Source organism: Camelus bactrianus, chromosome 6, assembly GCF_048773025.1.
Source record: "Camelus bactrianus isolate YW-2024 breed Bactrian camel chromosome 6, ASM4877302v1, whole genome shotgun sequence".
NCBI lineage: Eukaryota > Metazoa > Chordata > Mammalia > Artiodactyla > Camelidae > Camelus > Camelus bactrianus.
Window position 1 is genome coordinate 37,952,886 of NC_133544.1, and position 144,179 is coordinate 38,097,064.

General features: G+C 36.5%; 2 protein-coding genes across 5 annotated transcripts; one reads left to right on the forward strand and one right to left on the reverse strand.

Moving 5' to 3' along the window:
* Window positions 1-30,199: 30,199 nt before the first annotated feature.
* On the reverse strand, window positions 30,200-45,458 carry AP5M1 (adaptor related protein complex 5 subunit mu 1). The gene is made up of 8 exons (XM_010962207.3): window positions 45,092-45,458; window positions 41,878-42,523; window positions 37,978-38,205; window positions 37,253-37,392; window positions 36,449-36,534; window positions 36,237-36,355; window positions 33,290-33,386; window positions 30,200-30,896 (listed from the first exon to the last, which is right to left on the reverse strand). The coding sequence occupies exons 1-8, from the start codon at window positions 45,163-45,165 to the stop codon at window positions 30,814-30,816; spliced, it is 1,473 nt and encodes a 490-aa protein (XP_010960509.1). The 5' UTR covers window positions 45,166-45,458; the 3' UTR covers window positions 30,200-30,813.
* Window positions 45,459-45,592: 134 nt separating this feature from the next.
* EXOC5 (exocyst complex component 5) lies at window positions 45,593-95,984 on the forward strand. 4 transcript variants are annotated; one of them, XR_012507509.1, is made up of 20 exons: window positions 45,593-45,855; window positions 62,091-62,185; window positions 62,813-62,960; window positions 64,809-65,003; window positions 68,369-68,433; window positions 69,492-69,520; window positions 70,699-70,808; window positions 72,128-72,172; window positions 72,325-72,465; window positions 73,851-73,933; window positions 74,893-75,102; window positions 76,457-76,604; window positions 80,737-80,845; window positions 84,673-84,793; window positions 85,989-86,075; window positions 88,693-88,801; window positions 88,996-89,211; window positions 89,866-91,506; window positions 94,370-94,530; window positions 95,229-95,984. XR_012507509.1 is itself a non-coding variant. In XM_074365473.1 (18 exons), the coding sequence occupies exons 1-18, from the start codon at window positions 45,829-45,831 to the stop codon at window positions 90,052-90,054; spliced, it is 2,127 nt and encodes a 708-aa protein (XP_074221574.1). In that variant the 5' UTR covers window positions 45,593-45,828; the 3' UTR covers window positions 90,055-93,506. The 4 variants fall into 4 exon arrangements, 1 of the variants encoding a protein (XP_074221574.1); XR_012507510.1 differs by lacking the exon at window positions 94,370-94,530; XR_012507508.1 differs by lacking the exon at window positions 95,229-95,984 and having other exon boundaries at window positions 94,370-94,908.
* The last annotated feature ends 48,195 nt before the right edge of the window (window positions 95,985-144,179 follow it).

The window sequence follows — 144,179 nt, forward strand, 5'->3', positions numbered from 1 at the left end:
CTGCTTTTTCCACGTGCTGAGGGCTTCACCCTTCCCTAGACATCTCCTGCTCAGGAAGCACCTGTCTTTGTGATGCCCAGGGTCCCACTGGAACTGTGAACAGTGGTTAGCAATCCTATTCTACATGACACAGGAGAAAATCCAGAAGAGGAAGAGATGAACAGTGTTTTTTCTTTACACACTTTTGCATTCCATAAAGGTTTGAAATGTGTAGATTTCTTGATACTGATTCTACACTGACAAATGATAATATAATAACACGTTAAATCATTTTATGGGTGGTATTCCTCATGTCCCCACTGCATGGTAGGGATCTGCAGAAATCATGCAACTAGCCTTTATTTCCTTTTCTATAAAGTGGAAAGAGTAATGGCAACTCTTTCTTATGTAATAAGATGTTTTATGCACGTTTAAGAAATGTTCATTGGAGAAATGAATCCCACGGGCATACAGTTCTTAAGATCCATAAATATCTTATTATGCTTGACACCCATAATATTCAGTGAAAGAAAATGCTTTTTCTTTTTAATTCTTATTGAAGAAAACAGAGATAGTTTTTAAAAGTTGATATAACATGACAACTGGCAGAAGACACTCAGAAGAGTGGACTGTGAGGGTTAGTATTATAGTAAACAGCAAATGGATAATTGAAAGAGTGATTAGTTTGGGTTGTCAGAGGGTTATGTGGAAGATATAAGTGCTAATATTATAGGCGTGTGGCTAATTCCATACGCCTCCAGAAAAAGGAGACTGCACTCAGATTCGGTTATTGAAGAAGAAATTAGTTTTAACAGTTGTGTCATGCCACGTTTTATAGTTCATTAAAAAAAAAAAAGGCTCAAGCTTAAAATCAGTGAAGCCTGAGGAGGAAAATCTCCATATGAATAAGCATTCAAATATATACAGAAACAAGGACCTTCGGTGACCAGAGCCCTGTCTGGTTGCTGTGGAGAGTTTTCCAGAGGTCCAGAGGAGATGTGGCCAAGCTTTAGCTGGACGCAGGTGCGGCCGCTCTTGCACAGAGAAGGAACAATGTGTGGAGTTAGCTGTCACCGGTTTGTCGTACCCCATGGTGACTGCCAGTTGTCTGCAGGCTTTTGTCTATTCTCTGTGTACAGCTTGACTCAGCTTGAGCCAAAAGAATCAGCAGCTAAAGCTGGAGCCTACCTTTCTGCAGAGAGCATAATGTTTGATGTTTCTGGACATTTTTGCAGCACGTATCCCCTACCCGGAACTCCTGCTGCCTTACAAGCACTTCTCACATGAAAGTACAAGACTCTAAAACGATGCCTTCCACACACTAGACTTCCATTTAGGAGGCAGGCAGATAGTGTTTTCTGACAGCTGGCTGTCCATCTGGTGTTTGATGTGCGGCAGAAAAGCACGGTGGGGTAATAAGGGAGATGATGTTTTTCTAGGTGACAACCCGGCCTTCCTGAGAGCAGACTCCCCTGGCTGCCTGCCCTCTGCCCTGCGCGCTGCCTCTCCCCGCAGGATCGTCGGTTGTCTCCTTAGTGCAGTGCAGCTAAGCTCTCTCTGTGTACCTATTTGGCTTTTCATTGATTCACAGTTTCTTGATCACAACAAACATTTCAACCACTTTATGATGGTGCTGTCAGCATGAATGCATTGGTAAAGGATTTTTTTTTTTTCTAACAACTTCCACTCTTTTTCAGTTTTTATTTGTGCCTGAAATTCTCCTTTATTTGTATTCATTTGTGAACATTTTCTAGACTTTCTGTTACATTTACAGTAGACAAAAACCCATCACCTTGCAAATTGTGATAGGCCAAAGATAATTTTTTTTAAACTTTGATGACCTTCAGTTTGCTATGTTTGAAGTTTATAAATAGTTCAGATATCTGCATACATGTTGCTATACGATGCCTACCCAGTTTAAGAATTGTTCAGACAGGTATCTTCTGAAATGACGGTTCTTTAAAAAATTGTGTTTGGTGTCTGCAGAAATGTTTTGCACTTTTGACAGATAAATGCTTTGCAAGTAATAAAACAAGAAGAAATGTGAATTATTTACGTGTTGGATTGTCTGAGTTCCCTTATCCCTTATTATAGATAAAATGAATATTTTTAAAATAACATAAACACCAAATTTAGAAAAACCAATCATATACATATAGTTCAAAACATAGAAGATATTTAAAATTTCATTTTCAGTCTTAGTGTGTGATCTTAGAATAAGCATCATTAGGATTAATTAAAGAGAAGCACCCAAAGGCTGTCACTTAAAAAAAAAAAAACCAAAACAGCTCTTCTGAGCTGTGGGCATCAGGAAATCCATTCTACTAGGAAGGGGACAATGGTACCAAGGAGAGAAGAAAGAGTAGGTGTGGGCACTTGTCAGTTGTCTAGCAAGGAAGACTCCCAGGGGGTACCACACCATACTTCTGCTTTTATCCTAATGGCCAAAACATATCAGGCCACAGTGGACAACAAAAGAGGCTGAGAAGTGTATTCTAAGTTTTGGATGGCCATGTGCCCAGCTAAACCTTCTCCTACTATGGGCTGAGTGGATCACTGCCACATTCTTGTACCCCTCGGCAATCTTTCTCAGAAGCTACCAGCAGACTTCCCCTTATGTCTTATTGGCTAGAAGAGCATTGCTTGCCCACACCTGGGCCAATCCTAGCAAAAGAATGGTGCCATTTTAATGAACTTACATCAATCAGGACTCACCATCTGGGCGTATAGCTGAGGCTCTTCCCCTCCTGAAGGACATGGCTTCCAGGGAGAGGGCAGACACCTGAGAGAAGTCAGAATTCATATGAAGGAAGAAAGGGTGTAGGAAAAGGGGTGCCCAGAGTAAACTTGGTAGGCAGGATCACCTGCGCACCCTCTGTATGAAGTACAACAGTGTCCACATCCCTGATGATGTTTTAAATGCAACTGAAATGTTTGTCTGTGATGGCTCCTGTTATAGTCCCATCTCTTCTCAAGGCCAAAATCAATAGTGAATTTATTGTGTTTGTGTGAGGGCTTGACAGAAGGGGAATCAAACAAAGTCCATTTAAACCCTGTTACTGCTAGTGGCTCCTCCAATATGAATTCTCTCCTTCTACCTAAGGGCTCATTTGAATAAAGTCTGAATATTGAAATTATTATATTCAGAAGTATGAATTAGATAAGCTTCCCAGGGAAAATGTAACTGTTCCTTACTTATGGTTGACTGGGAGGATCCCTACAGAGTATAAAACAGAGCAAACAAATTGGCATTTAGAATGTAGGGCATCTTGATTAGCCCCATACAGTCTTTCTTTGCCACACATAAGCTTTTTGGAGAGGAAGGAAGCCAGCATATGAAAAAAGAGGAAGAAAACTGGTTGGAAGAAAATGGCAATGAATGAAAGTAGATGGAAAAGAAACAGTAACAGGTCACATGTGTGACAGGGAGGGAAGGGGCTGTGTGCCTTTGTCACTATTGTGTTGCTATGGTAATGAAACAAAATTGGGCTGATGCTGCTCTCTTGGTTTTGTTTTGAATGAAGAACCAAATATGAGCAAGCAGAATGACAAATTAAGTCTTTGGTAAACCAAAGAGAGAGTCTAACTGTATTTCATCTAAAAATTCAATATAACCTCTATAAAAACTCCTACATGATTTTGAGATGATAAAATCTAAAGAAGATGATGAGGACTTGACACAATACGGTTGAATTTTCTTTCTGTGAATTAACAATGAATGAAAACCTCTCGATTACAAAATATATTTGCTATAGAAAAAAAATTAAATACGTAAAAAAGCAGATGATTAAAAAAAAAAGACACCTGATCTTGGCTATCCTGGCTGTTAATGTTTTGATGCGTAGTTCTTCAGTCTTTTTACCAGTTGGGATTGTACTTTATTATCGTATGTTGAATATTTAGGTCAATTCCAGTTTTTCACTGTCTTAGCTTGGGCTGGTATAACAAGTTACTGTAGAGTGTGTGGCTTAAACAACAAATATTTACTATTTCTCACAGTTCTGGAGATTAGAAAGTCCAAGATCCAAGTGGCAGCAGATTCAGTGTCTGGAGAGAGCTGGTAGTGTCTCCTTGGTTTGCAGACGGCCACCTTCTGATTGTATTCATGGCACAGAGCAGAGAGAAAGGGAGAGCAAGCTCTCTTGCCTCTTCTTATAAGGGCACTAACCCCGTTAATGAGAGCTCCAACCTCATGACCTAATCACCTCCCTGAATGTCTCATTAACCCAAGCCCCAGACAGAATTCTTCATTTTCCCTGACCCAAACTGATCTCCATCCTCCATGGTGTCAGTGGCACCAGCCATCCAAGCCAGACATCAGGAAGTCATCCTCAAATCTTCCTCTCCCTCACCCCTGAACGTAATCACCAAACTCTGCTAATTCCACTTTAAACATATTTGCAAATTTCTTCCCTTCTCTCTCATTCTACTGCTGTGGCCTTAGTACAGATCTTTATGAGAAGTTCTTAACTGGTCTCCTTGCCACCAGTCTTAAAAACCTCCGCTCCATTCTGTCCTATTCCCACCCCTATCCTCACATTGGGTAGAATGAGCTTTGTCCTTCAGCAATTGAGGGCTCACTCCTGCTCCCCCTGCAGCCCCTTCTCCGATCTCACTCCTGCTCCCCAGCCTCACTGAACAGCTTGCAGTTCCCTGAACCTTCCATGTGCTCTCCCTGCTCCAGGCTTTAGCTCAAGGCAGCTCACTCTGCCTAAAATACTCTTTTTTTCTTTTTACTTCGTGGCTAACTCCTGACCATGACTTAAGAGGGAACTTGAGTGTTCCTGATCTAAGCATCCTTTGGTGACAGTTTTCACCCTTGCCTGCCTGGTTGAGCTCTTCCAGACATGCTCTCACAGCAACACTGTGGCTTATGCTAGCAGGGGACTTGCTGTCCTGTGTTGTGAAAATAGGTCCCTTTGTCTTTCTTCCCCACTGAACTGCAAGTTCTCTGAGGGAAGAGATTGAGTCTTATGCAAATTTGTATTCCATTTCTTGGTCTGGAGTCTGACATATAATAGATCCTTAATAAACACCTACTGAAGAATAAATGAATGAGTGAATTCAAGGAAGATGCATCACTAACGTTAGTTCTTTGATTCTGTGAGTCCATTCTCTTCTAGAATAATGGTGGTTCTATGAAGCACTGCTAGATCATGTCTTATCTGAACCCTCTATCCTCATTAAAGTGTCTTTTGTCATCAAAGCTGGAAAAATCATCAAATGTCTTTATTTTTACAGATGAAGAAACTAATAGCCAGAGAGGTTAAATGATGCTCAAGGACACACAGCTGGGGTAGGATCCTGGGCTCCCCTGTCCCGACACAGTGTTTTTTCTAGCTACTAAGCCACCTTCTATAAGCACTTGTAATTTCAAATACTTTTGATCTTTTCTTTGAGGAATGCATTGAGAGCTTCTAACCTCAGGAAATAAACACTCCCAGCTGCAGACCACTCCCAGTAGACATCTGACTTCTTTCTGAAATGATTTTACTCTGTATTTCAGGCGGGAGGGTTAAACGAAGCACCTTCCATGAACATGAACGTGGTGTCTGAGATGAGATCTGCCTGGTTGGATAATGTGCCTCCCTGGTAGGTTTTTATAAAAACCATTCACAAGTCAGTCATGAAACTAAAGTATTTGGGGCTGGCGGTGGTGGGCTGAAAGCTGGTTCCATAAGCATTTTCCATGATAATTTAGGCTCCTTTTCAAGCCAGACCTAGTTAGTGTTAGTGCTTGCTTCTATTTCCTTCTTTCTTCCATTCTGTGAATCTACCCCTATCTATTAAAATGATCACTCCTGATTTTTCTTCAGCTCACTTCTCTGATCACTGTGCTTATTGCCTGCGGCATTTAAACATGTTTAGCAAGTCAGCCTGATGGAGGTTTCCTTTAGTTATGTGCCATAACCCAGTTTAAATGTTTGATTTGTTTGAATTGCTGAATTTAACATACTGTTGGGCATTTTACATTAATTTTAAAAAGAGGATGTTTTATAGATAGCTAGTTGGCTTTTCAGATTATTGCCTTTTACCATTTCTCAGAAGTTTTCATGTTTCTTCTTGTGATTGTTAAGGATGGTTACTCACCCAAAGAATAACAGGAAAAAGGCCATAAACCTGAATAGGAAGGGCCAAATTGATGGTGACGACTTGCCCTCTTACCCAGGCTTCTCTAGGTTCCACTTTGAACCATAGATTATATGCTATCTGTCTATATGGGGTGTGTGTGTTAGAGAGGGTGTGTGTATGTATGTTGTTGTACACAACTGTATAAATATAGCTGCCATGTTTGCTTGTTGGGGTGTCAGAGCCCCCTCAGAAACATTCTCTATTAAGGACAGGAACAATTTTGAGCACTGTGGGGAGATTCCAAGGAGGCCCCATTAAAATCATTGCCTTAAACAAATAATGCTTTTTCACGTCAAGTATTTATCATAGAAGTTTAGCTTTCTTAAAAAGAAAGGCACTCTAAATATTTACTAATAAAACATTCTGAATCAATTTCTTCCTCACTTATAGTCGAGAAGTACAAAAATTCTTGGTGATGAGCATGAGGTTTGTGATTATGCAATGCTAAAGAAGGAATGATCTGGGGGCCGATGCACATGACTTGCATGGCGGCTCCACCTGTCAGGTGGAGGTCTGAGCACCTTCAGGAATTCCAGTCTCCCTGCACATCCTTCCTTGCAAACTCCAAGAATGCCTGTCCAGGCAAGCTTCCGGCAGGGGTTGCTGTTGTCTAATACAAGGCCTATTGTTCTCAGTACAATTTGGTTATCACTTCAGATCATTGCTCACCTTTGCCCTTTCCCAGGATTTAATCTGTTTAAATTGATATTGGTTATTTACTCTTGAGTTTACTGTGAATTTAATCTTATATTACTGTTTAATACATTGAAGTGCTATTTTGGTTGCTGCCACCGCACTGATTAGCATGCATTTCCCCCAGAATGTGTTCTGAATGTCAGTGAGCTCTTTCAGGAGAATGAATGCTAATTTTATTGTTTTAAAAACAGTGAAATATTTGATTGCTTTATAAAAATGCATGAAGTGAATTTCGATGAGATCAGTTCCAGAATCAAACTAAGACTTTCAGAGGAATCGAAACACTGGCCTTAATATACAAGTTTTGCCCTTAAAATTTTATTTTCCTGCTGGTAGAGATGCATTATATTTGCATTTTTGAGCCTGAATAATTTTAATTCCATTTTTATTGTAAAACCCAAGAGGAACATTTACTTTGTTTTCACTGATTAGTTATACAATTATTCTTTTCAGATACTACATGAACCATGAACCATAATATTATATTCCTTGCTAATACATTTTGGCAAAAGTATTTACATGAAAACACAATACATAAATGTAATGACTTTCTCAAATGAGTACATTGTTGCCATGAAGCAATTACCTTTATTTTAATACAAGTAAAATTCATTAAATTTTTCTCAATTAGCAAAATGACTTTTCCAAATGAACTAGTGAAGAAAAAACACTGCCTGTTTTATCCTAACCCAGCTGATTTGCCTTTTATTACCAGATGCCTACTTGGGGAGGAGGGAAAAGAAAGTCTTTAATTTTAATAAACTTGATGCAATGCTGACTCCTAGGGGATTAGGTATGGTTCTGATGTACTTAGTTTCTTTCTGGTTAGTTTCGTAAAAGTTAGATTCAAAAGCAAAAGCCTTTGAAGCCAAGATACTACCTTCAAGACTCTCTAATGTTGAAAGGAAGAACTCGGAAACCCAAATGAGCAAATCCTTTGAATTGCAAAACTTAACTTAAACAAAAGAATATTTTATTTTTTTCCCTTTCATTAAAATGTTTAAATCCCATCATAAGTCTAATAACCAGATTATGTCATTTGACACAGACAGTTGAGTTGAGCTTTGTATCTGTAAATACAAATGTAGTTTTTTGGAAAAAAATATAATTAACTTTGAATTCACATTTGTATAGTATAGCTTTCAGACTAATTTAACTTAACTGCCCCTTCTGAAGTGTAGTGTTGGTTATTCATTTTATATGTAGAGTGAACACATCTTTTTTTTTTTCACCCTTAAGATAAGTTTTTAAAAATGACACTAGCTATGCAAACACTGAATAACTCAGAGTATGGGATTTATAAAGTCTGTTAACTATTCCTAATAAAAGTGCAAAGACTAAGAATGTTAACTATCTTATATTTATGGGGCTTTTGCTCTTAAAGCACTAATATCACTGAGTCTAATTCTTGGAATACCTGTTTAGCATTCTTCAGATGGACTGTAAAATGTTAGTTACATAATATTTCTAAGGGTAAAAGGTTAAGACTGAAAATTCCAATTTTGAGTACTGTTTTTCTAAGATAAGTGACAACTAATACGGTCTTTGTCTTGTAAGAAGCTAGAGTCAGATGTTAAAATAAAGTTTACATTAATCCTGAGGGAAATTATCAACATTTTTCTCTTTCCTTGTTATTCCAAATGGCTCTTAAATTGACAGAGGGGTGGAGTCATTAAAAAAAAAAAAAAAAGAATCACAGCAGTAAATTAGGGGCATGTGACATCGTCTAGTAAAAGGAACCAGGCACCTTGGAAAACGGCTGACTAGAGGACTGAGGCAGAGAATATTCAAGATGAACCTGGAGCATCTTTCAGTGCCAGAGAGTAAGGAAGTGCTCACAAAACAAAAAGAAACAAAAAATGAGGCCTATCAAAGATAAATAAAAGCCAGCCTAGAAGAACTACCAGTGGGCAAACCTGGAACAATGTGGGCAACAAAGTAAATAAGGTGGTGTTAGATGTATGATCTACAGCATAAGGTAAATATCCATGAATCCACAACTGAACAATGAAATATAAAAAATGAAATACTAAAATATTAACACGAAAGAGCCCCATTGAAACTTTTTAAGCATTAACAAGTAGTTAAAAATCTTTGTAAAATACTATTCAAAGAAAAGGAATTTGTGAACCAAACTGAGTTGTTTGTCTCCAGTTTAAACTTACGCTATCATCTTCTATTTGCGCTGGGATCATTTTTCAAGATTATATAAGGTTATTCACAATTTTCATGGCAAATGGAACCCTTAAGTTTGATGTTACTCTTTGGGAAATAGTGAGCTTGTTAAGATGTGAAAAAAGGAGATGTGAAAATATGGACCTAGAAATCCTGTATGCACCTTTCCAAGGAGCTATATGCTGTTTTATCATATAGAGTTGACTCAACTCCTCAAAACCAACCCAAGGTCCTTCTCATCAAAATGGGTCCTGTAATACTATTTAGCCTCATAAAAAAGTGGGGAAGCTCTCTAACCATTGGTAGGAAAAGGTGGACAAGATACATTGTTAGGTGAAAAGCAAGGTGGAGAACAATATACCTAATATGATACATTTTTTGTGTTGAAATAGAGGAAAATAGAGATATCGTTTTACAGCTGCTTGTATAAGCAGGAAGTAAATCTGTAAGGTTACATAAACAATTAAGAAGGTGAACCTGCAGGGTGGAACTGGGCAGATGGGCCAATCTGAAGAGGAGGCTTTTACTACATATCTTTTTCTTCAGGTGCGCTATCACCTCTGAAAAATCGAACTTCAAAGTATATTCTATCTTCATCACAAATCCTTACGCAAGTAACTTAAGTTAGAAAAATGTGTTTTGTTGGTTTATGTACTGAAAGGGTCCAGGTGCAGGGTAAGGCATGGCTGGATAAATCAGAACTTTCTGGGTTTTGTTCTCTGACTCTCAGGTCTCAGCTCCTGGGTGTTGGCTGCATGCTCTCTTGCAGCAGGTGGCTGACCCTCAAGGTCCAGGAAAACCGGCCACAAGATGCATGAGTCATAGGCTTGTATTGTTCTGAGAGGTTGCCAAGGAGGGAGAGAAAACATGTTTCCTTCTCTGACAGTTAAGTCTGGACCATCTTGGGTCACATGTCTTCTTGATCCCAGAACCAATTATTGTGGTCAGGAGGTAGACTACTCTGACTGGCCAGGCCTAGGTCACATGGGAATGGTGAGGTTGCCCTCACTTGAACCACACAGAAAGGGGAGAAATCGTTCCCCAAGGCTGGAATGATGGGCTATGAACACGTATCTACTGCAGAGCCAAATGTGCTTAAAACCAGAATAAACCCAAATCTATGTGGCTCAGACCTTTGTATCTAGACTTACTGCAGAACTCAGTGATCTAGCAGATGCTAGGGACCTGGAAAATGACCATTAGCTATATAAAAGTATGCTCTCCATTTATGAGGGCTGTGAAGTTGAAACTGGAATATGACATCTTTCTCTAAGACCCTACCTGATTAAAGGTGCTGCTACAGACTGGGTAACCCATCAAGCCCCTTCCCCTCCCAGACTGTTTATTCACTCTTGATATAAATAATTTTAGAGTCTAAACTTAAATGATGAGACAAATGAAAATGTTTGCTAAAAGAAGGAGTAACGCAAGAAGCTCTGATTTCAGAGATGCTGAATTAATCTTCACAACCTTGCCAAATTTTTAGAAAATAAAAGACTCAGCTAAGCTCATTAAAAAGTCATCTAACCTGATGATTGATGACAAAAGGGTAGACGTCCAGTTAGTGAGTTACCTAACTCATGAATCTTGCAGCTTTTTCAAAACCTTGGGAGAACCCATCTGCCTGAAGAGAGAAGGCACCTGCACTCAAAGACCTCTACACACTATGCATTGTGAGAGGAAGCAGGGTGAACCAAGCCACTTGAATCCCTTGAAATATCAGTCTCCGTATCTGTCAAATGGAGAGGATAAGTTTGTTTTGCAAAGCTATCAGGGAGTTGTATTAGTGCCTTATTGCTGCTATAACAAATACCACAAACTTAGTGGCTTACAACAACACAAATTTATTATCTACAGTTCTGACAGTCAAGAGTCCAAAATGGGTCAGCAGGGATGTACTCTTTCTGGAGTCTCTGGAGGGATAATCCATTTTCTTGCCTTTTCTAGCTTCTAGAGGCTGCCCACATTCCTTAGCTCATGGCCATTATCACTCCAACTTCTGCTTCTGTGGTCATATCTTATTTTCTGATGCTGATGCTCCTGCCTCCCTGGTATCATGGTACTTGTGATTACTTTGGCCCACCCAGGTAATCCAGGGTAACTTTCCCATATCATAATCCTTAATTTAATCACATCTGTAAGGTCCCTTTTGTCATATATGGTAACATACTTACAGGATTCAGGGATGAGGACGTAGACATCTTTGGAGGCCATTATTCTGCTTACTACAAGAGTATAAAATGAAACAAGATCTGTGAAGATTCTTAGCATTGTGCTTGTCACATAACAGACACTTGACTAATGCTTATTTGCAGCTTGTAAGTTTTAACAATTCAGATATTTGACTACGCATCGTGCCCAGCATTGAATTCTTAGACATGATCTTTGTGAGGGCAGAATACATAGTGCTACATTCTCATGGGCACCAACCTAATATTACATTTATGAGCTCTGTGTACTGACTTTAGAAGATATTTTCTGTCCAAAAGGGAAGGGCAGTCCTTAAAGGGAACTATTTTAAACAGCAAAATGGTAAACATGCAAGTTCTCTTTAGTTACTCATTCATGAAGACCAAATGAAACACATAAGTTGTGGAGAATTTTCAGGGACTACTTGGTGTCCTGAAGAATGTGACATCTTGTAAAAGATAGGAAAAGGGTTATTTCTTCAAAGTATGTTGTAAGAGGTCAAGAATGTGGCAATACAGATATTGGTGCCTCAGCAGATCTCCTCATTTGTATTTGGATTAACAGATTCCCAGGGCATCTCAGCATCCCTCTTTCGGAGAGGGTCCTGCTCGTCCCAAACTGTACTCAGTGCAGCCCAGTGACCCTGAATTAGGGTTGTGGGTGCTAAATTTTGAGTTTTTCTACAGGGCCATTATATTCCAAGGACTTCAGTAACCAAAAATCTCCCCATCACTTTGAAGAAGGTATATGATGGCCTTCAAGAGCCTCTCCCAAAGACTTATGAAGCTTAGTTCATATAACTAAAGAAAGGTAAGATGAAGTCTCCACTACTTTTAATGAAAAAAAAAAAAACACCCGTGATACCCAGAGGGGTCCATCTTTGCAGTAACAACGTTTATTTTGGTATGAGAGGCCATCCCTAGGATGTGTGCTTTCTGGTTAATAATAGTCTTTGTTTAGGAGTCACTCTCCTAGGAGGGAATGCTAATGTAATACTCACAGTTTTCTGGTGCTGGCTGGGACCTATTATCAATAGGTCATAAATAAACTACTACCACGTAGGAAAGACAATAAGATTATATATATTCCTACTACCTCTAATTACAGTAAGAGCAACAATTATAAGGTTGCACTCCTACAGCCACCCTAGGGAGAAAATGAGAGGAAAATGTTCCATTAGCTTAATGAAGAGAGAACAGCAGAGGTGCAGTCAAATTTTCCCACTATTAGAACCTATGGTGCTGCACGAGGGAAGCTCGAGATGCAGGGTAACAATTAAACTTCCTGACAATTAGCCCTGGCAAAGTGCGTTCCATCAACCCAAAGGAGACATTTAAGGAATCATATTTACATTTCTCTCACCTCTTGCCGATGAAATTTGAGTGAGTCATTTGCTTGTGGGAACAGAGGGAGTCAGGATGGAAGTTCCTTTCAGAGATGACTACAAAGTATTGTTGGCAGGCTGGCTGGAGAACACCTGTCAGCGGAACGGCATGGTTTGTAAAAGGGAAGGTTGAGAAAGGTTAAAGCACAGAAATGTTCGCACCGACTTAACTCGAGAAAATATGGATTGGTTCGATGTGAGGAATCTAGCTTCTGTGTTACCTGTGCTGAGAAGAAGACCACAAGAGGGGGAAAAAAAAAAAAGAATGTGACGTCTTTGATGACAGCTGCCAAAGAACCAGGTTTGCCACCTGGAAGACTTTGTAGTAGAAAGAGAGCACCACTGAGACTGGCTGCCCTGTGCTCAGGTTCTGGTCCACCACTTAACCTCACCAAGCTCCAGTTTCCCTCCTTTGCAAAATGGAGACCCCAGACCTCCATAGGTTCTTGGGAGGATTAAAAGAGAAACTGCCTAGGGATTAACCAATAGTGAGCGCTTAACAAATGTTGGTTGTTATTATCTATGTTCAGAATCAGTCTAGAACATTATGCACTGGGATGGCGTAAGTCAACGTTTGCGTGGTAATCAATAGGCTCAACGTTCCCTCCTGGAGACCAAGATTTAAACTTTACTTGGGTGGTAGAGAGTGAACAGTTCACTTGGTTTCATCTCAATTTAAGGAGAAGTAAAGGATATTTCTGAAATTCTGTTCTACAAATTATCCATAAATATATGGATAAATACAGGCAAGTAACGCCCCCCCTTCCCAAGCCTCATTATCCAGAACACAAGGACTTCCACCCAGTGAAGCCAACTGCTGACCTTGATCAACACCAGTCCGCTGCTGCTGTTGCTTCCTACTGCCCCACAGAGGCGCTGTTAAAAAACGTCCAGCAGGCCCCTGTCCGTGCTGCAAGGAGGCCTCTCTGGGCAGGACAAAGCCGATCTTAGGTGAAGGCTAACCCCCCTTCTTAGGAGCTAGCTTGAACTAGAGTACGTCTCTTTCTGTTTTATACCCCACGCCCTGTAGGGTACTGGCTGGTCAGCCTCGGTAACTCTGGATCAGGACTGGATCATTCCAGAACCTTCCGTCCCCACCCCTCCCCGGATTCCACACTCCCAGGAACTGAAAAACTTCTCAGTTTAAACCCTACAAACACCCTCAGAGGGGTTTCCTAAATTGCAAATGTCCAACCTCTGACTTCCAATAAAAGTCACTGACAGAAAGCTGAAAAGAAAAAGGGCAAGTTGAAGAGCAGACTATATCTCACTGAGAAACAGTCTTGCCTAGAGTATAGGTTTCAAGCATTATTATCCTTAGTGTCTGTGGATTTTACTGGTGTTTCAGAAGGTGGTTTGCGACTGCAAGTTAGGCTTTAGGTGTTTGGTGAAATTGCCACAGTTGTTTTTAAAATCGTTTGGTTTGTAACAAGGTATTGAGTTTGAGAAGCAGAGTCCTTCTCAATTACAGCTTCACCCGTCCTTGTGACAAGCAGGGCCATTCCTCTTTCCTAAATGATGTGGAAGTTACTTTTCACAGCACTTGCTGATCTTTTCTTGATTACTGGAAGGTTCACTCTTGCCCCCGCCACCCCCACCCTCAGTTTCTGCGACCATTGTGCATTATGTTGTAAAAATTATACCCCGCTTCCACCCCTACCCCCGGACCTCTGCATCCTTCTTCCTTCCCCGTTTTTTTTAAACTCCAAAGAATTTATTACTACTGACAGACTATGTTATTTTACTTATTGTTGTGACTTTGTTAACATTTGTTAAATAGAACCCTGGGGTGTTGGATGGTGAACCATGATGGGTTCCACGAAAACTGCCAAGGAGAGTGAACTAGAAGCTAATTACTCACAGGTCCTGGATGAGATACATGATACACCCAGAGGGGCTATGAGGAGAGGTCAAGTCAGGGTGCAGGAAGAGAAGGAGCACGGAAGGACCTGGGCACATGCTTTAATAGGATCCTTAGGTGGAATGCTTTGGGATTCCCAGCTGAAGGTCGTGTTGGTCAGTTCAAATCAGAGTGGGGTTTTGGTCTTCTCTAAGGGGCCCACAAGGAGAAGGCTCTGGGAGCTGGGGGAGAGTGCTTATCACAGTTGGAGGAGTCATATCAGGAACTTACATTTACTTGTGATTCCAGGCATGCATCCAAGTGGAGCTGGTGTCATTTCAAGCCCCGGCAGGCAGTGCAGCCACAGAAAATGGACAGCAAGGCAGCAATATGTGCTATGGGGTGGCCTAGCTAAACTCTCAATGCTTATCTATGTCTTTATTTTCTGTCTGTCCTTAATATAGTATAAGCTCCTTGAGGACAGGGGTTTGTTTTATTCATTGCTGAATTCCCAATGCCTAATATAATGACTGCACATAGTAGGTACTCAAGAATAGTTGAATTAAAGAAAAAACTGCAGGTGGAATTTACCAAAATGGTGTGTGTGTGTGTCCCAATCTAGAAAATTCTATAAGGAAAAGATTTTTATGATTCCACAACTTGCCTTCTTAACTATGAGCCCTATCACTATTTTCATCACCATTGCTTTTTCCTATTAATAATTTGTCTTATCTCTTTCCCCAAGATCACATGGCTACAAACAGTAAAATTCGGTTTATGTTAAATGTCTGTATGTGTAATAGAAGCACACAGGGGACAGAGGCTTAGAGGTCACTCGGTCACCTTGCCTTGCTCCCACATTTTTCAGATTAGGAAACTGACAATAAGTGATGTAGTCATAATTGCATAGCTACCCGCACTGCCTATGTTTTGGGGTAGAAAAGTCATATGACTTTATAAAAGCATTTGAAAACCTGTCCTCATCAGGATGGAAGCTCCCATAAGCTTACGAGCCCTAACTCCACCCCATCCCCCTCCCCCCCCCCCCCCCCCCCCCCGTTTGGAATCCTGAGGTAATGATTTGGGCTACATCACTTTACCTGGATGGACCACGTGAGGAGGATGAGTAGGGAGTGGTTGACGTGGTGTGATTTGAGAGGCTGGATGGAGGCCCTATAACCCCAAATACAGAACACTCCCAAAGTCAGAAATTGCACCACTGGCCTTTGTGCCAAGCTTTACTCACTCTGCAATTGTATTTGTAAAGCAAATCCTCTGAATGGTGGAGCACGCAGGTTTCTAATACTTTACTGGGGACACAGAAACTTTGAAGTGATCCCAGAAATCTAGGAGCAGAGGAGCACTGAGATTCTAGGATTGGGGAAGGAACTAGGCGGAGTGGAGCCTAGGAATGTGCTCTAAGATGAGGCAAAATTGCTGAGGGCCTACTGCCCACTGAAGCCCAGCTCTGAATTTCCTCTCCAGTTAAATGGGTAAGAAAAAAAAAAGCCTTTATAGTGTTAATGGTGGGATATGGTGCAGAACTAATCATGTATAGAGGTTCTGGGAAGCAGAGACACACAGTTACTTAATTGTTAATTTTATCAAGAGCACCCTTGGATCTCCTCGCTAAGTGAATACTGATGCACAGGTAAGGTGAAGCTGGAGATTGGTGCTGTATATTTCTCGATGTTTTCTGAAGTTGATGTATGTGGCACAAAACAAACAGGTTTTGTGGGTAGAGAGGAGCATATGCAGTAATGTGTTGAGGGCAGGGTGGTCTCCTGGTGTAGGCAATAAGGGGTTGCTTTGTCTGTAGAGAAGCTAAACACATTAGCAAAACTGACCAAAAGCTGGTCTTTTTATTGTCATGTGCCAACAATTATAAATAATGTTAGTGATGAGATAATCCTCCTCCAAACTCATTTAGTCTAAATTCTAAACAATTGCTGTGGTTATTGTTGAGTTGACATAAAACGTATAAAAGTTTTAAATGAGCCCATTTTGATAATTTATCCTTTAATAAACATTTTATCTGGCATGTAGCTTAATCTGGAGAATTCCCAGTTACACTGTTGGCCCCCACATATGGACCCAGCTGCACCCTTTCCTTTACAGAGTAATAACAATTGAAGATTGTTGAAGTTTGCTTGGAAAGTAGTTTCTCTCTCTAGACTTTGTGGTACTACATAATCCTGTGTTTAAGCAGTCCTTTTTTTTTTTTTGGAAATTAACAATTTAGCACAGTCATTCAAAAGATGAAGACACAGAATTCAAGCTGCTTTGACCCAGTCTTTCTGGGCAGTTTTTATTACAATAGTGAAACAGCATGCTAAATCTAAGGTGTAATGTTTCTGTTTGAGAAATGTAAATTTTATTACAAACATCAAATCTTTCACTTAATTTGAATAATACTTTACATTGTTAATCACATGTTTTAAATGAAAGAAATAACAAGAAAATAGAATGTTACATCAGTGGTATGATTTGTCTAAATTGTACCTTTTGCGTATCTTTTGGTTTTATTAAAATTCATTTATCGATTATTGTAATGTTATTTTGTGTCACTGTAACAAACTGATACGTAGGTATAAATTCATCCCCCTTTGAAAATACATTAATATAATTTCAAAGTAAGTATATTTTTATTTGTTTTGTAATATTTCATTTTTTTAACTGACATTATTATATATATGGCAGATATATATATATATGTGAGATACATTTACGTACATACATATATTTAATAGAAGACAATTTTACTGTCTGCACCCCTTTTCTGGCCATCATTCTTGTTCCTTTTGTATTACTGAAAATAATTTTGTCATATGGAGGTGATAGATATTAAAAAATAATTCACTCCATATGTCAAACAGTCTAGGTATGCCACTAATATCCACACTGACACTACACTGAGATCTTCTACCGCGATCTCTAGTAACTAGCAGTAACTTTGCAAATAATACTTTGCACTTCGGTTGATTTTTCTAGTGATTACTAAGCCAATGGGTAATACATAAGAACAATCTGAGTTCCATTTTTAACTCCATCAAAAGATAAAAATTCCTATTATTGTAATTATTTTGTCTTTACTGGTTAAATTAACATTCAGCTGTTGGGGCTGCTGCACAGTATAAGATATTGTTTTACCTACTGTGTGTTCAAAGTAGTCTTGTCACAGTAACGGCATGCGAGCTTGAAAAGCCTTATAACAAATAGGTAAATACATGTCTTTTGTGAATTAAAAGGGGGTAATTATGTCAGCCTTACTGCATTTGTGGGTGAATAGCTAAAAATAATTGAAGTAAAAATGTCAGGAAATATTTAACATTAAATATAACAAGTCATAAAAACAAGAATGACCTATAGAACATAATTTTTAGTTTCTCTTGATAGAGTATCCATATAAGAATATGAAAACACATGCACAAATAATCTTTTATTTTCCCTTCATGTTAAGCAGTCCCAGTCCTATATATAAATAAAATTGCTATATTTTTCTTGTCAAAATAGATCTTTGCTATAAAAGACCCCCAAATTATTATTTTTATTTTTAAAATTTGTCTTTATGCTTTATACAAACAGAACCCAAATAAATCCTGATATTGAAAATATTTTCCCTTGCTAGAAACATGTAGGATTATGCTGTATGGAGTGTGCTTATTATTGGGATTCATTTAAAAACACACACACCAGAATTTGCAACTGAGCTTCAAAGTAGTCTTTGGTTAACTGCACACTTCTTCCATGTTTCTGTCTTTGTGCCAAATCTCTCTGGGAATTATTTTTTCTTTGTGAATAGCTTTTAAACCATGTGGCATATTTTTCCAAATATTTGGTTTCTTAAATTTAAGCCCCATGATTATAAGATGCTTGATTAAGCTAGATAAAATGGTTTTTTATTTAATACAAAGAGGCAATCGTAAGGTTCATTTTTCTTCTGCAGCTTCTAAATTAGCTTTGAAAAGGCTTTTTTTGCAAAGAGAAGTCCCCTAAATATTTTTCTCGCTGTGATAGCTTCACTAGAATCACCTCTAGAGGAGACTAATTTGAAAGGCAACGTGTATTTGAATACACGAAGCTGGTAGAGTTGTTGATGATGTGAGTCCCAATGGGAACTAATGGCTTTTGATGTAAAGCAGTGACTGGTGGCATAACTAAGTTAGCTGTGGTTGAGCACAAGCAAAACGCTTAAAGTTAGATGTCACCAGGGAACTGTCTGTCATAACGAGTTTCAGGATCATATTAAATTTTCTTCAATCTTTTTCTCTTAAATTTTGCCTAGAACATTATCACTGGTGGATTAAGGACACCATTCTGTATATGTAATTATTCTCAACCTTAGTCCAAAGATGATTTGAGGAAATTAAAAGTAAAAGATATAATAATATAATATTAATAAAGACCAATATCATAGGATAAGGTAGTACAAGAGGATACAGTGGGATAGAAAGATAAATTGAGACAAAGAGAAATAAAGTTAGCATAGTGAAATGATACAATACAAAGGTAACCAAAAATGTATATGAAAAAGCTCTGCACATCTTGAATAAAGGTCAGAATTTCAGCTTGCAGCTTCCTAGTTGCCAGAGAGGAAAATTATCTGTCATAAGAATAAGAATATATTTATGTATGAATTCCTTCTCTCTCCTGTGTGTGTGTGTGTGTGTGTGTGTGTGTGTGTGTGTGTGTTTAAGGAGAAGCAGTGTGGCTGGTTGGCTTAACTAGATGAAAATCTAAATCTAACTTTGCCATTAACACAAACTTGTGTGTGTGTGTGTTTGTGTGTGTGTGTGTGTGTTTGTTTTTAATTGTAGTCAGTTAACAATGTTGTGTCAATTTCTGGTGTACAGCATAATGTTTGTCATACACATACATACGTATATTCCTTTACATTGTTTTTTCACTATAGATTAACACAAACTTTAAATTTCTCTGTCCTGCAGTAAATGTGGGGATTTAATATTTTTGCTAGTACATTACAAAAAAATAGTTGGGATGTAAACAATAGTGACCTACTTCCAGTTCACAAGACATTAAGAAAATATAAACAGCTGATATTGTTATTCGAGGGAGAGTCAAAGGGAATAATGTGTACCACCCCGTGTACTGTTCACTTTATACGTGCTGTGTCATTTCATTCATACACCAATCTTATGAAATGAGATTTCTATTTTAAAATCAACGATGCTGGGTCCAAGCTTTCCTTAAACAGAGATGGCATTCAAACTGTGTTTGTGTAACCCGAAAGCCAAACTATATTCTCTGCTGACCACACTGCTTACTAACCCCTCCAAGAGCTTTGCTGATAAACTATCTTAAGTAGCACAATGGAGCATCATCCCTATTTCAGATCCTCTGAGCGTCAATCTTTCATTTTCAAAAATGCAAAGAAAACTTATGTGCACTCATTTGAGTTTCAACCTTTCTGTTGCCATATACCGCCTGAACTGTTATTTACTCGATATTTTTCTGTGTATGTATTCATTTTTCATTTAGATTTAAGGAGGAAACTTTGTATCATTATTAAAAATGTAAAACCAGTATGTTTGCTAGAAATAGAAACATAGGAGAAATAACTATTAAAAGATGTGGGTTCATGCAGCCTCTGGGAAGCTTTCAGGCACCACCCACTGGGCATCCCCAGAGAACCCCCTGGGCAAGACTGGGAAGTTAGGGAGCTCCTCCCTCCTTGGGTTTGGGGTGTGGCTTTCAAAAGGAGTTTCCTGAGGGTCACATGCAGGCCTCCATGTTATTGTATCATGTCACTCACTCTCCCACTTTCAGACACCAGGGGGGCTTGGTGTTGTGCTAGAGACCCAGGCCTAGGGAGGATGAAGGAATATGCCCACTGATGTTAGAAATCTGCAGCTGTAACTCACAGAACTTTATTCAATAGAGCTAATTTGGGCAAAAGGGCTAATAGAATAAAACAAAACAAAATGTCCCTATTCTGTGAGAAGAGAATAAATTATTCTCAACTCTTTTTAGCATTACTAAGATTTAAGAGCCCTGGTTCCAAAACTTCAGATTTCCAGGAAGCTAAATTTGATAATTCAAATGATGTTTCATTAAATCAATAAATCAAGTCAATTAAATCAATATTTTTCTGTTATTTTTAGCAAAAAACAATTTCAAGAAATCCAAGAGATAACAGCTGGTACTTAAACCATTTCTATCTTTCAGACTGTAAATTCTGGGAAAGCAAACACTTTGTTTAAATATTTATACATCTTTACATTTTTTGCTAGAATCTAGAACAGTATATTGCATAATAAATGTACGTCAGAATATTCTGAATGTATTTATTTCCTTACCAGGTTTAATCACTGGTTCACCTTATGAAGAAATGACTCCCACATGTAGGAATTAGTTATGAGTGGCATAGACTGTATCTTGGACAATATAAAGAAAAGCCTTCCAGAAGTTAATCTGAGCTCTGTTAATAGTCTGTGCATTATTACTGCACTTGTTCAGTGTTCCTGTGGATGAATTTTCTTTTCATTCAATCCCCATTTTGGCAGAATATGACTGTTCAGTCACCTTATAATATGTGAAATTTGAGTAAATGTCTTTCTGTGAATAATGATGAATTGTTAAACTTTAGCGAACTTTGTAAAACACTTATACCTACTCAATTCTACAGCCATTTAACCCCCAAGGACCCATTCAGGCAACAGAGTAGGCACTCCTGCAATATAATATACAGCTGAACATTCAAAACCAAGGCCAATTCATATAATTTTGAGAGTCTGAAGGCATAACTGTCTAATTATCGGCAGAGACAGTTACATGAAAACACCATTTTTAATCTTTGCTATAGAAGGGAATGAACACTAATTGAATGCCTGTGCACATAGAACTTTGTATCATTCAATGCTCACAATAACCCTATGAAGCTTGGCAGAAAGGGAAGACCACAGAGGTTAAGTAATTTATCCAGGACCACCAGCTTGCAAATGGCAGAGCTGCGATTTGAAATCAGGTCTGTATGACTTCAAATATTATATATTTCCTCTATACTTTTAAGCCTTTATGATCAATAGAAATGTTCAAGATCATCACTTGGAATTCTTGGGTCCTGGCAACTCTATTTCACCAGTATATGGGACTCACTGAAAGCTGTGGCTTTATGAGGTGAGGTGAGTCATAGCACACCAAGTCATATTATACTGAACAAAATCAGGACCCACTGCTCTGGTGAATAGTGGGGAGCTCACAAAGCCATTGTAGTGTGAGCTCCAGAAGGGAATTTCCAGAAGGCCAAAAGCCTTAAGGTTCACTGAAGCATAACTGCAAAGAATGTGTCCTATGATGGGCAGCAATGCAGGCCTCTGCTGCCGCTGGTCTAACAGGTTGAACTGAAGCTCTGCACAGTGCAGTGTTATAAACAGCGGCAAATCCTCCCGAGCGTTAGAGATGGCAGTCGCAGGGCAGGAATCACCTGTGCTGCATGTGGACTGAACCACTGTTTGCACAATGGACTTTTTATACAAACGTGCAAAACCATAATCACTCAACATCATTGATTTATCTTAGGTGGGAGGACAATCTGCTTTATTATATGTTTAACATTTCACTGTGTTAGTGAATCAAGACTAAGCTTCTTTTGTGTTTCTTTTGGCACTAGGAATACACAGATGCGAAGATGAATGTCATTTGTCCTCAAGAAGTTCAAAATATTGGTGTGGGAGGTGGGGTAAGGTTTGCAAATGAATATGTGAGAGCAGCGCTCTAGGGCTTGCATTTCTGTTTTGCTTCCACACGTACACACACTCATATATGTATGTGTGCACAGATGTACTGAAATGAAATAAGGCTCAGAACGTGTTCCAAGGTAGTTCTGCTGGATGTGAACTAAAAAATTTAGCTTATCAACTAAAGATAATATATTAGCATTATCAACAGAGTATGTAACAGTTCTTCACTTACATATATATATAATCCTATTTATACATCATATTTTCTTCATTGATAATGCAGAGGTAAGTCTCATACTAGCACATGTGAACTGCATTCAAAATTAGCCAGGAAGGGAGGCAGAAAGAGGAGACAGAGTGTGGGAGTGTATATTTAAGGATATAGGAATGCGTTCATATTTGTCTGTATGTTAAGGTGGAAATTAAATATAGTAATTACTTTCCTTAGAAATGTGTATTTATCTATATATCCAAATAGCAACATTTGGAAGCAAAAAATACTCCCTTGCATGTATATACTTACTATATGAGATGCTTAGGTCTCTGGGATTCTCTTTGTCAGATAGTCCTACAGGGATGTGATATTGCTCCTGGGATGTCCTTCTTGGCTTTGTCTGCCTGGTAAACTTCAACCATCACACCTCTTTGGACAATTTCTGTACTAACAATGTGTAGAAGTAGTCTTCCATTATTACAGTGCTAACATATTGCAGGGGTTACAATGTACCATTCAAAATGAGGTACAATTTTTTGTCCTTGTGTCTAATTCTGGAGTGGCATATAACAGGAGCACAGCAGAAGTTTAGTATTAATGATGAGTTTTTGTTGACTAAATTAAGGTCTCAATTTCAACCAAGTTACTCAGCAGTTTTTAAATACAAATCATACTTTATGTCCAACTGTGTTTAGGCCTTTAACATTAAATACAGTGACATGTACTATTTTAGTATGAGGGAAATATGTTAATTATGGGCATCAAGTCACTTGTGTTCACATTAGTTAAAATGTCTTCCTGCTACTACTTGTTAACAAGCTGTATCACTAACCACTTCTGGTTATTTGCTTAGCAAAAGCAGAGTTAGAAGCTTGGCATTTGTTTTATTTTAGATTAAAAAATTTTTTTTGGATTATGGACAAAGATTGAAGTTCCTTAGGAAAATGTTAAAATATTCATTTTAAATATAAAATATCCAGTTTAACTCATACATAATTTTTATCAAATATTTCTAGACTTTAATATATGATAATCTGTAAATGTATTATAGAAATGGTAAATAATAAAATATCTGGGAAAGAGCCTATAGCCTGGGCTAATAATCTTTGCTAACTGTGCTAGAAAAGATTTTTTTAGGCTGAAATGCAGAAGACTGACAACTTCTCATGTTGGTGAATCTAAGAAAACAGTTCTTCAAAAATTAGTCAATCCATAAGAGATTATAGAATACTGAACTGTATTCCATAACATCTGCTAAAAGATCAAGTCAAGTATGGTCCTTAAGTCCCTGTTAAATGCTACACCTCTACTTCTTAAAATATAAAAGTGATTTAAACTGTTCATTTTCCACAGATAAAAGCTAAACTTCTTTCTGAATTTTTAATTACTGATTTTCCCCCAATTTTACCAGTACATATAATACTTATTAAATTTTGAAATGTCAGATTGGCATGCCTGCTTTTAACTTCTGTCTTGTTTAATTGTCAGCTTAGTTTTTATGTACTTCAAGATAAATGTAGCTCATAAAAGCTCTCACGATTATCAAGCTATTTCTCCAATGCACATATTATATATTCAATTGTACACTCATTTAAGTAATTTCACAATTATTTTCATTAAACATTTTTTCAGCTTATTATTTCTTATGCATTTTAGATTCTGGGAGGAAAGTTACATAAAGCAGTTGGAAATAACTGGAAGGTATAATTCAAGTGAATGGATTTTTGAAAAACAGAATACTTTTCCTAGGGACAAAAATCTTTAAAAGAGAAAGTGTTAAGATTGATAAATATTTTGAAATAAGGTAAGTTCAGGAACACTTTAAGTTAAATGTTATTTATTTATTTTTCTAAAATGCACAAATGACTTATTTTTATTATCACTCATGCGCTGTAATAGGAGAACAGCAGGTTGCTTGAAGATGCAACAAATATTCTTTGAACACTTCAATAAACACAATGTAAACATTCACTTTAATAATGTTTCCTTTGTTAATGTAAAACTGAGTGCATTTTTTCCTTGCCTCTGGCTGAGCCATGACTAGCTGAGTAGCAACAGCAGAGTGCTGAAAGAATTTTTCAACAGCAATTTGCTTGTTCTAATTTACTTTTCAAGGCTGATGATCAGGATTATATGGCTTGCAAAAAGATCTATTTCTATTAAATTGACCCAGTCTTTCCTCTTGTTTTCATCATACTTAGTTTCCCTGGCAGCTTTCAGTGAGTTAAGTGCCACTGGTGCTCCAGTTCTATGGTTTCATATACAAAATGAATTCCTGTACCCTTTAGAAACAAATATTATACTCATTGAAAAAGGATGGGTACACTGAAATGAGTGATTCAGATACGAAACCTTTGCCTTTTGTTCTTCAAATAGAATTATTTTCTAGCTAGTAGACATATGCAACAATAATACCAAGGCCTTATCTTTCCAATCCTAACTTTGTTTAAACAAGCCTTGCTTTTTTGAGCTTGAACACAAGCATCACTCGTTAACAGGATTAAGAAAGAGAATTCATGTAATTTTTAAAATTTAATGATGCACATTAGAAAAAGGCTTATTTATTTCAATGTATAATATTCTAAAAATGAAATGGGAGACAATGAAGCTGTCCTCCACATGTTCAATAAATTTTAAAATAACTGAATGTTTTCCCAATCTGCTTTCTGTGAGGATACAAGTATCACTATAGCTCTAACATTTAAAGAGCTCCTGTTAAGGAATCTAGAAAATTCAATGGCATTACATTCTTCACACTAAACACAACTATAAAACTGGCAAAGAAAAGAAACTCTGGCTTCAGTCTCTGGCAAATTAACAAAGTTAACAATATAAATAAAATGGATCACACTTACCAGGCTATGCTTGTAAAAGGGAAAAATCACAGGGTTTAAAAATAAATATAGTCATTAGTAATCTCTTTATAACCTGCAGAGGGCACTCAAGTCCCTTGAAAGAAAAAGTAAAAAAAATTAAGAGGAATAATGACAATTTTTCATTTTTATTTACTAGTAGTGTGTTAACTAAACAATCATTTTTTCCCCACAGAAACTATCATGTAAAAAGAAGACATTTAAATGAAACACATAGTTTGATTTTAAATGTTTAATGGACTATTAAGATACATACATTTTTACATGACCTACTGGAAAAAACAATTCAGCAGGTGGTTTCCATCCCATCAGGCAGATTGGCATCTGTCAATCTGTAAATGCAGTGCATCATATATTAACACTAGAACACCACACTGCCATCAATTACACAAATTAGCCAGGGCCTGAGAAAAATCAACCTGGACTTCAGAGTAACCTGTTTATAAGGCAATAAACTAGTAATACAGATAAGGCATTGCACTGCTCCAGGCCACATATATATATGGATATATGGATGATAATGTTATCATATCCATAAAACAGCTGGTTAAAAAATTAGAGGCTAGTTGAAAAGCTTCCAGCTCATAAGACTTTTAACCATTTTGTAAGAGTAATCTCAAGATTTCTTTGGCAATATTCATTTTATGCACCTCTTCATTACTTCTGACTAACGTTGTGTTTGGAGGGAAGATATCTGAATATTTGACTTTAAATATTCTTCCTCTGACATGATAATGAAATATTTCGTAGGGAAATCTACCAAGTTGGACACACTGACATATATTATACAAACACATACAAACATCTATGTTATACACAAATATATTCTTTCTCTGATGGTGTATTTCTAAATATATTGCAACACTGTATTCACTAAAAATTTATTGCATAATTATTAAAAATACTAGTTTCTTAGCAACATAGTCAGGGGATCCTGTCTTCCATCTTATGTTTTTTTCTGGTCCTCAATTTTGCCATGGTTAAGTAACTTGCTATCAAAAGATATTCATAAACAGTTTGGTTACTAAATTGAAACTAAAGATGTTCATTTGGCACCAACATAAGTTAGATACGCACTTTTTTGAATCACTATTTCAATTTAGAAACTGGATCACAAGAAGTTTGAGCCAAAGAAAGTATAAGAAAATTATCCAAGTACATTACAAACTGATACTAGAATAATGAATAATTATAAAGCACTTTAAAAAATGCTTTGTTTATGATGAAACTAATCATTAAAATAATTTAATAAAAACAAGTGATTTTGTTACAAATCACTGTTTTAAGCATCTTGAAATCTAACTGAGAAATAAATCCCCAAATTCATATCATGCAAGATAAATACTGACATTGATACTGATAATAGTTTTTAAAAGTGAATTCTTTGAGAAATCTAGCATGAAACACATTTTACAATTTTGTTATTCAAATATTGTGCAAAATTTCATAGAATATTTCAAAGTTTAAAGTTATAGAAGAGTACCAGTTAAATGAGAAAAAGGCGGAGAAAGTAGCAAACAGTACTGTGGAAAATGGTTATTTTGATAATTTAAAATAATTACCCTGAAGTATTTTGGTAATGGCATCACTTACCAATTCATGATGGGAACATGACGAGCTCTTTTTCCTCAAGAAAGGACAAAGTTAAATGAAGCTTTGAAATCAGAACTCTTAAGATGAATAATTGTGTATTACGACATGTTTTTCTCAATTGGATTTCTTTACTACATACCATGACATTTTTTAATGGGGGAGGGTAGGGAAAAACTGTGCAGTTTAATAAAGTAGAAGCATTTTCTCAGCCTAAATTGTAGCCACCGGTTAAATTTTTGGGTTATCTCAGGGCCAATGAGTATACACTCTAGTACATGAAACAAAACTAGAAGATATACTTAGAATGTAGTCTTTATTTCTTCTTTCTTCAAAGCCTATGTTTCCTGAAATCTTTGTTAGGCAAAGTAAAAAGAAATGTTTGCTCTATTACGTAAGAAATAAACTTCATTTGGTATTCAATTGACTTTCTAACTTAGCAGACAGGACTTTTACATCTTCAAATACTGAAAATAAATTGCATTCTTGGCCCTTGCTTTAAAAGGTTATAGAGAATAAATGCACACCCTGGTAGTGTTCTAGTGATCTCCCTAATCTCAGTTGCACTTTGTCAGAACGAGGTAACTGGTAGTTAAGTGAAATACCCTAGATCAAAGGGGGATTAATCACCAACTGAATCCTTGCTGAATAAACCTGTCATTCAAGAAAATTATTTCCACTGAACTTAGCAGAGGATTGAAGGTATTTGCATAACAGGGACCAACGTACTTCAGCCAGGTTAAAAGGTTCAGAATTCATCCCATGTTTAGCTTTTTGCCTCCTTTTCCTTTCAGCAGCCTGGTACAATGGTTTCTAATCTGATAATACAGCTAACTATCTAAATGATGTCAGAACAGGAAAGTATTGCAAAGTTTGGATGAGGGATGGATCAATTTCACTTTCAGTAACTCCTAAATCTGATTTGTTGGAATTTAAGATGTAATCCTAAAAAAGTCCCTTAAACCTGAGGACTGTTTATTAACATCCCTTTTCTGACCTTTGTCTTAGAAACAACCATTCTGCTGTGGCAGCAGTCCCTGCAGACTCTGGATGATAACTGGACCAACCTACCTCCCAGGCGTGGTGCAGGAGTCCAGGAGTGTCTATAACGGAATCTGAAATACTATTATAAAAACCAGGAGAAAAATCTTAGCAGTTGTTCTATGTATGAAATTGTGCTTGGAAATATCTTAAACCATACAAGGTATAAAACGAAAATTTTAACTCACTAGAAATACTGAGTTGGTGTAAAAAATTAAATTTTATGAGACTAATGTTGAATTAAAATTATTTAAAAAAAACCAAGTAATTTAAGAACTCCTGACAAGTCTATTTACTTCGAACCCAACATCTGAATTAATTATTTTAAAAGTAAAAGGTGAAAAATGCCCACCACTGTAAGGGGACTGTCTCACACAGTAAGGGTACTGCTGACTTTAAAAAGTTTTAAAAATACTGCTTAGTAAAAAAATGAAGAAAAGTTTTACCAAAATCATGAAGTATCTTTTCTGGGTACACTTTCAGAAATTTAACATTTTTGTACACTTTGGGTCTACTGAAGAATAATTACCCATATGATAGACATCAGATTTCATAATCATATTTTGGCACGAAAAGGGAATTTAGCAATTTTGCATCTAGAGTAGGTCTGACACCATCCAAATCTTTAACTGGAAGTAGGTGCTCATATTCAGTGCAAATGCAAAGCATCTTTCAAGTTAAAAAATGCAAAGAATAGTTATCAAAGAAAATGAATAAAATCCATAGTGAGATAATTTTTTAGAAAATGATTGAAGTTTTAACCCAAGAAAGGACTCTTAGAGTGTCTTATAGCTTAGAATAAGAACATGTCAATCACGATTAAGCTTCTGGAATCGGAATCCCTTTGAAATGCAGCTGTTTCTTCTTTAATTGTGGCAGCAGACTCTGAAGAAAAGAAAGGTCCAGCCTTAAAGATGAGTAAGGAATACAAAATAGCTCAGGATTAGTTGTGGAGTTCAAAGGTCGCTAATTACACTAAGGAGTTCCCAGACACAGAGAAAACATTAAACAGGTCACCTACCAAACGGGAAACAGACTTTGTCTTCAGAAATTATCCTGAAGTGACAGGTTTCTAGACAAAATCAAAAGCATCACAGTGTGCCCAGCTGATCTCAACAGGATGAAAACACGAGTTGGTTTTAGTTCTGCAGCGTTATGTTAGAGCGGAATGGCAACAGATGGCATCAGGTTCCCCATTGCCCCATACACTTTTCCAGTACTCCTTAGATTTTCCTCAGGTTTCTAGAAATGTCGGATCAAAAATTCACTGGTCTTTCTGACTGCTTATAAGAAAGTTTTGCCTAGGGGATTATTATACTGAACCTACTCACTAGATAAATGCCCCTTAACTACCTTAGTGCACTTTACTTAACATTTATACAATCAAGATGTCCAAATGGCTCCATTAATATGAACATAAGTGAAATGTTAAGCTTTCCTTGAGTTTAACAGAGATCAAAAAACTTAAGAGGAATGATTTTCCTCTTTCAAAATGGAAGTTTTTACTACTGATTACATATGATTAAGCTAGAAATAACAAGTTAAAGTCTTGGTCCGAAAGTTATTCCATTTTCTTTGTTACTTGGGATAATTTTGAACATAGAACATTATGCCATGATAATGCCTTGCAGAAAATGAGTTTATAATGAGTAGGATTGACCTTAATTAAAAAAATCGTATTTCAAATCCTAAATTTATATGCAATCTCCTTTCAAACTATCATAGCTCTCTTTCAAGGAGTTAGCAGCTTTTTCTAAGCTTTTCCTTAAGGGACTCATTAAAAAAAATAGAAACCAAGATATAATTTAATTGAATATTAATCTGTAATGCATATTTTTTGTAACTCTTCTAATTCTGTTCTGTAAAATGAAACTTGACATGGATTAAGTTTTGGGGATCTTGAGATTTCATCTTTTCTTGAATGGTCATTTAAAGTCCAACTTGACAGTGAACTACTTTGAAAACAGAATGTGACATATAATTGTAAAGACAAGTGGAGAGTAAAGAGTATGACTGGATGGTTCCTGAAGAAACCCAGAGGATGCCAGTAAGGAAGCAACGGTGACAAACTTAAAAGAAAATGTGCTACATGAGAGTTAAATAAGATTAAATGATACTCTCTATCCATCGAATAGCTTTTGAATTTTTATCTGAACTCATTCATTCATGAATTATAATATAATAAAACATGGAAAACCAACATTATATCTAAATTTATCTTTAAAATTTGGCTGCAGATATTCAGTAATCACAAAACACTATGCTCATCTTCTGAAGGTATCCCAGCCCTCTTAAAATGCTTACTGATATCCTAAACAAAATGTTATTGTGGCAGATTAATAAGCTTGCCTGAAAAGGAACTCTAAAACAGAGATAAACACCATAAACAGAATTATGCAGATTCTTTATTAGTCAGCTGGATAGTTCTGATTAAAAACAGGTTCCTATTTAAACAATTTTCCTTTGTTTCCACTGGCTGTTTTCTCAAGAGGTTTACATTTTCTAATGTGGTCTTTGGCATTCTGGAACAACACGTTGTATGAGTACTTAGGTTGGAAGAGCAAATAATTTTTTTTATCTTGCACATCATCTATGATCCATTGGGAGGGGCTGCCTGCAGCTCTTGGCTGAGAAGGAGCCTGAGCTCATATCCAGGAAGGCTCAGTGGAGAAAGAGGGCTGTGACTGATTAGCAACGTCTGCCACAGGGGCAGGAAGAAACACGTGTGGCAGGGTAACCCAGGAATAGCCTAAAGTAAGCTGAAAGTAAGTCACTACATTTTATGCTCTGAATCATACTTGAGTATAATCAAAGGGTAACACAATTGGGTACATTAATCTTTAAAATGTTCTTTCAAACTAAGTCAGACTAAAAACACTGAACAAGAGCATTTTATAATTAAATCAATGCTTTTCACTCATAGGTTATATGCATACACATTAAAAATAAATGACTATGACTTAATTTATGTTAGATTTGTACCATTTAACATGAGACAATTACAGTACTAATGATCCATATGTTACTGGAGCAGGAGCTTTAGAATTCCAGATGTAATAGTCAGAAGAAATTAGTTTCCGGTCTAAGGGGAAAAAAAAAGTTAAGATTATATTATCTTAATAAAACTTCAATGAGAGAGCAGAGTCATGATATTTAAAATTGTGAAACACAATTATTTCAGGGAAGGCAATACTTTGAACTATTCATTTTAATTCAAATTTTCTTGAGGCATTATTATAACTTTCACCACTTTAAAAAATATGGATTCATTAAATGTATGAATCCATCTTTTAGCTTATGTATGCCAAATTTATGCTAATATCTCTCATTTATGCCAAATCTGCCATTTTTCCTCACATTTTCCCTAAATTGTTTAAGCCATTACTTAAGCTACAAAAATAATAAACATAGTTTTGTTGGTTTCCTTTCTGCAACCTCTTTACCACAATTCTGATTCTCATCTTGCTATTCTTTACCCAAGCTTTCAGAGATAGAAATACATACCCAACTTTCCAGTAATATTTTAAAAAGGTTGCTTCAGTGGTTTCTTATAGTTCTGATCAAGTTTAAGCTTTTTGTTTTAATAGCTTTGCTGTTTCGGATAAATGACAAGCTCTTTGAATTTAAGTTTTCTGATATGTAAAATGGAGATGATAATGCTCATTTGGCGCTAGACACATGTAAATTCTCCTGTCATTTATCACTGAATATCAAGTTCCACCTTTTCTACCATCTTCATGTCCTTCTTCATAATGAAAAGGATATAGGTAGGATATACTACCTTGTTGTTTTAATTTTTTTGGTTCAGTTTGAGAACCTCGTAACACTAAGAGGCAACATAGCACACTGGTTAAGTGGTCAGGCTCTAGAGACAGACTGCTTGGATCTGAGTCCCAATTCTGCCATTTCTAGCTATGTGACCCTAATCTCTCTGTTCTGTTAGCATTGTCATCTGTGAAATGGAGATAACAACACTTACATAGGGTGCTGTAAGGATTAATGAATTAACACGCATTAAATACTTAGAACTGTTTGCCTGGCACATAGTAAGCAATAAATAGTAGCTATTAAATTAAATTGTTATTAGTGACTAAACTATTTTCAGAACTAAGCTGTATACTATGAATACAGATTTTATTGTCAAGATGATGGCAAAATAAAGGTTTTACATAGTTGCACAAAGTAATAGTTATATTCTGAAACTAACTGAGGAAGGAAATAAAATATTGGTCATAATTATCCATTTAGAATGACCTCTTTCATTCAATGTATTTTATATTAAGAAGCAGGTGTATTACTGAAACATCCCATCCTGTATTATGCTGTCTGAAAATAATCATAATACGTTTAGTTAATATTAATAAGAATACTTACATTATTTTAGACATTATCTAAAGAGATAACATACTTTCCATAGACAACCTAAAATATCAGTCTGTTGGCATTTAGACGAAACGAATGGTTTGCCCAAACAACTATATTGTCCCTTCATTTAAAAAGAAAAGCATTATGAAGACTCTTCCATATACATGAATTTCTTTAAAAAAACAACCAAAAAATGATGTAGGAGGAAGCTACGGGAAAGCCTAAGGAGACAAAGAGTATGGCTCATTCTGGTTTATTATTACCTTTCACAAGTAATTGCTTAGAATTCAGTAGTTCTGAGTTCTGTATTTTTCGAAACTTTCAAGTACAAAATCGTGTCCTATCCTTCCTATTTTAGGGATTCTAACTCTTAGTTTACGAAATACTTATCTAAATATAATAGCTTATATCTCCTTAATACATAAGGCAAAAGCTAACTCTACCTTATTCTAGCTACTTTTTTGTTCTACGTCATATATCTGTATTTGATCTGAATTAAATAATTTTGAAATTAATTTAAAAACTGCTCTTTGTCTCCTCTCTCTATATTTTAATTTGTATTATATATATATATCACCAACTAACTCACCAAAGGCAGGAATCCTTTCTACTGCCTTCCTGTTGGTAAAATAATGCTCATGGACTATAACACTTGCTAAAAATACTTAAAATTTTAAGTAATAATCATATTTAACATTTACTGAATCCATGCTATATGCCAAGCATTATGCTAAGTGCTTGGTCAATATAATTTTATTTAAACCTCGTAACAACCCTGAGATAAATGCTGCTACTAATTCCATTTTATAGATGAGAAAACTAAAACTTCACTAAATTGCCCAGTAAGAGAGTATATGGTAAGCAGAGAAAAGCAAATCCAACTTTAGACTAGAGTGCACCTCTATATCAATCCTCGTTCATCCAGACCATTTTATTAATAGGAGAAGACAGAGGGCAATGTAAAGTACACACACTGTTAACAGGATGGGATGAGGCCACAATTTTTAGAAATTGGAATTATTCTCTGATCTTTTTCTGTTACATGTTAACTTTCTTTTAACATAACATCACGTTAATTCCCTCAAGTTAGTTTGAATCTGCACAACTTACATGTACTTATTTTTGGTTTTCCTGATGCAAAAACTTGAACTGAATGCTGATCCGCATAACATCCAGTGAGTGTGTAATCTAAGATCCTAAAATGAAGCTAGAACAAGAGAAACCAAATTGAGGTGATTACTTGGTAAATATGATGGTCACATTTTTTCCCTTGACACAATTTTAGGAAATTATTTCACAGTTCACAAAATAAAAATCACAAATAATGTGTGTGTGTGTGCACGTGTATACACATTTATACTCACCTTTTCCTCTTTGTATTAGGGTTGTTTCTTTGTAAGGATGCCATTATGAAGTACTTAACACATACAGGCCCTTCACTAATATAAACTCTAATCTACAATGCAAGGTATTTCTATTTCACAATGAGGAAACTGAGGTTCAAAGATGGAAGCACTCAGCACCCCAGCAGGTAAGTAGTAGAGCTGGCATCAGAACTCAGACCTGACTGACTACAAAAGCCGGTGCTCCTTCCCCTATGGTGTTTGGTGTTCTATATCTTCTCTTCTATCTCTGAGGCTATGTGGCTGTGATATATTTCAGATCATAATTCTTTTTATAGGCAGAAACATACACATTTTCTAGCAAAATACAAGAATGTAAGTACTAAAATAGAAACACCAGTTTATTTGGTGTTTGGAGGTAATGAGATGCTCTACTTAATTTTTCAGAAAACTGAAATTTAACTTTCATAGAATTAACCTTTCTGAAATCCATGAATGCATTGAATGAACATAAGTTCCTGGATTTAATTGATAATGTGGTAGGATCAGTATAAATGCCAATTAATATATTATGCTTTAATAGAGAGGGCCGTTAGTACCTTCTCTGAAGGCATAGTGCTGGGCTGTCTCTGAGTCACGGTGATATTCAAATAACCTGTGAAAGGTCTATGCTTACAGAACTCTGGTCTCCTTTTGCTGTGATTCCCTTCATCTTTGCTGCTAAAAGCTCTTAATTTTACAATATCCTGATAGCTTTGCTATACATTTTTCTCCTTCTCCCTTCCTTGCAAATTTCTCTCATTTCCTAACTTTCTCCTTTTGATTGCCAAACTAACTGATCACATGCATAGATGTGATTTTCAGATCTTCTCAGCAATTTTTTCCCTATTGCAACTACAATTAACCAGTAGTAAAGGGCTTTTGCTTGCTTGTTTGGTATAATTCTGGCTGCTGAAAGTTATGATGAGGTTGATTTCCATACAACTAGATACTATAAAAATAAATCTATTCAGTGAACCCAAATACATATTATATGCTTTTGATGAGACTGTAACTGGTTAGGTGAAGAAAATGAATAGAAAAGTCATAATCCCTACCTTTGCAAAATATACAGTATAGTTAACATTCCCACTTTTTTTCTGAAAAACATCTGGAAGTGGGAATTTTTATAATAATCATTGAAACAAAGTTTGTGGACAGAGTTGAAAGCAAGGTAGAAGAAATGAGTATCACTAGTGTACTTCTGACTTCACCATCATTTCCCCTAGTTGCTTTTATGTGTATGTTTCAACCTCTCTTCTTTGATACCATTCTATTTAGGTTTTCCTGCTCCATTTCTGATCACCTTTTCAATTTCCCTCACTGACTCTTCCTCATCTTCCTCCTATTTTCTCCTACCTTTTTCTAACTTTATCCATTTCTACTGTCTCAACTCTTTCTTCTCCATGGATAACTCCTAGATCCTATGAACAGTTGAGCTCTCTTGAGAATCTACCTTTGGGTTTTTAGCCACCTACTGGACACCTACACTGGGGTAAGTTTCTATCACCAGAAACATACATGATATGAACCAAACCCACTCCCTCCCAACTTTCTCCATATTTCTTCTAAGAAATAGAACTTTCTTCTAAGTACATTCATCCATCAAATATTTATGTGCAAGATACTGAGCTAGATGCTGGGAGTAAAACAATGAATGAATGAGACTCACATAGTCTCTGCCCTCTTGGAGTTTCAAGTCTGGTTTAAGTCACAAAATTTTTAATGACACCATCTTGACTTAAAATTATTTCTTATCTCTCTATTTAATGAGATCGAAGGCTTTACCTTTCTCACAGCTCTTTCTTTTTCTTCCCCTCCTTTCTCTTTCTGTGACACGACACTAGCTCATCAGCATCATTAACTTATCACCTTTCATCTGGAATACTAATACAGCTAAAAAATAGTTTCTTTGTCTCTAGTTTTTTCTTCACTCACCTTCCTCACATCCATTTCAGATTGATTCTCATACAGTAGCACTTTCTGAGACCACTTCCATACTCAAAAAAGTATAACATTGTCTAACATAGCAATAAAAGCCAGATTCAAACCCTCTACAATCCAGCCCTAACTCACTTATCCACCCTCTGTGTGACTACTGTTTCTAGCACAGGTTCCTAAGCATGCCTCATTATCCTTTATTCTTTTGATTAAGTCATTTCTTTACCTATAACAAATGTTAGTCAATTTTCAAGGCTTCATATTCATGCTTCCCTGGGCCTCAGAGTTTTGCTTAAACTCTATGTCTACAATGAAGCTTTCCTTGACCACTTTGGTTGAAAGTGCTCACTCCTTCTTTGGAAGACCAAAAGCAGTTAGCACTGGTTGATTACTGACGTGTATCACTGAAAAAAATCCCTAGAGAAGACTACATCTTACATCTCTTTGGATACAAACCTTGAATGTGTTACCTAAGAGCTGGGTTGAACTAGGTTAAGTTGAGATTTTTAGGTTTTATGAAACTCTTTAACCTTAAAGATTTTAAAGTGAAATAGAAAATGATTTCTAAACAAAAAGAATCTCACTAAAGCCTAAAAGAGGACTTAGCACATACAAAAAAAACAGAAGTTAAAAAAAAAAAAAAAGGCTAGAAAACATTAAAAATCAATTAGGTATATGCAACTTAGAAACAAAGGAAAAATTTCTAATGTAGTTAGCCATATAAGTATATTTACCTTTAAATATGCTGTACCTCCAATGCAAATCTGGTCAAATGGTTGCTTTTCATGGCTCTTGGCTCCAAAAGTTACAGTTCCAGAAAGACTAATTTCCATTGATTTGGGGAACTTTTGTCCTAAAAACACAAATATACCAATCAACTATTCTAAATTAAATAGATTCTACAGCAAATGAATGAAAAGAAATCAATAAATAATACCTAGCTTACCAATAATCCAGATCAATAAGCTTTTTTCTCGAAATACTTCAAGCTGGCCAAAACTAACTTTGTATTCCACATGTGTGATTGGTCCTCTTTAAAAAAAGAAAAGTACACAATGGAAAGAAAAAATGATCAGATATTAACAGTTTTCAGAGATCTAAATCAACTCTCGCTACTGGTATTTAATACAATGACAATATAGAAGCAGATCTGTATTCAAGTTTACAGAATAGAGGAGAACAAATAATGAATATTTTATCTCAAAATACACAAAAACACAATAAACATTTTTGGTGATGACTACATTTCATTATTAATTCTAAAGGTAACTACAAAATCATATAGAATGTGTTAACATAGGCACATGGGTTGATACAATATTAAAACTATGATTTTGCTATATATTTAGGTGTCTTTTGAAAAGAAGTATGCTGTAGAACGAACTTAGTACAACTGACGAGGAAGTAATCTTATGATATAATTGGCTTAATTCACCATGTAGTTGATAAGTGAGGCTTGATGTGTATGTACAGAGGAATTGCTAGAAATAAAGCCATTAGTAAAATAATCCCTGATGAAGCTACACTGGCTGAAGTTTATAATTCATTAGGAAGCTTAACCAGAAAAATAAAGACACATTTACAAATAAAGAGATTATTTTTATGATTATGTTTTGGTTCAGAATCAGCATACATTTGAATAACAAAATTTTTAGATCTTAAAAATAAGGTAAAAGCTAAGACTATTATAGGGCAGTGGGAACATACAAAGGAAGGCAGAAATCATGGCATCATGTTATTTTATTCCTACCTATTGTAAAAAGGTATATGAGCTTCACAGAATTCAAAACTGTTTTTCACGCTTTCATGAAGTTTTAAATTAACTGTTATTTTTAATTGTATTTCTTCCTCTTTCACTTGATAAAAACCCAAAATTGGTGGGACAGGGACCTGGAAACAAACATAAACATGTTTTTATATAATTCTCAGGTTAATGGGTCTAAAATATCAATGGTGATTGAGAAACAAGCCTTGCTGTAATATAGTCATTATATGCAGATACACATCTAATGACTAATGGGTTAGTCCAAGCTGTTTTGATGCTAGATGATGGAGCTACATTCCTTCAAAGGACAGGGATTCTTCCATCTCTCTCTACTTCCAGAGGTAAGAAAGATGCCTTAAAAAGGTGTGCAATACATTCTCTTCCCTACTATTGCTTGTCCAGATTCCCCTCCCCTAGGTTCTCTATGACCTGCAACATACAACGTGAACTAGACATACTGATCAATGACACTTGCCCACGGTTCCTGCCGCCCTGTTTTTATCTATGACTCCCCTTCCAACCCCCTACCGCTGCCAGATCAGCAGTAGCTTAAGCGGTCATCAACAACTGATTGAGGGGAAACAATCTGAATCTTCTGGAAATAATTCATGAAAAGTTCTTGTCTGGACCAAACGTATGGATGATTGGCTTACAACAGAATTCATAACTATGAAGATCAGCAAAGTCTCAACTTCTCCAAGGTTGTTTACCTGGGAAGTGTAGTAGCATAAGTTGAATGACTCTAGAGGTGGAGTGAGTGGAAATTTGTAAGGTCCACTAAATGCAGAATCATCCATTGCATCAATGCTACTAGAAGTCAGAATGGCAGAGTCAAGAGACGTCACACAAGGATGAACCAGGATATCCTGAAGTGGTGATCCATTGGTGGGGAGGCTCAAGCTGATGGTAACATTTGGCATGCTTCCTTCTAAATCACACTGCAATACAAACAAACAGATATTATCAAGATCTTCGATGCATACATCTTCCAAGTGAGGATTTTCTTAATTTATCTGAGTCAGTTTTCAAAACTTAACTTACTTTTCTCTTAAGGTAGTGTTCTCCTTGCTTTCTTTGTCCTGGTTAATGGTTCTATCATGCTGTCAAGACACCCAAGCTAGAGACCAGAAAAGGCTTCCTAGAGCCCTCTGTTTACATTTAAAACCCTTAAAAAGCTACTTCTCTCCATTCCTGTTACAAACACATTGATTTGAGCCCTTACAATTCTGTCATAGCCCTCTTAGTACATTTAGACTTGCTTTCCTCTAATCAATCCATCCTCCATCAATGCCAGAGCTATCTTAATAAAACATAATTCTAATTATATTGTATCCATGTCAAAACCTCTCAATAGTTCCCCCCTCAGTTTTGTATTACTTTTAAAGCCTTTTGCTGTTTGGCTCCCATTTACTTCTTTGATCATTTTCTACCCTGCAAGTTATGCTGTCGACATACTGGATTCTTGCAGTTCCCTGAGTAAATCATGTCCTACACCTCTATGCTTTTATACATATCACACACAATCTGCATTATGCATTAATGGCCCACTTTCTACAGGTATTTGTCTGTGTCTGTTTGTTTCCTTCTTGAGGCTATAAGTGTTTTGAAAGAACTGTTTTATTTTTCTTTGTATTTCTAATGCCTGGTATAAGAGACACTAAAAGAATATTTATTAAATGGATGTCTTTTTCTAATTATAAACCATACCTTTGGTTGTAATGTTCTACTTTTTTATCTACCACTTGATATATGTGTGAATTCATAGATATATCAGTTAAATAATGCAAGCATTTAGAGAGCATGCAGGCATTATGAACAGTACCATATATAACTAGTGACTTATAAAGGTCCTTCAGTGACAGAATAATGTCGATCCCATTTGAAAATAAAAATGCCAAATAACTACCACAAAACTTAAGAATATTTTAGTGTTTCCAACTTTTTATATCATCTGCTACCTTATTCTCTACATGTGAATAGCAAGAATTTAAGAAAAGTTTTATTTTCTGGCAGGTATTTATTGAGATAATAAATGATCAAATATTAATAGCAAATAGTACTAAAATTTTAAAATATTCAGTTTATACTTATTAAATTATCCTCTAACACACTAACATTCTTAAAGGAAGCAGAGAAATAGCAACGATTATGGAAATAACTAACAAATTATCTGTTATCGAGGCATTTAAAATACCAGAGTACTAGCTATTTACTATGGGATGAAGACATTCATTCTGGAAGAAATCTGTGTACCACCCTTTAAACCAATTTGTCATACATAAATCTGGACTAGTAACTAGGAATTATAAAAACAAAGGGAACCATACTGTATAGCACAGGGAAATATATACAAGATCTTGTGGTAGCTCACAGCGAAAAAAAAAATTTGACAATGAATATATGTATGTTCATGTATAACTGAAAAATTGTGCTCTACACTGGAATTTGACACAACATTGTAAAATGACTATAACTCAATAAAAAAGTGCTAAAAAAAAAAAAACAAAGGGAACCTAGGTACTTATCTAAATTTAAAAATGAGAAAAGATGGAATAAATTATGTAACTTTTCCAGAGACAGAGAAATTAGTGGTGGAGTGAGAATTAGAACCTCAGTCCGCTGGCTTTGGGTTTACCAGGTTTCCTACTAGGATTGAGATAAAGTGTAGATAATTATTTCCATTTACAATAGACCTCACCATAAAACTTCTTTAAATAAAAACAGTTTGGCTAACAGTTACACTATTTACATACAACCTTAAAGAAACATTTAGTTCATAAGTTTTAGAATACCCTCACTATTTTTATTTTTAGAAATAAGTTTTTTAAAGAAGAAACTTTTCCATCATGATCATTTGTATCAGACTAAGAATAGGAGCCAATCCAAAATTCCCAGGAGAAATAAAATAGGGTCACCCTATCAATGAACCGAGACATTTAAACATCATATTAATTAGTATTAAATTATGTGTAATATATTCCCTGTTTATTGCCACAAAATGAAAAAAACAGAGATAGTGAATATTCCTACTTTCATTTCATGGAACTTACGAGAAAAGTGAATTCAACAGCTTTAAGAGGTATGAATGACATAATCCATGAACAGCTTAATTTTGGAGACATTTACAATAGTTATTTCTAAAAAAATTAATAATTAGAATGTAATTTTGATCATGACAGAAGTGAATTTAAAATGACACACAAGCTTGTCGGTCACTTCGAGGTTAAAAAAGAAAAGAAAGACCCAATTTGTCTGCTAGGACTGTCCTAATTCTCTGTTCTTGAAATCTACTTTTTTCTACTGGATTTGTACATGGCCATTCAACATTAATATGATATATAAAAAGCTTCCATTCATAAGCACAGTGAATGATGGAAGATAACAGAAAAACAAAGACATCTTAGACTATTAATATGCACTTGTAGACATGCTCTTGGAGGTTTTTATTTTTGATCATTATTGAATGTGGCATTGATCACTGCTAACTGTATTGTTATTTTCATTGTCTTTTCCTATTATCTAACCTTAAACCAGAGAACCCTATATTAACCTACTTACTTGTTTAAATAAAACATGAACCCTTGAAAATGATTTTAGATATTAAGTCAGAGATTGGTCCATTTCATCCCCCTAGGGAAAAATGAAAAACAGGTATGGAAACTTTAAGTATTTTCACAAGTTCTTTGACACTACTCTTTTCAAAAGATGGCACCTAATTTCACTCCTCTGAATGTGGACCAGACCTAGCGATCTGCTTCCAGTGAATAAAAAGTGGTAGAAGTGATGATATGTGACCTTTCAGTTTAGGTAATAAAAATAGCTTTCACCTGTGCCTCAGGTGGTTGTCTTTCTGTCTCTCTGATCATTTGATCAAAGCGAAGCCAGTCACCAAGTTGTGAGAATATTCTTAAGCAGCCTGCTGAGAAGTCCACGTGGAAATCTCCCACCATTGACCAGCACCAACTTGCCAGCCATGTGACTGGGTCACATTGCAAGTAGATCTTCCAGCTCCAGTCAAACCTTCAGGGGAGTATAGCTCCAGCTGAAATCTTGACTGTACTCTTATGAGAGACTTCCACACTAGAAGCTCCCAGCTAAGTTGTTCTTGAAGTCCTGGCCTATAGAAACTATGAGGATAATAAACGTTTATTGGTTGTAGTAATAGGTCAAGTCATTACACAGAAACACAGCTGACTCTTGAACAATGCAAGGGTTAGGGATGCTGACCCTCTGTGCAGTCAAAACTCTGTGTACAAATGTACAGCCAGCACTCCATATCTGCAGTTCTGCATGTGTGAAGTCAACCAACTGTAGATAGTGTAGTACTCAATGTTCGACGTATTTAGTGAAAAAATTTCACGTACAAGTGGACCCACACAGTTCAACCCTATGTTGTTCAAGGGTCAACCGCATATAATCAATACAATTAGTAAGAAAAAGATACCATCATAAAATTTCACATGACTCTAATATCTACTGACTGCTGTTTCTAATAATTTCTAATAAGAATCAAGAATGTCCCATAATGATGGAAAATAAAGTTGGCAAATTTAATTTTTTTCCATAAAAGTTAAATGGTATGATAAAACAAATACCAGAGAAAATCTCACCTTACAAGTGACAGCTCCAACAACTTGCCATGTGTCTGCTACATCCTGTTTACCGTATTGCATGGATTTTACCTTTTCAGTGATAGAAATAGAAACTTGTGGTTTTCCTTTGTATATTCCAGCTTTCCAGGCTGGCTGTTTTTGTGGATGAGTAACAGAAGCAAAATTATTACTGTCCAATGAATTCTGTAAGTTGGCATCTAACAAAGTACCAAATGGACAAGCCTGTAGAAGCAAGTCAGGCAACTGGCTCAATTTTGTATATAGCTCAGTGTCATTTTTTTGACCTAAGTAAAGAAAATCCTGTATCCCAAAAAGAAGTTCAAAGCCTTGTGAAATTCCACTAATACTAATTAATGGTGGACGAGGGGATAAAGTTTGTTCAACCAGTGGAACACAAGCATATATCATGCCATTCTTCAGAAAAGCAACAACTGGCCAGAGTTCTTTACCTCCTACCAGGAGCCCATAAATGGACGTTTTATTGATGTGTGAACAGCTATCACGACTCTCTGCAAAATCCTTATCATCATCTAATAATCTCAGTTCAAAAAGCAGTGCTTTAAGGAGGGGACCATCTTCAGGAACAGGCACGTAACTTTCTCCATTGAAGACTCTGGCTCTTTTTTCAACAGTTGGATACCGTCTGCATTATAGAAACAAAAACATAATTAATTCTTCCAAGTAAAATAAATCTGGAAGTCCAAAATGAAAAAACAAACACAAAATACAAGGCAAACACCAATAACAACAAAACACACAATAACATACACACACAAGTACACAAAAACCACAACTAAAAAAGTATTACATGTTAAATTCCTACTATAGTAACTACCTGTTGTGAATTTAATACATCTAAATGATAAAGTATCATTATCTATTATTGAAAAAAAATTCAATTTAGTTAATTTTTAAAATAGGTAGAATGCCTGGTTCTAATTCAAAATCCTGGTCTCTTGGCCACTCAGATTCCCACTCGGTAGGCAAGGAATGTATATCTATGAATGTTTTACACATCTATAAGGACTTTTTTTTCTTTAACTTTTATTTTTCTATTTCCTCCTCTCCTCCTCCTTTTATCACAGGGCACATCTTTCTCCCAACTCAATCCTACCTCCAGGAGTAACCACTACCCAGAGTTTAGTGTGCATCCTTCTAGAGGTTTCTCAATGCTGTTAAAGCGTAAATATAAACATGCAAAATGAATCACAAACATACCGTCATTTTTTAAAAACAGAATGATACATTTTGTAGTGAAACTTAACTTTTTTCATTTTCTAAGTCAGTATATATAAAGCTACAGCTGCACAGCATTCCACTGAGTTAATGACCTACAATCTATCTGTACTCTTACTGGTAGACACACTGCTTCTTTTGTTGTTGTTATAGATAAGCATGCAAAGATCTTTTTCTCTTCTTTTCTTCTCTTTCCTTCCCTTCCTTCCCTGCCTCTCTCCCTTTCTAATTGAGGTATAAGTGACATATAACATTCTATTAGTTTCAGGTGTACAGCATAATGATTTGATGTACTTGTATACATTGCAATATAATCACCGCAATAAATTCAGTTTTTTTTAAAAATCTTTTTTGGGGGAGCTAATTAGGTTTATTTATTTACTTATTAGGGAGGTACTGGGGATTGAACCCAGGAGCTCATGCATGCTAAGAAGGCACACTACCACTGAGCTACACCCTCCCCCCAATAAGTCAGTTAACATCTGTCATCTTACAGTTAAAAATTTTTTTCTTGTGATAAAAACTTTTAAGATTTACTCTCTTAGCAACTTTTAAATATGCAATACAGTATAATTCAACTAGTCACCATGCTGAACATTACATCCCCATGACTTCTTTCATAACTTAAAGTGTGTACCTTTTGACCCCCTTCACAAATTTCTTTCCCTCTCTCTATGGGATTTTTAAACTCTGATTCCATCTTAGTTTAGTTTAGGTTTTTTTTTTTAGTTGGGTTGGAGGTAATTAGGTTTTATTTTTTTTGATGGAGGTACTAGGGATTGAACCCAGGACCCCTTGCATGCCAAGCATGAACTCTACCACTTGAGCTATACTCTCCCTGCCTCTGATTCCATCTTAATAGAGCAGGATCGAAAAAAGTGGTTCAATTTAATCCTCCACATTTTGGATTCACTAGTACCCTGAGTACACTTGGTATCCCGAGTTTTCTCGTCAACCCCTGCAAAAATATGTAAGAACATCTTAGTAACAGTGGTTTATCTTTATGGCCTTGAAAGATACTATAAGGTAATAAAAAGAATAAAATATGAATAATCTTTTATGATTTGCATGCTCCAGGCTGAACAGTAAGTTACTAATTCATCCTTTTTTTAGGGAAACAGAAGAAAGATGCTTTTGCTCATGTACAAAAATGTCAGATCACATTTTCTCTAATTAAAAAAAAAGTACTTTCCCTATTCCTCATCTCTCTACTCCAAAGTCTACAACAAAGTCATCTATTGGCTATTAGCTTCTGTATAAACCACCTAACTTCCCTAAGCATATTTCTTATTTGTAAAAGTGTGGCTAAAGAACATATAAGCAGTTCTCATCAAAGATCAAGAACACATCCAGCCAAAATGTTTTCCTATTAATTCACTAATGCTACTAATAAAATATTGATGTTTACTAATAATTTTAAAAAGAAAAATTAGAATACATTCAAAGTTACCCATGTATTAGTGAACCTTATTCATTCAAGTTCTGATACATTTTCTTGATTGAGAAAAGGAAAGAATTAGCTAGCCCTCCAGTAACGGCCTAGCAGGTGAATGCCACTTCTTTCTCTGTCTCTGGATAAGGACAGTTGAGAACTCTGGGCTAAACTCTAGTCCAGCGTTATCCTCTAGAAGATAATTAAAGTTCTCTTAAGTGTAAGAATTTCATGACTGAAAGTAAAGATAGGAAGCTAATCTGGGACCTTAGACAATGACTCAATATATGTTCAATAAATACTTTGTTGGATGACTCAATCTGTCATTTCAGATTTATTCTAGGCCTTGTCTGAAAAGGACTTGAACTTTAAATGGCCTCACAACTATGGGGAGGTAGTGTTACCACAATCTCCGTTTAACAGATGAAACAGCGATTAGGTAACTTGCCCAGGTGTCGGACCAAGGGGTACACAGCATCACAAAACTGCTACACCATCCATACGTCCAATCCATCATGCATGAGGATTCAGATCTGCACTTACCTGGAGAATCTGACTGTGCCACAAAGTGGAGTTCCCGGTTCGTGGCTTATCAGCCACACTGCCCGCTGAGCCATAGTAAAGCCACGAAAGTATCAGCACAACTCTTAACGTAGCCACCGAGGAAGAGCGCAGACCGGCTTTCTTAGACGTATTCTTAACCAGAAGCCCCGAGGCTCACGCTGCCAGAGCCACTTTCTGCCCCACCAGAGAAGCTAGCTCCTTTAGGTGAAGTGACTAAAACCTCTGAGATCCTCCTGGCCAACACACGCCACACAATCTTCTGTGAATTCGCAGTTAAAATTTCCAGAAACTCATTTATCCCCAGCAACCCTGGTTACTTTCTTCCTCACGGGTCCACTTCCGGGACGGTGGCCCGCAAGGATCATGGTTCCTCCCTCGCCCGAGCGACGAGCCTCTCTGCGGTTCGCCCGCTGCTCGCCCCTTCGCCAACCCCTCCCGACAGCCACCCGGGCCCGCGCAGCTCCACTTCCGGCGTACGAGGCGGTGACAATGGGAGCGGCGCGGGCGGCGCCGGGAGGCAGCTGACAGGCGTCTGCGGCTTCGCTTCATGGCCGCTCTCCCGCCCCGCCTGGGCTCTGTGGGAGAGCGGGGCAGCCCGCGGCGGCCGGGAGCCGGAGCTGGCGAGCTGAGCGGGGAGCTGTGCGCGGCGCCGCTGAGGCGCAGCATGTGAAGACGAGACGGCATCCAGCGCGAGGCGAGCCTCTCAGCTGGCCGGGATGGCCACGACGGCCGAGCTCTTCGAGGTGGGTCCCCGCGGCTCTTCGAGGAGTGGCAGGCCCGGGGTGCAGGCAGCGAGGTGGGCGGGCGGAGAAGCGGGCGTTCGCCGCTGCCCGGGAGCAGCCCTCGGAAGAAAGGTGGGAAGGCGAAGGGGTGGGTGGCTCCGGCGGCGGCGCGGGCGGGGCGTGAAATGGGGGAGGGGTGTACTGGGGGCCGGGGTGGGGAGGTGGGCAGGGAAGCGAGCCCGGAGTCCGGACCGGGAGCGTCGGTTTTGCCCGCACGGCTGGAAGGGAGCCTCGGGGGTTTGGGCGTTGGAAGACGAACTTCGGATGAGGGTGGGAAGGGCTGACTCAGGGCGCGGAAAGAGGAGCCTGACCCAGGTCGGGCGAGCCCCGTCTTGTCGCCTGGATCCCCGCGTAATATTCTAAGGTCTCCCCTTGAGATTGGGACGACAGGGGCTTCTCTTCGTGGACTAATGACTCCGTTAGCTAGTGATTAGCAGTGGCATTCAGCGTGCCTGCCAGTTTACCCTTGCATTTGAAAAGACTAGTATTTTTTTAGGACAATAAAGGCCTACAAAGCCCTTCAGTCTAAAGAGAGGCAAAACTAAAATTAAAATTGGGTTCAGGTCTTGAGGAATTGAAGTGTATTAAAAACCCTCCCTAAAGGCTAGCTAGGGAATCCTTAACGTGTGAGACAGTGACATTCTAATGTGTTTTCTGGAGTGTTTTCATTCTCTGAAACTTAAAATTAAATTTAGGGAAATCCAGTGTAAGAAGCCGTGATGTTTGAGCTAATAGAATAGGAAAATTGTAATTGGGCCACCGAACAATGAACCGTGTAGGGGATCTCCTTTTGTGAAAGAAATGAAAACAGACATGGAAAGGGGAAGGAAGGCAGGAAGGCAGGAAGGACCCTTTTCGTGTGTGCTTGTGTTTCGTATTGAGTAACAATATAAGAAATAATCGAGAGAATGCTGTTGACAATAGAGAATTTCTCCAAAAGTAAAAATTGGATCCTTTTTTATGCGTAAGATGCAGCAGATTTTGTTTTTTGTTTTGTTTCTTGTTTTTTGGCTTAAAATTTGAATGCCACAGTTTTTATAACTGGGAACTTTTCATTTGTTACTGTTAGCTATGTTTTGGATTTCTGTCAGCTTTTGGATAGTAATGTGTTGAGGAAAAATATGTGCCATTGTTATAATAAATTGTAATAAAATAGTAATATGTGAGTGAAGGGGTATAATTACAAAAAAATTTGGATATAGTAATTGCATTTCCTCAGATTCAAGTGTCGGAAGATATATTACATTAAGTTCTCTAGTTCTAAAATTGTGCCATCTGTTTATTGATCGACACAGGAGCAGGGAGACATTCTTTTTACTAAAAGCTTTTACTGTGTGTTCCTGAGCAAGAAGCTAAGTAGTTCTGTAGTTCCTTGTTTTATTTTTCACATTTTTATAAAGGTAGAAAACTGTTTATGAAGTTGAAATCTTTAATTTACTTAATGGGTTACATGACCAGCCAGCTGTTAGTAGAAAACTGTTATTTTGTCATACAGTTCATAAGGCGTAACCTTAGAGCTCATGAATCCGGATATTCCCAGTTCTGTTTTGAACTATATTATATCTTTTTTTCTTTTAATGTTTGCATGAGTCCGTGTAACTTCCTTGAAAATATATTTAATTTCTGTCCCCCATCCACATGGGGGAAGAACAGGAAGTAGAGAAGTATCTATAGTATATTTTGCTTTCTAGGGTCTAGTCATTTGGTAAAGTGGTTAAACCAAATTAAGGTTTAATTGAACTCAGTGACTCCAGTTATATGACAGCTGGTAATATTCACTTAACTTACTAGTGGTGATAGAGACAGACTACTCCTATGTCCAACGGGTTTATAGAGCAACCTTGAATGTGCTTATGGATTTTAACTCATGTGACTTTCTCTTTCCTGACCACATGTAGCTTGTTACTTCATCAAAATTAAAAGCATATTACCTTAATAGTTACATTTAAATGTTAATATTTATGATTAAGAAGTGCAGTTATCTTTTCAACCATACAGTGGACTCTACTCTTGAATAAGTTTTTATCCATAAGTGAAAAGTTGGTCTCTTTAGAGGGAGATGGAAAAAAAGAAAACAAAAAACAAACCTCAGTCATTGCTGCCATTTCCTGTTGCTACTGCCATAGTACCCAAGATGTAGGACAAATCAGGGAGTGTCTTTTTCTCTTGCTTCCTTTTCTTAGCGGCAGTTGGAGAACTGTGGAAAACAGAGATCAGGATGTAGTCGAGGATTATTTAGTTTTTATGCATCCTGGTTTGAATGCACTAATAGATTTAATTGTGCTTTGATTTTTCCACATTGAGAAAGAGGTTAGATCAATATAAAATTTTGCTTTGAATCCATGAAATTTCATAAGTGTTGACCCTACTTTTTAAAAAATCTTATTGGTCCTATGAGACTTCCTTTTCAACGTAAACACTTTCATACAACAAAATCAAGGTACAAGATATTTCCTCAGCTGACAGAAATGCTGTAAAGATTCTACCTGCAGTGTTTCTAAATGATCACCCGAAGAGGGACATTCTAAACAGGAATTCCTGTGTGGTTTGGAATATGTCCTCTACATCTAAAAAGTGGCTGGAATAGTAAATTCTTTTTCTGTTGTCATAAATATTTATTTTCACTGCGCTGCTGTGAGAACATTGCACTTCTTTCTTGCTATTTTTCTCTCCTGTCATTCTTCTGGAGTCTTCCCTTCCTTTTGGACAGGCTACCTTTATGGGAGAGTTCTTTGTCAAGTAGGGTCAATTACCCATTTATTCAACAAGTATTTGTTGAATACCTACTGAGTTACTGAGGCTGTGTGTCTCAAAGGGTGTGCTATAGAAATATCAGTCCTGTGAGATGTGCTGCTAAAAACCCATACAGTTCAGAGACCAAATAAGTTTTGGGTGTGGCATGCTTTGTATCATTAGAGATTTACAGTATGCCTAGGTATGTTAAAAGATTCTGAGATGTTTATTTCCCATACTTTTTTGACCATGAGACTTTTATTTTTTACTATTTGTTAATGTTGTGAATTCCATGGAACATACTTTGGAAAATGTTGAATTAGTTATAGAACCTGCCCTTAATTGTTAAGTAGGGGTAGGGAAAATAGATACATAACTACATACTCCTGAAGCAAAGTTGTAAATGGAGTCCAGAAGGTCTAGATAATGTGCTATAAGAGTTGAGAGGATGGAAAGATTACCTCTAGAAGTGGGAAAGGATTAGGAGGTGCCATTTGGATGATATATAAAGGATAAATTAGAGTTTGTGGAACTGGGTGAAGAGACATTCCAATTAAGCAGACAAAAAATTCAAGATATAAAGAGAGGTAAGTGTAGACCCCAGAGACAAGGAAAGAGTTCATTTTAGCTGGAGTATAGCATGCATGAAGAAGAGGAGTGGCATGTAAGGTAATTGGGATTTAATTGTGGTGGTCCTAAATATCAGGATTAGGAATTTGATTTTTGTTTCTTGTAAATGTAGGTGCCTTGATAATAATATTTGAGGTCAGGTAATTTGACTGTGTGTCAGTAGCTATTTGACTTCTAGATTAGAATTTGAATAGCCACGAACATATTTTTGCTTAAAAACACAGTATGTCTCTTAGACTTACAAACTAAGTTACCAGTTACAAACGCTGTTTAAGCAGACATTGAAAAAGGCTTATTCTCTTGTTCAGTTAACTAGTTAAACATACACTAATGAACATGAGATATACAAGTAAGGACCACTCCTTTACCTTCAGGGTGCTGAAATGCTACTTGTTTTAGCCATATTAGCTATAAAGTGTTTGTGGAACCTGGCCACTAATTACAGTATCATGTATATGAGAAAATGTACTCATTCAGCAAACATGTACCTTACCTTTCCTACCCTAGGCCAAAAATCTTTCCAGGTACTGGAGTTAAAAGTTCTTTTCAGTTAAAAATCTAGTTGGGAGAGTGAAAGAAAATAAAGTACTATTCCTTCTCTCAACACTCTACTGCTACTCTCAGTATTACTCCACTTCTGACACCAAATGTGTGGGGATTTCTTGCACAAGTGAAGTCAGTTTTCCAACTGATTGACTCTCCTGCAGTTCACTTTATTTATTTATTTGGGAACGGGATTAGGTTTTTTATTTATTTAGTTAGTTATTTTCATGGAGGTGCTGAGGATTGAACCCAGGACCTGTGCATGCTCTCCACCATTGAGCTGTACCCTCACCCCGCTCTATAATTCACTTTAATTCTGATACTGTCTACCTGGAGGTAGCATCAGATCCCACAGGTTAAAGGCTCTGTCCCACAAGAATGCCCTGACTTCAGATACCAGTTGCAGTCCAGGTTGTCACCTGTGCTTCTGACTGACTAGCCATATATTGGAGATTCTCATGACCCACTCTTCAGGTTCAGTAAATTGCTAGAATGGCTCACAGAACTCAGGAAAATAGTTTACTAATTGAATTACTGGTTTATCATAAAAAGATACAACTCAGGAACAGTGAGATGGATGCATAAGGCAAGGTATGGGGAAGGAGTACAACACTTCATGCACTGCTTGGGAGTGCCACCCTTCCAGCACCTTGATGTGTCCAGCAACCTGAAAGTTCTCTGAGCCACACACTTTAGGGATAATCAATTATTAACTCAATCTCTAGCCCTTTTCCCTTTCCTGGAGGATAGGGGGTGAGGCTGAAAGTTCCAAGCTTCTGATCATGCTTGGTCTTTTGGTGACCAGCCCCCATCCAGGAGCCCACCAAGAGTTGCTTCAGTAGAACAAAAAGCACTCCTATCATCCAGGAAATTCCAAGGTATTTAAGAGTTCATGTAGGCAGCTATCAGCCTTATCACTAAGGAAATTACAAGAGTTTTAGGAGCTCTGTGTCAGGAACCAGGGTCAAAGACCAAACACTAGAACAGAGATGCTCCTAGAACCCTTAGACGTAGTCCTTTAGTTGTCTTGTGTATCCTTTATCTTTCTACATTTCTGTGGGTAGAATGAATCCCATTTTGCTAATCTGAGACAAGATGAAACATTTTGTTGTACTTTTCAAAAGAATCAATACTCAATAAGTGTAATTCATTTAAATCCACCATGAAACACATAGAGTCTCTTGAAAATCAAATCGAATGTGGTTAAAAAGCGAAGCCAGATGTAGTAAAATTCATTTAGTTCCAGTGCCAGAATTGCATAAAATTCATATTTGGTTTCTGTTAAGATCTTGGATTTATTGCATCATAGAATGTGTGTTCTTTATTTCTGGCATGAGGGTGTTAGTGTTCTGCCTTTTTGGTTTTGGGTATATGGGGCAAGTCTTGAGATCCTTTGCAGGGGATTTGGCCATGGCCCTTTTTATAAGTATTTTAATTTATTGTGCACCTATGGTGTGCCCAACATTATTCTATTGACCACAGCTGGAAAGCAAGAAAAATGTATCACAAAATCTGCCCTTGCTTTCAGTTTAAGTCTGGAGAAGAGTAATTATAAAACAGTAAATGACAAAATGGCAGTAATATGTTCTGTGTTGGGATTTGAATTTTTAAGCCTCATAGGGATTGTTTAAGAGAAGAAATTAATGGAGATCATGTAGGGAAGGAACACTTTAAAGAGAAAGTGGGAATTGAGCTGGGCTTTTAGTAATTTTATAAATGTGTTTGAATTATTGGAAGAGAAAGAGTAGCCTTGTGGGATGAGTTACCTGGTCATAGGTAAGGAAGCAGAAGTAGCATGGATTTGAAGAAAAGGCTAGAATAGGCTGATGATAGTGTGCCTGTTCATTTTGGGGTGCAAAGAAATTTGATTAGGTAGTGTAATAGAAGATCTTTGAAGGGTAGCCTTAAGAGTGAACGTCATAGTTTAGGAATTGCATAGGGAAGTTTGCTACTAAAAGGAAACTGTGTTTTAAAGATTAGTTTGGTGGTGGTATACACAATGAATTTGAGAAAAACACCTTATATAGGTAGTACTTGAACCCACGTTGTTAGTTGATTTAACAGGACACAGAAATACTTCTTTCTGAAATCCTCTAAGCCTTACCTACTTACTTACTTACTTATTTATTTTACCTAGGCTAGGGGAAAATATAGTTTCTTTGAGTTTGTGGGTGGCTATACCATATTTTATTGGATCTATTTTTGGGAAAGATACTATAAGAAAATATAAAAGTTTGGTTGAATTTGCTCAAGGAAACAATGTTAAATTAGGGATTTATGTTCCTATCCAAGCGCTTGAAGTCTTAATTTTTAATAGAAATGACAACAAACCCCATGTTTTTACTACAATTGGTAGCATTTATGAACATTCAGAATACGAACTCAGTTAACAGATCGACACAGTAATTGTGTAAAGTTGGATTTAATATAGTATCTTAGTCAGAGTGCCTACTTAGATTCTTGTTTTGGCCATTTTTGCTTTTAATTACTATAGTAACATAGAGGTTAAGATATACCTTTGTCAATTTCATGAAATTTTAAATTTTGGGAACTGTTTACAGGTTGTTTATAATTGTTTACAATTCTTTGAGTGTCCTCTTGGGAGGGCTTAGTCATTTGGAGTTCTTAGAATTAATTTGGCTATCCTTTTCTCATTCAAAATGCCTCTGCAGCAATGTTAAGCATTAGAAAGTAAGTTACTGGGATTTGTTTGGTTTTATAAGTAGAAAAGGTTTTGTTTTGGTTTTTTTTTTTTTTTGGAACTTCCATTCCATTGGAATCAGTAGCTGATTTATCTTAAACTCTTGTGATAATTTGATTGCCTCTGAGGATAAAATCTGCCCTTGGAGTCCAGAATACTGTTTTCCTAATTTTTCCTCTTCCTTTCTTGGTCCCTTTTAACTTTGTCTTTTGTTGGATCCCTTTCCTCCTCTTATCTCCAAATGTTGGCATGCTCTTCTGCTTCCTAGATGATCTCATCTAGTTCTGAGGTTTTTAAATAACTCTAAAATTATGTCTAGCTCCAGTTTCTTCCCTGTAATACAAACTTATTTTTCTGATTATGTGCTCTGCATTTTCACTTGTATTTAGTAGACATATTCAACATATCATATGCAGAAAAATCTTTTGTTTCCCCACTCCCTTTTCCATGTCTTTCCCCTGTCTCGATAAATGGCACCACCCACCATTCACACAGTCATTCAGGCTGCAAACCTCTATAAGTAATCATGATTCCCTTTTAAAATATTTCTCCACATCCAATCCATCAGCACTTTGTATGAGTACATCCTTTAAAATGTCAAGAACCTGGCCATATTACAGCACCCCCTCCACTGCCACCTTCATCTGTTAGTATCTCTTGTCTAGACTACTACAGTGTTGCAGATTGAGTTCTCAGAGAAGCAGACTTTGAGACAGTTTAGTGTGCAGGATATGTATTCGGAAGTACCCTTAGGATGAATGTGTATGAAAGGGCAGGGTGACGAAGCAAGATTGGGCCTCAGGAGTAGAGGTACAATGCTGGCCCAGTAACAGTGTTGATGGCCCCTGTGGGAGTTCTGGAACTAAAATGATCTGTCAGAGTTGTCCTGCTTTTGACCAACTTGGTAAGGCCTTTATATTCCCATCTCAGATGGTCACTGGATGTAGACCACGTTGTGAAAAGTATGCTGTTGGGTGAAGTTCTCTGCAGCTGAGGGAATCTCTGTAAATACTGTCAGGTGAAGGCTCTCTGCTTACAGTGCTGCTAGCAGCTAGGGCAAGTCCCTTCTTGAAGGGAGATCTGGGTGACACATCACTGTGTCTACCACAGACCACCCCTGTGCCACTAGACTCCATGTCTTTGTATACATTTGGGGATTAGCTCCTGCAGCACTTCAGTTGGGGTCCTTATCCTGGAGGGAATTAGAAGAAGTTGGTTAGTGGGATGAGTTATGGGCCCCTACTGTTCTACCTGGTCTTGGGTTGCAACTGTTGCAGTTTCCCTTTACTTTCCATTCTGACTCCCCCTCACCTTTAGCTAGTACCTCTGCTGCTCTTGGTGCTTAACCAGTTACCATACTTTTAGGCTAGGGTTGCTACGCTTGTCCACGCACTTTAAGAATTGGTTCAAGGAGTTTCATGAGATCCCTGCAAGGGGATCTGTGTGTACTAGCGGCCCTGCTTCCTTCTGATAATGTCAGATAATGACCAAAGATGGTCACTCCTCTTCTTGTCTTTCATTCCCTGAATATAAGCCAAAGTGCCCAGGCAGCACTCATAGTTACAGTTTACTGGGACTCTTACTATGTTTTCAGACAAAAGTATTCTCCGTGTGGAGATTAAGACCTCTAACCCTGTATACCTTAGAATTGCAAGAATAGCAAGAATAAATTGGGAGTCATGATAAGTGGGGCCACTTCCACTTTAACTCCTTGTTCCCAGGCTCATGTGTTTTTCCTTCTGGGGACACAGCATGCTATAGAAGTTTTTAATTCAGAATGTGTACTACACCTTGGACGATAGTGCTCCATCTTCATAGCGTATTGTCTCTGAACTGGTACTCCAGCTATAACTTTAGTAGGCTCTTCCAATGCTCTGTCAGACTGGCAGCTTCTCTGTGGTATGGTTTGTGATATGACCAGTGGATCCCATGGTCACCACCTTTGCTGTAAAGTGGGTCCTTGGGATGGATGTCTGTTATGTGGGATCCTGTGCCAGGGGAACAGACACTTCCTCTGAGTAGAGGTAAACCCAATTTGGAATGTTTCTATTCTTGTTAGAATGAATTACTTTTCCAACATGGAAAGGGCCCAGTGTAGTCAACTTGCTACCATATGGCTGATGAGTCTACTTAAAGGATGGGACTATTGTAGGGGCTCAGAATTGGTCTCTGTCACTCTTAAGCTAGATATTTGGCTTTGATAGTAACTGGATCAGCTTTGGTAAGTAGGACCTCACACTTTTGGGGCTATAATATCTCTGTACTGTGTTCTCTGTTCATGTGCCCAATATGCTAATACTGGCCAGAGACTGGCTGGTATCAGCTGACAGAGTCATCTTGTCTACTTGGTTGTTTATTTCTTCCTCCATGGTAGATGTCTTCTTGTGGATATTAACATGTGATACCAAGATCTTCATACTTCTTGCCCACTCTCATGTATCCATTCACATGCTTCTACCCCAAATTTCCCTGTTCTCTTCCTTCCAGTCTTTTTCCTCTCATAGCCAGGCCTTCTGCCATTGTCTGTGAGTCCATATATATTCTAACCTCAGGTCAGTTTTCTGTCCACCCAAGAGGATGACCAGGTGTATTTCTCAAAGCTTTGCTTTTTGGGAGGGTTTTTTGTTTTTTTTTGTGTTTTTTTGTTTGTTTGTTTGTTTTTTGCCACTGAGTTTCAAGGCAGCTGCTGGGTGAGGTTGTAATTGCAGCTTCTGTCCATTTTCAGTTGGCACTCACATGCTTAGCCAGCTCTTCATAAACCAAGCTCATGCTTTTTCCTTCTTTGTCAGCTGGTTTTAAGAGATTTCCCATAAGGCCATACGTGTGAATTGAGGGAAGGGTGCTGGTGCAATAGTAGTGGAAAACATAGGCGTTTGGGCTACTTGCTTATGTAGTTTGCTTTCTGGTCCTGGTCATGTTTGATCCTGGGTTTACCACTTCCATCTTATGGTAGATAGTTCCTGGGTCCACTTGACATAATGACTTGGGGAGTCTGTTAGAACCCACCTCCTGTTACATAGTTCTGGATGCATAGTCACTTTGTGTCCTGTGGTCAGAGGTGCCATCTCTGCCAGGCTACAGTACCACATCAGGAATTGTTCTCAAAAGATGTATAATCTCTGCTGCAGATGGCATGATCTTGCTTTACCATCCAGGGATTTGTGTTGTGATTATCCTACTGGGGCTTGCCATAACTCCACATGACCTTGTTTCTTGGCACTGATTAATATTTTAGTAAATACTAATTTCTTTAATACTACAGAGTCTGCTAGGTTGTATGGCCCCTACTTCGACAGAGCCATTTTCTGCTTTTCTGTCACTTGATATATGTGTCAGTGTGGGTGTGGAACATGTTGCCTCCAGAATCTGAGAAGGCCTTCCAGGTGTTGTGTGTCCTTTCTTGTGGTGGGAGGTGCAAGGTATCATAATTTGTCCTTTACTTTGTATGAGATGTCCCAGCATCCCCTGACTACTTTAAAAATTTTATTGCTTGAATCTTTGTAGGATATGTATCTCAATCTCTGGAGCACATGTGTCTTACCAAGCCTCTCCAGTGTGCTAGCCAATTCTTGCTCATTTAGCCCAATTAACATGATGTTAATTCATATGATGGATCAACAAGGTGTTCTGAAGAATGTCCATGTGGTACAGATCATGTTATAATAGGGGGTAAGAGGGTTCACACAGCATTGAAGCAAAACTAAATGTATACTATTGCCAGTTCTATGTGACCATGAACTGTCTCTTTGCTGATAGGGATCAAAAAAAATGTATCCACCAAATCGTTGGGCACATAAGGCTGGGAGATACTACATGTGGCATGGCAGATGTACTGGGGCTACTTTTTGGTTGATTATTGAAGTAGTCATCCTCCAGGGTTTGTCTGGTTTTTGCAGAACCCAGGCTGATGAGTTAAATGAAAAAATGATGGGTAACATCACTCCTACCTTCTTTAGATCAATGGTTGGCAAACTTATAGCCTGTGGGATAGATGCCTGTTTTAAAAGTTTTATTGATACACAGCCATGACTGCTTCTTTTTGTGTTGTCTATGGTTTTACTTGTATTAGAAAAGCAGAATTGAAGGGTTGTAACAAACTCTATGGCCCTTAAGCCTAAAATACTATCTGGTCTTTTAAGAAAAAATTTGCTGATCCTTACTTTAGAACTTTAAGAGGGGCACTGATTTTTGCCTCTCCACTTGTTTACTACATTGAGTAGGCACGGCAATTTCAGAGACTCGTACTTGGACTTCCCCAAACTCCATAGACCAAGGATCCAGTGTCGGTGCATCAGCCATCAAGTGTTTCTATCCGGAAAACATGTTTGCGGCCTTGGGAAATGGCCGCTAGTTGGGCTAATGGCCCATTGAACCAATGGTGAGCTTGACTTTGGCTAGAAATCTGCTTATTACTTGATTCCCATATGTCCTCACTCTCTTGAATCCATGGTGCTTTGAGTCAGTCAGTTATTAATGTCAACTAGGACCCTGTATACAACAGACCTCAAAATGTTTGAGTATTCCCCTTCTCTGTGTATATAGTTATTTAAGTAAATGGTTGTAGCTCTTTTAGGGGAAAGGAATAGTGGAATCATTACTGCATAAATTTGCCAACATATTGCAGAGTCCTTCCTCCTGGGAGCCTAGCATTTTCTTCAGTCAACAGCAGGGAATATATCATGGTACTTTCAATAAGACCTTGGTACAAGCTCTGGAATTTCATTACCTCTCTTGACCTTATCCACACCTATTTTCCCCTTCACTCACTGTGCTCTAGTCACACTGGCCTCATGTCATTACTTGCGTACTAAGCGTGTTCCCTCTACTTGGAGCATTCCTTCCCCAAATTGCTTATTTCTTAGTTATATTAAGTTCTTTGCTCAAATTTTACTTTCTTAGAGAGGTGTTGCTTGATCACTTCTATCAAAAATAATTCCACTCTTATCCATCACTCTGTATCCTCTTTAGTTTTCTTTATAGTTCTTACTGCTTTATCATTATTTGCTCATTTATCCGTCACTCTCCATGAAATCCATTGGAGCAGATTTTTCTCCTGCCTTGTTTACTGCTATTTCCTGTGTCTTTAGAACAGTATGTAGCATGTAGTAGGCTCTCAATTAGTATTTGTTGAATGAAGGAATACTGTATTTTGAGAAAATTGAGAATATTTCATGTGAAAAAATACTAGCATATTTTTCCCTATGTCATATAATATATGTAATATTTATTTGTTGACTTATAAGTTTTGGGGCATATATAATTTAATAAAACTGGTATATTGAAATTAATGAACAGTGTAACATGTTTAAATGAAAACTGAAACTACCTAATAACTGATAAATGAAATTAATAACATAACTATATTTACACAACTATGTTTGAGCAAAAAAATGACAGGGAAAAGGAACACAATTACTGTATAAAGTTATTTAGTGGAAGTACTGAGGACTTTTGAAGAGCTGACTACTTCATAAATTAATTTAGCCTCTTTTTAAAGAGAAAGCTGTTGATTTTTACCAGAAGTGAAGACTTGGACTTTTGAAATCAGATAAGTGCATGTGGCCTTGGATTAAATAACCTTTTTATATCACACAATTTCACAAGTATAAAATGAATCAGTTTTAGAAGAACCAACCTCATAGACTTGTAAGTACTTATTAAATGAGATTAAGTATGTAAAGTGCTAAGCATATATCTGGCACATAATAAACACATAAAAAGCTGTCATCATTGTCTTCTCATTATTTAGAAGTATTTCACGTACTCAGATTTCTAAGTAACTATAACATAACTTCTTTGCGTCATTTTTCCCAATTTATATATGTAAATTAAGAATTGTTAGACATGTCAACTCTTCTGTTTCAACGGAAGTGAGGTAGACTAGAGGTATGATTATCTGAATAATGATATGTTTGCTAAATGAGTTAATTGTATTTCTGAGGGCCAAAGTTTTTACTTTGCAGGATATCTCACCCATCCTTAGGATTTAATTTCCACACATGTCAGCATATGGCTGAATTGAACTTTTTACTTTTTACATTTTTTTTTTTACAGTTATTACAAAGTATTGGTTAAATTCCCTGTGTTGTACATCCTTGTAGCCTACCTTACACCAAATGGTTTGTACCTCCCACTCTCCCACTCCTATATTCTTCCCCCTACCCTGTAACCACTAGTTTGTTCTCTGTGTTTGTGAGTCTGCTTCTTTTTTGTTACATTCACCAGTTTGTAGTATTTTTTAGATTCCACATGTAAGTGGTATTTTGTCTGACTTATTTCACTTAGCATAATGCCCTCCAAGTCTATCCATGTTGCACATGGTAAAATTTTGTTCTTCTTTGTAGCTCAATAGTATGCCATTGTGTGTGTGTGAGTGTGTGTGTGTGTGTGTGTGTGTGTGTGTGTATACTCCATCTTCTTTATCCATTCATCTGTTGAAGGACACTTGGGTTGCTTCTATCTCTTTGCAATTGTAAATAATGTTGCTGTGAACATTGGGGTGTATCTTTTCAAATTAGTGTTTTTGTTTTTGTTTTTGGATATATACCCAGGAATGGAATTGCTGGATCATAAGGTAGTTCTCTTTTTAGTTTTTTGAGAAACCACTATACTGTTTTCCACAATGGCTGCACCAATTTACATTCCCACCAGCAGTGTATGAGGGTTCCCTTTTCTCCACATCCTCACCAACATTTGCTTTTTGTGTTCTTTTTGATGCTAGTCATTCTGCATGAAGGGTGAGGTGATATCATATTGTAGTTTTGATTTGCATTTCTCTAATAATTAGTCATGTTGAGCATCTTTTCATCTGCATTTCCTCTTTGGAAAAATGTCTATTTAGTTCTGCCCATTTTTTAATTGGGCAAATTTTTTTTTAAGTAGCTAGCAATCTTGTTTACTTTTCATGCCTTGATCATATCAGATAGCTATATTTCCTATAATAGAAATCTTTTGAGAGAAACTCATTAACATAACTGCTGTTTTTCAGTTATTTGACCACTATGAAAGAGCCTTTTATAGTAAAATATAAAAAGTCTTTGAAATTTTTAAACACCTACTTATATTGTTTTGTGTTCTTGCTACTTGATGTTTACTTTTTTAGCAATTAGTGATATTAACAGTCATAAAAGCTGTATGGTTTTCTTATAAAATATGTACCAGTTTGAAAGTTGACAATGGATTTTATGTACAGATAGGCTTGTAACAGTTTACCCATTTCTGATAACATTGACTTGCATTACTGATGTGTCATATGACTTGAGTGTTTATAAATACAAGTAGAAATTTTAAAAGACAAAATTGATGATGTGTATATGCCTTCGTGTGGCAGTTTTCACCTTTTTAGCTCTACCTCTTATCTCTACCATCTAACTTTAGGCACAAAGGACTATTTGTAGTTTTCCAAAGTTGCCATTAGGTTTCATATAGCAGTGGAAACAGTGATTTAAAATCTTAGCTCTGCTATTTACAACTTGTGTTATCTTGGGCAAGTAATTAATCTTTCTAAACCTCAGTTTCCTCATTATAAACTGGGGATAGAATAGGACTTCAGGTCTTATTGAGAGTAATGAATGAAAAAATGCGTTTAAAGTGTTTATGTGAATTGTTATTCTTGTTTGGTATTCCTCTTCTTATTCTGATAGTAATTCTTACTCTGACTGAAATTCGTCGTCTCAGTCCTCCTCTCACATCAGACTGATAAACCATTCTCTCGAGTTCCAATTGATGATGATGATGATAAAAGGACAGGTTGTCATCTATTGGTTTTAACTGTCAACTCTCTCTGCATCCTTCCATATGTGGTCCTTGTGATCTAGTCCATACTTACTTCTCAGTTCCTCAGTAATGCATTAAATTCTATCTTCTCTTTGTAAAGGTCTGGAAAACTCTTTGTTCCATTTTTGTCTGGCTGACTTTTCTTTCTTCTGGTTTCAGCTTAAGTGTTTTGTCCTCATAAAGTTAGACTGTTGCAGCACCCACTTCTTGCCAATCTTCTATCCCTTACCATTTTCCCATCATCTTTGTTGCTATTATATATTCTTCAAGCATTCAGTACTTTTCTTTCTCTCACATTTATCACAATTGTAATTAGTTATTTCTGTAATTACTTGTTTGATGTTGGCATCTTTACGTAGAAGATCATTTCTGTGAGGCCTTGCATGGACCTATGTATTGAATTCATATCTGTTTTCTTAGTGCCTACAGCAGTGCCCAGTACAGAGTAGTTGTTCAGTAAACTTTACAGTTTACAGTTTAAAAAACAGTTAATTGCTGAACTAATGAATATCCCATTTCCATTGCTCAACTATTTATTGAGTTAACAACTCACTCAACAATGTTAATACTGAAGTTTGTGCACATATTTTAAATTTTACTTATCACATACTATTGCATTCTTTAGATATTTTTCCCTGTTCAGGCTATTAGTTTGTCAAGGATGCAGTGTGTATTTTATACATCGTTTCATTCCAAAGCCTAGCAAAGTGCTTGACACTGAAAATTTTACTGTTCACTGAATGTTTATCAGTGAAAATACGCTTTTAAAATATGATTAACAAGTGGAAAATTGTATGGATGCAAGATTTTAAACTGGTACCAGATGCTACCAGTTTAAGTTACATGCTAAATGGGAGGCAATAAATATATCTATTTGCATGAAAGAGGGTAATACGGAAAATATTTAAATCAGTGTGTATTAGTCTAAAAAATGCATTACCAGCTAATGGTAAACACTTGAATGTTTATTTTCTTGATTGGGCTTCCACTCTTAATATTACTTTTTTACTATTTTTTTCTGAGAAAATTCAGAAAAAATTATCCTTTTAAAAAATCAGATATTATATGTTAGCATTTTTTCTCATTCCATTAAATTTTTTTACAACATGATTTTAATAGGAACATAATTTTTCATCTTGTAAGTTTCATAATTTTTCAATAATGACTGTTGAATATTTATGTAAATACTTTTTCAGTGTTATATATAATATTACAAAAATTTTGTGTTCATATCTGCTTTTCCTTTAGAATTTTAAAAGTAGAATTACTGGGTTAAAGGGTATGAGCATTTGTAGTACTATTCTTGTTACCGAACTGTTACCTATTGTCCTCCAAAAATAATGTGCCTGTTAATATTTTTAACAATAATGAGAGTTTGAGTTTCAGCTTACCCACTCCTGTATTATTACATAATATAATTAAGAAGAAAAAAAACCTTTTGTCAGTTTGTGAGGTAAAAAAAAAAAAGTGATAACTTGACCTTATTTGATTACTCGTGAGGCTGTATATATTTCATGTTTCTTGACCATTTGTATTTCTTCTATGAATTGTTTGTATCCTTTGCTCGTTTTTCCATTGGGATGCTTCTGCTCATAATACTGCTTTAATATTTTAATATCCTAATTTTCATTAAGTAATTTGTTTATTGAAGTTTTTTTAATTGAAAAAACCTTGTATATTTTAATAATATAGATATATTTAAATAGTAATTCCATTTCATTTTAAGTTCTCACATAGTATAATCTGTTTAATTTGTGTAAGTAGTGTTATCAACTATGAAACTTTTAAAAAGAACACTTATTTTGTAAACTAGGAGCCTTTTGTGGCAGATGAGTATATTGAACGTCTTGTATGGAGAACCCCGGGAGGAGGCTCTAGAGGGGGACCTGAAGCTTTTGATCCTAAAAGGTGAAGTAAAAAAATTTTTTTTCATACACCAATCTAGTACCAGTTTGTGTCTGAAATAGAGGTGACTGTTGAAATTCCTTTCTACACTCATATAAAGGGAGTTAACAACTGGCCAATAAAAGGAAGAAGTATTAGAAATTTGGTATTTATTTTTTCCTTGTATATTTCTTTTATCTTAGAGAAGGACTTTAAGTGATATAGAAGAAGAGATTTGATTGCATTATAAGAATTTAATATTTTCTCTAGTTAGTAATAAATTAGAAAGGGTTGGTTATACCTCTAAAATAAGACATGTTGAATATGTTGCTTCAAGTATAGTTGTAAATTGGGGGAACAGAACTTCACAGTACCCTGGAATGCACAGTGTTATTTTTATATAGTACATTTTACCTTTTTGATTATTTCTGTAAAATTGATTTCTATTCTGGTGGTTAATGGAGATTCCAGGTGATGTTTTCATTTAAGTTAGAAATAATCCCTAGTAAGATGCTATGGAGGAAATTAACAGAGTCATCCCTACCTCCAGGAATGCTCATTAATACTTCATTTACAATTATAAATGAACTGATCTGTTCCTAATGATCAATTATAGATGGATTGATACATATTCTAATTTTCCCTTGTTAGATTATTAGAAGAATTTGTAAATCATATTCAAGAACTCCAGATAATGGATGAAAGGATTCAAAGGAAAGTAGAGAAACTGGAGCAACAGTGTCAGAAAGAAGCTAAGGAATTTGCCAGGAAGGTACAAGAGCTTCAGAAAAGCAATCAGGTAAACATTTAGCTAAATAATAAATAGTTTATATAGGCTGTAATATTTTTATTTCCTTTCAGTTTTAAGTTCCTAAAAAAGTCTAGTCAAATTACAGTAACTGTTAAGGTTTCTTTATACTGCTCCCATGTCATGGAATAAAAATGTTAATGAATGGTTATCCAGCATTCTTGGTACACTTGCTTGCTACTGAGTGTTGGTTTGGGATCACAGTACTCCCTTCTTAGGATGGGGTGGTATCCAGTACAGTGTGGTCCTTGCATCCCCTCTAACAATGCAGACTCTTTAAGAGTGACACTTGAGCAGACCTGTATTTTTAGGGGCTCATGATTAGCTTGGATATTTAGCTAGATATTTGCATTCTCATTTAATCATAAAGCAAAGTAATATTACCAGATCAACTATTACCTGGATCAGGTTTTTCCCTAGAGGAAACCTGGCCTGAGAAGTTTCACAAAAGTCATGAGGTGTGTGTCCTCAGGAGAATTCTGGTGGAACTGGTTAAAGTGTATGCAGAACTCTTCCTCAGTCCATTTTGGAGTAAAACTAGATCACCAGAGTGACTCTGGGGTAAGTAGGCCAACCTTCTTAGCCATTCTTAAGCCCTAGACTTGATCTGGAACCACTGACCCTCTTTCACAACCTAGGCCTGGTATGGAACTTGTTTGCCATTTTTAACTGTAGTTAGAGGAGCTGTTTATCATTACTGCCTCCCAGGGCCTGGTTGTAGTTTAGTGTTACGGATTAGCAAGATGATTTCTGCTTAGATTTCATTTATTTAGATTCCTTCACTTAAGTATATATGACTATTAAAAAGTATTTAATAAAGTCAGTAGTTTACCTAGGATAGAAAATATGTTTTTAAGTAATTAAGGTGATAGATCCCAAACACTTCTAATGCAGATTCCCCTTGGTAATAATAATAGTATTAATAGTTAATCTAAAAAAGCTCTGGACCCAGTCTGCTGTGCCACTTGAGCTGTCATCTCAAGCAGTTTAACCTCTGTGCCTCAGTTTTTTATCTATAAAAGAGGTTGTTGTAACGATTAAATAAGTAAAACATGTAATATGCTTATAGTAGTGTCTAGCACAGAGGAAATCTTAAGTATATGTTTGCAGCTCCCCCACCCCCCAGTTTAAGGTTAGAACAAAAGTAATATACTGAATTATCAGCAGTTTTGTTATTGACAATTCCAAGGCATTCATTGTACATAATTTTCACCTATTCCAGAACAATCAGGTACCCTTGGAAAAGAGGAAGAATATTCTAGGAAGCATGTACCTTTACCTCAGCAGAATAACTGTTAAAGTCTTTCCTGTTTTCAAAATGGGACAAGAATCATTTTACCTTATTTATAATATAAGAATTACTCTTTAAATATTTAAAATAAATGTTACTCTATTTTTAATCAGTGTCTGTTACATATTTTTGACAGTGTCTGTTACATTTTAGTGTAGTAGAAAGCAAGTTGTTCAGATGCCTGATCCCTTTGATACTTAAATTTATTGTTTTCAGAATCATTACTTAGGACTAAATGGTATTAGGAACTTTGTTAGGATGGCTAGTAAGTAGGTAGCTTGCTGTTTTGTTGATTAATAAATGTATTCATAATAAAATATGATTCTTTTCCTAGTTAAAGGTATAAAAGTCTGCAACTTGGTTAAAAAACTTTTAGATCATGTGGCATGAATTGTTTTTCTAGATCATCTCGCATGCAATGCTTTATATTATCTTTAGTTACCTAAGTTAGAGAGTAGTGATGAGATTGGCAGTTTAGTTTTGATACAAATTAACTTGTAGACTAGGTTTTCTGACTTTATTTTATACTTGTATACATTTTTTCCTAGGTTGCCTTCCAACATTTCCAAGAACTGGATGAGCACATCAGCTATGTAGCAACCAAGGTCTGTCACCTTGGAGACCAGTTGGAGGGGGTAAACACACCCAGACAACGGGCAGTAGAGGCTCAGAAACTGATGAAATACTTTAATGAGTTTCTAGATGGAGAATTAAAATCTGATGTTTTTACAAATTCTGAAAAGGTGAGCACTGTCAAAAGGATAAAAGCAAATTACAGCATTAATAACAATGCCTTAATTATGAACTATAATTATTACTTTCCAGAGTTAGACCTCAAATTACTGCGTAGCTGACGTATTAAAAGTTTTTATTCTGAAATCTACACTTACCTACGGATTGCTGATGAAATATTTATATTTGAATTTTTAATTGGATTGTCTGGCATTTTTGTTTATGAAATTATATATGGTTTAGAAATGTTGAGTTAACTGTTAATAAGTATTTTATTTTTCATAATTGACTTTTAATATTAACAGAATTTAGTAGTTACATTCCATTGGGTGAGGGGGTGGTCTGACCTAAATAATTGATAAGCTGAAGTATCTTTCTGTGCAAGGAATTTAGAGCTTCTAGTTTTTATTACTTGAATAAAGATCTCTTACAGAGAATTAAAGCATAGTTTGGACCAAAGAGAATGAAAAATCTGAATTAATTGTTTATGTTAATCTTTTTCATAGCACTAGTCACTTAATCCTTGTCTAAGTATGCATGGTATTGGCTGCTCTACAATCTTGAAAGAAGGTTATTCAGCTCACTTCCCCTCAGAGGAAAAATCAAAATGCATGAAAAAATACATTCTTATGGATAGCATATGCACATAGTAACCTTATCTACTAATGTGTTGAAAGCATTCTTACAGAATTATTTCAAGTTTACTCCATGGGAAATCTCAGACAGTGGAATGTTAAAAGCTAAGTATTATTGAAGTTTACCTTGAATTAGGCAGCACATTTTTCGTTAAGTAGGAACTATATAGGCTTCTAGAATTTATAGTTTTATCTTTGAAAAAAAAATGGTCACATATGTATAGATAATTCCTCTAAAGAAAAGACAATATTTTAAAGAGTAAGTTTCAGGAATTTGTAATAGAAAGTAGAACCGATAAGATTAACATTAAGAACATTGTCATACTTAATGTTCGTAAAACACTGGCAATACCTAGCTTTTATACAGTTATGTGATTGTTATGTGTAAGAATATACATATACACACATGGGGCTTGAACACTGAACTGTCTTTTAGGATAATTTATAGAATGCTTTCCTAAATATAAATATACATATTTGTAATATAAAGTATATATTTAAACATAGTATAAAAATATTCTTTATATAAAAAATTATATATAATTCAAGTCGTATATCTTGAGTTACCTTGGATTATACCTGTTGAATTGTGTAGTGTATTTTTGCTTTGTTATAAGCAAAATGCAGATATTTTTACCCAATGTGAGTTGGTCTGTTTATTTGATGCAGCTCAAGGTAGCCATTTAAAATCTAGAGAAAAATAAATATTTAGAAATTGACTGATTACACATATTGTAACCTGATTTGTACTGTTTGCAATGTTTTGCATAATGAAATTATGTTCTTTACACTTTCTTTAAACATTTTAATTATCCTCAAGTAACTGTGTACTTCTTGGGGTTACTGTTTCATAATTTTTAACATTTTGATTGAAAGAAAAGAATCTTTATATTCTTGCTGGTTCATTCACTCAGTCACTAGCCATCTAATTTTTGAGGAGCAAGTATAGACTAATAGTGTTTAAGCGAATTCTTATTTTCTCTCCTCTGCTTCTCTCTCTTCCATATAACATTTTCTTTCATCTTGTATATTCCTGTTTTCTTAAACAATTTCTGCACTCTGTGCCAGCCACCTTCTCAATGGAAAGAAAAGGAAAATCACCCATATAGCTAGGGAGGTGTGGGGTTGTGGAAAGAATTAGAATGGGATAAATATCAGCACATCTTACTCCTTTTTTCTTCCTGCTCTATAGTCATTTTTGGTTTTTTTAATCTTTGCTTTTCAGAATCTTTTAGTTTTCTCAAAAAAAAAAAACCTTTTTCATGTCCATAGTGTATATTCCCTCTTACCTCTGTCATTGTGAAGTATGTTAGTTGTTTTTTCCTTAGAATCACAGCTTATTGTTCTTCATGTAGATAATGCCTGATGGCCCTGATTATCTTTAATACTGTTAGCATAGGTAGTCTCTCACTTCACCCTAACACCAATAACAGCAAATTACTAGGTTGTAGTTTTGAAAGCTTTTGTACTCACAGTATATTTTAACTGATGGATGACCTTAAGAGATACTTTTGCTTGAAAGTTTTTACAATACGTGGAAATTCCATAAAATCAAGTGTTATTCATTGCTGTGCTTCTTACTACATTAAGTGAAGTTTATAAACACTGCATAATGAGGACTTCTGTCTCTTAAAGAAGAACAGACTCCTGATGGAAGCATAAAGCATGTATCAAGCAGGTTCTTTCTGAAGGGGGATATTGGTAAGGAGAAAAGAATGGGCATTGCTAGTATAACTAAATGGCATGTTGAAAAGTGATACAGTGGTATCTGTGGCCACGTGCAACAGGATAGAGTGAGTGTTTGGTAACTGAAAATGACAGTGACATGCTGACTAGGAGAGAAGAGACAACTGAAGCAGAAATGCTATCTATATTCACTATCATTTGGCAACAACGATGTTGTTTGACCCTGCTTTTGTTTTCCATAGTTGCTTGCCAGACTTCACTGAATACTCAGAAAGGTCTATGTTAATGTTCTCAGCTCTTTCTTCATGTTTGTAAGAGTCTCTCTTTTTTAGTGTAGAAGAAAGTTAATGACCATAAAATCATTTACTGAAGATGTGCCAAAATAAACTCAGTACTTACTTGAAATGTGTTTTAAAAAGTTAAGCATTATGTGACTCCCCTATACATTAGTTTGAATAAGCACAAGTATCTGCATTTAAAAAATTTTAGACCCCTTGCTTTAAACATTTAGTTTCACAACTTGAATAAGTACACACATTTCAGTACCATATTTCATTGAAGAGACTTCATATTAAACTTTACTTTTAGAACAAGTTTTATAACTTAATATGTTCATTAAATGACAGGCATTTTTGTTATTTTAGTCACTTAAAGTGGGATCTGTGCAGCAGTGTGGTCTGAATTATTTTTGTAAATCTTGTTTATCCTTTCATAGACTCAGAAGATCTTAAACTTGCTTTCAGCAATCGATGATTTGAATTTTTTCAGGGTAAACTTGAACTTCTCCTTTCATTCAGAAGGAATTGTGGCACTATAAAATCACAAGATTTCAGTATCATAAAGACAAATGTTTATGTTTTATTGACTCATTGGTGATACCCCGGATGTATTCCTGTCGTTCACAAGATTTTATTTGTTGTGTTTTTTAAAAGAAAATTATTTGGGTGAGGGTCTATGGGTATACATAGGAGGAGTATATTACTATCTTCAAATATAAAACTATTTTTTGACACGTATAAGGATTTTTTAAATTATTGCTTTTATTTTTTTAATAGATAAAGGAGGCAGCAGATATCATTCAGAAGTTGCACCTTATCGCCCAAGAGTTACCTTTTGATAGGTAAGTTTATTTTTTAAGAGCTAATTGGGTATATGGTGTAATTTGTAGAATAAAATTGTACTATTGCCTGTATGATTTTGCTTATTAATTCAATAAGAACTTATTGAACACTGCCTTTCTACAAGATTCAGTATGTAAGAGTTGATCGAAAAAATATGATCTCATAAATTTAATGATATATCTTGAAATAATTTCAATCCTTTGTTTTTCTTTTGAAAAAATTAATGGAGAATTTTGAAATTGACTAGAGTGAGATTTTGAATTTTCATTTTTTGAATTTTGATAAATAGGATGGGAGGAGGCAGAGAACATTTAAACATGGGGCTCTTGAGCTGCTTTCTTCTGTCTCTTGATGAGAGTTCTTAAGCTTTTGAACCTTTGAAAAAAGGCGGTGAAACCTATGCAGTTTCTTAAAAAAAAAAATTCAGGTACACAGACTGTTGTATAAATTTCATGGAGTTTTAGACCCTTTAACCCATCCAGAGGGTTCTTCCTAGGGACTTCAGGTTAAGAACCTCTGCTTTAGACGCAAGGCCCTAGAGCCATTGATGAGTCAGCTATTAATGGTTTCATCCTAAAAGAAACTTCATTGAGAAGGAAATTCTTTCATGATTTCCTTTAGTCCGTGGAATGTCAGATTCCTTAATAAAATATTGTTAATAGTGGTTCACCCATTTGAGTATCTGAAAAAAAGTCTTCCTTTAAAACAGACGATATATATTATTTTTTTGCTAGTACTTGAAGATCCTAAGGTACAGGTAGAATATAAATGTATTGCTATACTTAAGTCTTGACCATTATATCCCAAACACAGAGTGAAAGTGAATTCCCTACCTCCAAAATATCTTAATTTTATTCTCAACTTTGTGTCATCATAACAGATTAGTGTAATAATCATCTATCATTTAGCTTTTAAAATAATCTCATACTTGCCCAGCATTATGAGTAATCATTTTTAATGTCACTTACAGGAAACGGCTCTTTAACTCAGTTTTTATTTTAGTCCCTCTTTTTCTCCCACAACTAATGAACCTCATTATTGGTTTTTTTCCTTTCAGATTTTCAGAAGTAAAATCCAAAATTGCAAGTAAGTGAAATTCTATTTATTTAACAGTTTTGAATAGGTAATAAAATTACTTGTATAAAAGAAAAAAAATAATCTAAAAAGAGAGGTGGTGGGACAGTGTCATCCTCCTACCTCATCCCTGAGTTTTGATTCCTCTTCCTTGAAACAACTGTTATCAGTTTCTTGGGTATTCTTCCAGAGTATTCTGTGGCTGTACAAGCATAGGACATAAATCATGTATGTATGTGTAGAATTTAGTTCTACTGTTCCCATTTATTTTAAAATAATTGGGGGCATACTATACAAATAGCTTGATATCTTGTGTTTTTAATTTAATAATGTATCTTGAAGATTGTAGTCATACATATATTTCTAATGTAGTTTCTTTTTTTTGTTTGTTTTGTTTATTTTTCTTTATTTTTATTTTTGATTCTTTTAATTTACAATGTTGTATTAGTTTCTGGTATACAGCATAGGGATTCAGTTATACATATTCTTTTTCATTATACTGTAATTTCTTTTTTTTCTTAAAACTAAGCTCATGAGCATTGCATGATTAGTTTAATACTTACCAATCTTTGGATTATATTTTAAGCAGATCATTCTAAATTTTTGGAAAAGCCACTATATTTGCAGTCTCACATGGTACTCTTAGTCACTGTTTGGGAGGCCATTGCATAGAAGTTCAAAGACCACCTATTTTCCCAAAAGCGTACTGTAGTATCCTCAGGAATGTAGTGAATCAAATACCACTTGTTGTCTTAAGATGTAATTTGGTGTTGAGTTCACCATTGTTCATGGTAGAGGCATCTATCTGAACTCTAGTAAATAGTTTCATAGTTCTCTCCACTCTTTCCATAGTTTCAGGTTTAAAATTTGGCCTGTCTCTTGCTATTATAAATGGTATCCAGAAGGTTTTCCCCAGTCAACTGCTTTTTTACATAACAGTAGTAAATGGCAGTTAGACTATAGAGGCTCACCTTTTATACCATTTGGAAAGACATTTTTGTCTTAAAAATATAGCTTTATATACCACAGTATGTTCTAGGGTTTAGAACCACTGCCTGTAATCTCATATGGTTTTTGCAGTTCTTTCAAAAGAAGGTTAGATCTATACTCATTATTTTTGTAAATAATTCATATACTTATCTTTGATATCTTGTCTGTCTCATTGTAGCTGAATGACTTTTTATTTTTAGGCAAATACCATGATTTAGAATGCCAACTTATTCAAGAGTTTACCAGTGCTCAAAGACGAGGTGAAATCTCCAGAATGAGAGAAGTAGCAGCAGTTTTACTTCATTTTAAGGTAAATAGTAAAAGTTAAAAATGCAGATTAGTCTTTAATAATGTGGAGATTATATGAATTCTATATATTATAGCCTCTGATTTTCCTCTGTTGTATGAGTATATCACAGTGGTAATTTTCATTGTTTGGAATGATTTTAATGTACATTTTGTGTCTCTTCAGAAATGGTGTTAAATTTTAGATATTTAATATTACTTAAATAAGGATCTTATATTCAATAATACTAATATTTTATCACTGAATTTTCATATAGTTTGACATAGAAAATCATATTATCTGTCTCCTTGGTATTTAATGTATTTTTTTATTTCAGGCAAACATTTTATAAGTCAAAAGCAAGATGGCTTGACATTAAGTATCTGTTGGATTACAGGAACCAGAGAGTAGATGGAATATGACTAGTAAAAGAATTAAATTCAGAGGCTTTCAGGTGGTAATACAAAGGAATACTGTAGTATGAAACTTTTCCTGGAATTTGAATTAGCAAGCGACTTCATGTATGACAGTGTATTTCTGCAAAAAGTGCTTAAAGAAACAGTGCTCCTTCGGTCTGTTTCTTTATATCAAAATAAGGAAATAGAAGCCATTTTCTGGACTTTTCATTTAAGTAACATATCTGAGTGAATATTGAATAGAATGGCTCTTGAGATAATAGTGTACTTTGTATTTCTTACCTGCTTTTGTGTATCATTTTGTTAGTAGTCAAAAATCTCATTATAGTGAGCTTATTATGACAGCTTATTTTGTTTAAACACATGCTATTAAAATGGATTTGATTTTAAAAGTAAATTTCCAGAATGCCAATTAAATACATATCTGTCCAGATTCTTGAAAGGAAAGGCAGATGCTTTGAGTCCAAGAGAGGAAAGAAGGAGATATATATACACAAAACCTTTTCTTAAGGCCTTGAATCTGTGCTTGTTTATGTGCATGTGCACATGTTTTGAAGTTGAAGGAGATGGCTAGGTGATTGTAGGGTAAAATGACTGTAAAGAACTCAATTATACCTCAGTTTTCTTCTTTCAGTCTAAAGTCCTATAAGGATATGACCCAGCTGATCGGTTTCATAAAGCAACTAAAGAAGATACCTATATTAGGTTACTAGTTTTCTTTTCTTTTCTTTTTTTTCTTTTTTGGGTTATTGGATTTCTACAATTAATTTTACTTAAATCCAACACTATTAATTACTATTGGCCATTTACTGGAGCATAGACATAGCTTTATTACGTATAATAATCTCGTTTATTGAGACTGTTGTCGTTGTTGTTGTTATTATTATTGAACTAAAACAGTAATATGTATTTCTTTATTCTTCATAGGGTTACTCCCATTGCGTTGATGTTTATATAAAGCAGTGCCAGGAGGTAACATAACAGTGTACTTTATTGTACTTTATTGGATTTTGTACTGTATTGTACTTTGTTGGATTTTATTTTATTTTATTTTATGCTAATTTGTGTTTTTAAAAAGATTTAAAAGTTATATATTCATTATGTAAAATTCTTCTCTTGTTTAGGGTGCTTACTTAAGAAATGATATATTTGAAGATGCAGCAATACTCTGTCAACGGGTGAACAAACAAGTTGGAGATATCTTTAGTAATCCAGAAACAGTACTGGCTAAACTTATTCAAAATATATTTGAACTCAAACTACAGGTAATTTAAAAAATGACTAAGTAGTTCTTAAGGTAATATGTAATTTTTTTCTCTGTTTTAAGTTTTTTAAAATTTAATTTACTTGTGTAATACCCTTAGGAATAATAATCCACTTATTCAGTGTTAGGGAAGGGAATGACAGTGTCATGCTTAAAAAATTTTTTGTTGTTGTTCACCAAGAAAAAAGGTGCTAATCACTAAATATCATCAGAGTGTGCGAAATTTGTGTATCAGTAGTAGTATTAGTAACAGGTTGTGGTAGGGTAGCCTCAGAATTTGATTTTTATTGCATTCTCACCTTGACAAATAGATAGCATTTGTGAAATTGAACACAAGTTGCAAGCTTAATCTGTAGAATTTTTTTATAATATGGTGCTAGCCTGAAATGAAAAAACACTGGAATTCCAGTTACAACCTTGACTTCCATAGCTCTGTGCTTTAAGTCAACATTTCCTAAAGTTTGTTTACTGGTCAATGGAGCAACATTAAATAAATGTTTGCTTTTAAAACAGCCCATGAAGTTTAATAGGCTTTACAGATACTAATATGTATTATGACTCTCTAGAAGTGGAGGTGTGATGTACAGCGTTTCCCAACTTTAGAGTAATAATGCCTGTTAATGTCTCAAGGGATGCCAGTGTTACCCAGACTACAGTTTGGGAAATGCTACTTTAAGGAATTGGCTATATCAGTGTAGTCTCAGGTTTTGTTTTGGGATTCTTTTTCTTTTTTTCCAGTGTTCTTCATGAGGCAGGATAGGCCATGATAGATAGATAAGATATTTTGAAATTCTTAATGCTTATTGCCAACACTTATGTGTTGAAAGAAAAGATACTTTGAAATTCTTAATGCTTATTGCCAACACTTATGTGAATGTACAAGTAAATATGAGAAACAGTAAAAATTAAAAACATTTTCTTATTTTTTTATGTTGGTCTGTTTTCTTTTTCTCTCTTGTGTGAATCCACAGATTTTTATTTTCTACTAGCAGAGTATACGATAGTCTAATGTAAGATACCATCAATAATAAGAATTTAGAATATTCCAGGTGACCATAAGTAGTATGAATTCGTTTTTACAGTACAAACACAAATTCTCAGTACACCAAATGGCCACAATTAACAGTGAAAGTTAGAGAGAGATGGTGGCTTTTTAAAAAGTTTGTTTTAAGTCAGTTTCTTGAAGTATCCTTTCTGTGTAATAAAATTATCTTTTTAAGATGTACAGTTTGATAAGTTGATATTGATCTATTTTCTGTGTATTACCTTTTCCATTGGATTTTAAGTCAGAATAGTTAAAGAATGTGGAATAATTCTAGTAAAAAAAATATTGACTATATAATTTAATATTTACTCAATTGACAGAATGTTGATTTTTTATTTCAGAGCTTTGTGAAAGACCAGTTAGAAGAATGTAGAAAGTCCGATGCAGAGCAGTATCTCAAAAATCTCTATGATTTATATACAAGGTACATTTTCAGTAGAAAATAACATTTTCTTTTTTTTTTCAAATAGAAAATCAGAGTATTCAGGTGTTTTTGAATTAGTTTGTCAGAGAGCAATATACCTTTTAGCATTAAATACGTGGCTGTATAGTATTGTATACGACCGGCATTCTTAATCTGTTAACTTAAGAAATTGAATATTGTGCTTTATATTAATGTACTTTAATGAAACATAAAACCTTGTTTAAACTGACACTCAGGAATTTTTTTTTCTGATTTTAATTGTAAGCTAATTCACTATTTAATTTTTTTCTTTAAGAACGAGTATAATTGCATTTATTTGCGGTTAAAACTTTAGAAATTGAAAAAGGAATGACAAATTCTTAAAAATGACAATTTCAGAGTTAAGTCTGATGTGAGAATTTGTCCAGTGCTTCTGTAAATTGCAGTGTTATGCCTCACAGAAGCTTCATATGGAGTGTTTTTCTAACTCTGTTGCAACTGCTCTTCAGTGTCATCATTTTGAGGGGAAGGTTTTCAAAAGTAACTGTAATCAGTAAGTCCATCTCAGCAACAGCACTATTGTGAGCCTGTCTTCAACAATAAGAAACAGAAAACTGGAGGAAAGTCTATGTATACTTCTCAGTATTTTTGACTTGGATTCCATGTCATGAATGGCATACGTGAAGCTGTTCTGCCACTGTTGCCATTTCTAGACTAGTTGGTTGCCTCAGTTTCCTAAGTCATCTCTAGGAGTTTATGGCAGTTTTCAAAACCATAATGTGGTTTGTAATATCCAATCTAGTTAATATATATCACCCTGTACAGCTAATTTCTGCATCCTAGGTAACTTCCCAAGGTTTAAAAAATAGTGGTTTAACATAAGTTATTAAAAAGTCACATTGTAAAAGTAATTATTCCTTAACATTGTTACTATACCTAAAGTATACATTAATCTTTTTTTCCTCCTTTCCCATGAAAAGAACCACAAATCTTTCCAGCAAGTTGATGGAATTTAACTTAGGTACTGATAAACAGACTTTCTTGTCTAAGCTTATCAAGTCCATTTTCATTTCCTATTTGGAGAACTACATTGAGGTGGAGACTGGATATTTGAAAAGCAGAAGTGCTATGATCCTACAGCGCTATTATGATTCAAAAAACCATCAAAAGAGATCCATTGGCACAGGAGGGTAAGTGTTTTTCTTAAATGTTATAGTTAAAACTAAAGATATTTAAAACTTTATTATGTTTGGACAGTCTTGTGAAATATTGATAGTCATTAGAATTTTCTATGAAGAATTTTTTTAATTCAATTTGTTTACACTGTTCATCAAATCCTGTATCTTGAGCCAAATCTTGAAATGATCTAACATAACATGATTAAAATGTAAAGCAGAATACCAGCACCATAAAGGGTTCTATAGATCGTTCCTTCCTTCCCCTTCGTCTCCCCCCTCCCCTCCTCTCTCCCTCCCTTTCCTACCTTCCCTTCTTTCTTTCAGACTGAGTAAATTATTCCAAATTATTAACTAGGAAGTACATCATTTTCTTGCTGCTGTTGCAGGTGTGGTGTAAAAAAAAAACAAACCAGCAAATAGACAGTTCCCAGTTTTGGTACCCTGAGCTTTTTAATGGCTTAGGCATACAATTATTTAATTAATACATTAAAACCTACATTTACTCACATACTAGAATAAAATAATTTGCTGTAAGAGTTGGTGACAGCTTGGTTATCCAGAACTCAGCTATCTGGAACTTGGTAGATTCTAGGATGAAGCAGAATGACTTCTGTGGCGCCATAAAATCAGAGTTGACAGTTCACATACATGTATACCCAGATCAGTTTCTTGTTTCCCAGTTTTTTGTATACTAAATAATGATCGTAGATACATTATAATTAGGAATGAGAAGTGAAATTTGAAAGGCAGTAGCAGGTAAAGAAGGAGAAGAACTAGAGAACAGTCATAATTTTTTAAAAAATCAGTTCACACTCTGGAGCTATATATTTCCAGAAACAAAAAGATTGAGCCTAAAGATACCTAAAGATAATAAATGTCCTTAATGACCCTCAGTCATTGAGAAAAGCTAAATTATATAGAATATATCTTGTTAATAATAATGAGGAAATGTGCAGTATATTTAAATGGTTAGTATATTTACAAAGGCTTAAAATTTTACATTGTTTTAATGAGGACCATTTAGTTATTTGGAATATTAACTTATTTGGAAAAGCCCACTTCCTAAGGAAACCAAACAAGGCGTTTTGGCTGTTGAGTCAGAATTGTAGAGCTGAAAGAGACTTTAGAGATCGTAACTCCAAATCTACTCATTTTTTTCCAATGAAAGTCTTCTGTTTAGAGAATGCTTGCTTCACTTTACAGAACTACTTATTGAAATTAGAATTTTTAGATCTCCTGGCTATTGGTCCATTTTTCTTTCTTTTTTTTTTTCCTTAGTTCATGTATACTAAGTTTGAGAGTACTTGAAATTGAAATCTATGTATAGTAAAGTGTTCTTTTTTCATTTGTTGGTATGATGCACTAGTATTCAAGATTTAAAAGAGAGAATTAGACAACGTACCAATTTACCACTGGGGCCAAGTATCGATACTCATGGGGAGACTTTCCTATCCCAAGAAGTGGTGGTTAATCTTTTACAAGAAACCAAACAAGCCTTTGAAAGATGTCATAGGGTAAGAGTAATTGTAAATTTATTTAATTTCTATATGGTTGTATATTTTAATTTTTGCCTTGTTTACACTAAGGTATAACTCTGCTCTCTGGTTAGAAATAGCTATTTATTCTAGTTAAAAAATAGGATTTTTGTTTTAGGGAACAGGATTATTTTAAAATTATTTAGAAGTATATTTTAATATAAGTTTCAAAGTTGAGCATATCAAACTTACCTATTGATGGCAGTTTAGATTGGCTCCAGTGTTTGACTAGTACAAATGAAGTTGCTGTGAAAATTCATGAAACAGACATATGTTTTAATTTCTCCAGGGTATATGCTGAGTAACGATACGATGTCGTATGGTAATTCTTTTTAAGAAACTGCCAAACTGTTTTCCAAAGTTGTGGTTTCATTTAACATTCCCACCAGCATTGTGTGAGAGAGTTCCATTTGTTCCACATGATTTCCAACATTTGATATAATCAGTCTTTTTAATTTTAGACAGTCTGATAGGGTATGTAATGATACCTTATTATGGTTTTAGTTTGCATTTTCCCAATGACTAGTGATGAGCATCTTTTCATGTGTTTATTTGCCATCCATGTATATATTATTTGGTGTATTTTGTGTGCATTTTTAAAAATTGAGTTGTCTGTTTTCTCATTTTTTCATAGTTCTGTATCTATTTAAAATTCATTTATCAGATAAGTGATTTGCAAACATTTTCTTTCAGTTTGTGACTTGTCTTTTCCATATCTAAAGAGTATTTCAGAGAATAGAAATTCTTAATATTGATGATACCTAATTTAACACTTTTCTGTTACAGGTGATATTTTTGGTATCATATTTAAAGAATCTTTGCCTAACCTAATGTCACAAAGATTTCTTCTTATATTTTCTTTCTTTCTGTTTCCAGTTTTCTTTTTTTTTTATTTTAAAAGTAATTTATTCAATTTTAAAAAGACTTTCCATTTACAGTTATTACAAAATATTGGATATATTCCACATGTTGTACAGTACATACCTGAGCCTGTTTTACACCTAGTAGTTTGTACCTCCCACTCGCTCACCCCTATATTGCTCCCCAGCCCTGTAACCACCAGTTTTCTGTATCTGTGATTCTGCTTCTTTTTTGTTATATTCATTAGTTTATTGTATTTTTTCAGATTCCATGTATAAGTGTCTGTCTTATTTATTTCACTAAGCATAATCCCTCCAAGTTCATCCATGTTGCTGCAGATGACAAATTTTCATTCTTTTTTTATGGCTGGGTAGTATTCCATTGTGCACACACACACCCACACCCACACACATCTATAGCAATAATTTTTTGGATCTGTCTTCTCAGGCAAATATATATATACCACATCTTCTTTATCCATTCATCTGTTGAAGGACACTTAGTTTGCTTCCAAATCTTGGCAATTATAAATAAGGCTGTTATGAATATTGGGGTGCATGTATCTTTTCGAATTAGTGTTTTTGTTTTTGGATATATACCCAGGAGTAGAACTGCTGGATCATACGGTACTTCTCTTTTTAGTTTTTTCAGGAACCCACATACTGTTTTCTATAATGACTGTACCAATTTACATACCTACTAACATTGTAGTAGGGTTCCCTTTTCTCCACATCCTTTCCAACATTTGTTGTTTGTAGACTTTTTAATGATAGACATTCTGTATGAGGTATGAGGTGATAATCTCATTATGGTTTTGATTTGTGTTTCTCTGATGATTTGTGATGTTGAGCATCTTTTCATCTACTATTTGTATATTGTTGGATTAGGTTTGCTAAACTTTGTTAAGGATTTTTGTGGTTGTGTTCCTGAGGGATATTGACTTATACATATTTTTTCTTTTCCTTTTAATGTCTTAGTGTAGTTTCTGTATCAGGGTAATGTTGGCCTCATAGAATGAGTTGGAAAGTATTCCTTCCTCTTCAATTTTCTGGAAGAGTTTGTGTAAAATTGGTATTATATCTTCCTTAAATGTTTGATAGAATTCACCAGTGAAGTCATTTGGGCCTGCAGTTTTTTTTGGTGAGAGTTTTTAAGTACAGATTCAACTTCTTTAGTAGATACAGAGCTATTTATCTGTTTCTTTTTAAGTGAGCTTTGGTGGTTTGTGTCTTTTAAGAATTGTTGAATTTATTGGGATTAAATTGTTCATGGTATTGCCTTATCCTTTTAATATCTATGCAATCTATAGTGATATCACCTATTCATTCTTGATATTGATAATTTGTATCTTTTTTTGGTTATTCTGGCTAGAAGTTTATCGGTTTTATTGACTTTCTCAGAAAATTGGCTTTTGGTATTATTGATTTTTCTGTTTTTCTGTTTGTATTTCATTGATTTCTACTCTTTATTACTTCTTTTTCTTCTGCTTATTTGAGTTTAATTTACCCCTCTTTTTCTAGTTTTTCTAAGGTGGAAGCTGAGGTCATTGATTAGAGACCTTTCTTATTTTCTAATATAGGCATTTAGTCTTACAAATTTCCCTTTAAAGTACTGCTTTAGCTGCATACCACAAATTTTAATTTGCTGTGTTTATTTTTATTCAGTTCAGAATCCTTTAAATTTCCTTTTTGATTTCTTTTGGCCCAAGAGTGGTTTAGAAGTGTGTTATTTCATTTTCAGGTATTAGGGGATTTTTTAGATATCTTTCTGTTATTGATTCAAATTTGATTCTCTTATGATCGGAGAACATACTTTGTATGATGTGAATCCATTTAAAATTTTTTGAGACTTGTTTTTTAGCTCAAATACGATCCATCTTGGTGAATGTTTTATGAGTACTTTAAGAGAATGTATATCCTGATGTTATTGGATCATGTATTCTATAAACGTCAGTTAGGCCCAGTTGATTGAAATTGATGTTTGTGTCTTCTGTATCCTTACCAATTTTTCGTCTACCTTTTTTATCAATTATGCATTCATGTTTGGATGTAAAGACGAGGAATGTGAAAAATTAAATTTATTCTTTGTGGCTTGTTAAGGGCATCTGTTAAGCATCAGTGAGCAAAAGAAGGGGTGTGAGGGTTGTGGTAGAGAGACTGATGAAGAGTAAAGGTTCGGGTGGTATTAAGAAGACCAGGAAGGGAATTGAATAAAACCAAATTAGTATTTATAATTAGTGAAGATTTAGGGGATTTGAAGTGGGTTATACACTTCAACCCGCAGCTGTGTATATCAAATAACTTTACTCTGAGAGAGTGCATGAATAGAGACTACAAATAGTCAACAATCAATTGATAAATAATATAGGAAGCAGATATAAGAAGTTGAGGAGTGATTTTCTAACTTTTTAAGAGAGATTTATTTTTCTCAGCATAACTATTAATGATTCTTTTACTGAGTAATTAATCAGCAACAGCAACATTAACATCAAAATGAACATTTATTGCTGTGAACCTATTATGTCTCAAACACCATGCTAAAAATGCTTTAGATGCATTTCCATATTTTATGCTCACCTCAAGGCTAGGATGTAAATACTATTAATATTATTCCTACCTTGCAGATGAATAAATTGAGGGTTGGTGGGGTTATATAACATCTCAAGGGTTCACTCAGCCAAGAAGTGATGAAGGTGGGATTTGAGCCTGTTATATGTTTTAGTGCATCCATTATTGATTTCCCCATCCCCACCCTCCAATAAATAAAGGATCTTTTTTGTTTTAAGTTTTGCTAGAATAGCCTTTGTTCAGTTGGTGGCTCTCAAACTTCTTTGACCCTGACCCACTATAAGAAATGCACTTTACATGGCAGTCGAGTGTGCATTTATTATACGAATATGTGTGTGTGTGTAATGTTTTATGTATTTCAGGGAGACTACATTGGTTTTAATGTGTACATTAGACTTTATTTTCTATTGGTTCTCTCTTCTCTCTTTTTTTCTAGTCAAAGTCCACTAATGGATTGCATTCCAGGTCAGAAAAACATTGATTCAGTCTAAGCCAGGAGAGGTGTAGACAAATACGGAGCATTGTAACATATGTATATGATAAAGGCATTTGGAGTGGCGCGGAAGAGGTTTAAGTTATTATTTTGATAGCTGAATTCTGATTATGTCTTATACAAAGTTGACTGCTTAAAAAAAAAAGGTGACTTTTTTTTAATGGTAAACTGAAGTTTTTTGTTTTTAAAGCTCTCTGATCCTTCCGATTTACCAAGGAATGCCTTTAGAATTTTTACCATTCTTGTGGAATTTTTATGTATTGAGCATATTGATTATGCCTTGGAAACAGGACTTGCTGGTGAGTATATTTGTTTGTGTTACACTTCGTGTTAAATTCCTTTGATCCTATTTGGTTAAACTGTGTGCATAATGTTTTATATATATTCAACTTGATGTGTCAAAAATCAGTTCAGTGCAGTGAAATGCTTTTTGAGCTTCTGTAATGCAAGGATTTGTCAGATACTGAAAGCTAAACAAAGACACAGTTCTCATATTGCTTACATTGAACAGGGCAGGATAAGCTACTAAGTCACTACAGTGTATGGCAGAATGTAGTGTACAATGCTGTAAGTTATGAAATGTCAAGGTGGCAGAAATGAATCTGATGGCAATTCTGGTTGAGGCAATTGAGTCATGTAAGATTTAAAAAGAAAAATCTTTCAAAATAAACTTGGAAAGGAATAGGTTCATAAAATTTTTTTTCTTTCACTTTTGGTCTTTTGGGTTTACTGGTATTCATAGAATAATGATTTCTTCCCTAAATTTCAGACCCATTGATCCATTTGCCCCCTTGACCTCTCACCTGTTCTGTGTGCATTTCAATTTTAATATATCCCAAATGAAATTCTTTATCTTCCACCTAGACCTCTTCCTCTCCCATTCTTCCCTTTAAAAGGCTTTACTGTTTGCTCAAGTCCCAAACCCAGGAGTTGCCATAATTCATCTTTTTATCAAACCTGATGTCCAGTCTATCAGCACATCCTGTCTGTATTCCAAACTTAGCTTAAATTCATCTACTTTTTTCCAGCTCCGCTGATGCCACCCTGATTTAACCATCATCATCTCTTTCCACTTCTGACTGGTCTCTTTGTACGCTCTTGCCTCTCCAGATAACTGACTCCATGTAACAGTCATATTATAAATCTAAGGGTCTTAAATTTTCTTACTTAAGACCCTTTCGTGGCTTCCAGTTACTCTTTGGGGAAAAACAACAACAAACTCTTTACAAAAGCATGGGTTTTGATCTGGCATCCTCTTATGTATTCATCCTCATCTCATATTGCATTTCCTGTCACTACCCCAGCCACTTTGGCCCTCATTCTTTTAACCGTATCAGGCTCTTTGCGCTTGGTGTTTCCCTCGCCCACAGTCCTTTTCCTTCAGCTCTTTCCATGTCTGGCTTTTCAATCTTCTGATCTTAAAGTTAACTAAGGTGCCACCTTTTTAGAGAGACTTTTGCTGGTTGACCTAACTTAAGCAACCCTTCTCTCCCAAGCCTAGTTACTCATTATTTCATCATTGAATTAATTTTTTTTCACAGCACTTGTTACAATGAAACTTTCATCTGTTAATGTTGTCCTCACTCACCAGAATTCATTTTTTCTGCACATACTTATTAAGTGCCTATTCTTGAACTCACGGAACTTACATTCTTGTGGAAAAGATAGACAAATGACTAGTAAGGACAATGAATTTAAAAAAAAAAGTAAGGAATGGAGAATAGTAATAGGAGGTAGGATGGGGAATTCAGGGGGAGAGGGCTTTTTAGAAAGGACAGTAAATACCATATGAGATTGTTCATATGTGGAATCAGAAAGAAAGAAAGAAAGAAAAAGACAAATGAACATAAATACAAAACAGAAACAGACTCATAGACATAGAATACAAACTTGTGGTTGCCAGGGGGAGGGGGTGGGAAAGTACAGACTGGAAGTTCGAAATTTGTAGATGCTGACAGGCATATGCAGAATAGATAAACAAGACTATACTGTATAGCACAGGGAAATATATACAAGATCTTGTGGTAGCTCACAGTGAAAAAGAATGTGGCAGTGAATGTATGTATGTTCACGTATAACTGAAAAATTGTGCTCTACACTGGAAATTGACACAACATTGTAAACTGACTGTAACTCAATAAAAAAGAGAAAAGAAAGGATGGTAAGAGAAGGCCTCTGAGGAGACATGAACGAGAGAGCTGAATGAAGTGAAGGAATAAACAGAATATTTGGAGAAAGAATGTTTTAAGTAGAGAGAAGAGCATGTAGGTTCTTGGAAGTAGGAATCTTACCTGTCTTAATTGCCATTATAGTCTAGCACCTAGGAAGCACATAGAAGATGCTCAAAAAGTTTGACTATACGTAACATCATTCCATACATTTTCTAACATTGATGCAAACTTACCCATAACTTAGTAACATTGTGGTTTATTCTTAGACACATTTTTTCACCTAGTTGCTCTCATGATGTAGATAAGCGTTTGTAGCCTGCTTCCCCACCGCCTTACAGAAGATACTTGACATCAAGTATTTAACATTTGTCATTTGCAAATAATCCACTATGGTCATTTGTACTGGGATAATAATATCCATCTCAAAGATGTGAAGATTAAAGAAGAAGATAAAAAATAACATGAATTTGAATCCATATGTTATGAGGGATTTGTTCTTTAGCTAGTGTGGAAGCTTAGCTTCTTCATTTTAATAGCAGTATTCACAATTTGGAAGGGTTTAGGAAATTTTCTGGTAGGATGAGAATGTCCTGTATACTTGTAAGTGTTTTCCATGCAGCTATTCAGTTAGTACTTACTGCTGTTGTTTCTAATGATTGTATAAAATTCTGTCATGCTTATATATTAGAGAGTTCTCCATTCCCCATTATTAGACATCTTGAATCTTTTCAGCAATTTAGTGATATAAATAATGCTACAGTGAATATTGTAGAGCTTAAAGTGTTTTTCTTATTTTGAATTATTTTCTTTGGATAAAATTCTGAAAGTGGAATTATCAGATTAAAGTGTGTTATAAATTTTGAAAATTTCTATACGTATAAACTGTTTCCCTGAAGGGTGTTTTCCCACTGATTTACACTGCTACTGGCATGTGTGATTGTACTAGTTTTTCTGCACATCACTTAATATTCTTTAAAAACTTTAGTAATTTAGTAGTTAAAAACATTCGTAACTGTTGCCTTTTCATGTCTTTAATTAATATAGCAAGGATTAGTATTTTCTACGTGTGTATTGACTTTATTTTTTTCTCTTGTAAGTTTGTGTTGGAGCCTTTAATTTTCTTACCAATTGATGATTTTGTCGTTTGTGGGAAAATAAAACACCTTTGTTTTCCATTTTTAAAACTTTGAAAAAATCACCATCCTGTGAAGAGCTCTACGTATTAAACTTTTATTTTCTCGTTTTCTGTGACTATTTTTTCTAGCCCTTCATGCCCTTTAATGTTAGCTAGAAACATAAACGTCTGGTTGGTAGGGACCTTAGAGTTTAATCTCTTACAAAAAAAGAGGAAACTGAACTCTGGAGAGGTCAGCTGTCTGTTTTGGGGTCAGGATGTAGAGTGACCTAAATACAATGCTGAAAATCAGGAATTTATTCTGTTAACAGTAAAGAGACTTTGAATATTTTTGAGGAAACAGTGGAGAATGTGGTGAATGAAATATGTTAAGTTTACATTATTATGGCAACAATATATAACATAAAAGATAGGGATATTTGAACTAGGATGCTAATAAGAAAATTATTTTAACTGTTATCAGAGATAATAAGGCCTAGTGATAAGAAAAAATAGTAGAAGTGTATTCATGGCTTATGTGAATCATTGGGCATAAGAAGGTGGGAAAGGGAAGGAGAAGGTATAGTCCAAGGTGATTCATTTATTGATTTTTGTTTGTTTGTTTATTGAGACTTGAGTAGGTGGTGAAAATTGGGCGTAAAAACTTTGGATGAATTTTATTAAATTATTAGCAAGCTTAATTTTACTCTTTGTCTATAAAGATAATTGATACAACAGTTAATTTTTTCATGTTACATACATAAAACCACATTCTGTTTTCTGTTGCTAAGATGAATTTCTTCAAGTATGATTCTAACATATACGTGCCTTCCAACTTTAGGAATTCCTTCTTCGGATTCTAGGAATGCAAATCTCTATTTTTTGGATGTTGTGCACCAGGCCAATACTATTTTTCATCTTTTTGACAAGCAGTTTAATGATCACCTTATGCCGCTAATAAGGTTTGTCAAATTGTCTGATTTTTATTGGTATTTTAATGATTATTATAGTTTACATATCTTTTTGTTAAATTTTTAAAGTAATACATGTTCATTAAAATGTCGAACAGGACAGGAGGATGTGAAATAAAAAGCCAAAAAAAATCCTTTTCCTTCTTCCTTGCCTTCCTATTTTCTTTTCCTACTATAGTATTAATTTTGGTTTATTTGAAAAGATTGAATGTGTCAGAAGTCTAAATCTGATATGAAAGAGGACCTCTAGCTTTTACCCACTTGTTATAATAAAGAGAGGTACAACAAACATTTTATAAGATCGTAGGATGGATTTTGATGAGGCATTAAGTAAGGTTTGGTTTATATCTTCCTATCAATTTATGTGAACTTTTAAAGCATGTGAGGATTAAATAAGGTAGTTTATGTGAATATGCTTTATAAAATTGTATGTGTAGTACTATTATTAAGAGGGAAAATATTCACATAAAAGATAAAATTCTAGACATTTTGTTGTAAACATTGGTATGCCAAGAAATTATTAGTCTAGAAACAGTCTAAAAGATGAAGATCTCTAGTGATCCCTGAATCACATTTTGAATTTTACTTTTTAAAATAAACTCTAATGCCACACATAAAGAATTCACATTCCTGTTGGGGTTGCATATTTCTTAATATTTTGGGTATTTTTTGACATTTAGGTAACATTCAGAAGGCATATTTGACTACCAGGTTTTTTTGGTTGTTTTGTTTTGTTTTTTAATGTAGGAAAGCTAAATACAACTGGATTGGGTATTAGTCTCCAAATTTTAATTAGTGTAACTTACTACATTCTCAAGACTCTGAGTTTTCTTACTATTATACAGAAATTTAGTTACATTTAATAAAAAGGAAACCAAGTAATTCCAGAATTTCAAAATCACATGTTTATATTCTAAAGGGATATCTCCTCAGAGATGAACGTAGTAAGTCTAAATCTTCCTCTTCCTTCTCTTTTAACTGGTTTATTTTTCCTAGCATGACTAGTGTAATGAATTGGGCATAGTAAATACTAAATAGTTACTTTACTATTTATGTGCTTCTTGGATTTGTGAGCAAATTAATCTGTGTGTATGTATATATGAGAATACACATATGCATATGAAAAACTTTTAGAATTCTAAGATGACTGACGTGATTTTTTTTTTCCCCTTTAAACACTCAATAGCTCTTCTCCTAAGTTATCTGAATGCCTTCAGAAGAAAAAAGAAATAATTGAGCAAATGGAGATGAAATTGGATACTGGCATTGATAGGCAAGTTGTTAGTTTTACTATTTCTCTTGCATTTTTTTAAATTGTAGAAACACCATTATAGCAACATGAAAATAATTTTCAGAGAAGAAAAAAGTATTTTAATTCCACCATCCTGCTATAAGGCTCAATTTTATTTTTACATACTGCTTTCATCCTTACTAGAGTATTATTTTTATTGGATCCCAGGTTTATTACTTTCAGAAATCAGTATGTTTAGATTTATGTTTAAACCAGATTCCATTTAAAATCTTTTTTTGTAAATGCCCCCTACACACATACACACACACACACACACACACACAGATTTGTTCATTCTCTCTCTCTCTCTCTCTTCTCCCCCAAACTCCTTAAAAATGGTATGTAACATGGAGGACTTTATTTTCACTTAGAATTGTCAGTCTTTTATCTGAAATGCTTTAAAAAATAGACTAATTTTCTAAAAATAACTTAAAAAATTTTTTGTAATGTTCAGTGTAGTTAATTACCTGTTTATAATGTAGGGCATTGGGTCTCCATCTTTTGAGATGATGGTAGGCTAGGCATCTATTTATTGATGATGATAATAGTTACTATTTATTAAGCATTTGCTATGTGTCTGTACATACAGGATCTTTACCTGTATTATTTCATTTATTAAGTAGTAAATACTATTTCCATGTTACAGATGAGGAAATGGAGGCTTAAAGAAATGAGATAGTTTCCTCAAGATCACACAGTTAATAATGGTGGAGTTGAGACTCAAATTACAAAGCCCATGCTACTAGATTTTGGACATACCTTTTTTATTTATGTAATTCTCTTTTCTATTCAAGAAAGCATATTCAAATGCAAGTTAGTTACAGAGCTGTTGTAAGGATAACCTGGAATCCATTCTAAATTCTGAAAAAGTAAATAATTTTTACATTACACATAGTAACAAACTTGCAACTCACCTCCCAGTTATTTTCTTGCTAAAATTAAGAACTACCATAGAGTATGTGATAATATGAGAAAGAAAAATAAAATTGAAGAATCAAACTGGAAAAAATAAGAAAGTTATAGAATTAATTACTGAGACTGGGCTTATTGAAGATTTATAAACTTAGAAGAATCTGAAAAACTGGTTTCTCCCTTTTTTAGTCAGGACCACATAAGATTATACATAGTCAGAACTTTGTTTAATATAATTTGAACGTGTGCCTTATAATCATCACTTCAAGAAGTATGTATTTAATCCCTAAGCTAAATACCTCTTGTTAATTAAATTGTGTATTCTTTCTTTGCCTCAGAATACCTGAAAATCATATTTGGGAGGTGGGGAGGTTGGATACATTAAATTTTTGAAAGTATAGAAAATATGTATTTCCTAGTTGTCTTCTCAATATATAGATAATTTCTTTTCATCATTTCATGTAAGTCTTAGTCTCAGTCTTTGCATTAGCTGTCTTATTGAAGGTACAGTGGTCTGTGGTGGTCTCTTGAGTCCGAACTTCTAATTCTCTTTTACCTGTGTACTGTGGGGCCAAGAGGTGAGGTCAGCATTTACCTGCATCCCTCCTGATATCTTCAGACCAGTGTCCATGTACTATTAGGCCAGAACCCCTTTGCCTTTGAAACTCACATCATCTTCCCTTTGTTATTGCTACTGTCACTCAGTCATTTATGTAAGTCCCCTACATTTATCTGGGCATCTGGCTTATCATTTTTCTTTTAAACTTGTTTTAGTGTATTCCCACTTCCAAGTGTGTGACCCATTCATTTTCTTTATCATCTTCACCTTCGCTACCTACTCCTGTTTCCTGTTAGACCTTGATATCATTGGTAACAAAAGCCTTGCGCCTGAATATCACATTCAGTGCCTGCAACCTCCTTTTCTTCCAACTCCATATACCTGTTTTCTGACCTGAGCAGGAAATCTAGCCCTTAGTGTCTTTGTCTTCTGCCACTCTATTATCCTTTTCCCAGCTTTATTTTATTCATTGTTGTGCTTAGATTGCTTGGTCCATCTTTAACTACTCCCTCAAGATTATCCTAGAATTCATTTCCCTTAACTATAACTATCTCACAGGCCCTAAACTCTGGGTCAGCGGAAACTCTTTTATTCCCGTAACCGGATGGCTGATGGCTGTTGGAGAGTATCACATAACTCACATATTGTTGGTGCTGTTGCAAACCCATGCTCCCATTTCTCAGCTGGGTCTTCAGTACCACGTGTTCAGCCTCCTGCTTGTCCTTAGACTGTGAAACTCATGTTCTTCCAAACTTTGGCCGTTCTTCTTAAACTCTTTATTTTACCCTCTTCCTGAATGTTCTCCAAATATAGTTGTTAAGGAAATAAATTAGTGACAGGCTTCTAAGATCTTTAAGATTTCCTCAAATAAAATAATGGGCAAATTAATCTTTGCCCTGCATTTTGAGCAGGAAGCTGATAAAACTAAGAGCTCTTTGATATCAAGACCTTTAAAAGAAGTACCTCAGAATTTACTTCATTTAAAATCTAAAGTAAAACAATAGTAAAACAGTTTTATGATGCCATGAAATTAAACAATTTAAATTTAATTTAGTATAAATAATATAAATAAAAGTAAATATAAAGTAAATTAAGGCAATCAAATATGTGGTATTCTCAATTCTGTAGGACATTAAATTGCATGATTGGACAAATGAAGCATATCTTGGCTGCAGAACAAAAGAAAACAGATTTTAAGCCAGAAGATGAAAACAATGTTTTGATTCAGTATACTAATGTGAGTAAAATGATTCAATATGCTAGTAAGAATATTTGCTTTAATACTTCTGTTAACATTTTCTTTGATGTGTCTTACTATGCTCCAAATTTTTTTCTTTTACACTTAGAAATTAAATGAGAAACTATATGTATTTTCTCCTTAGCTAAGTTGATACACATTTCTATGTAATAAGTATAGAAAAAATTTTACAGGCCTGTGTTAAAGTCTGTGCTTATGTAAGAAAACAAGTGGAGAAGATTAAAAATTCCATGGATGGGAAGAATGTGGACACAGTTTTGATGGAACTTGGAGTACGTTTTCATCGACTTATTTATGAGCATCTTCAACAATATTCCTATAGTTGTATGGGTGGCATGTTAGCAATTTGTGATGTAGCTGAATATAGGAAGTGTGCCAAAGACTTCAAGGTATGTATTCACAAATATCATACTTGTAAATAGGCTCAAGAACATAAGTCAGATCATTAAAAATGTGTATGAATTATAATCATTAGTAAAAAGTTTATAACTTTTGTAATCATTGTAGTGAGACAGCTCTAACGTTTCCTAACTGAAAATGTGTTGTTCCAATCATATTTTCAGTATTAACATGATTTTGCTGTGAACTTTATCTTAGACAAGCCCATATTTCAGTTCCATGGTCAAAATGACCTTATTAACATCCATAACTAATGTTGTATATATCACATACTAGGAAAATAGGTTCTTTCTTCTTGTATATCTCTCTGAAATTAGTTTCCCTTAAGGTTTAAATTATTTAAGAAAACTGCTAAATTAATGATAAATAGTTCTAGTCCACAAAAGTATAAATGATTATTACTATTGAAGATTATTGGTGTAATATGAATCTTTTCAAAAAGCTTATAGCATGTTCACGTAACATCTGAAGTATTTTGAGTTTTAACACTTCTGGAGCTTTTAAAAATTCTAATATATTGAACTGTCTAACATTAGTAAGTCCTGACTAACAGTATATAAGTGAGAAGAATTTACAAACTGATTGTAAAACTAGAAATTATTTTGTTTCAATGTTATTTGTTTCCCTCTCTTATCTCAATTCAGATTCCACTGGTATTACAGCTTTTTGATACTCTGCATGCACTTTGCAATCTTCTGGTAGTTGCCCCAGATAATTTAAAGCAAGTCTGCTCAGGAGAACAACTTGCTAATCTGGACAAGAACATTCTTCACTCCTTCGTACAACTTCGTGCTGACTATAGATCTGCCCGCCTTGCTCGACATTTCAGCTGAGGTTGAATTTAAAGGGAAATGTGTTGTACTTCAGCAGGCCTTTGTTGATAGAAAGCACAGGAGGTTTCTTATGACACAACCAACATTTTATGGAAAAATGACTGTTTGGAAAAACAGCAGCCATACTTGCCCTTGAGATTTTATTTGAAATATGGACAATACTAACCATATTTTGCTTTTTTCCCTTAAGTTGAATTTTAATTCCCTTTTTGAACTTACAAATTTCAGATTCTGTTAAACTACATGTTATTGTCTTAATCCTGGAAAATGTTGGTGTTAGACGGCAAATGAGATCCTTACCAGTGTTCCAGTATGTCTTTAATATATTCCACTGAAAAATTTCAGCATCCTATTTTGCACTAATAATGGGTAAAATACAGCAAAACTGCATTTATTATTTATCATTTTTAATGACCTTTTCAGCACTGGTAATTGTTAACCAAGTTATTTTAGGTTTTCCTGAAGAACTTTTTACCTCTTTCAGAAGGTTAACAATTGGGCATAATTTCTGTAGTTGATTGAATTTTTTCTGAGGTACAACAATACTACTATTCCAAGAAAAATGTTATAAACAAAACTAAAATGATGAAATGTTTTATGTAGCTATTAGTGGTGGATCAGAGTACATCTGCTTTCTGGGTAAAGAAAACTTAAGAAAGTTTACAATTTCTTATTTGGTAAACAGATTTTAAGCCAATGCTAACAAGAAATTAATAAAACTACCTTATTTTATATATCACTTAAGATAAGGTGAAGGGCCTTTAAAGGACCATATTTATTCGTTATTTTACTGTTATAAGGGAAGTAAAAAAGTGAAGTATAGTCTAAATGGTGCATATGAGAAGTATTGACAATGTTTAGCAACAACGCAGTGCTTTAAGATTTCTACCCTTGTGCTAAACTGTAATAAGATGGGATGGCTAAACATGCAGGAAATCTATTTTCAGAGGAATTGGAAGTTGATAGCACGATATATTCTAAGTCTTGAGATGAGTTTTGTAAGTAATAGTTGCTTTTTAAATCTATAGTTTCTGTCATTGCCTTTTTCAAGGCATTTCTGAAGCGATTCCTGCTGAATATAGTTAATTGAATTGGCTTAATATGGTGACATAATAAATCACTTATAAAATTTTAAACATCAGTTGGAAATTTAGAAAGGCCTATACTCTAAGAACTATAAACTTGCTCTGCGAGAATATGTTCTTAGCTATATGTAGTGTTTCAGCTTCTGTTGTGTTCATAGTCTTCCAGGAACAGATAAACTTTAATGTTCAACTCATTCTTGGCTTTTTCCCCCTTTATACATGTAGACTTTTTGGCCTAATTTTGGAAAACTACTTTTAAGAATGCGTTCATCAACTTTACCAAAACTTCCAGGTCCAGAACTAGCTACTATTTAAGTTACTATTGACTGGATTTTCTTCATTTTCTGTTTAGCCCAGTGTTATCAAGGTAAGCAAGAGAAATGAAGTATGCCAACTTTTATCAAAGCATTTTAGGAAATTGTGGCAGCTTTAGAAGGCTGTCTAGTTTTCTATTCCTTAGCCAAAGGAGAGCCAGAACAGGTTTTGGATGCTAGAGAAAGTCATATGCTTGTACTATTGCCATTTTAGAAAGCTCTGATGTGAATTCAAATTATACCTCTGTTACTTAAAGCCAACAATTTTAAAGCAGTAGTTTTATTGGCGACTTGAACTCTTTGTACACAGTGTCAATTTGTAAAAAAAAAAAAAAAAGGGAAAAAAATCAAATAAAATGTGAGAGAACATTTTAAGACTTCCAAATCAGAGAAGAGCTTCAATTATTTTGTTTGGATTAATTTTTAAAATGTAAAGCATATACTTGTTGCTTAGATATTTTGTTAATTATTATTTCCATGTTTGAATTCTGTGCAATATTTTCCATTATGTCCATTGACAGGACAATAACAAAGAAAACTCCTAAGTGAATACTTAATTTAGAAGTGTTAACATTAATGCTCAATAAACAAATTCCCTGCAATTGTTTTTTTTTTATTTCACTCCATTTTTACATTTTTAAGGACGTCCATACTGAATTTTATAAATTATTTATATTTATATTTTTAAGATGATTTTTATTTGTCATAGCATAGGTCTTCTCACTTACCTTTTTAACAGAAAAATACTGACTATATAACCAAAATTAGGAACAGATTGTCTTTCTCTAAGGACAAAAAAATTGTTGTATAAAGCAATATGCATTCTTTGTATTTGATTTTTTTTAAGTATTTTTCATATTACTGGACACTACACAATTTTGCCCAAAATATATGGCTCAAAAGAGATGATCAGTAAGTAAAATGTTTTTCATATGCACATGGTAAAATTTTAGGTAGTGAAATTGGAACTTTGTATATTAATAACTTTAGTCAACATTTGAATAAAGAGAATCTACAATTTTCCATAGTTCCCACATGAGCTCACATGCAATATTTAGATAATGTTTTGAAGTTGAAAATGTGCTCTGAAACACTGCATTTTTAGAAAATGCAGAAACACTCAAAAAACTTGAGTGTATTGTGTTTTCACAAAATGGTACAGAAAGTGAAATACAGAACACAAGTTTAAGAAGGAAGTCTAACTTCTGTAAGTAATGATATTGAAAATGACAGTTAACCAAAATAAATGAATAGTTCTTATGAAGAATTATTAAATAATGACTGGGATGCATCTTTAGACAGTTGACTATCTGACTATTCCAAGACAGTTATTAGCCTCACTTTGAGTATCACCATGGTTGCAATCCCTAGCAGCTACTTTCTTGTTTTAAAAAGAGCTTCTAGGTAGGTTGATTTATTATATATTTTAGACATCCACTTTCCCCTTTGACTTTAAATATTTCACTCTCTGAATATCTGGCTTGCAGTAAAATAATTTAATTATCATCCAGTAGATGGATTCGAAGTGGAGAACTTACTGCTTTCTTAAAATGCCTTTTCCTCATCAGTGATGGTGAATGTTTACATGTATCTAGATAAAGAGATTTTTGTTCCTGAAATGCCACAAAACCCCTTAAGACATGTTTGACCACATGTGAAAGTAAGCAAGGTTCATCTGGTACATAATTTGTTAGTGACTTTAAAAACTCACTTATGGGAGTTTAACTTTTTTTTTTTAATGCAAAAATGTTTTATGTATTACCCATATATTGCCCCTTGACTCAGAAATGTGAAATGTTTTCTAGAAGCATAGTGATTTCTCCTGATTTGTTATGGAGAATTTGACATATGACGCCTTCTGTGCTTTCATCCAATTAGTTTAACTATATTCAGTTCCTGTAGTATTTCTTTCTGCTTGAGAAAGTATGTCCTGAAATACATTGTGTACTTTGGAGGAAAAGAACAGTCCATATTGTTACTATAAATAATTCTACATAAAGTGAAAAAGGCATTTAAAATTTTTTGATGCATAATAAAGATAATTACAGCTACATTTATTGACTTAAGTCCCATGCACTGTGCTAAGTCCTTTGCATACTTTATCTCACTTGATTTCAAAGCAGCCCTAGGAGTAGAGTACTATTATCTGCATTTGACAGATGGAGATACCCAGCGCACAAAAAGTTTAAGTAGATCTGCTCAAGGTCTACAGCTAAGTAAAAGACTCAGATTGAAACCTAAATCTTTCTCACTCATCATGTTCTGTACGCTGTTCTCCTTATGTAACATTAAACAGGTCCTTGAGTTTGATAGGCTCATTAGTTTTGCTTAATCTAATGTCTTCTCTTTGGTTCTCTTTGTAGTGTTTAGATTATGAAGTTGATAGCCAAGGCTAATATCTAATTTACTATTGGACTTTTAAAAAATGTGTCCAGTATGATCTTACTTTTAAAATTTGGTTTTTAAACTTTTATAAGTGGTCATGAAATTTTAATTGAATGTTAAGTTTGTACTTAATAGAAATCTTTCCATCAAAAAGTTCTTTAGTGAGTGTTATTTTGCATAATCATAATACTGTTTCTCAGTAATAATTTTTGCAACAGAAAGAATCCAGGTATTTTGTAACATGGGAGAGAATGAAAACTCTACCTTGAAAGATATAAGGAAATCAGTATTTCTACCTTCAAAAACAGACCATTTTAATGTCATAAGTTTGCCAATTCTGTTGATTATTTAGTGCATTGGTAGTTTTTAAATGGCTAATGCTGGAATGAAAAACAGAAAAGTATACTCAGTGTTTAGCAAGAGGTATCATTTTCATTTAATTAAAAATTGCATATTTAATCTTTTAAAAATTGCCTTAGCTTCTTAACTTTTATTCTTACCACTGATCAGTCTTTCTCTTTCCAAATTTAGGAGAGAAACAACCCTCAAATGTATATAGGAGAGAAACTTGACACATTAGAGAGCAAGAATTTTAATTGGTGATTTGGAGCAGCTAGATTGATAACCCTGGGCTTAACAAGATTGATATTTTAAAACTAGGCCCTGTATACTTTAACATCGTTACTTGGGAGGTAACACTAAACTTCAGTTCTTGTGACTAATAATACTTTTGAAGGGAGGGACAAGTGATTAACTATACTAGCTCATTTTCTAAGTGGTTTAGAAGTTTGCAGTCTGCTTCACCATACAAAGCCAATTTAAATATGAATATATCACAATCATACTCCATACAGCAAACAGCCTCAGAGAAAAGTCATTTATTCAGAAGACATAAATTTGCTCTAGACAGCAGTGGTGCATTACAAATATATAATTATTTGCACTAATATTTGAGCAGGTGGAATGGATTAGAACATGGTCAACATTATGCTGCTGATAACATGTATTTTTCTATATTAATATGTACTGTGCAACATGTATTAAAATTGTCAATAATTCATTTTAGCCAAGATTACTAATATTTATATTACTGTGTTGAAGAGACAGTATCTAGCTGAGCCACTTTTAAAGTCTGAAACTGGAATTAAGTTTACTTTCAAAAACCACTTAAATTACTTTATAATCACTGGAAGGTCAATAAAATATAGAATTATCAGTGACTGGTGATTTAATAGGAAGAAGTATGGAGGGTTAAGAATAGGGGTACCTTTAAGAATAGGAGTAAGAATGTGGAATAAGTATATTAAGTTTAATTTATGGCTCAGATGAGTGACTTCCTTTTGTTTTCAACATTGGCAGTCTTAAATGAAGGAAAATGTCTTTCTTCCAGAGTATCTTCATATTAATAAACTAAGTCTGAAGACTGGATGGAACCAGCTCCAAGGAATTAATCTCCAATGGTGGACTTTCAGATTTTTTAGATTAAACTTTGAGAGGTAGGAAGCCTTCTTGATGCCCCTGTAATCATTAATAGTGCCTTTGAATGGGGTCATCCCTTTTTACCTGTCTATTATTTTAATCTTTATACTGTGAGTAAATTTGGTTTCTTTGAACTCTGGCATCTTGTTGTGACATTCTGTCAAACCTGCAGCTTTTTTGGTATAGAGAATATTATCCAAATAGAATCTGAACAATGCTGAACTAAACAGAACGGTGAAACTACCTCTAAGTATATTGTTTGCAAATGCTGTACCCTGTTTAGGGGATTCACATGAAATTGTGTGAAAATACTTTATAAGGAGTAATACTAGTGCTTCTATATTAGAATTCTTCAGTAGAATGTATTTTCAGTTTTTGCCACAAGGGGGAGAAGTTATTTTTATAGTAATACTTATATTTTTGTTTGATAAAAAATAGAACTCACATAGCTCCTCTCTATTAAACAGCACCTGTGAACACGTCACTATCCTAATAGGAAGAGTGTGTGTGTGTGTGTGTGTGTTTAAGATTCTGAAAGTCATGTGAGAAGAATTTCTGGGTGAATTAATGACACAAAACTAAACAATTTTGAAGAACATGTATGTGCACAGTGGACACAGGAATTGAACAGAATTCATCATAATTAAAATTGTTTTTTAGAGTTACATATCTCATTGAATTCCTTTATCAGTTCTTTAAGAATAATAAGAATCTATTTATTAGTTTTCCGCTTTCTGCCTTCTAAAGAAAAAATTTTGGAACAATCTCAAACTTACAGAAAGGTTGTAAATATTGTGCAAATAAAATTTTTCCACTTTGAGAGTAAGTTGCTGTCATGATGCCCCGTCACCCTGCAGTACTTCTGTATTTCCAAAAAGAAGGCATTCTCCTATATAGCCACAATACAACCATCAAAATCAGGAAATTAATACTGATATATTACTCCTATCTAATCCTAAGACCCCATTGAAGTTTCACCAGATGTCCCCATAACGTTTTTTAAGGATCCACTTCAAAATCATATGTTGCTTTAGGTTGTAGTTTCTTTCACTATGAAACAGTCCATCAAGCTTTCCTTGACCTTTGTTACCCTTGGCACTTTTGTAGGTTATAAGCCAGTTATTATGTCAAATGTCCCTAAATTTGGATTTATGTGTTTCTCCGTGAATAGATTCCAGTTTCGCTTTTTTTAGCAGGGGTGTTGCAAAAGCAATTCTGTTTCCTTATTGTGTCCTATGAGGTAATGAACAATTTCAGTTTGCCCCATTTCTGGTGATGCTCATTTTTAGCACTTGCTTAAGGTACTACCTATCAGGCTTCTCCACTTTAAAGTTACTTTTCCCCTTTGTAGGTATTTTGTGGGAAGGCAGTTTGAAGCTATCTATCCTGCTCCTAATCAAAATTAAAATTTACTAATAGCAGTATGAATTCATCGTTTTCCAGTCAATGGATGATAATCTGTTAACTTATTTTGAATCTCAAATTGTCCCACATTTGGCCAATGGGAGCCCCTTTCAAGTTGGTGTCTGTGTCTTTTTGATATGTTGCCATCATTTTCAGAGTACTATTTTACTTTTGGGCACATAGGATTTTCCACACTCATACTTTTCTGCCCCTGCTCTGGAATTAGCTGTTTCTCCACCTTTTAGTGGAAATTGGTATTTAGAAGCCATAATTTGTACATGAGATGTGCTTATTATAATTGGGATGTCAGTGCCTCCGCTACTACTCAGTGGATGGTGCTAGGAGGTTTTATGTGTGTATGTACATGTATATGTTTTAAATTTACATACACATACACTCTCCTGTGTGACACTCTTTTCACCTTATTTGAGCTCCAATACCGTATATTGTGTATCTCTCCAGCACTCAGGAGGAAGGCTTCCTCCCTCCACTGAGCCTCTGAGACTTTGGTTTTAGGACAGAGTTGGGGGAATGAAAATCATTACAGAAAACATGTAAAGATTTTTAAATTCTAAAAAAAATCACTCATAATTTTATCATTCAGAAACAACTATATTTTGGTGTATTTTCTTTTATTGTAGTGATCAAATTAGTAAAGCTGGATTGAGGATGGTAAAGCGTTTATGCCAAAAAGATGGAACTTACATTTTGAAGGAATTAAATTTGAAATATCATGAAATATACATGTCCTTGCTACTATGAGTAGTTGTTAACTGATAAAGTACATAAGAGAATCTGATTTGGGGAATGGAAATCTTTCTATTAAGGACTGAATACCAATCGGATATTTTTATAATAAAATTCAAAGGAAAATGATCATAAAATTGTTCTGTAGGCCAACAAATAAAAATATATTTAAGTAAGATAGACTTTATGTAAGAAAGGAGTCTGAAACAGGCTGGATTTAATACATGTTAAAATAAACTTCGCGTGAAGTAAGAGCCTGTGCATGGGTAGATTGCTCAACTCTCAGTTTCCTTGTTCTTTATGATCATGCTACGACTAAAATTTTATAATTCTAAATGCAGACATTCTGTTAAGAGCTTCTAGTGATATTAGAAATAGATTAGCTTAAGAAATCATGTGTGAGCCCAACTGAAAATATCTAAGAGGGGGATCTTCCCCCAGCGCTTCCAGCTTGCAGTGATCATACAACACTTTGACCAAGAGCTAAGTCTCTTGAATCAGACAAATGGCAGATGTGCATCTTAGCTTTGTCACTTGCTAATTATGTGACCTTGTGCAAGTGTTGTAAAGTGGGGAGAAGACATTTGTGATCATTTTTAATGCTCACCACTTCTGTCAGCTTTTTGAAGGTGTTCATAGTCTCATTGGGATCACCTCATTCACTCATTTTTCATCTGACATTTACTGAAATTCTGTCCTTCATCAGGTACTGTATTAGAAGTTAGGGATATTAATAAATAAAAATATCCTGCCTTCAAGAGGCTAGCCTAGTGAGAAAGTTGATGTATGGAACCAATTGTAGTATTCTGTAATAAGTGCTGTGATAGTAGCATGGAACCAGGTGCTGTGAGAGCCCACAGGGAGCTATTATTAAATTTGTGGGCTGGTGGGGAGGGTAGGTAATTAAAACTATTAAGGTTACCTTTTATCGAGCACCTGCTGAATGTCAGGCACCTTACTAGTAGTACTATTGTTATTGAGCTTAATACAGTGGGAGATACGTACTGTTTTTATCCCCGTTTTACTAATGAGGAAACTGAGGCACAGAGAAGTTGCATAACTTGACCAAGGTTAAATATCTAAAAAATAGTAGAGTCAGAATTCTGACTATCACCTCAGGCTTCCAGAGCCAGCGCTTTAAGCACTTTGTTCTGTCACCTCTGAGATTTCACAAACGGAGGTTAGATTTCAGCTAGGCTTTTCAAAGGCAAGGAGCATTTCAGGAAATGGAGCATGTAGAGGGGCACTCCAGGTAGAAGTGACTCATACTTGCTTGCAAAGGTGTGGTGCATGAGTCACTGGTATATTCACTGAATGGGTGGACTCCTGTGAGTAAAGCTCAGGGTATGTGGTCTATCAAAAAGGCAAGTAAAGCTGTAATACTTGGGTCAGGGTTACTTTTGAGTCTTAATGCTGTGCTAATTGTTTAGGCTTTATCATAAAGATAATAGAGAACCAACTGTTTAATGATTAAGTAGGTGAATGACATGAACAACTGTTTAAAAAGATGGCTGATAGGAGTGTGTGCAGTGGATGAGAGGGCAGAAGAGAGCAGAAACTGGGCTACTGCATTAATCTGGATGGTGAGGACCTGAACTACGGGAGCAGCACAGGAATGAAGAGGATGTGATGGACTCAGGAAACACTTGGAAGACTAAGCCAGTAGGGCTTATCTATTGTTGCTTATTGGATGTAGATGGCAAGGAAAAGAAGGAATCAAATGATTCCAAATTCTTAGCTTACATATCTTGGTGAATACCAACATTATTGACTTACATTATATACATTAGCAAAAGTAGGTTTGGGGGAATATCAGTGAGTGTTGGAAGAATATCTGCTTTTTCCCCAGGAGAATTTGGTTAAGGTCATGTAAAAATTTTAAAACTTAATCTTCATTCTTTCAGAAATACTGGATTATAGCAGAAAAAAATCTATTCTTTCTGTACAGCTTTGAAAAAGAATTATTTTAAAATTTGAATAATACTTTGATAAATGTCTAGTTGTTAAGCTTTTTTTTTTTTTACTTAAACCAAAAAAAAAAAAAAATCTAGCATTTTAGTGTATAGATATAATGGGTGGGCTCAAATGGAATGACACCAGTCCTCTAGAATATTTAAGTTGGTAAGTATGACTTCTGTAGTTGGACTGTTTACATGTTACAAATGCCTTACACCCTGATTCCTAATTCCAAGCCAGAATTTTAACCTTTAACCTTGAGAATGTCAAGTATCTTCTGAAAAGACACTGCAGATCTAAAACATAGTTCCCAGCCATCATATTTAACTGTAATCCCAAAGGATACATGTTTATCTCAGGTTAGCAAAAATGATTCTTTGGCAATAGTATGTGGAAAGTGTAATTACAAATTATGGATATACAGGTTTTGAAAGCATGTTTTTGGATCTTTTGAAAGTTTGACATAACTGAGTTGTCTAAAATAGGCTATTAGTTAACTGGAGGATTAGCAGAATCCTCTAGATGTAATTTATTTCTGAATCTTAAAAAAAAGAACCTCATTGTCATCTTTATATTTCATATTCCTTCTATTCTGCTTTAGTAATTTTATTGATGCAATGAAATAAAATTATCTTCATTGTGATTACTGATGGCTTTGATCAAAAGAGAGCATTTACAGAATATTGAATACTTTCATTAACTAAGAAAATTATGGATACAAATTTCATTTAAATTTTGAAAATATATCAAGTAAAGATTTTAATTTTAATGCATATTTAACTGTCATCAAAGAGATATGTGCCTTTAAAATAGATATTAATATTTTTATTTTTCTATAAAGGAGATGATAAAAAAGTAAGTGATAGACACACATAACCAGGGAATACACATTCATTTCAAGTGCACGTGGAAATTTACAAAATTGACTATGTGTTAGGGCTATGATGTCCTAACAATTTTCAAAAATTTGAAATTATTTAGAGTATGTTTTGTGACCACAGTGGAGTTAAGTTAGAAATAAAAGTTTACTAAATTTTTCTTACACTTGGAAACTTAACAATCAATTGCTAAATAACTCAGGAGTCAAAAAAGTTATAACAGAAGTTAGTAAATATTTGAACTAAATGGTAAAAATACATTTTATCAGAACTTGTGGGATATAGCTAAAGCAATGCATAGAGAAGCATCCAAAGCCTTAAATGTGAATATATTAAAAAAGCAGGAAAGCAGGAAAAAACTATTTAAATGTTTCAAAAAGTTAGTAGAGCATCATATTAAACACATAGGAAAGAAGGAAAATAACAAAATAATAAAATATGAAACAGGAAAGAGGATCAAAGAAAACAAAATTTGATTTTTTTGTAAAGACTAATGAAACTGATAAACCTCTGCAAGACTGATCAAGTGAAAAAAGAGCATAAATAGTATCTCAGGAAAGAAGAGGGAAATTCTATACATGTTCTGCAGACGTTAAAAGAACGAAAGGTTAATATTACCAACTCTTTGCCAATAAACTTTAAAAAAATGGGTTAAGGTTATACTTCAAAAATTTTAAAAAACTTAACACTAATAAGGGAAAATAGAAAAACTTAACACTGATATGGTGAAATAGAAAATATTAACAATTCTATATCTTTTAAAAATAATGATTCCATAATTAAAGACTTTCCTGTGAAGAAAACTTAGGTTCAGATGACTTCCTTGATTAGTAATGATAAAATACTGAAAGCTGTCTTCCTGAGATCAGTAAATGCTTGCCATCGCCACTTTTGTTTAACATTGTATGGAGATCCTAGCAGATACAGTAATGTAAGAAAAAGAATTATAAGGCAGAAAGGAAGAAATAAATCTCACTATTTGCAGGTGTCGTGATTGTGTACATAGTATACTCCAGATTAACTATTACAAATTATTATTTACACCAATAAACAATTTGAAGATAAAAAATTTACGAATGATACCTATTACAAAAACATCAAATACCTAAGAATAAAACTAGAGAAAGACATGTAAGAACTCTATGCATATTCTATAAAACATTACAAAGAGAAATTAAAGGGAATGAAAGGCCAAACTTATGTATGGATCAGGAGACTCAATATTATAAATCAATTATCCACGAAGAAAAGTAAATCTATAGATTTAATAAAATCCTTATCATGGTTACTTGATTTATGATAAAATTGGTGCTGAGGAATAGTAAATATATGAATCTTGATCCCTCCTCCCTGCTTACTACCATATACAGCTTGCTAAGCTTAGCAACTTAGAGTTAATTCATTTTGTTAAATAATTTACATCATATGACCTCAGAGGATAAGACCTACTAGAGGAATTTCTCTATAGATGGATTAAAATACATGTGTGCATATATAATGTTTTTTCTCTTTTCTCATTTCTAAGGGAATGTATGCATACTGTAAATACAGACATTACAGAAATATATGGTGTAGTATAACCAGAAATAGAGAGTCTGTGTGGGTGTATATATATGTATTGGGTGTATATATATGTATATACATACACTGCTTTATTGGCTTGGTCTACAAAAGGTCAATTTTTTAAAAATATTAAAATTCTAACAGTTCCAATCCTACACCTTGAATTCCCCTCATTCCACTACGTAGTTTGTAGTGGTTAATAAAGCTTTACTGCATGCTTAGGGGAATAACTAAAGAACAGTTCCAAAAGTGATTTACTCTGCCATTGGTAGTGATTTTTCTCAGGTTCATGAGCCCTGTGGAGTTTCTATCAGGCTACCAGATGTTGAGGCTAATTTAACGCCCATCAACAAAACTCTCAAGAACTTTCATGCTCCAAATCCAGACTCAAAAGAGGCTCTTTCTGCTCCACCCTCGCTCTCCTGATTCCAAGGCCCATTCATTTTTCTGCTTTAAAATGATTGAGAGAACTGAAAGGCCAGTCACAGTAGAGTGGACTTCTCAAAGCCCAAGGTAGTTCATTTTAATAACACCACAGAGGAGCACTGGGAGTCCTATCTAAATATACATATAGGAAAGTATTTCTCCTGTGCTTCAACACCACATCACATCAACACCACATCAACAGCCAACACCACATGTAATTGCTAAACAGAACTCCTCATATGATGATAGCTAACACTCATGGAACATTTTATACCAGATGTTATCTTAATGATTTTACATTCAGTCTACACAGAAACTCTCTGAGGTAGATATTAATATTGTCATCATTTTTTTATGGGTGAAAGAGTTGAGGTATGGAGAAACCCAAAGCAAATTGACCCAGGTAGGGGACGGCAGAACCAGGATTGAACATAGGCAGTCAGCCATTGGCACCTGTACTCTTAACCACTATGTTACATTTCTTGGACAACCAGCTGCCCAGATGATAACATCTGGATTTGAGCTTCTGACAACTTCACGTGTTTCTCCAAGATCAACTGATGAACTATTAATTTCATGTAACAAGAGACTCCTGGATAATTTTCCCCAAAGGGTACATCTCAGAATATAATGGATTTAACCACTACGGAAATCCAAACTATCCAGCAACCCCCCCAAAGCCAGATCATTTCACAAAACAAACCAGCACATTTAAAACTGAAAAATCCCAGTAATCCTGCCCAGAGCTCCACTCTGTTAGTAGTCATGCCATGTATTTTGGTTGGGGTAGCTTCTCTTAATGCTAAAGAAATCCATACTTTTCTACACTTAATATGCAGCAAGTTGAACATTGATGTGGCCATTTAGAGCATGAGCAGAGGTTGAAAATATCTGAACCAATATGAAGAGTTCAGGGAGTGAGCCTTTCCTTTTATTTAGAGCCAATGGGTAAGAATTCATAGGCCTGGTGGTAATAATGTTACCTAAATTTGGGGCTAGGCTAGACCCAAAGCCTGATCCAAGTTCAAAGATGGACAAGAAAGACGACTGGACTCATTTTAAGGTTACTTTGACCCAATTAACAACCCTGCAAATGAGCAGTAATACAAGTATGTGAGTGGAGAGGCCTCAGTGTCTCCTTTGGAAGGAGGGTGGAAGGATGCCCAAAGTTCAGAAGTCAAAACAGCAGTTTTCCAGCGATGAATCACCATACAACTCTACTTCATAGAATCTAATTAGCCTAGGATGAAGGCCCTGTAAGGACTCAAGGGTTTATTTTATCATTCACTCAATTCAATAAATATTTACTGAACACCTACTATGAAGTAGGCTTTATTCTAGGCATATGGGATACATCAGTGAACAAGGTCTCAGATGTTGAACTTACCTTCTAGCAGCAGAAGCCAATCAATACTATTAATAAGTTATTAATTATAAATTAAGTTATAAATATAAATAAGTTATTAATTAATAAATTCTACAGCACATTAGAAGGTGAAAGTGCTTTGAGGAAAAATAAAACTAGATCAGGGTACAGAAAAGAAGTTGGCAGGAAAGGTTCCATTTTAAATGTGGTCAGGATGGCAGGGTCAGCTTCCTATGTGTGTAATCTGTGCAGCTGCACAAGGCTCGTGCTCAGAAGGGATTACACTTGGTTTGCTACTCTGCTGACATCATTTTGAAATTCTTAATTTTATCTTTGAACTTAGGTTTTTTAAGTGAAATCTGTTGGGACAAGGGAGTATTTGTATAAGCAGGGGAGAGATGCACAATTTGCATGGTTTCCATGTCTGTTGAGATTCTAATTGAAACTGCATTACATTGGTATATTAATTTGGGGAAAATTGGCATTTTTAGATTATTAGGTTCCTTCCATTTAAGAAGATGATATGCTTTTCTATCTGGTTTGTTGTCCTCCAGTGATAGTATATAGATATTTTCTACTTAGGGTCAGCACATTTCTTTTTTAATTTATTTGAATTTAAAATCTATTTTAACTTATTCCTAGGACTTTTCTGGGGGGACAGCAGTTTTGATGCAAGGCACACCTTTTTCATATTAAAAATTAGCATTTTGTCTTTTGACTTAAAATCATAGAAGGAAAAGAGTTCTAGAGAAACACACAACTAGAAACAAAACAGTCTTTTGTTTCCTGATGTGTATTCCTAACTACCCTTCGCTTGCAAGTTTATTCTTCTCATTCATACCCATTGAAATTGAATAAATAATCCCTTTCAGGGAAAAACAGAGGGATCAGTGAAGCTGGTCATGAGAAGACTGCTCTGGGTGTTACTTGTTGGGATAGCCATGGCTGTCAGCAAGGCCACAGAGGAGTAGCCAGAGAGCTCAGTAAGCCCATGGCCTCTTGGGTAGGGTCTACCTATGTACCTTTGACACGAGTGGCCACTGAAGACTGAGTGTGAAGAGCAGCACAAGCAGGGGCCACAGGGGCTGATGTGATGTGTGGTCCAGGCCTGATTTGTGCAAACCAAGGAAAACGAAGCTCTTCCCAGATCAAGAAGACTGTAAATTTTATTTGTTTTCATTGTAAATCACAACGGACATGTTTAATCAGCATCAGTATTTTCACCAGCAGTGTAGGATGTGTGAATGCACAGAGATGGAGCTGCTAGATGTAAAATAAGAGCAAAATCTGAAAAGTAGCAACAGCCTCATGGCAGAAAGAGGTGAACATTCTAGACTAAAATTAAGTGGACACAGATGTTTTGGTATGCAGCTACAACCCAGCAGCATACTGCTGGAGACATTGTGACTCGAGGAAGACAATCAGCCCAGCAAGGACAAGCATAGATCTAAGAGGAGGTGAGGCAGAGAGAAGGTACCAGACTAGGTCTGAGATGGCTTCTGTCTGCCTTGGGCCATAGGGAAATGCCTGGTCTTAGGGTAAGTATGTGGAATATAGTGACTTGGCTGTGCCCAAACAAACCACTTTAGTGGACCTACTACATGCCGTTTATTCATATAGATATAGTTTCTTACCAGTAAGGGATTGGTAAGTGGCCAATTTGTTGTAAACTTTCATTTACAGTGGCCAAGGGAGGTCTTCATTCAAGTGTTAGAACAGAACAGAAACAAGAATCTTTTGTACCCAATTAAATTTTAAGCCACAACTTTGGTTTCTACCAGAACACTTAATTGTCAGGCCCGTTTCGCCAACCACTGCTGTTTTGAAGTTCTGGGAAGGTAGGATAGGAGGCTGTTATTTGGATCCAGAATGGCAATTCTACTCTTGAGCATTCATTTTTCAGCTGAGAACCACAGGCAGGGAAAGAGTTAAGTATGTTAAAGTGCATACACAAAATAAAAAAGAGGGAGAAAAATGTTACCAGCAAATTTTTAAACAATAGACATGAAAATGCTGGCTCTTCAGGGTATGGAAAAAAATTTCCTTTTCATACATCGTGACAGCCACAGGGGGTTATTATTGAGAATATGGATAAAGTTACTGCCAGTTTCTACTGGTAGTCATGTTTAAAAAGAAACTATGGAAACCAGGAGAAGGAATATTAATTAAGTTCAAATTCGGAATGTCTTTGCCAGAGTGGATGAATGAATTCAATGAAGCAACCTGTTGGGTTGTCATTCAGTGTTTTGTTAGCAATTTAATAGAATGCTGAACTTTTCATAAATTAACACTTTGTTTTAGTAATCTTATTAAAAGTTTATTTCTTGATTAGATTAGTCCTAGAATGTGATTTTATTTTAAATGTAAAGAACCAGCATATATTTTCTGTCTTTTTCACAATTTTAAATAACCACATTATTGTTTATTAAAAATATTTAATACATTTACATGTTAAAAATAAAAAGCACAAAATGATATGGACAAATAAGTCTTTCCCGCTCCAGACTGTCTCCCCTCACCCCTCATTTTAACTAAAGAAACCTGTGATTAGTTTCTTGTGTATACTTTAGGGAGATTATTTTCATATCTCTTTCATGCAAATTCACAAAATCTGTTGTTTGTTAGATCTGTTATAACTCTTCTAAGAAGTTCCCTATCATATTTATATTCAAGGCCCTTTGATGATCACATCTTTGGGGTATTATTCACTAAGAGCACATGTCTTTTAAAAAATATTTTCTAATAGTGAAAGTAATACGGATGTCTGGAGAGGGTAATGCTAATGAGAAAATACAAAATGGGAAAAATTATTCACCTGAATAAACCTGGAGAGTTTACAAGTAAGGCTTCGCTGGTCACTGCAGGGTTTAAAGGAAGTTTCCACTTTACAGTGTGAATATGTTGTGGCCGTCTTAGTCCTCAGACTAATGTGCTGCTTTCTGGTAGGGAGGATAGCAGAGTTGAGGAAACACTGACTAAACCGAAAATCAGCTCCATTTAAATGTGAAGCTGCATTCTAAACACAAGTAGAGTCTGCTGAAGGGCTCTGAACATTAAGCTGCATGCCTTGCTGAGTTTTATTGCAAACAGACAACAGCAGATGGTAACAATGCACTTCTCATAGATGGTAGGAGGGAGGCAGTCTTGTTTCAAGTAATACTATTTCTGGGCGATAATCCAAAATGCGCAGTAGGCAGAAGTTAAAAGGAAGCGCTTGCTTTTAGGTTTTTAAAATATATCCCTTAATCCTGGGTGATGATTGACAATCATGATTTAGAGTATGAGGGGCTTCTCTTTAATCTGGCAAGTTTGATGTTATTTGCGTGTCTAGTAGGGCTTTTATTCAACTAAAACTAAATGGAAGCCTGTGCAATTGATGCCGCATTTCAGAATTGATTCCTGGCCTGGTACTCTATTTACAGATTAGCAAGTACACAAGATCCGTCCTCCTCATCATCTTTTTGAAATTTAAAGGCTCTAAAAGGCACATTTACAATTAAAATGTTTCTTGCTGTGTAAGACTATGACCAGGAGATGACGTTTTTCCCCTATAATTTAATTTCTTGGGAAAAGAAGCAGTCTATAAGATTATATTGTAATCCTGATTTGATTCTTAAAATATAGTATTAGCCATTGGTGTTTCCAAATGATTAAAATGTTGTCATTACTGGCTTCGTGTGGTTTTAAGTTCTTGGGAGAAATTTTAGTGAATTACTTCCAGGTCTCCTGCTCCTATTTCAAGGCTTCTAGGGAAGCTTTTGTAAGAAAAAGATCAATGTTCAGCTGTTGTATTCCTATTGTTTTATCATTTGTGGCAATAAATTTTTTTAAAGCACGTATTATTAAAACATAATTAAGTTATAAACTCCAAAAACAAGATACAGCTAAGAAAAGGAAATGCACAGGAATGAAATTTGAGAGATGAATTTTACAACAGTAACAATAAAGAGTGGTTTTCACGGAGGCACTTAAGCTCTAACGTTAATGTCTCTGTCACAATTGCATTAAACAAAGCAAATTGGGCTTATGAGAAGGGAGAGAGAGCTCTATGTGAAGCTCAAATGATTTCGTGTTTGACCTGTGTTCTCATTGTATTTTTAATTATGTAATTTGGGGAGGTGGGTTAAAAAGTAAACACATTCATTACAGAAAATTTGGAAAATACAGCAAAATATAAAAAGAAAATATTACCCTCAACTCCAGTTCTCAGAGACAATCACTGTCTTGTAAAGTTGTCAGTTTTTTCCCCTTATCTTGCAAATATCCAGGTTTAAGGGCTAAAATATACCTCCCAGGAGATATCCTGGCTGCTGGGAGAGTGTAGAAGCACTCAGAAAGGGTCCCTTGCAGCCTCTAGAGGTGGGGTAAGTGACACAAAGTGCTACAGGTTTGGTCTGTGTTTCGTAGCTGCATTAGCAGAGCTTCCTTCCCATAGAAACCCCAGTGATGGGAACCTTTGTGTTTAGAATATATTCCAACCGTTAGTGAATGTTGATAATACTTCTTTCTGTTAACATTTCAAAGGCCCCTTTTTGCTGGAGAATCATGTGTTTGATATTTAAAGGCTAATAAAATAAATCCAAGTGATAGAAAAATAGTATGAAAATCAGATTGGAATATCCATTGCAGTTATTAAACCCAAATTTCTTTTTTGCCTTTGGACCTTCAGTTTCTTGCCAGTAAATGATTGAGTGATTGTGAAAATGAAAACACCACTTGCCTACAGCTTTGCTCAGTTTATTCATAAGAATTGCGTGGGTTAACTCTTCCAATCTTAACGAGGATTTTCTGAGAAGTTTAGTAGGTAGACCTAAATCTACAGGCTCAAAAGTTGAATCCCAACCCCTCAGAATGCCAAATCCAGGGAAAAGTCAAGGACCTTCCTCTCCAGTCAGCGATGGCTATCATCCCAGAAACTTATCTTGTCACGTGGTTTTTTCTCTCCCTGGCATGCTCTTCCCCTCGCTCCCTCACACCCTCACGTCACTGGCTGCACTTTTCCTTGGAGGTGCTGCTCAGATGTCTCCTGCGCCATGAAACCTTTGCCTCCTGCCCCTGGCAAGGTCCCTGGTGCCTTCTTCTGCACTGCCAGGGCTCTTGGCACACACACCTCCACTGCAGCTCTCATCACCCCCAGTTTCCACTATTTATGTACTGTCTGCCCCTTACCTGTGAGCTGTATAAGTGCTCAAGAAATGGCCGAGCCATTGGCTGTGTTGTTTCATCATTTGGTCTGTCGTGAAGCAACCAACCCAAATAGCATCAATGAAGATCTGACTCGAAATTAGGGCTGGCTTGATCTATGTGAGCACTGTGGATGTCGAAAATGCTTGTTCAACATTTTTTTAGTGGGGACGAAGGTGTCAACACTGGCAAGAATGCTTTCTTTTTCCCCTTTCTAAAAGCTTATCTACTTCAGTAGAAATGGGATTATGTTACATTTTGCCCTTTATGTTAGCAGGCATGTATAGAGACCCTAGTTCACTGGCAACACATTTTGTGGTATTTTTAACACTTCTAATATATTGGTGCCACAGGCATTGGTCCGGTTGGTCCATTCCATGATCTGGTTCTGTATAACAAGGGGTATTGTTATGACAAATGCCAAAAGATGTCACAAATTCCAGGTGATCTCCATGGCTCAGCAATTCTCAACCCTAGTTTTGAATCAGCTCATTTGGGAAGTTGTAAAAATCTTCAGATTCCCAGCACCCAATCGAAGAGTCTCTGATTAAGGAGAGCTGGGGAGAGTTGTGGTTGACATATGTATTTTTAGGAAGCTCAGCGCTGTGGATTGGGATGTGCAGCCCATGGCCAGAACTAAAAAGACAAAGCATATAAAGACCTCGTCTATGTCTGGCATATAAATATCCTTACCCTGAACCTTCCTAAGCAGGGTAACAGACAAAAAGGGGGTAGTGATTCATTTCCAGCCCTGTCTGAGGGAGAAGGGAATCTGATTGTGGATATGCTAATTGGTGTAACAGATATAGTTCAGTGGTTCACAAAGTCGACTTTTCTTTGACTTATCCCAGGGCAGTTTTAAAAAATAACCTGAGTTCACTGGCAGCACAATTCTGTGGTATTTTTAGAACTCCTAATACATTGATGCCATGGGCTCCCACCCCTAGGGGCACTGATCTTATTGGTCTGAGGTGTGACCTAGGTATCAGGATTTTTTAAAGCTCACAAAAGATTCTAACATGCAGAAGAATTTGAGAACCGGTGGTCTGGTTGAAGTGACTACATCAGATGTCGGATAATTGACTCTGCAACATCCCTTCAACAAGGGTATCCTCTTGGATTGACCCTCCTGCCACTCTCAGAGTCTAACTCTCAGAAAGCAGGTCTCTGTTTCTGCATGGAGGCATGGAGGAGGCATGGAGGAGGAGAGGCAGTGAGTATGGCTAAAATGCAGGAATCTCTGGTTTTCTAGAATTTCTAGGTAGGATCTCGGAAGCATGTTGTGCAGGCACTTCTTTGTTATGCACCTTTGTGCTACCTTTTTTCTAAGAAGCTCTTGACCTGTTAAATTTCTTAAGCTAAGGTGTAGGCTAGCCAACAGGAGTAGTCCATTTGGCAATTAGAGTTCTCAGTAAAAATGAGTATGTTGGTACTGTAATTTGAGCGGTAGATTAATGCCTGATAATTCTCAAGTGCAATGATAAAACTGTTATGCAGAGCCCCCAAGCTGAGAACCAGACCCTGCTTTCTTAGTGACTCTACCAAATTGCCACCCCACGAGACTTGTGCAGAAAAAGGCAGCCAGCTTTAATCCATCCCTTTATAGAAAGACCCAGAGATCATCCCATAGCACTTACCGTGTTAAATAAATCAGGGCTTCTTACTCCCTTAGCTGAATGCATGGGCAGGTATTTGACTCAGGCCTAAGAAGGAAAATAATCTGATAGCTTGCAAAGAAAATAGACATAACTGAAGGGTCTAGGTGCAGATGTGAACACCAAAGGGCAGATGGAGTGATCCTGAGCCAAATGCACCTGTCTGAAGGACCTCCCGGTGTCCAGCCCCATGAAGCCCATTAGTGGATCTGAGAACCATGGGAGTGGGGCAAGGAACCACAATTTCAACACAGGGGTCCTCTCTTTTTCTAGTTCTTTCTCTACTCTGCATCAGTCTTATGACCTGCCTGAAAATCTCACCATTTAGACTTTGTTATTTGACATAAAATACAACTAAGTATCTCTAGAAAGGGTAATAAGCCTTCCCACTAATGTCTATACAGTGATTCTCAACCCTGGCTACATGTTAGAATCACTTGGAGAGGGGTTTGTTTTCTTTTTAAATACTGAAGCCAGAGCTTCATTGTCAGAGATTCTGATTCACTTGGTCTAGGGAAGGGCCTAGGCATTAGTATATTTTTTTAAAAAATGAAAGGTGATTTTAATGTGCAGCCAAAGAAGTTGGAAATCACTGGTCTAGAATGTGAAAAATTTGATCATATCCTTTCTGGAGGGCAGATTTTGATTGGGAAGGAAAGAAAACTGAGTCCTTTGGCAAAGGGAGGTAGGAAGAAATACCTGGGGTTTTTATAGGAAGATGGGGATAGTAGAGATTAGGAACGAGGAGGTGGTGCTGTAAATAAACTTCTATTTGTCAGTTTTGCCTAGGGCTGGCTCTGACCCAGGACATAAGAGAGATAAGTGAGGAGGAGAATGAGCTTATGAGAGAAGTGCATCTTCATGAATACATGTTTAAAAACTGTCTCAATGAGCATTCTTAACATAACTGGGTTTTAGAAATTGACCACCTCTAACAAAGCACTTTAAATTCCTATACTACTGATTCTTCCTGGAAAATCCTAAAATAGAAACTAGTGCAAAATTGAGTATTAAAATATGTCTATGGGAGTAGTGGTGAGTGAGGTATTTGCTTAAGGATCCTTTAAGATAGTTTATGTAAGAATCTTGAAGTGTGCCCTCAGAGAAATACTTTGTTATTGTGAAATTACATTGTAAATATCTTTTTTAAACACCAATTCAGTTTATCTTGCTTTAGTTTTCTTCTCCATCGTTTGCTAGCCAAACAGCCCCCCACCCCTTGCCCCGTTCACGTGTCATTTTTCTTGGCATGAAGAATTTTAATTAGTTCTGTTGACTGTCCTGACTTTTGTTTAGAACATTTTCCAGGGCTGCTGCAGTACATCTGGTCCACGGCCTCTGAGAGGCAGTGTGGTATCATGCACTGAGCTTGTGCTCCCTGGGTTTGAATCTCAAGTCTTTGACCTTAGGAAAACCTTATTGATATCCATTTCCTTATCTGTGAAATGGGAACGATGCTCATACACTGGCAGGATTATATGCCTCGAACGGCAATATATGTGAAAATTGCTTTGTAAACTATATAACATGCTGTGCAAGTGATTTTTTCCCCCTATCTATTGTCTTCCTGCATGAAAGGCTTGTCAAAGCTCTTCAAGATAAGATCAAAGGAGGCTGGATTATTAGGGGATATTTTTAAGACATCTGCTCTTAGTCTATGTATTATTTCAAAACAAATGTGCTAAGATATTCTCCTGGCCTTCCTGAAGCCACCGCTCAACAGCCATCATTACTAGCCTCTGGACACATCCATTATTGGGTGCTCTGCCCCAGAATCTGACATCAGAGAGTTTTTGTATGGACTGGTGGGTTCGTGGATCTGACCTTGGGTAGGGCTCTAAATTAAGCCATTTTAGTTTGTGATAACCAGAGTGAGCCATGGGGCTTTGAGGATACTGAACCAGAGTTTTGTCTCAAGATCATCATCTTAGCTTTGGGTCCATCAGCCTCTGAACACTTAAAGGGCCCCTTTCTTGGTCCATAATTCTTCAGAGGTGTGGTACTCTCCCAAAGCATCAGTCCAAGGCAATCTCTGAGCAAGAGCTTGATGGGTAGGACTTACGGTTGTTCATCAATGTTGAATGATGGAATTTGCTATGCAAATACAATTCAGTAAGAAATACAGGGGCTTATTTATCCTCTTCTGTTCTAGGCTGTCCTTATCTTGGTCTAGGACAGTGATTCTCAAAGTATAATCCACAGGCCACCAACCAGCAACAGCATTACCAAGAGAACTTGTTAAAAATGCAAAGAAATTACCAGCTCCACCTCAGACCTTCTGAATTAGAAACTCTGGGGGTGGGGCCCCAGCAATCTGTATTATAAGAAGCCCTACCAGTGATTTCTGATGCTCTCTAAAGTCTGAGAACCGCCAGTGTAGAAATCAGCTGCCTGGGAAGCTGTGACCACCTGTGTTCTCTCCTGGGTTCACTGGAAGTAGAAATGAGGATGCTTTTCTTAGGTACCCTCATTGTTGTCACCCAGTGAAAAAGCCATTATCAATGGCCCTGTGCTCTGGAAGCAGCCTGACTGGCTGGCATTGGGTTATCCATCCAGCTAACTGCTCTCTCAGAGCTTTGCTTCATCAGCTTCCCAGATTCAGCTGCCTTTACTTTCAGGCCTAACAATTTGGGGGGAAAAAAGCGTATGATTTCTCTTCCTGGGTAAATGTGCATTTTGTTATCTGACCTCAAGAAATAGCATGAAATTAACTTATTTCCCATACCCTTGGTTAAAAGAAATGTAATTTTGTTCTGTGGCTCTTCACACGTTTGGTAATATCTGACCATAAATAGTTTTAGGACTAGAGAGGGTCAAGCAAATAAAACAGCCTTGCCCATAGGCTGGGGAAAAAAATTCTGCCCAACAAATTTAAATTGCCTTCCCTTTGATCATAACGCATATTGGTGGCCTGAAGGAGGATAGTACCAGTGTGCTGAAGGCTAAAATTTCCATTTCTATCACTTTTTCTTTACCCACTGGAGTGGCTATCTGAGGGACTCTTGGTCATACTCACTAAGTAGGGTCTGTGTCAGTTTCTGCTTTCAAAATGTGCTGGAGACCTGTCTAGATTTGTTTTTTTACCAATAGCTAGTTTCGTATATTTTCTTGTTTTGCATAGAATCACCGGTATCCTATCTGAATAGGCACAATAGGGAGACATGGGAAAAATCTTTTCCTTACCTTGTTTTTGGTCTTGAGCCCTAAAAGTTTGTTTCTTGGTTCTAATAGGAAAGGCTCATTTAGGGACTACAAATTTAATGGTGGTTTCTGTTATTCAGCCCCAAGATTCAGTAAGATGGGCCCCCTATTAAATAAGATCCCCTCTTCTTTTGGTCACAAATTCAAGATTCTACTGTGTGGTGATGAGCCAGTCTTCACCTGAGCTTTCACAGTAAAGCCAATATGCTTTATTTTTATTTTCTCACCACTGAATACTTCAGGGGAGAGCCAGTGATCTTTGACTCTCACCCGCATTTTATTGAGCCAATTTTTCTCATCATTACTCATCATAAGGTGACAAATGAAGGCTGAAAAAATTAACTGGCTGAAATGTGAGTCGCAGTATTACAAGGAAATGGCGAAGACAAGCCTGTTCAGCTAGCTGCTAGGTACTGGGTGAAAATGAACCATCCAAATCCATTCCTTTCCAAACTTTGGTTGGCACCACAAGGGGCAATATTCCACTCTGACTTATATATCAGTGGGGATAATTCTGGGTCTTGTAGCTCTCTGGGACTGACAAGACAATGAAAGCAATTCCAGAAACCTCCCAGATAATTACTTCTTGCATTGACCCAATAGTGGGTGGGAGATTGGGCTGGGAGGATTTGGGATTGTAAGGTTCCACCCTTTGCTTCCCAGCTCCCCAGTTTTTCCTCTTGAAGCCTCACCCTCTCCCCACAAAAGGTTAGAACTTTAATACCACAAAAGGTGAGAATGAGTGCTGGGAGAGGACAGGAGTCAATTGTGAATCTTGGTACATCCAAACTAATTGGGGTTTTCTGTATTGAGATTGTCAGCACATTGGAGGTAAGTTGTTCAATTTATGTTTGATATGTTTGATAGCTTAAATTAAAAATACAGGTACCATACCCCTGGGAGATTTATTGAATCTTTATTAAACCTTTAACTTTTTAAGAATTATTGTTTGTCTTCTACCCTCATTTTATTCCTGCAGTTTTGCATTCTGGTAGGTTGGGACCTTTTTCATGATTTGCATTTTTAAAATGAGGAACCTGAAGCACAGAGTAGGCAAATGGTCTAAGATCACATTGCTGGACAGAAGTGGGGGTGAGACCCGAATCAGTGCTTGTGATCTCCAACCTAAACCCTTTTCTGCCGTCCTTGAAGCAATGAGTGTTAGTATACCAGTCATATACCTGAGATGCTGCAAACTTTGTTCTCCTGCCCCTCAGTCAAAACAGTAATCCAAACAAGGGTCTAGTATCAATAAAACAGAAACACCTTTTGAAAAGAGAATAAAATGAACAAAATGAGAATCAGACTCAAAAAAAAGGACAATTTTTTTCCTCAAAAGAGGACAGTTTTAATACAGGTTCCCAAGGTTTTGGAGACGGTTTTATTTATTTTGGAGTCATGAACCCAGCACATGCTTTATGAACTAACTGCTCTGCTCCTCCCCCCCTGGTACAGTGTGGGCTTGGAAAGCTCCCTTTACGTCCTCCTTAAGTTCACAGATAAAAGTGAGTTTATTTGCTTCATTGTGCATGTTTTAGAATTATTTTCTATATCTAGAAGAGATTTTAAAGGGGCAGGAACCACTAACTTACAAACCTATCTCATTATTACACAGTCAAATGCTATTTAAATAATTTTTTAAAATTAGATGGAAGCAGTATTTTTCTTCCTCTAATGAGAAATAAAATTTTATCACTGTTTGCCCGATTCTTTTTTCTTTACCTCCAAAGAAATGGAGCTCTTGTATTAACCCTATTAGTTGCTTTCTTTTTTTTTTCAGTTACTCTTCATTATTTAAATCAACCGGGGAAATATGTACCCTTGCTAGTCTGAGACTGTGTGAATAAAGAATGATAATTTTATAACTTGAGTACCCCCTGGAGAGAGTAACTGGCAAAAAATGTCTTGGTATTTAAGTTCAAGGTTGTGTTTTTAATGATTTGACTGTGAAGTGTATGAATTAAAAAAATCAGCTCTTTGAAACTGTTTGTTCTGAATTCAGACATCAGATACAGTGTTTTTGTTAGAGTAGACCTACCAAGAGGCTTCTTTTTGGTTGTTGCAAAGCTATTCAATGAGCTGACCTGTTTTATTCATCTAGGCTGGGGGGGCGGGGGAGCAGGTGTCAATCTTTTTCTGTAAAGGGCCAGAATAGTAAGTATATCAGGTCTTGCAGGTGTGGTATAATAAGAGATGTATTTGGTCTCAGTTCTGGGCACAGAGCTCACAGCCTTGTAATTTCCTGAGTGACAGGGGTGCTAGGAACATCTTTTGTTTTAATATTTGGTCTTTGACTCAAGTTTCTGATAGAGCTTCTAAGATCCTTGGAATCTCTGGAGTGGTACCAGTGTCCTTTTGTATGCTAATGAGAGGGTGGTGGCTGGGGGCCTCTAGATAGCTTCAGGATGGGGGTGATCACCAGAAAGACCAAGCCATGTTTAGAAGCTTGGAACTTTCAGCCCCACCCTCCATCCTCTGGGGCTGGAAACTGAGTTAATAATTGATCGTGGCTTCATGATGAAAACTCCATAAAAATCTCTAAACTACAGGGTTTGGAGAACATCTGGGTTGGTGAACACATCTACATGCTGGGAGGGTGGTGCACATCAACATCGTGGGGACAGAAGTTTCTGTGCTTGGGACCCTTCAGACCTTACCCTATGTATTTCTTCATCTGGCTGTTCATCTGTATCCTTTATTATATAAAAAACTAAGTGTGTCCCTGAGTTCTGTGAGCCATTATAGCAAATTGTTGAACTTGAGGAAGGGTTTGCAGAAAACCTCAGTTTATAACGTCTTGGTCAGAAGCATAAGTAACAACCTGGGACTTGTGATGGGCATCTGAAATGAGGGAAGTCTCATGGGACTGAGCCCTTAACCTGGGGATCTACACTAATGCTGGCACCGAGTTGGAGAATTGGTTGGTGTGGGGAAAAATGCCCACACATTTGGTGTCAGAAGTGTTATGAATAGAAAAGGGAAGCAGTTTTCTCTTAGTGGGTCATGCGATTTGTAGCAAGTACTTAACTCGGCTATTGTAGAGTGAAAGTCACTATAGACAGTATGTAAATGAAAGGGTATGGCTGTGTTCTGATAAAATTTTTCTTTACAAAAACAGACAGTGAGCTAGAATTTGGCTCAAGGGCTGTGGTTTGCTGACCTCTGATCTAGGGGCTTCTTGGAATAAATTTGTTATTCTGAACTGTAGGAAGTTATATCAGATTAAAAAATTAAAAGGTCAGTCAGTTGTAGACAATCTTTATGATTCTGACTCCTATGGTTTAGTCTTCAGAACTATGCCTTTAAATGATGGACCGCCTGTCCTCACATTAGGAATTAGGATGGGCAATTAAGAGAACTTAATCTAAGTGCTTCGTTTTAAAATACAATTTTTAAATGAGGTATATTCCTCATGAAAATATATATGTGCATGTTTGTGTACATATTCATATCTTATATCTTCATATCTAATATTTCTATACTTACATCTAGCATGCTGTGATACCCTACAACAACTTTTTCAAACTTTATTTCTAGTACTACTTTTACAAAGAGCAAGACTGGTCCCCTCCTTGTCCTTCTCTAGATTCCAAGTGAAACAAGCATCCCAGATCCACAGTATGTCTGTTAGTAATTCCAGAGTTGGTCTGTTCCAGACGAGAGCTGTTCATGGGGAAGTGTATGGGTACCTGTGGCTCTCAGGCTCCCCTGTGCCAAAGTGTTTGATCAAGGTAAAGAGGGATGGTAATCAGAGCCTAGGTTACAAAGACGAAGGCTGGAATTGGCAGGTTAGGTAGACAGACAGGAGAGATTCAGGGCACTAAAAGAGAGATGGTGTAGAACAGGCAAGAAGGCAACTTGGAGGCAAATTCTTTGAGCCTTGGGCATCTGCTAAGATGTCCTTTCTCAAGAGCATTCTGGCACTTTTTGCTGATTCGAGGCTGATTTTAACAGCGAATGAACTCTGGGCTATTTAGTGACCCATTTTAGGGATTTGTGGAGTCCTTTAGGGTCAATTCACCTTGGATCCTACAGCATGAAGTTGACTGGCCAGAAAGAAGACCAATAAAACTGTCATCCAACCAGCATTAAGCACAGAATTCTTTTTAATTGTTTGTTAGTGGCATTTTCAACATGAGTTGGGTTTTAGATATCCTTAGAGGCAGTCAAGGTTAAAAACAAGGGCTCTGAAGTTCAACTGTCAGGGTTCAAACATCAGCCCCAGCAGTGATTAGCTGGTAATGGTGCTGTGTGAAATAACTTAGTCTGTCTAAAGTTGTTGACTCTGTAAGATCATCTATTTTTCCTTCTGAAACGATGTGAGCTCCTGCCTGCCTCCTTTGCTGCCCAGCCCGCCCTGCCCCCACATACATATTTTTCTCGGCTGCCACAAATTGCTGGATGAAATCACGTGAATTCTAAATTACTTTTTAAAATTGACATACTTTGCTGCAAGCCAACTACTTCATAAGCTGTGTCAGCTAAAGGTCTCCCCACCAGTTAGTCTGAAGAAGTTTTTGCTGTCATCTGTCCTGTTAATTTAAGCAGAAACTGTAATTAGATGTAAGTGGTCCTGTTCCCACAGAAATGAATGGCAGCATCTGTAGAGAGACAACCGTTCCAAACCCTCTTGGCTACCAGGGCGCTGCAAGTTAGCAGTATGGAGTGAGGCCCAGATCCAGACTTCTGTCGGCCTAATTTTATATCTGTGGACACACAACACTAAATCCAATATTTCTAATGCCTTGCTGTGATGGGTGCAAAGCCAAGCACATTCCAGACTTTTGTGCTGGTGACTCCTCCTGAGAAGGACACTCTCTGTGTGTGTGTGTGTGTGTGTGTGTGTATTCTATTTTCCATGGCCACTAAGCATAGATAGGAAAAAATACATAGCAATTTGATAAGTAGCTCATACGTGCAAAACCAGAAGTAGAAAGTTGTGTTTATAACTGAGCAATGGGATCCAAAGATATTTTGAATAAGGATATTCCATTCCTTTGTTTACTTCTCTGATAAAGGAATGAACTGCTTGTATCCTGCAAGTCTGGCCAATGATAAGAGTCAAGTGTCAGGGCCATCTGTGTATGTGGAAATGTTTTTGCGGGAAGAGTGTCTGTGGTAGAGAAGTTTATATCGAGGCAGTTAAGAAATCTATATTGAGACACTTCACACGGTACTAAAGCTTCAACAACGTGATGAAACTGGCAGTTGTTGAATATCTACCCCTCATCCATACCACACTAGACACTGCGGGGTATAAAGAGTGGTAGAAAACATGACTCCTCTTTTGTGAGCTTGCATCTGGCTGGAGGTTCAAGTATACAAACTCTAAGTTAACACAGTAAAGTTTAGTACGATAATAAGTAGAGTAAAACTTTCTTCATGATGAGAGAAGCATGCGCCAACAAATTCATTTGCTTGAAACCTGGCATCATATTGCGAGATTAGTGAAATGACCAGAGTGAGGTTGCCCAAATAGCCATCTGGGAGTTCAGGGGTCTTTGCCATCTAAATCCACCCTGGTCCTGGCCGCAGTCTGGTGCCACCTGGTGGCAGTTGTCCACTCCTGCTTAAATATACATGGGGTGATTCTGGGCCCTGTGGTTGACGGGACTTCCAGAAAAGAGGCAGTGATTCCAGGAATCTCCCAGAAAGTTGGCATTCATTTCATTAGCTTGATCCAGGGAAACGGCGGACGTGGAGACCACCCTTGGCTTCCCTGCTTCCTGATGGGGTTACCTGCATGATTTCCTCTTTCCCTTCCAAGCAGCCTGTCTTCCTACCAACCAACATCTTTGAGAACAGGGCTGGGCAGGCAGTGGCAGCCAGTCATTGCTCCTGTCATATTCAAATGTGCCTTTTACTGTTTTGGTTTTTTTAAAATTTTTTTTTTAACTTTACAAACTTGGAGTTATTCCAATGCAAGTTGTAGCAGCAAAAGATTTCTTGAAAGAAGTTAGGCTCACACCTTTATGGAAATGCGAAATGCAGTTTGTCAGGGAAGACAAACTTCACAGTATCAAGTAAAGAATATTCTCCTAGCTGATTCTGCAGTTTTCTAGAAGACATGTACCTGATTTAGCATGTATTTGAACAAATGAGATATATTTGGGGAACTTCGGGGTCTTTTTGGGTGGTAGTAAGGGATAAGAGTCTACATTGGTGTCTGATGGTGTTTGCTGTTTTCAAAATATTTGATGGCTCCTAAGCACTTCTGGCCCTAGTGGAAAAGCTGCTTTTCACAGGCAGCTGTTTAGCTGTTCTAATGCGTGATTTAAAACACCATCGACTGTGACATGTTTGAATGTGAAGATCAATGAGAGAGAGAGATGGAGAGAGAGAAAAGTGCCCCAATGTTCACCTAAGAATTAAGTTACCCTGGATTTTTCCAGTTTTAAAAATGGGACAGCTCTTTATATAAACACAGCAGCCTTGCCTGGAAATTTTATTTCAGTTAAGTCTCAATCAGGCAAACTACAGATACTCCAGGGATCTAGATAGTAAATTTAAGTTTATATCAGTTGTGTAGCTCATTCTTAGCAAAGGCTTGCCTTCTGGTTGATTCACTTGCTACTACCTCTTCCCTTGGTGATTTTCCTATTCCTCCCTATGGTTAATGCTTTGCTTTTTTGATGTAGTGCATTTTAATCTTTAAAGTGCCATGCAGGCAAGAATTAATCTCTGGTGGAATTTTTCCATTTTGTAGATGGAGGAGATAGCAGAGGAGATGTAGATAGATTGTCTGAGACTCCAAAGTGGAATGTTTTCAGAGCTGGGATTTGATGAGCAGTCCAAGCCCTAGAAATCCGGAGGCAGCATTAACATATCTGTTTGCTCTTGGATTGTAGATCCTCTTGAACTACATCTGTGAGTATATGTGTTTGTGAGTTGTTAGGGGAAGGGGATGAGGGGTGACTAATGGATAGAGTTAAATGGTATGTTTTCACTTGGTTCAATTATTGAGAAAAAAAATCTATACCCAAACAAGAAAACTGATGATGGTCTCAGATATAACAGAAAGCGTTTTGGGCAATTACTTTATCCCTCTAGGGTACAGTGCCCTCATCTATAAAAAGAGAAACAAAGACAAAAATATTTACTGAGCAAATGTATATTATTACCATATGCCTGAAACTGAGTTAGATATCTTCATAATGGTCACTGAATTTCCCAAAGTCCAGTATCTTAGAAAAAGGAAACTCGGAGAGATGGCATGTATTGTTCAAGGTGTGTCATAGTTCATGTAACTGTGATCAGAAGAGTCTAATCCCTGGACCTAGATTCAGTGCTCCTTCTGTCGCATCATAGCTGCCTCGGAAGAGGGCAAGGCTAGCTGATCTTGCAAGACCTGGATGGCTCTAACTTAACGTGTTCCCATGATGACTGAGAAGGTCCAATTCAGTGAGTCCGAATGGAAGATAAGGAATGATTCAAGAGCGATCATCACTGTGATGACCCACTGAGTCTAGAAGAGAGGTTCTCAGCCTTGACTTCACATGAGCATCATCTAGTGGGCTTAAAAAAGAAGTTAAAACTTAGGTCTTTCCCCAGATGCATCAACTCATGAGGGGGTTCAGGCATCAGTCTCTTCAAGTCTCCCCCAGGGGTTCCAATACACAGCCAAGGTGGAGCACAACTGCTTGAGGCCGAGGAAATCATGCCAGTGAGCTCCCTTTCTTGATGCTGTTTGATACACTCCTCTCTCCCTCTCCTGCACTCATCTCTCTTTGCTCTTGCAAGCCAGTAGAAGGACAGCAGCCTTTAGCTTCCTTGCTCATTCTCCTTCCCATTTACAATAGAGCACGATTGCTATAGGGGAGGGCAAGAAAGAAAACTGATAACAACAGGTGTGAACAGCAAACACTGGCAACAGGTCTGTTCCTGACAAAGACTTAGCAGTGCATGACCGTGACATGCCAAAACATTAGCAAGGAAACTAGTCACGCGTGACTTGCCCGGGTGGCTTTGCCAGCAGATATCAGCGGGCTCTTGGGAGTCACTTCCACCCAATGCAGCTCCTCACGTAGAAGGTGCTTTCCTTTAGGGGGAGGAACAAAAGTGACATGGAGCATCAGAGTGTTCCCAGGTTCAAAATGACCCAACACCATATGGGAGTCTATGAGCTAGAAAATAGCTGATTAAAATCTCAACCCTCTTCACAAACCAAAAGGGATTTTTATCCCCAAATCTGGCATACTTAGACCCTGGCTGCTGCTGGGGATGGATTATGTCCTCATGAAAATAGGTCTTAACAATTTCCATGGGTTCTTGTTCAGAGTTAGGCCTGTTTTGGAATCTGATTTCAAACTCTCTGAGGTGGAAATCCACACTTCTTGAAATAATAAACATGGCAGAGTTATAAGCAAATATCTATATCACCTTATTAAGTTAAAAATATATATGCATTTCAGTAATGAAGTGACAAAAATGAGGCTGGGTAGTATTTGGTAAAGGATTTCTAGGATTTTCCTCAATTTTAAATGCGTAAGCAGTAGCTTTAAAATGAGTCAGTCTTTTTCTGGTGTTCTCAACTGGGTGAGAGAGGAACAGTGAAAGTGAAAATCTGCTAGGTGTTTCCAGCTTTAGGAGTGGTTCCCCTAACCCTCAGATTATCAAGGAGAATAAAGGTGCTCTTTCATTTTTCCCAGCATTTTGAGTTGTTTCAATTATTAGTGACCAACACAGCAGTAAGAAATGCTTTTAATAATTTTTAGCTTTTTTTGTTGTGAAACAACCCCCCCCCCATAGAAAACTGCAAAAATAAATAATGGTTAGTCCAGTGATCTATCACAATTAGTATTTGTGGACCTACCACCGGGCCAAGGAATAAAATGTGGCAAGCAAGATTCTTCTGGTAGAAAAAGGCTATCATTTTGAAATTCTATGTTTCTTCCTGGAAAAGTAAGAAGATAAATATTTGAAGCTGGTTTTTGAAAGATTCTTAAGACAGAAAAAAAAGGAAAGTATGTCAGTGGGGAAAACTGAGTTCGTTGAGGTGTTGAGGACTCATCTCGACACCAGCTAGAACTTGCCTTGTTGCCTGAACGTGTTTCTTTGCCTTTGCCCCTGCTCGTCCTTCTACGTGGAGAGCCTTCACCCTGTGGATGGTAGAAAGGGGTTGATAATACCTTTCTAACCAGAGGCTTATAATTATGAAACTTGAATGCTAACTAAGGCTCAAGGAACCTGGTGTCTGTGAGGGGTTACATTCTGAGAAGCCCAGCAACCATAAGAAATTGAAAGAATGCCAATTCTTACCTAAATCACTATAAAAAAAACATTTTAGGAGGTATATTTCATATCCCACAGTGACAAAGATCCCTTTCCCCTTCTTCTCACTTCTCCATACCCCGCAGCAGTTCTAGACACTCCCACCTACCAGCCCTGCCCCAGAAATAATTTCTACGTACCTCACACTGTGGTGTTTTCTTTCTCTGTACCTCCTCTTTTTCTCTATATTGTGTAGACCAATTAAACTGTTCATGCTTCTTTAAAAAAATTTATTTCCTTTCAGCTTTTCCCATCCCCTAGATTTTTTACAACAAAGGAGAGCAATGGAAGCAAGGTTCTTCCCCATTTTCCTCTTTGAGTCCTTTTCCTGTCTACTCATTCCTCAAATTCTGTCTCGCAAAGAGCCCAAACTGGTTTGGCAAATGCCAAAATATTCTTAGAGGATGAGCGAGTGGGGAGAGGTGGACAACATTCTTTTAGCTGGTTGAGGGGTGGTGGTATGTGTCTGTATGGGTGAGAGAGTGGGGGTGGAGACTGGGACTACTCACGTTAATAAGGCTGATCCCAGAAATGGTTAATTGACTTGTACTGAATTAAATACACACACACACACACACACACACACCCCATAAATTGAATGTAGATTAGGGATGCTACATCTTAACCTCAAAAATGAGTAGAACAGTCTATTAAAGGGTTAAAAGTATTGAAAGACTGTCCTATGTGGGTCAGAGTTGCCCAAAGGACTGCTTTGACCCTGGGAGATTCCTGAAGACTTTTGTGGTCATGGTTAGGGTTGGGGTGAGGAGAAGGGGATCTGAAAGGAAGGAAAAGGCTAAGTTATATGTTTATAACTTATAAGTTGTAAGTTGTGTGCTTGAGTGGGAGTAGTCTTCCTCATTGTTTTTTGCTGAGATCCTCTTTTTTCCTCCACCGCAATCTGTGGAGACCGTATCCAGACCTGCCTCGTGTGCGACAAAGCTAGAGGAGACTGAGATCAATCAGACAAGCAGGACTGAGGCCATCACAGCCACTGGCTGTGGCCACTTAGGTGGTGAATGTGAGAGGAAGAAAAATTGACCAGTCAAGTCATAGACCTGAGGCCAAGGAGACAGTGGATGGTTCCTTTTTCTAAAGTGTTAGACAACCTAAGAAAAAAATGTAGCCTCAATATAAAATGTAGAAACATGAAGATAAGGGCAACAGAGCCCACATAATGTAATGTAAGACAATGCCCAGGTGCACAGGCCACTTAAGAGAAAAGGAAGTGATTTTCAGAGTACAGCGTTTGGTAGAATTTGCTTCTAAAAACCCCATGGTATGACTCAGAAATTCTGAAGTAATGCCTATGTTTCTGAAATCTCAACCAAAGAATCACTCTGCGATTATCCATAGTAGAAATACTGAAATCTAATTCCACCCAACAGAGCTGTTTAGTCACTGCCCACCCGGGACTGCTGTACAAGTGGTGTCCGGCCGGGGATGATGCCCTGAGGATATCTCCTGTTACTCCTGACCAATTGCTGACTGATTGCAACTACTAACACTCACCAGGCTTTATGAAAAGAGAGGTAGATCCAAGTTGCCCTCTTCAACTTCCATCTTCTTGTCAGTGGGACAACCAGGCTCATAATCATTTTTATTCTTAATGTCTTCATTTCCTGTGCTCCCCATACCCTACACCCTGTATGCTCCTCATATCTTTTTTTTATGTCTCTGGAATCCAGGCCTGCCCTTATCATTTGAGGGACCCAGAACAGGAGTAAAATAATAGTGGCCCATACACCCCATGTCTAAATACTTAAAAGTTATTTTAAAGATTGAGCTCACAATCTATGGAATAAAATGTTCCCTTTTGCTCAAATAATACCTTCACAATGAGACAACAGAAAAGTGTTGACGGGGGAGGGTATAGCTCAGTGGTAGAGTGCGTGCTTACCATGCAGGAGGTTCTGGGTTTGATCTCCAGTACTTCCATCAATAAATAAAATAAAATAAAATAAAATAAAATAAAATAAAATAAAATAAAATAAAATAAAATAAAATAATTTAAATAAATAAATAAAAAATTCTTCTATCTTCCCCAAAAACAAAACAAACAAAAAAACCAAGTAAAATTAAAATTAAAAATAAAATCTTTAGAGAAAAAAAAAGTGTTTGAAATACAATAGATATTCAAAAAGCAAAAAAGAAAGATACTAAAAAATAGAAAAGTGTGAGTGAAGCTATGGTTTATATGTGACTGAAAGTTGACAAAATGTCAAAAAACAACTGAATTTAATTATAATTGCACATGTCTGGGTGTAGGTTGATGGGCTGGCAATGTTTAGATGTGTGATAAAATAAAGATATACATATTCCATAAATTATCTATATTTAATAAAATATTTTGTCTTCTTTTCAGCAAAATCACTAATTATGTTGTTATAATCAAAATTTTCACATGTCTTTTATTAATAAGGATGATCTAAAGGATTGAAAAATGAAATTTATTCAAATGTATAAAATTTGAATATATTTTCAGCAAAAATGTAAATTAAAGTAAAAATAAGCATTAAAACATTTAAATTAATTTGAAAATTTGAGATTATTTTGAATGAGTATTCCAAATTTTCTTCTAAAATATTTAAATTTGTATATTAAAAGCAAAATACAAATAATAATGAATTTCAGTGTTTTAAAGCAAAATTATTTAGATAAAGCCAATCTTTTAATTTAATTTTTAAAAATGAATTCAGTTTCATTAACTATTCTCCTCAAAATGAAACTATTAGCAATAGTGAAAGATCTTTATTACATAGATGTTATATTTAGATCCTAGAATTTTTGAGTAAATGAATTGTTCTTTATAGCAAAATGTTCTTCAGCTTCCACATGCAATTGTTTTAAATATACACTAATTTATGAGGACTCTGAAACCACAAACTGGGGCACAAAGAGAAGCAAGAAAATGGACACTCAACACTACTAGGAAAAGTTATTTTCTATGCAAGAATCTGCTGCATTCATGCTGGGAGGAAGGCTTTATACGTTACTGTCTTTTCTTGAGTCTAAGCACTCCTGCTGCTCAAGCCCTCCTGTACTCCAAAGCAGTGTCTGCCTCCAATGCAGGCAGTAGCCCACCAACAGCCTTCATGGTGTTGGACACAGGAGCCTGAACACTGCTGCGCTCTGTTTGAGGGTCAAGGGCAAGAAAAGTGGGAAAGCATTTCCCTGGGGCCTAACAGGTATTAGTTGGCAGTGTGAATGTTTAGAGCTGTGGGTTGCACTGTGCTGGTACAGAACGCTGGATCCAGAAAAACATGTCCATGTGCTCTTTACTGAATTTAACTTTTAATAATGTTGAGCTATGTGGGGCCCTCTAAAGCTTGGGATCCCAGCCCTCTTGCCTGGGTCTAAGGGTGGAACTGTCCCGATATATCTCTTCCCCTCCATTTCTTAGTCCTGGTTCTAGTTGTCTTCTGTCTTGTTATTGGAATAGCCCTGGCCACCTATGGTTTTTTCTCCTACCAAGCCATCTGAGTAATCTATAAGATGAAATTTTCTAATATTCTGTGACCCACCATGTCATTTCTTGCCTTAGAACTTACAGCAGTTACCTGATGCCTAATGGATCAAATCCTAAACATCAACAGACTATCTCACGTCATCAAATTTAAAAAAAAATGATGCAAATGAACTTATTTACAAAATAGAAACAGACTCACAGACATAGAAAACAAACTTATGGTTACCAAAGGGAAAAGGGGAGTGGAGAGGGATAAATTAGGAGTTTGGCATTAGGAGATACAAACTACTATGTATAAAATAGATAAACAACAAGGTCCTACTGTATAGCACAGAGAACTATATTCAATAGCTTGTAATAACCTATAATGAAAAAGAATATAAAAAATTATAACTGAATCACTATGCTGTACACTAGAAACTAATACAACAATACTTCAATTTAAAAAATCAAATTATTATATTTACAACTAAAAAATAAAACCATGAAGGATACAAACTTTTGATTGCCAAGGTGCTTTCCAGGAAGGTTCTCAGCAGTGTAAGAGCATTCCTGTTCCAGGAATGGCCTGCCAAAGTCAGCATCCACTTTTCCAGTATTGAAACATCCACTGGATCGCTGCTTCTCCACCTTTCCCAGAGCCAGACCTTTTCCATTGATCTCAGCGACAAATAAAATGCTAGGGGTATTCTATTCTGTCATTAAGACTCTGGTGGTCTGTAAGCTAGACTCTCACTCTGTATTCAGAGCTTATCTAATAATATCATTCCTTGCTCTTCATAATCTTCCTTTCAAATTCTTTATGGCGACACTTTATCCTTTTTTTTTTTGGTTGTCACTTCAATGAACCATAGAAGATTGGAATCTCAACAAATCTAAATGCTATTTTCTGCTTGGGCAGGGACTAGCTGTGTGACATTGGAAACAGATTTATCCCCTCTGTGTCTCAGTGTCCTAATCAGGGAACTAGAGGTGTGTATAATAGGTCTTTTGGCAATATGGTATTTTTGTAGGGAATAAAATCAGTACAAAATGGTTAGAAAGTTAGAAGTTCACATGTATACATGCCTATAATGACAACACATGGCTCATGATTTTGTTGTCCTGCCAAAGGAAAGGTCTAGTTTGTTGATCAAGCTGATTTTAGCATTTCTTTGGGCTCTGAAGGAGACAGCTGGCCCTGCCTTTACCCTACGGTGTAACCATATAATGAGGCAGGCAGTGAGAAGGGCGTGAAAGAAGAGAGGGGACTGGCAGATAATGACAAGGAGCTTGACGCACAGTCTACCTGTCAGGTGTGTTGATAGCTTTGGTCAAGAATTCACATACCAGGAAGTCAGGTACAAAATAGCACAATTTCTTTAGCCACAGGCAGAGGGTTTGTCAGCTTCTTTCTTCCTGCTTTCATCCATATGCAAGCAAGTGATAACATGTACTAAGTTAAATAATGCATGGTACTTCAACCATTCTTACTTCCTATCCTTTGGTTATTGTAATTACATGTAATTTTGTGACGGATTTTCTATTTTTTAAGAAATCGCACTTTTGTACTTGATCCAGCTAACAGGATTTTCTTACATTACTTCATAAAAAGACCATCTTTTAAACTTCTAATGTTATTTCTTATTCATTAGTACATTTGCCTGTGGGGTATGTTCATAAATGGGTTAAAGTTACAAAGTTATGCTTATAAAAGCTCATGGTAATTTGGAGTATCAGGAGGATTTATTAATTTTGAAATCTTAAAAGAGCAAAAGCTAAAATGAGATTGGATTAAGTATATTCTTGCATGCAGTTATTCTAAACACCCTTAAGGACCAAAGACTAACTTACAGAGGACATTATGCAAATGTGAATATATCTCTCAGTGCCTCGTAGGCTTGCTGATGTAATATTTTACATGGTTAGTTAAGTGCATCAAGTAAAAGGTTTGACCTTGATAGAGTAAAAAGGTACTTATTTCAAAACAACTCAGTTGTTTTCCGGGCCATTGCAGAGCAATCAACATGGAGTGAATGTAATCTAGAATCTCCCCATCAATGTCTTAGTCAGCTAAGTATCTGCTTCACAGGAAACCATGTATATGCTTTATAATACACCCATATCTCCTGTGTTCATGTTTGTCATCTAAATACTGCATGTGCATAAATGCTTCTTAGGGACTATACTGTTGAAATGTGAAGAAATCATTACCAGCCGTGGCTGACACCAAGAAAGGAAGTTTAAAAAAAAATTTAGATTCTCCAGGTCTCACCAAGACTTTACTTAATCAGATTGGTTTTTTTAGTGGGTGGCCCCAAGAATCATGAGCTTTTAAAAAAAGTTTCCCCACACGAATCCCATGGTCTGGTTTAGAAGCCATCAGAGGCCTCCTAAACTGCAGTTTGACAGCCTGATGTGGTATTTTTTGTATCTTTCCTTTTGCCACGTTATCATTTCAGTATGATAAGGAGTAGGTATGCCTTTCTGGGATTTATAGTTTCTCTGTCAACAAGAGAAGAAGAAAGTGTTAACGGGGACATTATGGTGTAGGCTCTAGAAACTTGGAACAAAGGGGCCGTTTTAGCACACTTTGGCTCATCCATTATTAATTGTCATCTACTTGTGGTGCCCACAGCCAAGGCCGGTGGAAAGTAAGGAAGGAGTTTAGGGAGGAGGAGACAGGAGAATATTACAAAGAAACCTAAACATGTATTACCTCACCTCTGCTTCAAGTGGGGTTTTTCACAAAAAAGAGCTTAAATAAATCCATTCATTGATCATTAATCATCAGTCGATCCATAATTTATAAAAGCATTTACTTTTTCCAATTTAGTCAACAAATGTTTGCTAAGCATTTATAGGGTTCTGTGCTTGCTAAAGGGTCAGTAGTTTTATGAACTTTCTAAACATTCTCTACCCTGTTCATTAGCAATGGGCAAGGAGAAAGCAGAATAAAAATCTTGATGGACAAACTTATTTTAGAAGAAATTAGTCTGAATGCGTGTGGACCATGAGGGATGCAAATTTCTCATTTTGAGCTAATTGCATTCTTTCCCATCTTAATAAGAAATGTTGGTATTTCTTTCTGATCATTTTAAGCATCACTAAAGTCCCAGCAGACTGAAATGAGGACAATTGGCAGTTGGAGAAAATGGTTGATGGTAGAAGCAAAATGCAGTTTCTTCCACCGTAATTCTCCACAAGCTGTGTAAACTCTTCTCAGTTAAATAAATATTTTTAAAGACAAAGATTTTACATTTTCATCCAAACACTGCTGGTAACAACTGCTCACTTTCACTCTTTTGGAGCCTTCCCAAACAGCTAGGAGATTTGCATTTTCTTTAATAGTCTCAGCAGTATGCTTCCTTCCAAAAAAGAGAGAAAATGAAAACCTTGCATTTCCCTGAATGCTGAGTAAAATAACCTGACTATATTCCAGGTGGTCTAGTGAATAAATATGCTATTATATTATTATTATTATTATTATTATTATTATTATTATTATTATTATTATTATTATTATCATCATCATCATCATCATCATCATTATTATTAATTTATGCAGGAAACTTCCCAAGCATCTGAACTTCACACACCACCATTTAAAATGTGTCATATCTGTATACCAACAGGAGAGACCTTGAGCTGACCCTTCACAATAGTCAGTAGATTACTGAGCACATTCTCAAATTAGAGTCAGTGGGGCAAATCCTATAGCTAGAGCCAGTGAAAATTTGAAAGAAGTGCACGCACATAGAACATGGTTGTTTATTTCTGTGGAGAGCTGTGGGTTTCTAAATTTCATATTCTTTTTAAAGGAGAAATAGGATCTCAAAAGAGAATGAATGTAAATATTTAATTTCTCCTTGGGAAATATCAGTCACATATCTAAAATGAAGGCTCAAAGTGAGCAAAATGCCAAGGAGAGGAATGGTTATGAGTGACAGTGCGGGTAATTATATCATTCCAATGTGTTGGTGAGTGTCAGTATGGTTCAATATGTATGGGCTTCAAATCTCAGTTCTATTTTTAACTCGCTGTGTGTCCTTGGACAAGTCACTTAAAAACTCTGTGCCTCATTTTCTTCACCTAAAAATGGGGATAATATATGAGGATAAAATATGTTAGTATGTGTACTGTATTTAGAACAGTGCAGAATGCATTGTAAATGCAATAAACCCTAGTGATTAATTGCTATCATATAATCTAGCTTAATGCCACATTTTTCAAGAAATTACTAAAATGGAACCATTCTGATTGGCCTGACCAGTTATATTATTTCCTACCCACTATTCTTACTCCCCGGACACATTCCCCAGGTAGCCCTCCAAAACCGCAGGGTAAGATGATGCACAGCCTTGGGCTTGCTGTATGGTGGTCCTCAAGGCTGATGCCATGAGGTTCTTTTATTCCCTCTGTAAGTCACCCTCCTGGGGTGGCATGCAAGCTGCCACTCTGAGGGGGTATCTGCACTCCCCACAAATACCACCCTTGCTGCTCGTGCCTTTCTTACTTAGACTGTTCCTTATTCCCTTACCTGAGGGTCTACCAGAATATGATGCTAGATACACAGGAGCTTCCTTGTTCATACTTATAGACTGGTTGGCTGATAAAATATGATTAGGAAAAATTAAGGCAAAATAAGCACTGAGTGAAATTTTGAGAGTCATTTTAAAGATGAAGAATAGTGAGGAATGCCTAAAAGGAGGATACATGGCTCCCTAGTCATTTTTCATTAGTATCAGATTATGTCTGTATGGCCTTTCTCTATGAGTGTGCCTGAAGCTACAGGTGTCCACAGCATCAAAATTCAGACTAAATCTTGAGGCCACCGTATGAGGATCTGATTATGAGGGGAGTCCTTTGTCTAGTTCACAACACACTCTAACTCAAAGTTCTTTACTCATTGGCCTGTGTTTTTATTTTGCTGATTATTTTTATGTCAGTGAACAGTGAATAGTAATGGAACCCTCATTTTGACTCCAAAGTATCCAGCCTGAGTTTATGGGAACATCCAATGGCATGTTCACTCTATTTGAAAGGAAATTAAATGTTAAAAAAAACAAGTTTAGGGAAATTAGGGGAGCAGGGGTCACACCTCAGAGGGTAATTTGTTAAAGATCACAATGACATTCAATGACAGAATCTAGATATACTGGCTCTCAGAGAGTGGGCCTTCACTATGGGCTGGCACAACTATTAGAAAATAGTCAGTACTTTTGTTCTTGAAGGTGGTACCCTAAGAAGTGAGCAACTCAGGGCCCAGGTACTCAGAGTAGCCAGTAAAGGGCTTCTGTTGGATGCCCTGTTGGATGTATTTCTTCTGGGCATGATAAAAGAGGCTGTTTTAGGAATACAGAATGTTGGAAATTCAGAGACCTATTACAAACAGAACTGGCATAATTTTATGTGGAGCTTGTCTCTCTGGCTCTTCAAGCTAGAACTGACAACTGGACTTCCCAGTTTCCCACTGAGGATCTCTGCCTGTCAGCAGACTGCTTCTGTTCTATGTTTCTAGAACAGAATTGGATGGAGCCAGGGAGAAGGCTGAAAGGTACTCTTTGGCTGTATCAATAGAACTCCGATTTCAATTAGATTAAAAAAATGCAAATCCATTAACTCATGTTATCTGGAGGTCAGGCACTGCTGGATCCAGGACCTCAGTGGTGAGGTCTGTTCTGCCTCTGTCTCTTGACTTTGTGTATTTCTTTTCTCTTTATGTATTGGTTTTATTCTTTCCTGCTAAAGAGAAATTCTCACTATGTGGAGGGAAAGAAGTCTACTAGCAACCTAATTCCATAGGTTTACATTTTATAATCCAAAAGGAGGAGTGTCTCTGAATCTTTCAGTGCTCACACATCAGTTCTTAAGGCAAGACTTCAGTTGGTCTTGCTTGTGCCACATGTTTATTTCTTGGACCAGTCTATATGGTTAGGGCCAAAGGATAGCGTAATTGGTGAAGTCTGAGTCACATGTTTAGCTCTGTGGCCATAAGTGAAGAGATTTGCTGTGATTGAGAACACTAACAAATCATTTGAAATAAATAAGGAACTAGGGGCGCTTTTCTGAGGAAGGAAGGGGAAGACAGAAACCAAGCAGGTCAAAAGAGGACTTTCAACAGCCACTCAGAATGTTTTGGAATAAAACTTGGCAGCTTGGGCACGGGGTGGAATGCCAGGGTCAGTTGACAGGCAGTAAAGCTACTGCATAGTATGCGTCTTTGACTCAGGGACCCATATTGCATCTAGTTCTGCGCATTCAGTGGCACTAACTATTGTCTTTTCTAGCTCAACACAAGTCAGTCTGTTGATTGCTGCTTCTCCCCATTAATGTCCCTTCCTACGGGCCTGGGTGAGCTGCATGAGAGGCACAGGGCACGTTGGCTTCCTTGTGGGCATGTATGAAAACGCTACTGGCTGGACCCATGACACAAATTCCATCTCTCAGAATGGAAGGTATTCTGGTCTGTGACAAGTCAACAAGCTCCCTTGCCTTTGTATGGGCTGGTTTTGGCTCAGAATGCCATTCATTCATTCAGTAATTATTTCTTGAGTTCCTACCACGTGTCTGGCATTTTGATTTGAGTTGTTACATTGCTCTTGTTCTGTGAAGATTACAGCCTAGAGAGGATAGACACTAATCAAATAATTACCAAGTTACCTTCTCCATTTTTTCCTCGTTTCATCTCTTGCTTCCTTACCCATGCTGCCTTCAGTAACCAGATTTTTTTAACAACCTATATTAAATCACATAATTACCCTGCTTAAAGTCCTTCAATGACTTTTTATTTCTCTGTGAAAAAAATCTTTCTTTTTTGCTTATAATAATTTTTTCCAGGTTTATTCAGATATAATTGGCATATAACATTGTATATGTTTAAGATGTACTGGTGTTGATTTGATACATATATATTGCAAAATGACTACCACTGTAGTGTTAATTAACACCTCCATCATACCACATAATCACCATCTCTTTTTTGTGGCAAGAACATTTAAAATCTACTCTCTTTCAAGTATATAATACAGTATTATTAACAACAATCACCATGCTGTACATTAGATCCCCAGAACTCATTCATCATATGACTGGAAATTTGTACCCTTTGACCAACATCTCCCCATATCCCTCACCCTCTAGCCCCTAGTAACCACCATTCTATTCTCTGTTTCTATGGGTTCAGCCTTTTTAGATTCCATATGTAAGATCATACAGTATTTATCTTCCTCTGACTTATTTCACTTAGAATAATGCCATGTTACAAATGGCAGAGTTCCCCCTCTTTCTCATGGGTGAATAATATTCTATCACACACACACACACACACACCCCACATCTTCTTTATCCATTGATCTGTTGATGAACACTTAGGTTGTTTCATATCTTGGCTGCTGTAAATGATGCTGTAATGAGCAATGGAGGGCAGATATCCTTTTGAGATCCTATTTTCATTTCCTTTGGATACATGCCTAGAAGTGGAATAGCCAGATCATATGATAGCTCTATTTTTAATTTTTTGAAGAATTATCCATGAATTATCCATAGTGACTGTACCAATTTAGATTTCCATCAACAGTGCACATGGCTTCCTTTTTCTTCACATTCTCACAAAATTCTATCTTTTGTCTTTTTGGTGATAGCTATTCTAACAGGCATGAGATGATATCTCATTGTGGTTTTAACTTGCATTTCTGGGAGTAAAATCCTGACATTTACTATGGCCTTGAAGGCCGTCCAGGACCTGGCTCCAGCTGAGTACCCCACCTTCTCCACCCTGCTGTACTGGCAACACTGCCTCCTCTCTGCTCCTTGCCTGCTCCGGCCCCAATCTGTGCCTGGCACTTGCTCTTCCCTTAGCTTTGCACATGCCTAGCTCCTTGTCATCCTTCATGTCTCAACTCAAATGTCACCTCCTCAAGAGGCCCTCCCTGACCAGCCATATGAAAGAGTTCCCTTCCCTATGATATCTTCATCATTAGTCCCCCTCACAGAACTCATCACAATTATTTGCAATTATCTTTTTTGTCCCCTTCCTCAATGTCTACTCCCTCGTAGAAGAATGAATTCAGGGGCCATGTTGGTCTTATTCTGGGCTTTATCTCTGGTCTGAGCAATTGGTGAGCTTTCATGTCTGTGAGGTGATCTCTTTTGGAGCCACCTTCGGAGCCACCTCCAGAGCCATCTCCTCCTCCGTGAAGCCTGCCTTGGGCAGAATGATTTCTGCCTCCATGGTGCCACCATCGTGTGTCACATACACCTCGGTTACAGCACTTGCTATGCTAGGCTATAATTGCTTCTCTCCATGCCTGGCTTCTCTGCTAGCACACAGCTCCATGTGCTCAGGGCTGACTTATCTCCGTATACCCAAAGCTGAGCAGTGGTCCCCGGCACATGGCAGGGGCTCTGCTGCTTAGTGGTGGAATGAAAGCAACTCCAATTAATCAGCAATCTGTATCTGCGTGTTTGTGTATTCATCAGGGAAGGGAGGGCTGGAGAACTACAGAAAGGACCAGCATTCTTTCAGCTTTATTTACTATACTGATGGGGTAGGAGTGAAGGAAAAGCTTTACAAACTGGAGACAGGAAACAAGCACACTTGCAAAGAAAACCTATTGCCAAGTATTTTAGATTCAGTAACTAGCCTCTGGTGGGTTAAAAAAAAAAGAGAGAAAACTATTAAGGGAGAACCAGAAGACAGGTACTTGACAATATTCCTTTAATGCTTTTCCTATTCCTTGATGCATTGTCTTCTTGTGGAAGCATCAATATTGTGTGTAGACAAGGGGAAACGCATCATCCTCAAACTGTAATGAATCTAAAATGAAAACAAGCCACACAGTTGGCCAACACTGCTTTAAAATTGCACATCAAGAACACTCCCAGTGACAAACACTTTCAAGGCAAACAAACCAAACAGAAATTAAAAAATCTCTGTGGGGTATAAATATGTAATTACACTCACACAGGGAGCATTTTATCAGGTAAACCATCCCACTTTGTTAATTGAAATGCTCCAGCACTGGGCTTTTTTGACAAAGCGTCTGAATATGTATGGGGAGGGTGTAGACATGCTGCTTCACCGGGCTCTTCCTAGCTGGGGTTAACTGCCTCAAAGCCATTTTCCCATGCAGCTGGGAGGTCAGTACTTAAGCCTTGCTTTTGTCTGTTTGCTTCTGTTTCCATCTAGCTGAATGTCACCAGGATGCAAACTGGTTTGGAATTCTAAATATCCGAAACACAGCTATGTTCAAAATCAAGACTAATATTTTACTTTTATATAGCTTGTTTGAAATACATAGATAAGTAATCCTCTATGGTAATTTAGAAATGTTAAGACAACCAAATAGAGAGTCTCCAGGAATATACGTTAGTGTGGGGAAGAATGTCGAGCTAGAATTCCTGCTCCTGTGAATTCAGGCCCCTCTCCAGCCAGATACATGGCCATAAGCCATCAAGACATTGCCATTATCAAAAATAAATGTTGGTTTATGATTGCTGAAAATTCCTTACCACTCCAAAAAGGCCTATGATTCATTATCTAAGAGTACTGCCTTTTCTTGAGGGTTGTTTTGATTTTTTGAGAAGTTGGGTTATTAACTCAGTGAAATCTTGAGGTGTTTAGTTTAGTTTTTCAAAAAAGCAGCTTAACTGTTGGAAAAGTCCCCCAAATGAGGCTCCATCTCCCTCCTCTGGGTGTCTGGTGCTCTGGCCTTTCTTTAAGCCCCATTTTGGCCATTGCTGTGCCACAGGTGCCAGAGGCACTGCTGCAGATTTACTGGGTGACCTCAGTGCCCTCCCGTGTGAACATGCTGCCAAGGTCATCTGCAAAGGGGGAGATGCAGGGTGGTGTCTGGGAGAGGCAGGAGTAGAAATCCAAGTCCCAACACCTCGTGCTTACAGTATAGGTAGAACCCTCTCTGGATTTTTCAGTTCCCAGATGTAATATATTAGCTTTCCAGGACTACTGTAACTAATCTCCACAAGCTTGGTGGCATAAAACAACAAATTTATTCTCTCACAGTCCTGGAAGCCAGAGGTCTGAAATCAAGGGCAGCACTCCTTAAAAGGCTTTAGGGAAATTCTGTTCCTTGCCTTTTCCAGCTTCTGGTGGCTCCAGGCATCTTTCCTCTGGCTTACAGTTGTATCATTCCAGTCTATTCCCCAGCCCCCCACTTACATTGCCTCCTTCTCTTCTGCCTCTCTGTATCTTCTTTTTTTTTTTTTTTTGTCTCTTACGAGGTCATTTGTCATCAGATTTAGGGTCCACCCTGGTAATCCAGGATCATCTCATTTCAAGATCTTTAACTTAATTACATCTGCACAGATCCTTTTTCCAAATAAGGTAACATTCATAGGTTCTGGGGATTTGGATGTGGGTGTATCTTTTTAGGGCCACCATTCAACCTACTATACATTAATCTCTGTCTCAAGATTTCTAATTCAATGTCATAGGAAGTCTGGGTCTAGTGATTAAACACATACATAAATCATTATCATATGACTCACCCCCAAATCACCTTAGCCTGTAATTTATTTATGAGGAACTATTGGAAAGTGGCAGGAATAAGACATGAATGCATTTAAGATTTAATGAGGGTCAGAGGAGAGGACAGGCATTAAGTCTGGAACTGAGCACCTTATGATCTCTGCAAGGCACCATGGGTACCACAAAGATGTACAGAAATAACCCTACCCTTGAGCAACTCACAGTGCAATAGAGGGAAAGGCAACAGAATGAGGGACATGGAAAAAAAGGAAGGTGAGATACAGTTCCTAATGAGATAGGCTAGTAATTAGGTTTTCCTCCAGCCCACAAATGTTTCTTCTGAAGCACACTTTAGAAATGCATCACTTTTCATGGGAGGCGAGTGAGAAGAGGGGCAACTAGAGCACATCTTCTCCCCTCTAAAGATGATCCAATCAGATCCTGTCACAAATGGAGTCCCCTGTGGAACCGAATCTGAAATGGAGATTAGCATGCAGGATGTTTACTAGGAGTGCTCTTGGGATTAGCACCTGGGGAAGGGAAGGGCAAGGGTTGTACAGAGGGCAAAGCTGAGCTGTGAGACAGACTCACTCAAGGTCTCAGTTGACCTCCAGGGAGCTCTGGAGCGAGGGTGTTCCTTCAGAGTTGCCTCTGGATGGGGCAGGGCCTTTGAACTGCACATCTGTACTGCCCATGTAAAGAAGCTCTCTTCAGCCAGGATATTCCCAGAGAGGTCTGACAACTAAGGACTATGTCCCAGCAACCAGGGGACTCAGTTCTGCAGTCCTGAAGGAGGACGTGGGCTGGCACGTCATGGCGTCCACTGCAGAGGTTTGCTCAGGCTCGCCAGCTCCAAGCTCCACGGCGCCATCCCACAAGCTTCACAAGTTTTTGAAGATGAATCTTACCCCCAAAGTTGGCCCTTTCCACATAAGTTCTTCTGTCTGGTTACATTCATAAGTTGTTACTGAAGAAGAGAGGAGGACCAGTGCTGTAGAACAGAGCTAAGACCAGACAAAGGGATCCAGGGAAAAGAAGCTTGAGAAGCTCTTGGACTTCTCACTGCACACGTCTGAGGCAGTACTGTCCCTGCTGTGCAAGGAGCAGGGCAGTGCGTCTGGGCGGCTCCACAGTTATAGGTTACTTTCTTTGTGTTTCTTTCTCTGTCTAGACAAATGGGCATACAATTGAGAAGTTCCCTCAATCCAGAGAGAAGGAGAATTCTAATAAGCAGTCCTGTCTCTGTATCACAGTGTAGTGGGAAGAACATGGGGTGTGAGGTCAGGTGGACAACCTGTAAATGTTCATCCCTTTCATCCACCCTGTCTTAGTTCTGTTTTATGGGAGCCTAACTTCTGCTCCTCCAAGCTCCCAGTATAAGCCCTTCAAGTTTCCAGTTTTATACTTTGTGACGTACAGTCTGCACTCTTTCAGGACAACCTATGTACTCCTTTGTCTGCCAGACTGCCTGGCTCTGAGTCCATATCCTCATCTCCTGGTGCTGCGGTTTATACACAGTGATCATAGGCAAATTAGCTCACCCCTCTGACTGAGCTCCTTCTTGGAAAATGGTGATATAATTGTTGTATTTTATACATTATATATACATACACACACATACATATAGTTACATTATATATTAATAGATGTTAATATATTGTTAGACACTTAGTACAATTCCTGGCTCAAAGTAAGTGCCCCACATTAGCAATTATTAATGTCAGTTTCACTTTCACAATCATCAGGTTATCCTTGGGTATCATCCTCTGTGAGGCTGACAGTTGAGGTCCTTGTTCCCTCATCTTTTCACACTCTTTGTCATTACCTCTTCTCAGGCTAGCTTTTCCACCCTCCTTTGTAAAGAACCCCCAGCGTGTAGCCCTCTTCCCCACCTCTGCACTCCTGCAGGGCTTCTCCCATGGATTCCAAAATTATCTCCGGGGTTGTGTCATAAGTCATCATGCTACACGTGCATTTTTGTTCTCTCCACGATCAAGGAACATGATCATTGTCAGATTGGAAGGGAGATCAAATATTGGCCATGATGAGCTGAAACCCATGGTATGGAGATGACACTAAAGAACAGGTAGCCGTCTGCAGGAAAGCAAGTCTCCCAGCCTGGATGAATTATGTACAACAACAACAGCTCTGCTCTCTGTGTCATTCCCGTCCTTGCTTTTTCCATCAGAGCATCCCACCTCCTGGACAGAATTTTCCAGGGATTTTTTGTTGTTTCCCTCCTCCTCTTCTTTTCACTTGAGGTCCCTTTGTCCCCCAGCCCCCTCCCTTCTTTCTTCATTTCTTTCTTTCACAGATATTTACTGAGTGACTCCCATGTGCAGGGTACTGAAGACCTGTTGGTAAGCAGAAGCAACTGGTGAGTAAGGCACTTAATAGTTCAACAGGGAAGACAAAAGTAGGCAACTGCAAAGATCTAGGACATGTGCTTTGAAAGGAGGTTTGGGAGGGCAAGGGAGTACATGGCTGGACACTTGCTGCTCCTCCCAGGTTTAGGAGGTTGTCTCAAAAACACCCTTTAGCCTGTACATAGAAAATGATGAAGGAGAAAAACTGGAGACACAGTGGGTGGAGATAAAGGGAACTTCTCCAGGACTCTTCCTGGTTTCTGTTTTCTTATTCCTGACCTTCCTTCTGCCACTTTCAACTACTTGGTACCGGCCTTTGGCTCATTCAATAAGTATCCATTAAATGACTGTTGTGTGTCAGGTACTGCAGTAGGAGCAGAGAACAGACCGGTGAATAAGACAGAATCAGTTCCCTGACCTCATGTAGCTGGCAGTTCTATCCTAGGGACTTGAGTTTTGTGATTTATAGGACAGTATGCAAGCTCCAAACATTTCACATGTATTAAGTGATTCAATCCATGCGCTAGCCCTATATAGTAAGTACCACTTTTGTCCTCCTTTTATAGGTAAGAAGACTGAGGCACAAAGGGGTCCCGTCACTTGCTCAAGGTCTCATAACTAGCTTGAATCTGGACTCTGCCAGACACAAGCTACCTATAGCTCATGTGACCTTGGCCACGTTATTAGTTGTGTGACCTTGACCATGTTATTCAATCTTTACAACAATCTTATAAGGTAGGGATTATTATCACCCACATTTTTAGGGAGAAAACTGAGGTGCAAAAAGATTAAGTTAGTCAAACCATCTAGAACACTTAGCTTGCTGCCTAGCAATGGCCACTATTACTGTGGTTATTGAGAAAAAAATGTTGGGGAAGTGGAGAGGTTATAGAAGTCTAGAGATGAGCAAATGTGGTTCCAAGTTTTCATAATTGTATGACTCTACCACCGTATCCTGATGAGCTGACATAGGTCCTGGGTAGGATTCTGTTACTTTTGGCTGAAAGAATTAGCCATGAATCATTTAAAAGATAGTGTTGAGCACTTCTCCCTTTCTCACATAGCATTAGGTATGTTAGTTAGACATGGCTTGACAGCAGCATATAAAGGAAGACAATGTAGAGATTTTGACTGACAGTAGGCATCATATTTTAGTTTGCTCAGGCTGCCATCACAAAATACCACAGACTGAGTGGCTTAAATGACAGACGTTTATTTTCTCAAAGTTCTGGAGGCTGAAAGTCCATAATCCAGGTGCCAGCAAACAGTTTCTGGTGAGACCTTTATTTCTGTCTTGCAAGTGGCTGCCTTCTCATCCTCACGTTTCCTTTCCTCTGTGGCATGGAGAGAGAGAGAGAGAGAGAAAGAAAGAGAGAGAGAGAGATTGAGAGTCTGTCTTCCTCTTCTCATAAAGACACCAATCCTATCACATTAGGGCCTAACCCCCGTGACCTCATTTAACATTAATTATCTCTTCGAATATGTCACATTGGGGGATGATGGCTTCAATATATGAATTTTGGAGGGACCTAATGCAGTCCATTGCATGCAACATTAGCCATCAGTGTGATGTGGCTGCAGAACACATCAGCCTATATATGACATTCATAGTGCCCCCAAACACTCTGTTTCATCTCATTTGGTTATGGACACCTCGCTTTAAGATGGAAAATAAACATTAGTAAGCATGTACTACATTTGATACTTTATATGGTCCTCATGATAACCTTTTAAGTTGTTGGTATTATGACTCCCACTTGAAAAAACAAATGAGCAATCTGTTACTCAAAATGACACTGGTTGTGGTACCAAGGCTGGCCAGCTAAAGGAGTTGGGGAAGCTAGGATTTGAACCTAAAAGAGAGCTATGGGGGTAAGGGTGTCTTGAAAAGAGAAACTATGAGAAAAGGTTGAAGATACTGCAGGTGATTATCCTAGGAAAAGCGGATTTTAATAGGCTCTTTCAGTGTGATTCCAGTGCATAAATGAATTGATGGAAATTACAAGAAGAAGGTTTGGATTTAATATATGTAAAAAATATATATTTTTTAGTGTTACAACTCTCCAAAATAGGTTATTTTAAGAGCTGCTCACTATTGGAGGTGACCTAAAGTTAGAAGCTCTTGTTGTGGGAGGCAGGTGACTTGGAATGGGGAATGGGCTTATATGTTATCCATTATTCCAAGTTTGGTGAAATGTTCTTTTATTGTAGAACGAATTTCACAAGATCAGTTTTAGTATATGAAATTCTAAATACTTTAACCTTTGGGCAGTAGAGTGTTTCAAGAAATCTATCTGATGCATAATTGTTGCTAACTGATTTCTAAATGTTTTTATATGTGACAATGCAGTCAGTGCAATAGGAATCTATCTGAATTAAGTTATTAGAATTAAAAAAAAAAAACCACATGAGAGCCATTTCTCTTTATGACAGCTGGCAACCATCTCCCAAGAATGCCCTTGTAATTATATTTAGAGTTGCTTATCTAGGGCACATCAAAGAATTAGATGCAAGTGGTCATTGCACTAATGAAATGCTTATCTTCCTCTGCTCATCATGCTGAAGAGCTTTTAGGAATGGCTGATATTTAGACTCTTCTTCCATTATTAATTAATTGAATGGGCATCAGGGCTCCCAAGCTCTATTAAATGAAGCAAGACTTAGATTAATTCTGTTTCCATACAATAAGTATGTTTGAAAGCTAACAATTTTCAATGTGATCATTAAATAGATTCAGGTTGGGATACATCAAAGAATGGCACGCCTCCCTTCAGAGAAGCCTGTTTTGTAAATAGTAGAAGTAAAAAGTGCCTTGAGACCTTGTTTTCTTAGGGAACCTGAAATTAAACTTACATCATAGCCTTTACAATAATTATCTTCTATAAACCTGAAACGTATTTGGATTATTACAATTCTCCAGATACACTTACACTTCATATTCTACTTGGGAATGTGTTTAGGGCTGACAGCTCTTGGTTAAAATCCATTGTGAAGCAAAATACTTTTGGCTGCTTTGGCTGTCCCACCCACCCAAATGTTTCTGGCAAATAAGCTCAATGAGCAAAAGCTAACATCCCCCAAAATCTCCTGGCCTATGGAAACTTCAGCCAAAACTTTATTTGTCTTTAGTATCTAAATAAACACTGGCTTTACTAAGAAAGATCACAGCAAGCTTTCCTAATTGGAGAGCATTGGCAAATAAAATATAATTTTCAACTGAAATGGAAGATGGTTGGACCACTAAAAGATACTTGGATGAAGCAAAACTTTTGATTATTCAAAGAAAATTTTGGCTTCATATGGCCTTTCAGTGTGTTTGGGACCTTGAGACCAACTTTTGCTTTCTTAGCTCTGCTTTATTATGTGTCAGAAAATTCCAGCCTCCTTTCTGAACCTGCATCTCAAACCTCCTTTCCCTGCCCCTCGGCCCATTTCTTTATGTAAAAGAAAGCTTCAAACACCTTGTCTAGGAAAACACTGCATGGATCGCTCTGCATGGGAACTAATTATTTTAAGCCACATTTGTTTGTTGTGTTTTGCCTGCTGGGGTGAGCCTTGCTTTCCAAGCAAGTTGCCACAGGCCATTTTGCTCGGAACTCAAATACGTGTTGGTTCCACCTTAAACTGAAGATTTAGTGAGGGGAACATGTTTGTGCGTTTAGTGTTACCACCACAATGCAAACCACACATGATGTCAGAGTTTGACAGTTTTCTTTGAAGAAGCTAACCTTTGACTGAACTTAGAGGGAAAAATTTATATTCAATTGAGTAACTTGATGCTGACTAGCGTGGTGAGAATATCACTGACTTGTGAATAATTTGAGTGATGCTGGAGGGCTCGGTGTTTTACTTTCATGAACTCTCAGGTTGGGTCAAGTGTATAGGCTGATTACTGCCTGGTCAGGAGGCAGTGAAACCTGATATACACATACACCTGCAATTTGGTAGACTCCAGGCATAATCTTTACAAGCAATTGCTTCTTCAGAACTGTTGTGTGAAATGGCTTTTATCTACCTTTCTTTTGGGATGTTGGGCTGAGTGAGAAATCCATAATTGTGGTATTCTGTTTGGATAGCCTGTGGACCATGTCTATGAAGTAAGCAGTTGTGTTGTGACTTTTGAGGGGCTCTGAAACTTCCTTTGTGCTCCCAGTTCCCTGCAAACATATCCCTCGCTAATCCTGTGAGGGCCTGAAATATTTCAACTTACGACTTTCAGGATTGAAAGGAATCTTCTGCCATGAGAAGAGAAGGTCATGTACTGACACTGAGGAATCTCAGTGAAGGGATCTCCTCTATAACAGCTTCAGTCAGGTACCCAAATTTCTTATGCTGTTCTTATGATCTGAAAGAGGAATCATATCCAAGGAAGCCAACTATTCAGAGCAATTATTGCTACTGTTCCCGAAGTTGCCCATGGCAGACATTATCAATCAATCTTGATCCTCTTTCCAGTTGAGCTAGACCCATTCTAAAAGGCTTTAGAATCCTTTCTAAGACAATTCTCTATGCAGCCACTAGCCATCCTTTGGTGTCAGGGAAGAGAAGAGACTCGTTTTCCATTCTGGTTTCATGACGAGTCCTTCTCCTACATCTGTTTTTCAGCCCTGCATCCAGTAGGCCTAGAGAGAAGTTTCACAGGACATGTGGATTTCCCTTTCAGTATTTTTCTGACTAAAGTTTTGTTTCTTTTTTATATAGTCATTATCAGAATATATATACCAATTTTCTGTTCTATTTTTACTTATTATAAAAAGTATATTTTAATGTTATAAACACTCAGTACACATGATGTTAAATGGATGCATAATATTTCATTTAATTGGTATTATTATTTTTCATAACTATTTCCTTATGTTGAACGTTAGTTTCCTTCTGGTGCTTTGCTCTTGTAAATAATATGTTATGA

Bases quoted from the DNA above. Each gene is read 5' to 3' on its own strand.
- AP5M1 (XM_010962207.3), bottom strand. From the start codon at position 45,165: ATGGCTCAGCGGGCAGTGTGGCTGATAAGCCACGAACCGGGAACTCCA. The intron at 36,356-36,448 runs GTAAGCTAGGTA...TTGTGTTTTTAG, and splicing joins CTTATTGATCTGGATTATTG to GACAAAAGTTCCCCAAATCA. The intron at 33,387-36,236 runs GTAAATATACTT...CTCTTGTTCTAG, and splicing joins GAGGTACAGCATATTTAAAG to CTTCATTTTAGGATCTTAGA.
- EXOC5 (XM_074365473.1), top strand. From the start codon at position 45,829: ATGGCCACGACGGCCGAGCTCTTCGAG. The intron at 62,961-64,808 runs GTAAACATTTAG...ATTTTTTCCTAG, and splicing joins AGCTTCAGAAAAGCAATCAG to GTTGCCTTCCAACATTTCCA. The intron at 84,794-85,988 runs GTTTGTCAAATT...AACACTCAATAG, and splicing joins CACCTTATGCCGCTAATAAG to CTCTTCTCCTAAGTTATCTG.